Source organism: Scyliorhinus torazame, chromosome 23 (genome assembly GCF_047496885.1).
Source record: "Scyliorhinus torazame isolate Kashiwa2021f chromosome 23, sScyTor2.1, whole genome shotgun sequence".
Taxonomy (NCBI): Eukaryota; Metazoa; Chordata; class Chondrichthyes; order Carcharhiniformes; family Scyliorhinidae; genus Scyliorhinus; species Scyliorhinus torazame.
In genome coordinates this window covers 34,569,743-34,713,921 of record NC_092729.1, presented here as the reverse complement: position 1 = coordinate 34,713,921, position 144,179 = coordinate 34,569,743, and the positions used below count along the sequence as shown (strand labels likewise).

Sequence of the window (144,179 nt, the reverse complement as noted above, 5' to 3'; positions counted from 1 at the left end):
CACATATTCACAATCTATCTACCTGTCTGCTCCTTTATCTCTCGCTGGCAGGTGGGGGGGGGGGCTGTAATAAACCCCCAACATTGTGATTGCCTCCTTCCTCTTCCTGAGCTCTACCCAGAAGCCTCATTGTTTGAGCCCTCCAAGGTGTGCTCCCGCAAGTACGGCTATAATATTTTCCTCAACCAATAATGCTACTCCCCCACCCTTTTTACATACACCCTCTCTCTTCTGAAGCATCTATATCCTCCAACGTTCAGCTGCCAATCCTGCCCTTCCTTGAACCGTATTTCTGTGATCGGCACAACATCAGCATTCCAAGCACTAATCGGTGTTCTCAGTTCATCTACCTTACCTTCCATGCTTTTGGCGATGAGAATAATGCAGTTCAGACCAATGCGTTTGAGCAGGCAGTGTGATGTTGTTCTCGTACTTCTATTCTCTATTTCCCCTTTAGTTATATGACTTTCTCAGCTAACGCTCTGGTTCCCATCCCCCTGCCATACTACCTTCAATCCTCCAGCGTGACTCTTCCTTGCCAGGCGATTGGTGCTCCTCCAGTTTAGGTGCAACGCATCCTCCTTGTCCAGGTCCCACCTGCCCCAGAAGTGATCCCAATGGTCCAGAAATCTGAATCCCTCCCTCCTACACCACCAGTTTAGCCACGTATTTAGCTGCAAAACCCTCCGATGTCTAGCCTCACTGGCACGTGGCACGGTGAGTAATCCTTAGATTACAACCCTAGCAGTTTTTTAGCTTACTGGTTAACTTCCTGAACTCCTTCTGCAGGATCTCATCACTGTACCTGCCGATGTCGATAGTACATATGTGTACTACGACCTCCGGCTGTTCACTCTCTCCCATAAAAATGCTTTCTGCCCTGGGCAGCGTAGTGGTGCAGTGGTTAGCATTGGAACTGCGGCGCTAAGAAGCCGGGTTCGAATCCCGGCCCGAGGTCACTGCCCGTAACACCACTGTTTAATAAAGGAGGTAGGCAGAAATCGGGTAATCATAGACCAGTTAACTTAACTTCAGTAGTAGGGAAGATGCTGCAAACTATCATCAAGGAAGAAATAGCGAGGCATCTGGATGGAAATTGTTCCATTGGGCAGACGCAGCATGGGTTCAAAAAGGGCAGGTCGTGCCTAACTAATTTAATGGAAATTTTGGGGACATTACCAATGCGGTAGTTAACGGGGAGCCAATGGATGTGGTATATCTGGATTTCCAGAAAGCTTTTGACAAGGTGCCACACAAAAGTTTGCTGCAGAAGATAAAGATGCATGGCATTAAGGGTAAAGTAGGAGCATGGATAGAGGATTGGTTAATTAATAGAAAGCAAAGAGTGGGGATTAATGGGAGGGTCTCTGGTTGGCAATCAGTAGCGAGTGCTGTCCCTCAGGGATCACAATTGTTCAGAATTTACATAGATGATTTGGAGTTAGGGACCAAGTGCAATGTGTCCGAGTTTGCAGATGACGCTAAGATGAGTGATAAAGCAAAAAGTGCAGAGGATACCAAAAGACTGCAGAGGGATTTGGACAGGTTAAGTGGATGGGCTAGGGTCTGGCAGACGGAATACAATGTTGCCAAATGTGAGGTTATCCATTTTGGTAGGAATAACAGCAAAAGGAATTATTATTTAAATGATAAAATATTATAATAAGCTGCTGGGCAGAGAGTCCTGGGTGCGCTAGTACCTGAGTCTCAAAAAGTTGGTTTACAGGTGCAACAGATGATTAAGAAGGCAAATGGAGTTCTGGCCTTCATTGCTGGAGGGCTGGAGTTTATAAATAGGGAGGTTATACTACAATTATAGAAGGTGTTGTGAGGCCACACCTGGAGTATTGTGTTCAGTTTTGGTCTCCTTACCTGAGAACGGACGAAATGGCGCTGGAGGGTGTGCAGAGGAGATTTACTAGGTTAATCCCAGAGTTGAGGGGATTTGATTACGTGGAGAGATTGACTGCACTGGGACTGTACTCGTTGGAACTGAGAAGGATGCGAGGGGGGGGGGGAGGGGAATCATATAGAAACATATAAAATTATGAAGGGAATAGATAGGATACATGCGGGCAGGTTGCTTCCACTGGCGGGTGAAAGCAGAACTAGGCGGCATAGCCGAAAAATAAGAGGAAGTAGATTTAGGACTGATCTTAGGAGGAACTTCTTCAACCAAAGGGTTGTGAATCTATGGAATTCCTTGCCCAGTGAAGCAGTTGATGCTTCTTCATTAAATGTTTTTAAGATAAATATAGATAGTTTTTTGAAGAATAAAGGGATTAAGGGTGATGATGTTCGGGCCGGAAAGTGGAGCTGTGTCCACGAAAGATCAACCATGATCTCATTCAATGGCGGAATAGGCTCGAGGTGCCAGATGGCCTACTCCTGCTCCTAGTTCTTATGTTCTTACGTTCTGTACCTGCCCTGAGAGTGTTTGATGTTGACAGTGCAGAGGGATCTTTACTCTGCATCTAATCCTGTGCTGTATCTGTCCTTGGAGAGTTTGAAGGGACAGTGTAGAGGGTGCCTTATATGTATCTAACCCCGTGTTGTACATGTCCTGGGAGTGATTGATGGCCACAGGGTAGAGGGAGCTTAATTTTGTATCTAACCCCGTGCTGTACCTGTCCTGGGAGTGTTTGATGGGGCAAGTGTAGAGGGAGCTTTACTCTGTATCTAACCCCGTGCTGTACCTGTTCTGGGAGTGTTTGATGGGGACAGTGTAGCGGGAGGATTACTCTGTATCTCACGCCGCCCTGGACCTGCCCTGGGAGTGTTTGATTGGTACACTGCCGAGGGAGCTTTACTCTGTGTCTAACCCCGTGCTGTACCTGTCCTGGGAGTGTTTGATGGGGACAGTGTCGAGGGAGCTTTACTCTGTATCTAACCCCGTGCTGTACCTGTCCTGGGAGTGTTTGATGGGGACAGTGTCGAGGGAGCTTTACTCTGTATCTAACCCCGTGCTGCACCTGGCCGGGGAGTGTTTGATGGGGACAGTGTTGGGGGAGATTTACTCTGTATCTAACCCCGTGCTGTACCTGTCCTGTGAGAGTTTTTGATGGGACAGTGTAGAGAGAGCTTTACTCTGTATCTAATCCCGTGCTGTACATGTCTTGGCAGTGCTTGATGAGGGAAAGTGTAGAGTGAGCTTTACTCTGTCTAACCCCGTGCTGTACCTGTCCTGGAAGTGTTTGATGTAGACAATATAGACCGAGCTTTAAAACATATGCTTTCAAGCTTTGGGTACTATCGGGGGGAATAGCCTATCAGGGGAAAACAGCAGCAGCCAGTCAGTGGCACCACGGCTGGTTCTGATGTTCAGCAGGGTCAAAGCGCAGAAGAGCAATAGTCATAGTGGACTCTATAGTCAGAGGCACAGAGATGCGTTTCTGCGGACGTAAAATAGATTCCTGGATGGTATGTTGCCTCCCTTGTGCCAGGGTCCAGGATGTCTCTGAACGGGTAGCGGGCATCCTGAAGGGGAGGGCAAACAGGCAGAGGTCGTTGTACATATTGGTACGAACGACATAGGCAGGAAGGGGACCCGCAGCAGAAGTTCAGGGAGCTAGGAAGAAATTAAAAAGACAGGACCTCAAGGGTTGTAATCTCAGGATTATTCCCCGTGCCACGTGCCAGTGAGGCTAGAAATAGGAAGATAGAGCAGCTAAACACGTGGCTAAATAGCTGGTGTCGGAGGGTGGGTTTCAGTTATCTGGACCACAGGGAGCTCTTCCGAGGCAGCTGTGACCTTCATAAGAAGGACGGATTGTATTTGCACTGGAGAGGCATAAATATACTGGACGCGAGGTTAGCTAGTGTCACACGGGAGGGTTTAAACTAGTATGGCAGTTGTTGGGCACCGGAGCAAGAGGTCAAAGAAATGAGGGAGAACTAGGAAATAGGGCCACTATGGCTCTGAGGAAGAGCAAACATAGAGATGTTGCTGAAAACAGCGGGACTGGTGGCCTGAAGTGCATATGTTTTAATGCAAGACGTATGACAGCTAAGGCAGATGAACTTAGAGCTTGGATTAGTGTTTAGAACTATGATGTTGTTGCCATTATAGAGACCTGGTTGAGGGAAGGACAGGATTGGCAGCTAAACATTCCAGGATTTAGATGTTTCAGGTTGGATAGAGGGGGAGGAAACAGGGCCGGAGGAGTTGCGCGACTGGTTAGGGAGAATGTCACAGCTGCACTGCGGTAGGACACCTCAGACGGCAGCGAGGCTATGTAGGTAGAGATCATGAATAAGAAGGATACAGTCACAATGTTGGGGGTTCACCACAGGCCACCAGCAGCCAGAAGGGCATAGAGGAGCAGATAGGTAGACAGATTTTGGAAAAGATGAAAAGTAATAGGGTTGTTGTGATGGGAAACTTTACCTTCACCAAAATTAACTGGGACTCAATTAGTGCTAGGGGCTTGGACGGGGCAGTTTGTAATGAGCATCCAGGAGGGCTTCTTAAAACAACATGCAGATAGCCCAACTAGGGAAGTGGCTGTACTGTCCTGGTATTGGGGATTGAGACCGTCCAGGTTGCAGAAGTTTTAGTCGGGGAGCATTGCAGAAACATTGACCATAATTCAGTAAGTTTGCAAATGATGGTGGACAAGGATATGAGTGGCCCTGGGGTGAATGTGGTAAATTGGGGGAAAGCCTAATTATAACAATAAGAGGCGGTAATTGAAGAACATAGGTTGGGGCGGATGTTTGAGGGTAAAAGAAAAAAGGAGGCATTTGTCAGGGCTCGAAAGCTGGGCACAGACGAAGCCTGTGTGGAATATAAGGAAAGTAGGAAGGAACATAAGCAAGGAGTCAAGAGAGCTGAAGGAGGTCACGAAAAGTCATTGGCAAATTGGTTTAAGGAAAATCCCAAGGCGTTTTACGCGTACATAAAAAGCAAGAGGGTAACCAGGGAAAAGGTTGGCCCACTGAAGGACAGGGGATGAATCTGTGTGGAACCAGAGGAAATGGGCGCATACTAAATGAATACTTTGCATCAGTATTCACCAAAGAGAAGGAATTAGTGGATGTTGAGTCTGGTGAAGGGTGTGTAGATAGCCTAGGTCCCATTGAGATCCAAAAAGAGGAGTTTTTGGGCGTCTTGAAAACTATTCTGGTGGTTCAGTCCCCAGGGCCTGTGGAAACTACCCAAGAACACTGAAGGAGGCAAGAGAGGTTATTGTTGAGGCCTTGTCAGAAATCTTTGGTTCCTCACTGTCTTCAGGTGATGTCCCGGAGGACCGGAGAATAGCCAATGATGTTCCTTTGTTCAAGATGGGTAGCAAAGATAATCCAGGAAACAACAGGTCGGTGAGCCTTAAGTCAGTGGTAGGGAAATTACTGGAGAGAATTCTTCGAGGCAGGATCTACTCCCATTTGGAAGCAAGGGGTCGTATTCGCGAGAGGCAGCACGGTTTTGTGAAGGGAACGTCATATCTTAATAACTTGATAGAGTTTTTCGAGGAGCTCACAAAGATGATGCAGGTCGGTAGTGGATGTTGTCAATATGGACTTCAGACAAGGTTCCTCATGGCAGACTGGTACAAAAGGTGAAGTCACACGGGATCAGAGGTGAGCTGGCAAGGTGGATACAGAACTGGCTAGGTCATAGAAGACAGAGAGTAGCAATGGAAGGGTTCATTTATGACTGGAGGGCTATGACTAGTGGTGTGCCGCAGGGATCAGTGCTGGTACCTTTGCTGTTCACAGTATATATAAATGATTTGGAGGAAAATGTAACTGGTCTGATTAGTAAGTTTGCGGATGACACAAAAGTTGGTGAAATTGCGGATAGCGATGAGGACTGTCAGCGGATACAGCAGGATTTAAATCTTTTGCAGACTTGGGCGGCGAGATGGCAGATGGAGTTTAATCTGGACAAATGTGAGGTAATGCATTTTGGAAGGTCTAATACAGGTAGGGAATATACAGTGAATGGTAGAACCCGCAAGTGTATTGACAGTCAGAGAGTTCTAGGTGTACAGGTCCACAGGACATTGAAAGGGGTAAACAGGTGGAGAAGGTAGTCAAGAATGAATACGGCATTCTTTCCTTCATTGGCCGGGGCATTGGGTATAAAAATTGGCAAGTCATGTTGCAGCTGTATAGAACCTTATTTGGGCCACACTTGGAGTATAATTTCCAATTGTGGTCGCCACACTACCAGAAGGATGTGAAGGCTTTAGAGCGCGTGCAGAATAGAGTTACCAGGATGTTGCCTGGTATGGAGGGCATTAGCTATGAGGAGCGGTTGAATAAACTTGTTTGTTCTCACTGGAAAAAAGAAGGTTGAGGGGCGACCTGATCATGGTCTACAAAATCATTAGGGGCATAGACAGAGTGAATGCCAGAGACTTTTTCCCAGGATAGAGGGGTCAATGACTGGGGGTGGGGGGGGGGGGCAGGGGCATATGTTTAAGGTGCGAGGGGCAAGGTTTCAAGGAAATGTGCGAGGGAAGTTTTTTTACACAGGGTGTAGTGGGTGCCTGGAACTCGCTGCCGGAGGAGGTGGTGGAAGCAGGGACGATAGTGATGTTTAAGGGGCATCTTGACAAATACATGAATATGATGGTAATAGAGGGATACGGACCCCGGAAGTGTAGAAGAGTTTAGTTTTGGCGGGCAGCATGGCCGGCGCAGGCTTGGAGTGTCGAAGAGCCTGTTCAAATGCTGTACTTTTCTTTGTTGTTTGTTCCTTGTATCACAGCCTGTGCTGTACTTCTCCTGGGAGTGTTTGATGGGGACAGTGTAGAGGCAGCTTTAATCTATATCTAACCCCGTGCTGTACCCATGCTGGCAGTGTTTGATGGGGGACAGTGTAGAGGGAGGTTTACTCTGTATCTAACCCCGTCCTGTACCAGTCCTGGGATGTTGCGATGGGACAGTGTAGAAGGTGCTTTATTCTATATCTGCTGTCCGAGTGCAGTTATACCGACACTAGGTGAGACAACACCTTGAATATTGCGTGCAGTTTTACTCTCCCTACGTAAGAAGGGTAGAGTTGCCATTGGGAAGGTTTTTTTCGCCTGATAGCTGATTGGTGGCACTGTACTACGAAGAGAGAGAGGAACAATTGTGCCCAATTTCAGATCTGATTGAAACGCATTCAATTCTTGCAGGGAAAGACAGACTAGAGGCAGGATGGATGTATTACCTGGTTCGGGAGCCAAGGAGCAGGGGACACAGTTCAAGGATACGGGATAGACCATTTATAGGACTAAGATTAGGAAATATTTCTTCACTCAGAGGGTAGTCAGCCTGTGGAATATTCGACCCCAGAAGGCAATGGAGGCCAAGTCACTGAATGAATTGAAGATAGAAACATATATATATATTTGATTTTAATGGCACCAAGAGGAATGTGGAGGCAGCGCAATACGACAGTGAAATCGAGGATCGGTCATGATCACATTGCATAGCGGAGCAGGCTCGAAGGGCCGAATGGCCTACACCAGCTCCAAATTTCCATCACCCTTCCTCTGTTCCTCCCTTTCTGCCCCACTGGCCCCGTGTCTCCCTCTCTGCCCCTGTGTCTGTCTCTTTGTCTGTCTCTGTGCGCCACTCTGTCCGTGTCCCTCTCTCTGTCTCCCTCTGCCTCTCTATCTTTGTCCGTCTTTCTGTATTCTTCTCTCTTTGTCAACCTCTCCATGTCCTTCGCTCCGTGTCCCTATCGCCATGACTCGCTCGCCGTGTATCTCTCTCCACGTATCTCTTTCCATGTGTTTCTGTCCGCTTCTTTCACTGACCCTCTCACTGTGGCCCTCTCTGTTTACATCTCGCTCTCTGTATTTATCTCTGAATATATTCTTCTCTATATCTCTGTGCGTCTGCCTTTATGTGTCTGTCTGTGTGTGTGTGTCTCTCTCTCCGGGTCTCTCACTCTCTCTTTCTCACTCTCCCTGTCTCTGTGTGTCCCCTCTCTCCCATCCTGTGTTTCTCTCCCTCTCACTCTGTATACCTGAAACTCCCGTACAGTTTAAGAGATGAGCAGTTTTTCCACAGAATTTGAGAAAAAATTGCAAGGACTTTGAAATAGACTTTAAAACAATTTGGGCAAAATTTATGAATGTTTCGTTCTTTGGAAAAATGTCTCTAAAAAACTGCTGAAATCAATTCCTACTTCATATATTTCTGGAAATGTGAGTATGTTTTATATTTACAGGGATATGGGGTTGGGAATGCTTGAATCGACATTTCTGTTTTGTGCCGAAGTCAAGTGTAAATTTACTGACAGAAGCTATTTACAGTATGTGTCCCGAGACGGTGAATTGTTTCAGTGATGTTGATGTCTCCGACACATCAGAAACACAAAGTAAATATTTTTGAAAAAGAGAGAGAGCAGGAAATCCCTACAATTAAGTGTGAGGTCTAATCGGTTTCTGCCGCGCTCTTGGTCCTACCTTCGAGCGGCAGAGTGGTTTGCACTGCTGCCTCACAGCTCCAGGGACCGGGTTCAATTCCGGCCTCGGGTCACTGTCTGTGTGGAGTTCGAACTACTTTCCAGTGCCTGTGTGGGTTTCATCCGGGAACTGCGGTTTCCTCTCACAGTCCAAAGATGTGCAAGTTAGGTGGATTTGCCATGATCAATTATCCCTTAGTGTGCAGGTATTGGGTATGGGGATAAAATGGAGGCGAGGGCATAAGTGGGGAGGTCTTTCTAAGGGCCGGTGCAGAATTGATCGGCCAAATGGCCTGCTTCTGTACTGTTAATCCCATGATTCTCTCTGTGTCACTGCAGTGATGCAGGAGGCCATTCGACCCATCGATTCTGTACAGGACTCCGAAAGGGCACTCGCCCTCGGTCCAAGCTGCATCGTAGCCCGTGGTCCTGCACATTTATCATGGCCAATCCCCCTAACCTGCACATCACTGGACTTTGGGAGGAAGCCGGGTCACCCGGAGGAAACCCACACAGACACGGGGAGAAAGTCTCTGCACACAATCAGTTTCTAAGGTTTGGAATTCATCAGGGAGCATGGCATTGTGAGGCAAATGAATCCCTATCTAGAACTCACTCTTGGGAATCTGTTATTCTGTATGAAAGATCATAAGACATTGGAGCAAAATTAGGCCACTCGGCCCATCAAGTCTGCTCTGCAATTCAATCATGGCTGATTTTTTTCTCATCCCCAGTCTCCTACATTCTCCCCATAACCCCTGATCCCCTTATTAATCAAGAACCTATCTATCTCCGTCTCAAAGACACTCAGTGATTCGGCCCCAAGAGTTCCACAGATTCACCACCCTCTGGCTGAAGAAATTCTTCCTCATCTCTGTATGAAAGGGTCGTCCCTTTAGTCTGAGATTGTATCCTCTGGTTCTAGATTTTCCTGCAAGTGGAAACAGCCACTCCAAGTCCACTCTATCCAGGCCTCGCAGCACATGTCAGTTTCAATACGATTCCCCCTCATCCTTCTGAACTCCAATGAGTACAGACCCAGAGTCCGCAACCTTTCCTCATATGACAAAACCTTTCATTCTCCAAGGATCTTTCTTGTGAACCTGCTCTGGACCCTTTCCAAGGCCAGGACATTCTTCCTTAGATACGTGGCCGAAAACTGCTCACAATAGTCCAAATGGGGTCTGACCAGAACCTTATACAGCCTCAGAAGTACATCTCTGGTCTTGTATTCTAGCCCTCTTGACATGAATGCTGACATTGCACCCTAACTGCCAATTTTACATGCCCATTAACCTTAAGAGAATCGTGAACAAGGATTCCTAAGTTCCTTTGTGCTTCTGAATTTCTGTTCCTCCAGTTCCCTTCCAAAGTGCATAACGCCAAACTTTTCCACATTGCATTTTCCCATTCTGCTTCCCTATGCAAACCCTTCTGCTTCCCGCCTGATTCTTCAGTACTATCTGTCCTTTTACAGATCTTTGTATCATCTGCAAACGTAGAACAGTTCCTTCTTCCAGGCGGTTTGTTCTTTCACATTTGTTTGTCCCCATCTTGTCACAGCGATTCTCCTTTGCTCATTCTGACCCCCCTCACCTCCCGGATTATTAAGTCTGACATTACCATAAGACATAGGCCCATCGAGACTGCTCCGCCATTCAATCATGGCTGATAATTTTCTCAACCCAATTCTCGTGCCTTCTCCCCATAACCCCTGACGCCCTGATTAATCTGTTCTTCTGTAGGACCATTCCGCACGCTACCACGCAACTAATGTCCGCTTTTGATGGGTCGTCACTTGTGCAGGCAATTGGACCTTGTTTCGCTGGGATAGGATCGGTGACAAGCAGGAACAGACCAGAGCGAAGACAGCCAGGCCCGTGTGAGAATTTATCTGTGTCTGAACACACTCAGTGAATTGCCCTCCAAAGCCTTCTGCGGTAAAGAGTTCCACAGATTCACTACCCTCTGGCTGAAGAAATTCCTCCTCATCTCTGTTTTAAAGACTCATCCCTTTCGTCTGACGTTGTGTCCTCTGCTTCCAGCGTTTCCTACAAGTGGAAACATCCTCTCCACGTCTACTCGCTCCAGGCCTCGCAGTATCCTGTAAGTTGCAATAATCGTCTACACGTCCTGGGTCCGTATCCCTCTATTCCCATCCTATTCATGCATTTGTCAAGATGCCCCTTAAATGTCACTATCGTCCGTGCTTTCACCGCCTCCTCCGGTAGCGAGTTCCAGGCACCCACTACCCTCTGCGTAAAAAAACTTGCCTCGTTCATCTACTCTAAACCTTGCCCTTCTGTCGGTGTGGAGTTTGCACATTGGCCCCGTATTTGCGTTGGATTCTCCCCCACAAGCAAAGATGTGCATGATAGGTGGATTGGCCACACGAAATTGCCCCTTATTTGAAAAAAATGAATTGAGTACTCTCTGTTTATTTTTAAAGAATGCAGAACAGTTCATCCCAGGCCCCAGAAATTCAAAGCATCGATGTGGACGGGGCCGATGTGGTGGCCTTTGCCACATTGATCGCACAGAAGCTAATATTATTGGGAGGGAAGTCAGAAGATCCGCCAAAAATATCGACATGGTTGAGGGATATTGCGGAATTCCTTAAACTTGAGAAACTAAAGTTAGCCCTTTGTGGCTCAGGTGGGGGGTTCTGGACGAGATGGAAGCTGTTCTTGTCTCTATTTACAGATCTGTTTGTTGCCAGTGGGTAAGGGGAGGGAAGAGGGGAAAGGTTTAATGGAAATAAAGGAATAAATCTCAAATGAGGAGAATAGTATTTTGTTTGTGTTGTGACTGGTTGTTTGTATTTTGTTATGTCCGTCCTCATCGGAATGAAAATACTTTGAAAAACACAGCAATAATGACCACATTTTTAAAAAATTAGCTCACGGACTGCAAAATGGGTTTGAAGGTCTTGAGTTAAAAGTCTTAAACTTAAAGGTGGGAATGAGGGAGTTAATTCATACTTTCCACAGGGGACGTGGGGGAATTTTCCACCATGATCACATTTCTGATTGTGGAATCTTACTGTGCAATCAATATGCCTGCTGTCAGTTTGTACATGTTCAAGTAGAAAGAGAGAATGAAATCCATCTTCGGAGACTCTGAACTTAATTTTGAAAGTGCCACCATTTTTGGGGCTCTTCCTGTGCACAAGCTGCCTGCAGAATTCCCCAAATTAAAAACAAGGTGAGAGAGGAGCGTGAGGGGCGAGGTAACAGAAAGCAGTTGGGGTTATCAAACTGACCGTTTTCATTGAATATAAATTGTTTCATTATAAATTCTAATCTGAGGAATTGACATCAGAGGATTTCAGTGAAAGATCTCATTGAACCTCCTTGTCTAATAAAATGATGTTGTTGCCGATGACCCTGTATTTATTCAAGAATAAACTTTACATCTCACAGAGTGAGTAAATGAAATTGAATCCAAATTTCTCAAGCAGCTCATTAAATAAATCTGTCCGTGAACAACAAGTAAAATATGAATTGAAACTTTGCAATGAGCTTTGTTTGTCTGGCCAGGAATCTTCTCTCAAGATGGAAGCAGGAATGAAGTTGTGTTTAACTCACATTCTGTGATTTTTTGCTGGTTTTTACTCATTCTATGGAAAGCCTTCCTAAGGCGACAGACGAATGGTCATTCCCAACATGTCAGAAATTCAGAGGGAACAAATGTCAAACAAAGACAGAAATAACGACAGGACATTGTGAATCTGTGGCTGTCTGCTGAATTAACATAACCATCGACAGGACAAGTGTCTTCCTTAGCAGGTACAGGAAACACACCGAGGGGGTCATTCCTGACAGAAAGTCGGGGGTGGGGACAGCACTGGATGTGAAAGTTGCTGGTTAGGACAGGATTAGGATGCATTGCCCATTCCCAGTTGCCCTACAGAAGGTGGCGGTGAGCTGTTGTTTTGAAACGTTGCAGGCCGTGAGGTTTGGGTACACCCAACGTGCTTTTATGGAGGAAGCTAAATGACTTTTTTCCCCTGTTACCGCGAAGGAACGTATATATGGGTCCAAGTGGCAGTGGTGACTGATTTTGATGGGAAATTCCAGTTGGTGATTGTCCCAAGTAGTGGCTTGTCTAGTTATTCAAAATGATAGTGGTCGTAGGTATGGAAGGTGCTGTCTAAGGGACAATTGCCCGAGGAAATTTGTTGCGTTATTGCGTTGCATTTTGGGATGGCTGTTGGAGGGATTGAATGCCTGTGGCAGGAGGCACAATCAAGCGCACTGCTTGGTCCGGGATGCTTTCGAACTCCATGAGCGTTCTTGAAGATCTGGGGAACAGCGTTTCACTTGGACAAAAAATGGATTAATCAATTTGCCTGCGGAACCAATTGTGTTCCGAAATTTCAAAAAATGGATAATAGATGATTGTTAAAGCTCTTTTCCACAATTTACGTTGTGAGTAATTGACAATGTGTGATAGGTCAGTTATTGTAGAGAGCTGGAAACGAATTTGGGTTTCCGAAGTGTGAGATCAGATAATAAAGACGTGGCATAAGCATCTTTTTCAAACAGGTTAATGTTAGCTCAAAACAAAATACACCAACTTCCAATTATAAATGTGCTGCTGCTTTTATTTATGCAACACACATGTTTTGGAAATATTAAAAACGCCAGGCAGCGCCCATGGTGAGACAGGTCCGAACTTACAATTAAGTTGATGCTGTAAAGTAACCAGTGAGCTAAAGCTGACGCTGGTTTAAAGCACGGACACATTGTAGAAAAGGATTACCGTTATCCTACTCGCCGTGGTGGGTCACATTCAGGGAAAACTCCAGGTGTTGATGCACATCATCTCACTGTCAGACGTGACCAAAAACATAAAAGTCCGTGAAGTACCGAAGGAGGACATTCATTCCGTTTAACATCAGCGGCTCTTTAGATTAGCAGATCCTTCAATCCCGCTCGACCGACCTTTTCCCAGAGACATGCTTTTGATTGCTGTCGTTTCTGGCTTCGACATTTTAAAGACACTGTTGTATCTGCCTCCACCAATCTCACAGGCAGTGCAGACCAGATAATTGAACTGTATCCCAGGACATTGAAAAAATTGTTGGAAACATGTAACTTAAAAATCTTATCTCGCAGATATTTTCATCTGCGAGTGCTGTGGCAACTGGAACTGATCGCAAATTACAACATAGGTAGACTATGCGGATAATCATTCCTGCCCCCAACATTCAGTTTAATCACAGCCGAGCTTCTGCCTCAATGTAATTTGCTTCCTGTTCCTCAGATACTTTCATTCCCTCAAAGTTCACTGTCGATAAGGAAAATCGAGTCAGACACCCACAGCAACATTTCAAACCGATTTTGACATATAGATGGTGTACTCCAATCTGCAGCGACACAGATCTGGAAAGTGGGACAGGTGATAGATTCATCGAAGTTCGCCGCATGGGAATAGGTGCGCCGGCCTATCTTGTCCATGCCTCCCAGTTTTTACTACACAAAGCCTGCCCGATTGCCCACATTTGGTCATATTCCTCTGTGCCCATCTTCTCCACATAAATATCTAAATACTTATTAAAAGGCAGAATTGTAGACGGCTGTACTACTGCCAATATTTCAAACACTCACCACCCTCAGTTAGAAATAAATGTTCACCTGGATCCTTTTGTATCTCTCCGTTCGCACCTTAAACCTTGGCCCTCTAGGTTTGGATTCCATCACCTTTGGGAACATCTACAATATCAATGCCCCGCATTATTTTATAGTCGCCGTCATGATCACTCCGAGGCTCCAAGAAAAATGTTCGAGGCTATCGAGCCTCTCATAACTCAAACCATCAAGTCCGGTAGCAAACTAGTAAATATTTTCTGCCCTCATTCTAGGTTAATAACATCCTTTCTATATTAGAGTGACCAGAACTGTACACAGTAACCAAGTGTTTCCTTCCCAATGTCTTGTTCAAGTTAAGCAAGATCTCCAAACTCCTGTATTCAATTATCTGACCATGTATGTGTATAGTAGTAATAATGGCGACAGACACAGTAATTGCGGAACAAAGAGCCGCTTCTCTGTTGTGAATTTCCAATTATTCATCATGTTTGCAGAGGTTAAAAAAAACAACAAAGTCGCAGAATGAGTCTGACTGGAAAAAATGTAGAAGAATATCTTGATCAAGAGACTCACAGCTAATCAAATCTTCACCCGATACTAATAGAAACAAAACAGAAGCAGAATAAAGGAGAGTGGTAAAGACAGAAAGGGGGAGAGAGCGTTTAATGCTGGAGTACATTGCACACCACTCCCTTCCACCTTACTGCAGCAAGCACATTGTTTCTATCTTCCAGGATTCATGCTCTTAGAAATCCTTAGATCCAGTTTCCTCTGAAGTAGAAGTTACATGATTCATTCCACCGTTAGACCGACAAACGAGACAGCACAATGGCCCAGTGGTGAGCCCCGCTGCCTCACGACGCCGTGTTCTCAAGTTCGATCTCGGCTCTGGGTCACTGTCAACAAAGAACAAAGAACAAAGAAAGGGACAGCACAGGAAAAGGCCCTTCGGCCCTCCAAGCCCGTGCTGATCATGCTGCCCGACTAAACTACAATATTCTACACGTCCTGGATCCGTATCCCTCTATTCCCATCCTATTCATGTATTTGTCAAGATGCCCCTTAAATGTCACTATCGTCCCTGCTTCCACCACCTCCTTCCGTAGCGAGTTCCAGGCACCCACTACCCTCTGTGTAAAAAAACTTGCCTCTTTCATCTACTCTAAACCTTGCCTTCTGTCCGTCTGGAGTTTGCACATTGGCCCCGTATTTGCGTTGGATTCTCCCCCACAACCAAAGATGTGCATGATAGGTGGATTGGCCACACGAAATTGCCCCTTATTTGAAAAAAATGAATTGAGTACTATATATTTATTGTTAAAGAATGCAGAACCGTTCATTCCTTGCCCCAGAAATTCAAAGAATCGATGCATTAAAAAGATCACTTTTACTGGATGTGAAAGTTGCTGGTTAGGACAGAATTTATTGCCCATTCCCAGTTGCCCTTCAGAAGGTGGTGGTGAGCTGCTTTCTTGAAACGTTGCAGTCCGTGAGGTTTGGGTACACCAAACGTGCTTTTATGGAGGAAGCTAAATGATTTTTTTCCCCCGTTACCGCGAAGGAACGTTTATATGGGTCCAAGTGGGAGTGGTGAGTGATTTTGATGTGAAAGTCCAGTTGGCGATTTTCCCAAGTAGGGGCTTGTCTAGTTCTTCAAAATGATAGTGGTCTTAGGCATGGAAGGTGCTGTCTAAGGGACAATTGCATCAGGAAACTTGTTGAGTTATTGCGGTGCATTTTGGGATGGCTATTAGAGGGATTGAATGCCTGTGGCAGGAGGAGCAATCAAGCGCACTGCTTGGTACGGGATGCTTTCGAACTCCCTGAGCGTTCTTGGACATCTGGGGAAGAGCGTTTCACTTGGACAAAAAATGGATCAATCATTTTGCCTGCGGAACCAATCTAGTTCTGAAATTTCACAAAATGTATAATAAATGATTGTTAATGCTCTTTTCCACAATTTACGTTGTGAGTAATTGACAATGTGTGATAGGTCAGTTATTGTACAGAGCTGGAATCGAACTTGGGTTTCCGCAGTGAGAGATCAGAAACTAAAGACGTGGCATATGCAACTTTTTCAAACAGGTTAATGTTACCTCGAAACAAAATACACCTATTTCCAATTATAAATGTATGCTGCTTTTATTTATGCAACACACATGTTTTGGAAATATTTAAAACGCCAGGCAGCGCCCACGGTGCGACAGGACCGAACTTACAATTAAGTTGATGCTCTGAAGTAACCAGTGAGCTAAAGCTGACGCTGGCTTAAACCACGGACACATTGTAGAAAATGATTACCGTGATCCTACTCGCCGTGGTGGGTCACATTCAGGGAAAACTCCAGGTGTTGATGCACATCACCTCACAGCCAGACTTGACCAAAAACATAAAAGTGCGTGAAGTACCGACGAAGGAGGACATTCATTCCGTTTAACCTCAGCGGCTCTTTAGATTAGCAGATAATTCAGTCCCACTCGACCGACCTTTCCCCAGCGGCATGAATTTGATTGCTGTCGTTTCTGGCATTGACATTTGAAAGTCACTGTTGTATCTGCCTCCACCAATCTCACAGGCAGTGCAGACCAGATAATTGAACTGCATCCCAGGACATTGAAATAATTGTTGGAAACATGTAACTTAAAAATCTTAGCTCGCAGATATCTTCATCTGCGAGTGCTGTGGCAACTGGAACAGATAGCAAATGAGAACATAGGGAGATTATGCGGATAATCATTCCTTCCCAAACATTCAGTTTGACCACAGCTGAGCTTCTGCCTCAATGTAATTTGCTGCCTGTTCCTCAGATACTTTCATTCCCTCAAAGTTCACTGTCGATAAGAAAAATCGAGGCAGACACCCACAGCAAAACTTCAAACCGATTTGGACACTTCAAAACTTCAAACCGAGATGGAGTACTCCAATTTGCAGCGACACAGATCTGGAAGGTGGGACAGGTGATAGAGTCATCGAAGTTCACCGCATGGAAATAGGTGCTTTGGCCAAACGTGTCCATGCCTCCCAGTTTTTACTGCACAAAGCCTGCCCGATTGCTCACATTTGGTGATATTCCTCTGTACCCATCTTCTCCACATAAATATCTAAAAACTTTTTAAAAGGCAGAATTGTGGACGGCTGTACTACTGCCAATATTTCAAACACTCACCACCCTCAGTGCGAACAAATTGTTCACCTGGACACTTTTGTATCTCACCCCTCTCACCTTTAACCTTTGCCCTCTACTTTTGGATTCCATTACCTTTGGGAATATCTACAATATCTATGCCCCGCATTATTTTATTGTCGCCGTCATGATCAATCCGAGCCTCCAAGAAAAATGTTCGAGCCTCTCCTGATAACTCAAACCATCAAGTCCGGTAGCAACCTAGCAAATATTTTCTGTCCTCATTCTAGGTTAATAATATCCTTTCTATATTAGGGTGACCAGAACTGCACACAGTATTCCAAATGTAATGCATTAAAAAGATCACTTTTACTGGATGCGAAAGTTGCTGGTGAGGACAGAATTTATTGCCCATTCCCAGTTGCCGTTCAGAAGGTGGTGGTGAGCTGCTTTCTTGAAACGCTGCAGTCAGTGAAGATTGGGTAAACCCAACGTGCTTTTATGGAGGAAGCTAAATGATTTTCTTTCCCGTTGCCGCGAAGGAACATTTATATGGGTCCAAGTGGGAGTGGTGAGTGATTTTGAGGGGAAATTCCAGTTGGTGATTTTCCCAAGTAGGGGCTTGTCTAGTTCTTCAAAATGATATTGGTCGTAGGTATGGAAGGTGCTAACTCAGGGACAATTGCCTTAGGACATTTGTTGAGTTATTGCGGTGCATTTTGGGATGGATGTTGGAGGGATTGAATGCCTGTGGCAGGAGGAGCAATCAAGCGCACTGTTTGGTCTGGGATGCTTTCGAACTCCCTGAGCGTTCTTGGAGATCTGGGGAACAGCGTTTCACTTGGACAAAAAAGGGATTAATCAATTTGCCTGCGGAACCAATCTTGTTCTGAAATTTCACAAAATGTATAATAGATGATTGTTAATGCGCTTTCCCACAATTTACGTTGTGAGTAATTGACAATGTGCGATAGGTCAGTTATTGTACAGAGCTGGAATCGAACTTGGGTTTCCGCAGTATGAGATCAGAAAATGAAGACGGGGCATAAGCATCTTTTTCAAACAGGTTAATGTTAGCTCAAAACAAAATACACCAACTTCCAATTATAAATGTGCTGCTGCTTTTATTTATGCAACACACATGTTTTGGAAATATTAAAAACGCCAGGCAGCGCCCATGGTGAGACAGGTCTGAACTTACAATTAAGTTGATGCTGTGAAGTAACCAGTGAGCTAAAGCTGACGCTGGATTAAAGCACGGACACATTGTAGAAAAGGATTACCGTGATCCTACTCGCCGTGGTGGGTCACATTCAGGGAAAACTCCAGGTGTTGATGCACATCATCTTACAGCCAGACGTGACTAAAAACATAAAAGTGCGTGAAGTACCGAAGGAGGACATTCATTCTGGTTAACATCAGCGGCTCTTTAGATTAGCAGATCATTGAATCCCACTCGACCGACCTTTTCCCAGAGGCATGCATTTGATTACTGTCGTTTCTGGCAATGACATTTGAAAGACACTGTTGTATCTGCCTCCACCAATCTCACAGGCAGTGCAGACCAGATAATTGAGCTGTATCCCAGGACATTGAAATAATTGTTGGAAACATGGAACTTAAAAATCTTATCTCGCAGATATCTTCATCTGCGAGTGCTGTGTCAACTGGAACTGATCGCAAATGAGAACATTGGGAGACTATGCGGATAATCATTCCTGCCCCAACATTCAGTTTAATCACAGCTGAGCTTCTGCCTCAATGCCATTTGCTGCCTGTTCCTCAGATACTTTCATTCCCTCAAAGTTCACTGTCGATAAGAAAAATCGAGGCAGACACCCACAGCAAAATTTCAAACCGATTTTGACATATAGATGGAGTACTCCAATCTACAGCGACACAGATCTGGAAAGTGGGACAGGTGACAGATTCGTAGAAGCTCACCGCATGGAAATAGGTGCGTCGGCCTAACTTGTCCATGCCTCCCAGTTTTTACGACACAAAGCCTGCCCGATTGCACACATTTGGTGATATTCCTCTGTACCCATCTTCTCCACATAAATATCTAAATACTTATTAAAAGGCAGAATTGTAGACGGCTGTACTACTGCCAATATTTCAAACACTCACCACCCTCAGTTCGAAATAAATGTTCACCTGGATCCTTTTGTATCTCTCCGTTCGCACCTTAAACCTTGGCCCTCTAGGTTTGGATTCCATCACCTTTAGGAACATCTACAATATCTATGCCCCGCATTATTTTATAGTCGCCGCCATGATCACTCCGAGTCTCCAAGAAAAATGTTCGAGCCTATCGAGCCTCTCCTTATAACTCAATCCATCAAGCCCGGTAGCAACCTAGCAAATCTTTTCTGCTCTCATTCTAGATTAATAACATCCTTTCAATATTAGGGTGACCAGAACTGTACACAGTATTCCAAGTGTGTCCTTCCCAATGTCTTGTTCAAGTTAAGCAAGATCTCCAAACTCCTGTATTCAATTATTCTACCATGTATCTGTATAATAGTAATAATGGCGACAGGCACAGTAATTGCGGAACAAAGAGCCGCTTCTGTGTTGTGAATTTCCGATTATTCATCATGTTTGCAGAGGTTAAAAAAAACAACAAAGTCGCAGAATGTGTCTGACTGGAAAAAATGTAGAAGAATATCTTGATCAAGAGACCCACAGCAAATCACACCTTGACCCAATACCGATCGAAACAAAACAGAAACAGAATAAAGGAGAGTGGTCAAGGGAGAAAGGGGAAGAGAGCATTTAATGCTGGAGTACATTGCACACCACTCCCTTCCACCTTACTGCAGCAAGCACATTGTTTCTATCTCCCAGGATTCATGCTCTCAGAAAGACCTTCGATCCAGTTTCCTCTGAAGTAGAAGTTACATGATTCATTCCACCGTTAAACTGACAAACGAGACAGCACAATGGCCCAGTGGTTAGCACTGTTACCTCACGACGCCGTGTTCTCAAGTTCGATCTCGGCTCTGGGTCACTGTCAATAAAGAACAAAGAACAAAGAAATGTACAGCACAGGAACAGGCCCTTCGGCCCTCCAAGCCCGTGCCGACCATGCTGCCCGACTAAATTACAATCTTCTACACTTCCTGGATCCGTATCCCTCTATTCCCATCCTAGTCATGTATTTGTCAAGATGCCCCTTAAATGTCACTATCGTCCCTGCTTCCACCACCTCCTCCGGTAGCAAGCTCTAGGCACCCACTACCCTCTGCGTAAAAAACTTGCCTCGTACATCTACTCTAAACCTTGCCCCTCTCAACTTAAACCTATGCCCCCTAGTAATTGACCCCTCTACCCTGGGGAAAAGCCTCTATCCACTCTGTCTATGCCCCTCATAATTTTGTAGACCTCTATCAGGTCTCCCCTCAACCTCCTTCGTTCCATTGAGAACAAACCGAGTTTATTCAACCGCTCCTCATAGCTAATGCCCTCCATACCAGGCAACATTCTGGTAAATCTCTCCTGCACCCTCTCTAAAGCCTCCACATCCTTCTGGTAGTGTGGCGACCAGAATTGAACACTATACTCTAAGTATGGCCTAACTAAGGTTCTATACAGCTGCAACATGACTTGCCAATTCTTATACTCAATGCCCCGGCCAATGAAGGCAAGCATGCCGTATGTCTTCTTGACTACCTTCGCCACCTGTGTTGCCCCTTTCAATGACCTGTGGACCTGTACTCCTAGATCTCTTTGACTTTCAATACTCTTGAGGGTTCTACCATTCACTGTATATTCCCTACCTGCATTAGACCTTCCAAAATGCATTACCTCACATTTGTCCGGATTAAACTCCATCTGTCATCTCTCCGCCCAAGTCTCCAAGCAAACTAAATCCTGCTGTATCCTCAGACAGTCCTCATCGCTATCCGCAATTCCACCAACCTTTGTGTCGTCTGCAAACTTACTAATCAGGCCAGTTACATTTTCCTCCAAATCATATATATATACTACAAAGAGCAAAGGTCCCAACACTGATCCCTGTGGAACACCACTGGTCACAGCTCTCCAATTAGAAAAGCATCCTCCCATTGCTACTCTCTGCCTTCTATGACCTAGCCAGTTCTGTACCAACCTTGCCAGCTCCCCCCTGATCCCGTGTTACTTCACCTTTTGTGCTAGTCTCCCATGAGGGACCTTGTCAAAGGCCTTACTGAAGTCCATATAGACAACATCCATTGCCCTACCTGCATCAATCATCTTAGTGACCTCCTCGAAAACTCTATCAAATTAGTGAGACACGACCTCCCCTTCACAAAACCATGCTGCCTCTCACTAATACGTCCATTTGCTTCCAAATGGGAGTAGATCCTGTCTCGAAGAATTCTCTCCAGTAATTTCCCTACCACTGAAGTAAGGCTCAGCGGCCTGTAGTTCCCTGGATTATCCTTGCTACCCTTCTTAAACAGAGGAACAGCATTGGCTATTCTCCAGTCCTCCGGGACATCCCCTGAAGACAGTGAGGATCCAAAGATTTCTGTCAAGGCCACAGCAATTTCCTCTCCAGCCTCCTTCAGTAATCTGGGGTAGATCCCATCAGGCCCTGGGGGCTTATCTACTTTAATATTTTTTAAGGCACCCAACACCTCGTCTTTTTGGATCTCAATGTGACCCAGGCTATCTACACACCCTTCTCCAGACTCAACATCTACCAATTACTTCTCTTTGGTGAATACTGATGCAAAGTATTCATTTAGTACCTCGCCCATTTCCTTGGCTCCACACGTAGATTCCCTTGTCTATCCTTCAGTGGGCCAACCCTTTCCCTGGCTACCCTCTTGCTTTTTATGTACGTGTAAAAAGCCTTGGAATTTTCCTTAACCCTATTTGCCAATGACTTTTCGTGACCCCTTCTAGCCCTCCTGACTCCTTGCTTAAGTTCCTTCCTACTTTCCTTATATTCCACGCAGGCTTCGTCTGTTCCCAGCCTTTTAGCTCTGACAAATGCCTCCTTTTTCTTTTTGACGAGGCCTACAATATCTCTCGTTATCCAAGGTTCCCGAAAATTGCCGTATTTATCCTTCTTCCTTACAGGAACATGCCGGTCCTGAATTCCTTTCAACTGACACTTGAAAGCCTCCCACATGTCAGATGTTTATTTGCCCTCAAACATCCGCTGCCAATCTATGTTCTTCAGTTCCCGCTTAATATTGTTATAATTAGCCTTCCCCCAATTTAGCACATTCATCCTAGGACTACTCTTATCCTTGTCCACCAGTAATTGAAAACTTGCTGAATTGTGGTCACTGTTCCCGAAATGCTCCCCTACTGAAACATCTACCACCTGGCAGGGCTCATTCCCCAATACCAGGTCCAGTACCGCCCCTTCCCGAGTTGGACTGTCTACATATTTTTTTAAGTAGCCCTCCTGGATGCTCCTTACAAACTCCGCCCCGTCTAAGCCCCTGGCACTAAGTGAGTCCCAGTCAATATTGGGGAAGTTGAAGTCTCCCATCACCACAACCCTGTTGTTTTTACTCTTTTCCAAATCTGTCTACCTATCTGCTCCTCTATCTCCCGCTGGCTGTTGGGAGGCCTGTGGTAAACCCCCAACATTGTGACTGCACCCTTCTTATTCCTGATCTCTACCCATATAGCCTCACTGCCCTCTGAGGTGTCCTCTCGCAGTATAGCTGTGATATTCTCCCGAACCAGTAGCGCAACTCCGCCTCCCCTTTTACATCCCCCCTATCCCGCCTGAAACATCTAAATCCTGGAACGTTTAGCTGCCAATCCTGCCCTTCCCTCAACCAGGTCTCTGTAATGGCAACAACATCATAGTTACAAGTACCAATCCAAGCTATAAGTTCATCTGCCTTACCCGTAATACTTATTGCATTAAAACATATGCACTTCAGGCCACCAGACCCGCTGTGTTCAGCAACTTCTCCCTGTCTGCTCTGTCTCAGAGCCCCACTGTCCCTATTCCCTAGTTCTCCCTCAATGCTCTCACCTTCTGACCTATTGCTCCCGTGCCCATCCTATTACCATCCTATTCATGTATTTGTCAAGATGCCCCTTAAATGTCACTATCGTCCCTGCTTCCACCACCTCCTCTGGTAGCGAGTCCAGGCACCCAGTACCCTCTGTGTAAAGAAACTGGCCTCGTTCATCTACTCGAAACCTTGCCTTCTGTCCGTGTGGAGTTGCACATTGGCCCCATATTTGCATTGGACTCTCCCCCACAACCAAAGATGTGCATGATAGGTGGATTGGCCGCACGGAATTGCCCCTTATTTGAAAAAAAACGAATTGAGTACTCTCTGTTTATTTTTAAAGAATGCAGAACAGTTCATCCCAGGCTCCAGAAATTCAAAGCATCGATGCATTAAAAAGATCACTTTTACTGGATGTGAAAGTTGCTGGTTAGGACAGAAATTATTGCCCATTCCCAGTTACCCTTCAGAAGGTGGTGGTGAGCTACTTTCTTGAAACGTTGCAATCCGTGAGGTTTGGGTACACCCAACGTTCTTTTATGGAGGAAGCTAAATGATTGTTTACCCGTTACCGCGAAGGAACGTTTATATGGGTCCAAGTGGGAGTGGTGAGTGATTTTGAGGGGAAATTCCAGTTGGTGGTTTTCCCAAGTAGGGGCTTGTCTAGTTCTTCAAAATGATAGTGGTCGTAGGTATGGAAGGTGCTGTCTAAGGGACAATTGCCTGAGGAAATTTGTTGAATTATTGCGGTGCATTTTGGGATGGCTGTTGGAGGGATTGAATGCCTGTGTCAGGAGGAGCAATCAAGCGCACTGCTTGGTACGGGATGCTTTCGAACTCCACGAGCTTTCTTGGAGATCTGGGGAACAGCGTTTCACTTGGACAAAAAATGGATTAATCAATTTTCCTGCGGAACCAATCTTGTTCTGAAATTTCACAAGATGTATAATAAATGATTGTTAATGCTCTTTTCCACAATTTACGTTGTGAGTAATTGACAATGTGTGATAGGTTAGTTATTGTACAGAGCTGGAATCGAACTTGGGTTTCCACAGTGTGAGATCAGAAAATAAAGTCGTGGCAGAAGCATCTTTTTCAACCAGGTTAATGTTAGCTCTAAACAAAATGCACCAACTTCAAATTATTAATGTCTGCTGCTTTTATTTATGCAACACACATGTTTTGGAAATATTAAAAACGCAAGGTTGCGCCCACGGTGAGACAGGTCCGAACTTACAATTAGGTTGATGCTGTGAAGTAACCAGTGAGCTAAAGCCGACGCTGGCTTAAAGCACGGACACATTGGAGAAAAGGATTACCGTTATCCTACTCGTAGTGGTCGGTCACATTCAGGAAAAACCCCAGGTGTTGATGCACATCACCTCACAGCCAGACGTGACCAAAAACATAAAAGTGCGTGAAGTACCGAAGGAGGACATTCATTCCGTTTAACATCAGCGGCTCTTTACATTAGCAGATCATTCAATCCCACTCGACCGACCTTTTCCCAGAGGCATGCATTTCATTGCTGTCGTTTCTGGCTTTGACATTTGAAAGCCACTGTTGTATCTGCCTCCACCAATCTCACAGGAAACTATGCGGATAATCACCCCTGCCCCAACATTCAGTTTGGTCACAGCTGAGCTTCTGCCACAACGTAATTTGCTGCCTGTTCCTCAGATACTTTCATTCCCTCAAAGTTCACTGTCGATAGGAAAAATCGAGACAGACACCCACGGCAAAATTTCAAACCGATTTGGACATCTAGATGGAGAACTCCAATCTGCAGCGGCACAGATCCTGAGGTGGGGCAGGTGATAGAGTCATCGATGTTCACCGCATGGAAATAGGTGCTTTGGCCTAACTTGTCCATGCCTCCCAGTTTTTACTGCACAAAGCCTGCCCCATTGCCCAAATTTGGTCATATTCCTCTATACCCATCTTCTCCACATAAATATCTAAATACTTTTTAAAAGGCAGAATTGTGGACGGCTGTCCTTCTGCCAATATTTCAAACACTCTCCATCCTCATGCGAACAAAATGTTCACCTGGGCCCTTTTGTATCTCTCCCCTCTCACCTTAAACCTTTGCCCTCTAGTTTTGGATTCCATTACCTTTGGGAACATCTACAATATCTATGCCCCGCATTATTTTATAGTCGCCGTCATGATCACTCCGAGCCTCCAAGACAAACGTTCGAGCCGATCGAGCCTCTCCTTATAACTCAAACCATCAAGTACAGTAGCAACCAAGCAAATATTTTCTGCCCTCATTCTAGGTTAATAACATCCTTTCTATATTAGGGTGACCAGAACTGTACACAGTATTCCAAGTGTGTCCTTCCCAATGTCTTGTTCAAGTTCAGCAAGATCTCCAAACTCCTGTCTTCATTTATCTGACCACGTACCTGTATAATAGTAATAATGGCGGCAGGCACAGTAATTGCGGAACAAAGAGCCGCTTCTATGTTGTGAATTTCCAATTATTCATCATGTTTTTAGATGTTAAAAAAAACAACAAAGTCGCAGAATGTGTCTGACTGGAAAAAATGTAGAAGAATATCTTGATCAAGAGACTCACAGCTAATCAAATCTTCACCCGATACTAATAGAAACAAAACAGAAACAGAATAAAGGAGAGTGGTAAAGAGAGAAAGGGGGAGAGAGCGTTTAATGCTGGAGTAAATTGCACACCACTCCCTTCCACCTTACTACAGCAAGCACATTGTTTCTGTCTTCCAGGATTCATGCTCTTAGAAATACCTTCGATTCAGTTTCTTCTGAAGTAGAAGTTACATGATTCATTCCACCGTTAGATCGACAAACAGAGACAGTACAATGGCCCAGTGGTTAGCACTGCTGCCTCACGACGCCGAGTTCCCAAGTTCGATCTCGGCTCTGGGTCACTGTCAACAAAAAACAAAGAAGTGTACAGCACAGGAACAGGCCCTTCGGCCCTCCAAGCCCGTGCCGACATTGCTGCCCGACTAATCTACAATCGTCTATTCCTCCTGGGTGCGTATCCCTCTATTCCCATCCTATTCATGTATTTGTCAAGATGCCCCTTAAATGTCACTATCGTCCCTGCTTCCACCACCTCCTCCGGTAGCGAGTATCAGGCACCCACTACCCTCTGTGTAAAAACGTGCCTCGTACATCTACTTTAAACTTTGCCCTTCTGTCCGTGTAGAGTTTGCACATTGGCCCCGTATTTGCGTTGGGTTCTCCCCCACAACCAAAGATGTGCATGATAGGTGGATTGGCCACACGAAATTTCCCCTTATTTGAAAAAAATGAATTGAGTACTCTATATATTTTTTAAGCATGCAGAACAGTTCATCCCAGGCACCAGAAATTCAAAGAATCAATGCATTAAAAAGATTACTTTTACTGGATGTGAAAGTTGCTGTTTAGGACAGAATTTATTACCCATTCCCAGTTGCCCTTCAGAAGGTGGTGGTGAGCTGCTTTCTTGAAACGTTGCAGACTGTGAGGTTTGGGTACACCCAACGAGCTTTTATGGATGAACCTAAATGATTTTTCACCCCGTTACCGTCAAGTAACGTTTATATGGGTCCAAGTGGGAGTGGTGAGTGTTTTTGAGGGGAAATTCCAGTTGGTGATTTTCCCAAGTCGGGGCTTGTCTAGTTCTTCAAAATGATAGTGGTCGTAGGTCTGGAAGGTGCTGTCTAAGGGACAATTACCTGAGGAACTTCGTGAACTTACTGCAGTGCATTTTGGGATGGCTGTTGGAGGGATTGAATTCCTGTGGCAGGAGGAGCAATCAAGCGCACTGCTTGGTCCTGGATGCTTTCGAACTCCCTGAGCTTTCTTGGAGATCTGGGGAACAGCGCTGTACTTGGACAAAAAATGGATCAATCAATTTGCCTGCGTAACCAATCTTGTTCTGAAATTTCACAAAATGTATAACAGATGATTGTTAATGCTCTTTTCCACAACTTAGGTTGTGAGTAATTGACAATGTGTGATAGGTCAGTTGTTGTACAGAGCTGGAATCGAACTTGGGTTTCCGCAGTGTGAGGTCAGAAAGTAAACACGTGGCATAAGCAACTTTTTCAAACAGGTTAATGTTAGCTCAAAACAAAATACACCAACTCCAATTATAAATGTGCTGCTGCTTTTATTTACGCAACACACATGTTTTGGAAATATTAAAAACGCCAGGCAGCGCCCATGGTGAGTCATGTCCGAACTTACAGCTTAGTTGATGCTGTGAATTAACCAGTGAGCTAAAGCTGACGCTGGGTTAGAGCACGGACACATTGTAGAAAAGGATTACCGCGATCCTAATCGCCGTGGTGGGTAACATTCAGGGAAAACTCCAGGTGTGGGTGCACATCGTCCTTTCCCCAGAGACATGCATTTGATTGCTGACGTTTCCCGCATTGAAATTTGAAAGCCACTGTTATATCTGCCTCCACCAATCTCACAGGCAGTGCAGACCAGATAATTGAACTGTATCCCAGGACATTGAAATAATTGTGGAAACGATGTAACTTAAAAATCTTATCTCGCAGTTATCTTCACTTGGGCATACGTAGACACATAAGGCATAGGACGCTGGAAACATTGCACTCAGTTAAAATTGTATAACGCTTGAATCATTTATTATATTTACGATAGGTCCCGAACAATAGAAGGCCTCTACCCAGCCGAAGCATGATGAAGCATGTCAGCCTGCTACGTTTTTATTGTGATTTTTCTGAATATGCTTTCTGTCACCAAATGTTCTCACATGAAACATGCTATCATTAAGAATACCTTTCTGGCTTTACAATATGAATATGCACAGGTAACAAATGCCTCCTCCTGTTGGGTATTTGCGCACATCCCGAACCGGGTAGATAACGGAATCCCCTTATGGGCAATGCCCCTTAATTATACCGGACGAATGAATATGTGGTTCTTTGTTAATAGCACAGATACGGACGTACAGTTGCCCAATATGGAGGCATAAAGATTTTGGGGACTCATTCGGTTCACTGGATGGTACATCCCGCGCTTTGATCGAAATTGGGGACTTGCTCCTTTCAAAGAAGTTTCAGACCTTAAACTAACCAGTATCGCTGCCACTCCATGGCTCCGGGCCGACCACAGAAGTGGTTAACGGTTAGCAACCCTAAATGGAGAGGGTGTTGCTTTTTAGCTCATGTCGTTCCGCACATTAGGAAGGCTACGACTGTGATCCAGTCCCCGGCCCTTCGGAACCGTCGTGGCATTACCGAAGTGCAACGGTTGTGGATAATAGCCTTTCCACCATATAATCACGCAAAATCAGCAAGGGAGCTAATAAATATGGCCTCCGCACTCGAGAGACTGTCTAACGAAATTGCATTAGCTCTCAGTTAGGGCAGCCAAGCGCTTCAGGTCATATCAACAGAATTAGTGACAGAGAGAACTATTGCCTGACAGATTCGCTTGGCGTTGGATTTTATTCTGGCGGAGAAGGGGGGAACATGTGGCATTGTAGGAAGAGAGTGTAGCACTTACATACCAGACTCCTCTGAAAACATCACTGGTTTGGCAGCCCATATTCGCAAGGAGGCCTCAAAGATCCTGGCAATTGGGCCGGAGTTTCACGACTACAACTCAGGAGCGGGTGGCTGGTTGAAATGGCTATTTGGGGGCTCATGGCGATCACACCTGGCGTACGGAGTTATCTTAATTGCTTCCCTTTTGGGAACATATTGCCTAATAAGTGTATGCTTAAACTCCTGCTGCAAAGTCATGGCAGCACTGATCGCGCCTGTAGCAAGTGCTAATGTCGTGACACTCCCTGAAATAATGGCAGGTGGAAAGGTGCATCAGTACTTATTCTGAGGGGTGATCTTTGAATCACATGCACAGTGTACATACGGAACATTTGGGAGGTTACATACCCCGAAGGCCGTACATCTTTACGGCACCCTGCAGCCCTCGTATCGTTTCATTTTGGCCAGTTGGAGTTCTATAAACATCTTCCATGACCAATGGAAGCGGATTTCGATGAGAAAACACTGTCTCTCGCATTCTATTCAATTCTGTCTCTCACATTATATTCAATCCTGTCTCTCACGTTATATGACTGTGGGACTTATTGGTGGGGAATCCTGTTTTTTGCATTATACAACTAAGCCTTAACCATGTTGCAAATTTTAGCTAACCTCGCAGCTCGATGTGCTTTCTGTGTCTGCTAATGAAGACAACCCTGTGTGCAAAACAAATGACTCATCGCCAGGTGCTGACCCAGAGGCAATGGACTATTCACAAACGTTGCCCGACGTCTAAATGCCTTAAGATAACCCTGCTCGGCCCGGCTAGCTATGAGCCAAAGAATTAGCAACAGCAGGAAAATCCTGTACATTACAAACTAATAACCATTTATGGCAAGGACTAAGATAATGGAGGACAAATTAATTGCATGTAAGGAATTGTGACGCGAATAAAGGCGATTGGCTGTATGTAAATGAGATTACAAACTGATTTAGCTTTTGAATCTGTTTATTAACCCGTGTGAACCTTAGGTCAAGTGAGAAAGGGTGCTGCCGATAGGCAGCGGAGTTTCCGGCCTTTTGTTGCTAACTTTTGGTTGGTTCAATTGGCTCTGTTTTATAACCTTTGCCCTAGAGTCGCCAGGTATCTTTATGATACCGCCACGAGGTTCATGTTCAAGTAATGATCAATAACTCAACACACCAATTAATAAGATTCAAATCAAAAGACATTTATTATACACAGTAAATCGCTACTCATGCATAAACTCTATTTTCTAGGCTATTCCTATAACTAAAAGGCCTATACTTAGCTTCTGACTGGCCCACCAGGTCAGGGAAACAAATGGTCTTTCGTTCATGTCCTGAGTCTCTGGGATTCAAAAGCTGGTATGGACTGGTAGCTAGGAGCGCCTATCTGGTAGCGAGCGTTGACTTGAGACTTACTTGCTTCGAGGCAACAAGACAGGTCACTGTCAAGTGTAGGTTCAAGTTGCTGAGTGACCATGCCAAAGAAGAACGATTAGAGCTTGAGGGCTTTACTTTATAGTCTCCAGGGGCTTCCCGCCCTTCGGGGCGGACCCCGTACCTGGTTCCAAGTGATTGGACTACTTTCCGATCACTTGGATCGATTTCTCCAATGCTGGAGCAGTTCCCTGATCGCTGGGCGGTCCCTGTGTCCGTTGGCCTTCCTTTGTCTTGGCTCCTGCTGGCGCTGAGGAGTCTGGCTTGGCTTTGTTTACCTTAGCTGTTGCCATTGTGCCTGGGAATCGCACATTGCTATATAGATGGCTGCTACATTACTATGCAGATTGCTGCTAGATTCGGTGCTGTCTGGTTGCTTTGCAGGTTCCAATATACATGATTTCTGTATTTGCTAGTCTTTGCCTGTGTTGGCTGAATTTCCCTTCAGCCTTTGCGGCTCTCCATTTTAGGTCGGGAAGTGGCCAACGGAGGTGGCTACACATCCTCCTTGTGATCCTAACACGAAGCGTCAAGGATCACATAACTGCGTTGTCTTCATTCCCTGACCCGGCGAACACTCTTCCGTGGCCTCTACACAGACCACAACTATGCAAGAACATTTTTAACTAACAATTTCTAAGTAGCGCTATGTCAAAACAGGGACATGCATTGCAAAATTTAAAAAAACGGTTACTCTAACTGTCCTTTATAAACTACACTCACTCAAACATTCAGTCACACTAACTTCCTAAACAATAGAAATTGAAAGCAGCATTTACATTTTTCCTGTCTTGGCAGTCAAGCACAGGGTTGTACAATCTTTCCATTTCTTTATTTATAGAAGAACGCAAACGAATGTCCTTTATTATAGATCGATGGGTTCGGGGGCCTGGTGAAAACCGAAAATAGCGGATCTCATTCTGTGTCATTGGGCGCGAGCGCGGTCGGCTCTCCCTCTCCATTCTCTCACACGGATAGTCTGCACGATGCTGCAGAGAATCGCCAACACTAGAAGGGATTCGACTACGTAGGAAACGGCCACGTTATGAGCTTATCATACCATGATGGTGTATCGGAGACTATCTCGGGGTTCTGTGTGCTATGGTGAAGTGAATCATTAACGGCTGGGGTTGGGGGGGTGGCGGGGGGGGGGATTGGTGTCAGGGGGTTCGCTTTCGCGCGCAACCGAATACAAATTGCAATAACGAAAAACACGTATATCGTCTTCATTGTTGTCTGCTTCTTCCTCTTCTCTTCTCTTCCTTTCCGTTTCGTCTCCTGGAGCTTATGGGGTTCTGTGGGATCAAGCATAGTGTCTGATACTATCTTGGTTAACATCTCGTGCGGTAGTATGTCTGTCCTTTAATGCCAATTCTCCCTTTATGATTTGTCACCATGTGTGACTCCCTCATTTAAAAAAAAACGAATATTCAGGACAAGACACACTAAAAAAACTGAAACAGTGCGAGCCGTCTCGCAGGCTGTGCGATTTACCATCCAAATGTCTGAGGATGTAAATAGCATAGGGATGGCAACCTAAGGGTCGCCTGAAAACAAAACAAAACTTATTGTCCCAAAAGTGCCGAAATGAGGTGCGTATGGGCCGCGACGGGTAAGAATTGGATGGAATCCCCGGGTAGGATGGCGACCAATACCGTGTGTGCTCCACCCGAGCGTAGCTGACCAGAGGGGGGGGGTCCTCAGGCAGGGTGGAGACCAATGCCGTTTCTCCACTGCCTGAGCAACCGACAAGAACGGGCAAAAATGTAGTCATGGGGGGGCGGGGGGGTTGTCGTAAATGTTCTACCTTTGAACCAGAAGGGCAGTTATGAACGGGTGTCTGGCAAGCTCTCAGCGGTTCCTGCCGATGAGTGTGCTGGCAAGTTCTCATAGGTTTCTGCAGACAAATAAGGCGTGGGGCCTTGGGGGAAAAAAAATCCGATCTTACAAACAACATTTATCATGCTGCAGGTTCCATCAGAAAGGACACCGTTTTCTCCCAAGCAGTTCCTCTTTAAAACATCACCTGGACACCTCAGTTATCAGTTGCGAACAGGGTTGCAAAGGGGTTCTCGTTTTGGGAGTCTGACTCAAAGTCGTCATCTTCTCCCAGATGCCATACTCTCGAATGTATAAGGGCTGATAGGACTGCATGGTGCGATTTGGGGTACATCTCGTCATTCCGGACGTGCCTGTATGAGTTGTCGCGGTGCCAAAAGCTGGTGTCTAGTTCTGTGGGGATGGAATCGTCATCGTAGGGCGGTGGTGTTTGGTGAGGTTTATTGAGGAATGGGATGAGGAAGGGATCATTCGAATCGTGGTCAGATTCGCTGGGTGTGGGTCCTGTTGCATGGAGATAGCACGGAGGCGTGCTGTGGCTATCGTCACAGTCGCTGTCGCTGCTGCTGTCTGTTGGCGTTCCGGGGCGGAGTCTAGAGATCGGGGGTGGAGTCGAGGGCGAGTCCGTGGATGTGCTGGGCGTGTTGGGGGGGGGGGGGGGGGGAGGTGTAGGGATACGTTGGCTGTGGGCGGGGTGGGGTCTGCTGCGTCGAGCATGACGTGGTGTGCGTGGTTGTACTCTGGGCCATATGCCTTAAGCTGGTTGATATGGAACCACGCAGTCTTTCCGTTGGGGTACTTGATTTTATTGACGGAGGGGCTTACTTTGTCCGCAATGGAGTACGGACCCGAATATTTAGGTGACAGGAATGTGCTGGGGTTGTAAATTGAGAGCATGACCTGCTGTCCTATCTCAAACTCAGTCGCATGCACTGTCTTGTAGAAACAAGCCTTGCTCTGTTTCTTCCGTGTGCCTAATTTTACTGCGGCTGCGAGCTGAGCCATTTTTACATTCTCCACTAACTGTTTCACTGCGTTCTCGTGTGTGAGGGCTGTCACTTCGGGGCTGGTCAAGTCCAATCCTAATAAAAATTATGTGCCTTTCATGGGGCGTCCGGTCATAAGAGTGTGTGGGGTGTAACCTGTGGATGTTGAGACATTATTTCTCAAAAACATCAGCGCAAAAGGGAGGACTGAATCCCAAGTGGCGTTGTTCTGTTGGGCCATTTTTCTGAGGGTTGATTTTAGGGTCCGATTCATGCGCTCCACGATACCACTTGACTGGGGGTGGTATGCAATGTGGAATTTTTGGGTAATGCCAAATATCGTCAGGACGTTCTTCATGACACGCCCCGTAAAATGGGAACCTTGGTCGGATTCAATGCTGTGGGCGAGTCCCCATCTCGTAAAGGTGTGGTGGGTTAAGATCTTTGCGGTGGTCTTTGCCGTGTTCGTTCTGGATGGGAATGCCGCTACCCATTTCGTAAAAGTGCCTATGACGACTAGTACGTATTTGTAACCATTCCTGCAAGGGGGCAATGGTCCTATAAAATCGATCTGGAGGTTAGTCCAGGGTCCGTTAACGGGGCGGCTGTGACTAAGTTGAGCCTTCTTGGCGTATCTGTCCGGATTGTTCTGGGCACAGATAAGGCAATTCTCAACGTAGTGCGTTACATCCTCTTTTAACTTGGCCACCAACAGAGCTGCCTGAGGTGGGCTGTAGTGGAATCAATTCCCTGATGTCCATGTCTGTCATGGATTAAAAAAATTAGCTGATTCCTGTCCTGTTCAGGAACCAAATAAAGAGTGTCCTTTAACACCACACCGTCATGTGTGGTCAGTGCATTTTTAAACCTATCATAGGGTGCTGCAAATTGTCCTTTTAAAATCTCCCTGAGATTGCTATCCTGCTTCTGGGCCTGCACTAAAGCCTCGATATTAGTCTGTGAGTCCTGAACTGCATGTACTGGTGCGCTTTTGGGGTGTGTTCAAAAATATCTATGCCTGGAATCTGCTTTTGCCAATGCGTCGGCCTTTACATTTCCAGGGGTGGGGGGGGGGGGGGCGGGGGAGGAACGGTGGTGACTTCGAACTTTAACGATTCCGAATGTCCTGTTCTGTGCATTTTCTAAAATGTGGCGGAGCAATGGGGCTGATGGGAGGGGCTTTCCGTCTGCGGAAAAAAATCCTCTTGCTTTCCACAGGGGTAGGAATTCTGTAAGGCTGTTGCAGACATAGAGGCGGTCCGAGTACATGTCTGCTGGGCTGGGGAAGGATTCTGGGTGATCTATAATATACTCAAGGCTGCTAGTTCTGCCGCCTGTGCACCTAAGTGGCCTGGTAGCTTGAGTGATATTTCTTCTCGGGTGCGTCCCTGCGCGTCCTCGACATAAATGCCGCATCCTGTAATGCGCTTCCCTTCTAATACTGTGGAAGACCCGTCCACATATATTCTTAAAGATTCGCACGTGTCTGTATGCTGGGTGCTCTGCGGTGAAGTTCAGGGGGCCTGTGTTGTGGTGCGGTGTGATGGTGTCACATTCATGGGAGGGTGCCTGGGTACTGAAGGATAGCGGCTAAGAAAGTGTGGGTCTTGGTTCTTTTAACAATGATGTCCCGTCCCTGCAAAAGTAGGGTCCATCTAGCTGCTCTAATGTGGCTAACTGTACCGTCCTTAAATCGTCCGTCATGTAAACGTTGGGTGGGGATGTGTTCTGTGAGGATTGTGATGTGGTTTAGTCCGGTTATGTACACAAATACTGAACTGTCCAAAAAACTGCGAGCAGGTGTCTTTCACAGGCCGAAAATCCCTGCTCCACAGGATTTAAAAGTCTGGAGGCGCAAGCCACGGGTCTAAACTGTTTGTGCCGTTCCTGGAGGAGCACAGGCCGAAAGGGTGCGGTCTGTGCTAGCTATCTCTGTCGCGTAAGGGGAAAGTGGGTCTGGAACTTGGCGTGCGGGAGCTGTAATGATGGCTCTTTTCAAAGCATCCACAGCATCCGTGTGTTGCGGAAGCCATTCCCAAGGGGCTCCTTTCTTTAGGAGTTCCGAGAGGGGTGCTGTCTTGATGGCGAAACAGTCAATGTGGTTTCGGCAGTAGCCATCCAGTCCTAAAAACGACCGGAGGACTGAAACATTCTGGGGAAGGGGCAATTTGGCAATCGAGTCAATTCTTTAGTGCTCGATCTCGCGATTACCGTGCGTGATAATCGTTCCCAAATACATCACTTTGTTTTCCAAAATCTGGGCCTTTTGGGGTTTACTTTCCAACCAATTTTCTGTAGGAGTTCGGACAGAAGCTCGATGTGCCCTGCCTTGGTGTCTGTCTGCAGTAATAGGGCATCCACATACTGGACCAGACATTCGGGGCGAGAAAATTTCGATAATCCATTTGCCAGCTGTCGGTGGAAAATGGAGGGCGAGTTGTGGAAGCCTTGTGGCAGGCATGTCCACGTGTACTGCTGATTTTTAAAAGTGAAGGCAAACTTGTATTGGCACGCTTTTGCCAATGGAATGGACCAGAATCCATTACTGATGTCCAAAACCGTAACGTATTGTGAGATGAGTCCCTGTTTGAGCATGGTCTCGGGACTTGTGCCTACCGTGGGGGCTGCTGCGGGGGTGACTTTGTTGAGTTCCCGGTAATCGATGGTCAGTCGTCATGATCCATCGGGCTTTCTCACTGGCCAAATCCGGGCATTATTAGTGGAGGCTGCTGATCTGAGTACACCCTGCTCTAATAAGCTGTCGATCACTTTTGCGATTTCTCCCTCTGCCTCTTGGGGAAATCCGTATTGCTTTTGGTGTCTGTGGGTCAGGTCCTGTGATTTGTACTGAACCAGTCATCCGGTCACAGTCGTTTTTCTGGGTCGCGAATGCTGTCCTGTTCTTTTGTAAAACTTCCCTAACCTGCTTGTCCGTGCTAATTGTGGTCGGGACAAACCAAAATTCGCCGACTGCGCTAATCTTGTTTGCATATTCTCCTATTGTGAGCGTTGCGGATTTTGCCATTCTCCAAACACACTGGTTGACTGAATCAAAGGACAGGTTGTGGGAATTCATAAAATCGATGCCCAAAATGTGTTCTGCTGTGAGGGGCAGGACGACTAAGACTGTGGGGTGCTTGGTGGTGATGTTGCCGATTTGAATGGGTACAGGGGCGGCGATGTGTCCCTGTTGTGAGTGGCCTGTGAAGCCACTGAGGGTGATTGTGGCTGTAATGGGCCACGTGTCTTTCTGGAATATGGTGGAGGAATTGATTGTGGCTGTGTCACAAAAAAATCCGTTGGGCTGCCCCCGTATCTTTGCTGCAACTACTGGTCGGCCGTTCCTATCCCAAAGGGTGTCGCAGACTCAACTGGGGGAGCCCGAACACCGTCAGTCTGTCCCGTTCAGGTCTGCTTGGTCTGAACGGCTGCTCACACTATGTATGGGCTCTGTCCCATTCTTAGTCAGAGTGCCTGCATGCTGGGCTCTCTGTGGCTTTCGTGGGGCATTGCATTCTCGTGCAAAGTGTCCTAACTGTCCACAGTTGTAACACTCCTGTGGATTTTGTGGGGGGCTGTTCCTGCCTTCGTTCACCGCTTGGATGTCTGCTCCTGCCTGCTGTTCCTCGGGTTTCCTGACTGCGGATTTGTTTTGTACTGCTTGCTCCCAGGTGCGGGACAATCTTTTTAAAACCCATTTTTCATTGTGGGCTTCCTCTGAGGGGTCATAATTCGTGCAGACTTCTTGTCCTGCCTCTGTGGCATGGGAGATAAGGGTGCGGGCCATACCGTCTTGGGACAAATGGGCGCATTCTAAATTTCCAAAAACTGCTGTGAAATGAATCCACAAGCGTCCAGCAAACGCTGTGAGGTGCTGGGTTTTCGTTTGCCTGCACTTGTTGAGGCCTTCTACGGGGTCACCCCTGTTATACCCGATCGCGTCTAGGATCGTGGTATGTATTTCTGCAAGAGAGCCTCCTCCTACCTTCTGTGGGTCGGGAAGGGCGGCTACGCCCGAAGGGTCTAAACTCAAAACTGTGAGCTTCACGTGCTCTCGCTCATCCCGGCCGGATATGGTAGCTTGCTGTTTTCTCTGGCAAAGAAGTGGTGGGGTTCTGAGTTGGGGAGGAACGGTTTGATTTTATCGCACGCGTCCCGTAATTGGGTCACTGTTAAGGGGGTGGTGTACAGAAATTCTGTGTCGTCCGATGTGGCTGTGCGATGGGTGATGACTGGTTTCATTGGAGCCTGAACTATCTGGTGTGTTCTGGGTTGGGGCGCTTTTCTCTTCTGGGGCTTTCACTGCGCACATGTTCCCTGAACATATCTCTGCACTGTCTCACTCAATTCTTCCCAATCAGGGCCGTCTTCCTCATCTAACTGTGATCCAAAGTTTTCCTGGCATCCTTTTTGAACTGAAAGCAGATATTGCAGTTCTGAAATCTGCTTCCGGCACTTTGCGTGATCTAATGAGGTCTGCCTGTGCTCCATGGTAGGAGTATGGAGTTCTCGTAGTGCTGCTTTCAGTTCGCTACAATGCCTTTGCAATGCCTCTACCTGCTTCCCTGCTTCCTCTCGTACCAGGACTGCACGTTGCGTGTCCTGATAGGCCTTTTCGTACTGTGTCTGGCAGCTGCTGAGGTGAGCCAGACAAGACTGGTGTGCCCTCTTGGCATCATCCACCTCACCGTCCATTGCTGCTCACTTCCTTCTTAATTCTAGGTTCTCTTTCTATATCTCGCGCACATTGACCTTACTCATTCGATGTGCCTCCTCTATCTCTCTTCGGAGGGTCCGGACGAACTCGCCTGTGCCTCGCAAATGAAAAATGAAAAGTCACTTATTGTCACAAGTAGGCTTCAATGAAGTAACTGTGAAAAGCCCCTAGTTGCCACATTCCGGCTCCTGTTCGGGGAGTCTGGTCCGGGAATTAAACCGTTCTGCTGGCCTGCCTTGGTCTGCTTTCAAAGCCAGCGATTTAGCCCAGTGAGCTAAACCAGTCCCTGTGCCATTGTGCCAAACAGGACGCGATTGCCATTGGCTTGCGAGCTTTTCCCAAGCTTTTCTTATGGATTTCGCTCAGCTTCTCCCACCAAGTATGTCCTATACTCCCGGGACCTGTTTCCTCATTTTCACAGAATTCGCTCCAAAGAACATAGAACATTGCAGCGCAGTACAGGCCCTTCAGCCCTCGATGTTGTGCCGACCTGTGAAACCACTCCAAAGCCCATTTACACTATTCCCTTATCGTCCATATGTCTATCCAATGACCATTTGAATGCCCTTAGTGTTGGCGAGTCCACTACTGTTGCAAGCAGGGCATTCCACACCCTTACTACTCTCTGAGTAAAGAACCTACCTCTGACATCTGTCTTATATCTATCTCCCCTCAATTTAAAGCTATGTCCCCTCGTGCTAGACATCACCATCCGAAGAAAAAGGCTCTCACTGTTCACCCTATCCAATCCTCTGATCATCTTGTATGCCCTAATTAAGTCACCTCTTAACCTTCTTCGCTCTAACGAAAACAGCCTCAAGTCCCTCAGCCCTTCCTCATATGATCTTCCCTCCATACCAGGCAACATTCTGGCAAATCTCCTCTGCACCCTTTCCAATAATTCCACATCCTGGGGCTGTTTAGCACAGGGCTAAATCGCTGGCTTTGAAAGCAGACCAAGGCAGGCCAGCAGCACGTTTCAATTCCCGTAACAGCCTCCCCGAACAGGCGCCGGAATGTGGCGACTAGGGTGGGTTTCCTCCGGGTGCACCGGTTTCCTCCCACAGTCCAACAGTGTGCAGGTTAGGTGGATTGCCCATGATAAATTGCCCTCAGTGACCAAAAAAGGTTAGGAGTGGTTATTGGGTTACGAGGATTGGATGGAAGTGAGGGCTTAAGTGGGTCGGTGCAGACACGCTGGGCCAAATGGCCTCCTTCTGCACTCTATGTTCCAATAACCTGCTTTTTTTAACTTATACTCGGGGCCTTGACAGCACCCTTTCTCACTTGAGCTAAGGCTCACACGGGTTAATATACAGATTCAAAAGCGAAGTCAGTTTGTAATCTCATTTACATAGAGCCAATCGCCTTTATTCGCGTCACAATTTATTACATGCAACTAATTATTCCTCCATTATCTTAGTGGATGCCATAAATGTTTATAAATCATTGACTCTGGTCTACAATGTAGTTGGGGCTTATTGCAACCATTGTCCTGGAAAACGTCTCTTTGGGTGGCGTTTCCATTTGCTGTGTTCAGGGAATGGATCCGCATTATTTCTTGAGTTCAGTATGTCACAGTATGTTCACATTATCGATGAAATTAAGTCACTGTGCAAATGCCCCAGACGCTACATTCCGGCGCCTGTTCGGGTACACAGAGCGAGAATTCACAATATCTAATTCACCTGACAAGCACATCCTTAAGGACTTGTGGGAGGAAACCAAAGGATCCGGAGGAAAACCACGCAGGCACGGCGATAATGTATAGGCTCCACAGTGAGACAAGTCGGGAATCGAACGCGGGTCATTGGCGCTGAAAGCAACAGTGTGAACGACTGTGCCACGGTTCCGCTGCCACATCTTTGGCACCCTAGTATTAAGGTTATCAGGCCCGGGGAACTTGTGTGCTCTTATTCCCAATAGTTTGTTCAGTTCAGTTTCCCCATTGATGCGGATTCTTCCCAGTTCCTCCCTTTCCATTACCTGGAAATTCCCGTTCCAATAGGAATAAGAACATAAGAACATAAGAACTAGGAGCAGGAGTAGGCCACCTGGCCCCTCGTGCCTGCTCCACCATTCAATGAGATCATGGCTGATCTTTTGTGGACTCAGCTCCACTTTCCGGCCCGAACACCATAACCCTTAATCCCTGGGTACTGGTGTCCTCCACAGTGGAAATTGAGGAAAAGTACAGATTTAATTTTTAATCTTTGTAATGTCTTTGATCTCTTTGTTTAGTCATGAATGTTTTTGCTCCTCTTAACATCGTTCTTCCTCAATGGGAAACATTTTACTTGTGAGCATTTTCTTGAATAACTGCCACTGCTCATCTGCTGCCCTATCTTTTAACCTTCCTGCTCACTCTACTTGGGCCAAATCTGTCCTCATGCCGATATCATTTTCCTTGGTTTAATTCCATAATGCAAGTGTAGGACTCCACTTTCTCGCGTCAAATCGTATTTTGAATTCGAACATATTACGTTCACTATTTTCTGGAGGATCCTTAACTGTGAGGTCAGTAATTAATCCCTCGTCATGACAGAATTTCAAATCCAGAGCAGCCTGCTCTCTGGATGGTTATAGGATACTGCGAGGCCAGGATAGAGTGGATGTAGAGAGAATGTTTCCACTCCTTGGAAAAGGTAGAACCAGACAGCGCAATCTCAGAGGAAAGGGGTGATCCTTTAAAACAGAGATGAGGAGGGATTTCTTCAGCCAGAGGTTGGTGAATCTGTGGATCCTTTTGACGCAGATGTCTGTGGAGGCCAAATCAACGAGTCACAGACGCTCTCTCGCTCTTAGTCTTTTTCTCTGCTTCACTCTCTTCCTCGTTACATGTTTCGCTATGTGCCTGGGTCTCTTTCCTTGCCCTCATCTCTACATTTAACTGTCACACTTTCTGTCTATCTCTCTCTCTCTCCTCTCTACCTCACTCTCTTTCTCATTTCTCTGCCTCGTCCTTGGCCGCAATTTGGCTGCCGTTGTTCCCCGATTATTTTCTGTGTGGCTCACATTCTCGCTCTCTGCCTCGCTCTCCACCTCTCCCCCTGCGTTGCTCTCTGCCTCACTCTCTACCTCGCTATTTCAATATGCCTCAATTTGTGTCTGTCTTTCAATATATATCAACAACCTCTCTCTCTCTCTCCCTGTCTGTATGTCTCTTTCACTTACACTGTCTCTGTCTCTTCCTTTCTCGCTCTCTTTCATTCTTTTTCTGCCCCCTCCCCCGATTTCGCACATCTCTCTCTTTCTCTCTGTCGCCCTTTCTGTCCCCAATCTTGACATGATTTCTGAAAAAGAACAGAATAAATAACAAATTAAATTCCAGTACATGGACAGGTGCCTCGGCCCTCCAAGCCTTTAGTGACCATGCTGCCGCTCTGAGCTAAAATCCCCTCCCATTCCGTGGACCATATCCCTCTATTCTCATCATATTCATTATTTATTAATTCGCCCCTTAAGAGTCCATTTCGTATTTTCTTTAGCTACCTCCCCAGGCAGCGACTTCGATGTCCCCACCATCCGCTGTGTACACTTGCCTCGTACATCCCCTTCAAACTTTGTCCCTCGCACCTTAAGCCTATGCTCGTTGTAATTGACTTTTCCAACCTGGAAAAAAACTTCTGACACTCCACTCTGTCCATGCCCTTCATTATCTTGTAGATATCTATCAGGTCTCCCTTCAATCTCCGTATTTTCCTGACCACATACCAGTTTTTTTCCAGATCTTTTGACCTTGATACCTGCCCTGCTCCCAGAACAGTTCGACAACGCTGTGTGCACATCATCTGTCACCTCACTCTATTAGTCCCCACTGGAATCTCGGATACTTGTCCCATCCGTGAGAGGGCTGATGACGATGGCCAGGTTGGCTGCTCAATGGGAACAGTGAATTATCAAATGATTTGTGTTTCTGTCCAGTCAGCGTCCGTGATCCGCTGATGGACCATGAGCCCGGCCAATGAAACGGCAGACATTCCAGGAGGATGGTGAGGTTCTGTGACTATGGACAGTTTTCATACCAGTGATTGAAGAGAAATGCCCTGTGAATGGGTTTTCCACTCAGGATTTAATGAATTGAAACATTTGGTAAATGGAAATGTTAGCATATTCTTCAACTGCTGTCTGAACTGAGCCTGTGTAACGACATAAATTGCAGTGTTTGTGCAGCAACTCAAGAGCTGTAGCATGAAGCCTAATTCTTGAACATAATCATCTAACCGCACAGTACTATATACAAAAAAACTCATCCGTTTCCAAATCGAATAAAGCATGAACGTTGACCATAAAAGGATGAAATTGGCCGAGATAATAAACAATAAAATAATAGAGTTCCTCCGACTCTCCATCTCTGGATCACTGGGTCTCTCCCCACTGCAGTGAGCCCGGAGTCTCCTGCGGGCCCTGACGCTCAGGACAATGTGTCTGACGGTGAGAACATTGAGCAGCAGAATCAGGACAAATGGAACACACGGGGTTAGAATGTTGTGGAGGAACTCGATTGTTACCCAGAACTGAGAGAACAGAACATCATCTGTGATCTCACAAAACCAGGGTCGGTTCAGTAACCAATAACGACCTGTTAACATAAAGTACCAGAAGATGTTCTTCAAACAGCTCAGCACAGTCACTGTTCCCAGAATCACTGACGCAGTCTTCGCGCTGCAGTAATTATTTTTCAGCTTCGGGCAACAAATGGCCACAAATCGATCAAATGTGAAAGCGATGGTGAACCAGACAGAACAGTCAGTGGCTGCATAAAGCAGGACGGCGTGGATATTGCACACGGGTATGTACCACAGGAAATCAAACTGATCTTTAAAAGCAATGGGAATGTGTCTCAATATCAGGTCGAGGAAAACAACCAGTAAGTCGCCAACGGACATAGCCACCAGGTAACAAGTGACACATTTGGACAGTCCACAGACTTTTCTCTTCAGGATCGCAATTGTGATGAAGTTCACTGTGAGGAAGGGAAATACACAATTAAATTAAACATCAGGCAGATGAAGTGATAACCAGCTTGATTAAGGTGGTGTTGACAAAGACAAAAAACACAAATACACACTTACAAATAAAGATACACAAATACCACCCGCACACAGACTCGCACCCACACAAGCACACACCGAGAAGCACTGTTTGTCTGTCAGACTCGCCAACACATTCCCACCCACTCTCACTTTCTCACACTCCTCACACACACAAAAACACAAAGACCCGCAAACCCCCCACACACCCATAACCCCCACACACCCATACCCCCCCACACAAACATGCACAGAGACAACCATATTCACTCACCTGCATGCACCCGCACTTCAACATACCCACTCACATATCCACATCCAAATAGATACATTCACAAGCACACTGACACCCACATAGAAAAACAAACCTACAAAAGCATAGTCATCGACACACACATTCACTCACGCACACTGAGGCAAGCATACATCCAAACACGAGCACACACATATATACACATACAAACCCACCCCACTCTTATGCTGCACGCACAGTCTCTTAAAAACACCACACACAACCATATACCCACGCAAACAGAATCACACACACCCAGCAGAGGGCAGTAGAGCGGAGCTGCTGATTCGCTGTTGCACGGAAAATTTGCATTGCGGCCATCGTATGTTGAAGGTGGTTTGTGAAGGAGCTGTTGTCAAGTGACAGTTAATTCCAAAACATTTCTTCAGTGTCTCCCTCCCTGCGCCTTCTCTAATTAAAAAAAAAGACAATCACTGTAAGGATCCGAGCCGAGTAAAGATCAAGAGGAAGACTTGAGGGCAGGTAGAAGTAGAAATAAGCTGAACCGTGACGTCACGGCCTGCAGGTAATTGATTGGTTGGTGACTGGTAAGTACTTTTTCTTTTCTCTGAGGTGTTATCGTGCGGCGCACAGTGGTTGCTGAGTGAGTGCTTGCTGAGAAGGGGGGTAACTTTTTCAAAAACTTACTATTTGGAGTTTCCAGCTGAATCCAGTCGGAGTGAGGACAGAGTGACTGCTGGGTAACTGGTAAAGATTTAAATTGTTTGAACAGGCCCATAACAGCCGATTGCTGTTCTCGTGTGGGGCGCTGTGATTGCTGGTTACGTGTTTTATTTTTACCTGTATTTAAGTGGGCAGTTTCTCAACCCTAGACACTACGCTTGTTGTGTCCCCCACCCAACCCTCTCCTTTAACCTAAGGGGTGGAGTGAATAACAGGTAAGCTCTTTCTTTCTTTTTCTTTTTTTATCTAGCGGGGATGGCAGAGAAGGCAGTGCAATGTACCTCCTGCAGACTGTTTGTAAACAGCGTCCAACAGTCAACATTTTCTGTAAACCATACACTCCTGTAAACAGTGTCTTGTAACCAGTGACCTGCAGTAGCCAGTGTTTCTGTAAATCGTACACGGCTGTAACCAGTCTATGGAAACGGTGAACGACAGTAAACAATGTTTATGTAATCCGTTCACAGCGGTAAACAGAGTCTATGTAAGCAGTACCCTACAGCAAACACTGTTCATGCAAACTGCACACTGCTGTAAACAGCCTATGTAAATAGTGACCGACAGTAACCAGTGTTTATGTAAACCGTACACTGCTGTAAACATACTCTATGTACACAGGGTCCTACAGTAAACATTTTATGTAAACCATACACTGCAGTGAAAAGAGTCAATGTTTACAGTGCCTTACAGTAAACAGTGCTTATGTGAGCCGCACAGTGCTGTAAACTGTCCAAGTAAACATAATGCCCTATTGTAAACAGTGCTTATGTAAATCATCCCTGCTGTAAACAAAGTCTATGTAACCAGTGTCCTACAGTTAACAGTGTGTATGTAAACCGTACACTCCTGTAAGCAGAGTCAATATAAACAGTACCTTACAGTAAACATTGGATACATTGGATAGTCAGAGGCTTTTCCCCAGGGTCGAGGGGTCAATTACTAGGGGGCATATGTTTAAGGTGAGAGGGGCAAGGTTTAGATTAGATGTACGAGGCAAGTTTTTTACGCAGAGGGTAGTGGGTGCCTGGAACTCACTACCGGAGGAGGTAGTGGACGCAGGGACGATAGGGACATTTAAGGGGCATCTTGACAAATATATGAATAGGATGGGAATAGAAGGATACGGACCCAGGAAGTGTAGAAGATTGTAGTTTAGTCGGGCAGTATGGTCGGCACGGGCTTGGAGGGCCGAAGGGCCTGTTCCTGTGCTGTATATTTCTTTGTTCTTTGTTCTTTGTAAACAGTGTGTATGTAAACCATACACTGCTGCAAAGGCTATATAAACAGTGCCTTACAGTAAACAGTGTTTATGTAAAGCGTGCACTGCTGTAGTCTATTAAAACAGTGCCCTAAAATAAACAGTGTTTAAGCAAAACATACACTCCTGTAAACAAAGTCTATGTAAACAGTGCCTTACAGTAAACAGTGTTTATGTAATCCGTGCACTGCTGCAGACAGTCTATGTAAACAGTGCCCTATTGTATACAATGTTTATGTAATCCGTGCACTGCTGTTGACAGTCTATGTAAACAGTGCACTATTGTAAACAGTGTTTATGTAAACCGTACACTGCTGTAAACTGAGTCAAGGTAAACAGTCCCTACAGTAAAAAGTGTTTTTGTAAACCGTACCTTCCTGTCAACAGAGTCTATGTAAACAGTGCGCTCCAGTAAACCGTGTTTATGTAAACTGTACACCACTGTAAACAGTCCATATAAACAGTTCCCTCCGGTAAACTCTTTTTGTAAACCGTACCGTCCTGTAAACAGTCTATTTAAACAGTGCGCTACAGCAAACAGTGTTTATGTAAACTGTACGACGCTGTAAACAGTCTATATAAACAGTGCCCTACGGTAAACAGTGTTTATATAAAACGGACACTGCTGTAAACAGTCTATGTAATCAGTGACCTACAGTAAACAGTGTTTATGTAAACTGTGCACTGCTGTAAACATACGCTATGTACTGAGCGTCCTACATAAACATTTTATGTAAACCGTACACTGCTGTAAAAAGAGTCTATGTTTACAGAGCCCTGCAGTAAACAGTGTTTATGTGAGCCGCACACTGCTGTAAACAGTCTATGTAAACACAATGCCCTATTGTAAACAGTGTTAATCTGAATCGTGCACTTCTGTAAAGAGTCCATGTTAATGGGGCTCTACAGTTAACAGTTTTTATTTAAACCGTGCGCTGCTGTAAACAGCGCCTATCTAAACTGACCTAGAAGTGTTAATGTAAACCATACACTTCTGCAAACTGAGTCAGTGTAAACAGTGCCCTACAGTAATCAGTTTTTAAGTAAACCATACCTTGCTCTACACAGAGTCGATGTAAATAGTGCCCTACAGTAAACACTATTTATGCAAACCGTATCCTGCTGTAAACAGAGTCTATGTGAACGGGGTCCGACAGTAACCAGTCTTTAAGTTAACCGTGTCCTAAAGTGAACAGTGTTTATATAAACCTGACACTGTTGGAAACAAAGTAAATATAAACAGTGAACTACAGTAAAGAGTGTTTACGTAAACCATACACTGCTGTCAACGGTCTATGCAAACAGTGCCCTTCAATAATCAGTTGATATGTAAATCGTGCACTTCTCTAAGCTTTGTACGAAAACAGTACCCTCAACAAACAGTGTTTATGTAAACCGTATGCTACTGTAAACATACTCTATGTAAACAGCGTCCAACAGTAAACATTTTATTTAAACCGTACACTTCTGTAAAATAATCGATGATTATAGTGCCCTGCAGTAAACAGTGTTTACGTGAGCCGAACACTGCGGTAAACAGTCTACGTAAACACAGTTCCCGATTGTAAACAGTGTTTCTCTAAACCGTGCACTGTTATAAACAAAGTATATGTAAGCAGAACCCTACAGTTCACTGTGTTTATGTAAACCAGACACTCCTGTAAACAGAATCCATGTAAACAGTGCCCGACAGAAAGCAGTGTTTATATAAACCGTACATTGCTGTGACCAGAGTCCGACAGCAATGTTTACAGAGTAAACAGTGACCAACAGTAAAGTATTTCTGTAAACTGTATACTGCTGTAAACAGGCTATGTAAACGGTGAACTACAGTACACAGTGTTTTTGTAAACCGTGCACTGCTGTAAAAAGTCTATGTAAACAGTACCATTCAGTAAAACAATGTTTGTTATACGTTCACAGCTGTAAACAAAGTCTATGTAAACAGTACCCGACAGCAAACACTGTTTATGCAAACTGTACATGCTGTCACCAGCCTATGTAAACAGTGCCCTACAGTAAACACAGTTTATGTAAACCGTGCGTGCTGTAAACATTCTGTGCATACAGCTCCTACAGAAAACATTTTATGTAAACCGTACACTGCCGTAAAAAGAGTCTATGTATACAATACCCTGCAGTAAACAGTGTTTATGAGAGCCGCACACTGCTGTAAACATTGCACGTAAACACAGTGCCCTGTTGTAAACAGTGCTTATGTAAAACGTACACTGTTGTCAACAAAGTCTTTGTAAACAATACCCTACAGTAAACAGTGTTACTGCTAATCGTGCACTACTGTTAACAGCGTCCATGTAAGCAGAGCCCTACAGTTAACAGCTCTTATGTAATCAGTGCACTGCTGTAAACCGAGTCTATGTAAACAGTGACTTACAGTAAACAGTGTTTATATACACAGTGCTTTGCTGTAAACCGAGTCTATGTAAACAGTACCATACAGTAAACAGTATTTATGCAAACAGTATACAGCACTGAACAGACTATGTAAACAGTGCCGTATTGTAAACAGTGTTTATGTAAACCGAGAACATCTGTAAACAGAGTCAATGTAAACAGTGCCCTACCGTAAACATTGTTTATGTAAACCGTACCCTGCTGTAAGCAGTCTATGGAAACAGGGCCCCACAGAAACCATTATTTCCCTTTTCCGTACACTTCTGTGAAGTAAGTATATAAGCAGCGCCCTAAAGTGAACAGTATTAACGCAAACCGTAAACTGCTGTAAACAGTCAATATAAACAAAGCCCTATTGTAAACAATGTTTATATAAACATTACACTGCTGTAAGCAAAGTAAATGTAAAAAGTGCCCTACAGTAAACAGTGTTTACGTTAACCATACACTGCTGGAAACAGAGTCTGTGTAAACACTGCACTATAGTAAACTGTGTTTATGTACACCGTGCACTGGCGTAAACAGAGACTTGGTGAACAGTGCCCTACAGTAAACAGTGTTTACGTTAACCATACACTGCTGTAAACAGAGTCTGTGTAAACACTGCACTACAGTAAACTGTGTTTATGTACACCGTGCACTGGCGTAAACAGAGACTTGGTGAACAGTGCCCTACAGTAAACAGTGTTTACGTTAACCAGACACTGCTGTAAACAGAGTCTGTGTAAACACTGCACTATAGTAAACTGTGTTTATGTACACCGTGCACTGGCGTAAACAGAGACTTGGTGAACAGTGCCCTACAGTAAACAGTGTTTACGTTAACCAGACACTGCTGTAAACAGAGTCTGTGTAAACACTGCACTATAGTAAACTGTGTTTATGTACACAGTTATGTACACTGTGTTTACTGGCGTAAACAGAGACTTGGTGAACAGTGCCCTACAGTAAACAGTGTTTATGTACACCGTGCACCGCTGTGAACAGTCGATATAAACAGTGTCCTGCAGTAAAAAAAGGTGTTAATGCAAACCGTACACTCCTGTCTAAAGAGTCTCCGTAAAAACCGCCCCACAGTAAACAGTGTTCATGTGAGCCGGACACGACTGTAAACAAAGTCCATGTAAACAGTGCCAAGCAGTAAACAGTGTTTCTCTAAACCGTGCGCTGCTATAAACTGTGTCTTTATAAACAGTGGCCTGGAGTTAACAATGTTTATGTAAACCGAACACTGCTGTAAACAGTCTATGCAAACAGTGACGGACAGGAAACAGTGTTTATGTGAACTGTACACTGCTGTAAACAGGGTATGTAAACAGTGCCCTGCAGTAAACAATGTGAAAATAAGCCTTACACGGCTGTAAAAACAGTCTATGTAAACAGCGCCCTACAGTAAACAGTATTTAAATAGTGCCCTACAGTAAAATAATCGATGGAAACAGTGCCCTACAGTAAACAGAGTGAATGTAAACGGTGTACTGCTGTAAACAAAGTCTATATAAACAGTGCCTAACAGTAAACTGAGTCTATGTGAACCGTGCACGACAGTAAACAGAGTAAAAATAATCCATACACAACTGTAATCTGAATCCATGTGAACAGTGCCCTACAGTAAACAGTGTTTATCTAAAATGCGCACTGTTTGCACTTTACTGGTATTATGATGTTAGTGGTATTACGGAGACTTGGTTGAGGGAAGGGAAAGACTGGCAACTAAATATCCCAGGGTATACATTCTTCAGGGGGGATAGAGACGGAGGTAAAAGGGGTGGGGCAGTTGCATTACTGGTCAGAGATGATATTACAGCTGTGATTAAGGAGGGCACAATGGAGGATTCGACCATGAGGCAATATGGGTAGAGCTAAGAAATAGGAAGGGTGCAGTAATATTGTTGGGACTTTACAGCAGGCCTCCCAAAAGCGAGCGTGAAGTAGAGGCACAAGTATGTAGACGGATTATAGAAAAATGTAGGGGTAATAGGGTGGTCGTGATGGGAGATTTTAACTTCCCCAACATTGAATGGGACTCATGTAGTTTTGGAGGCGTAGATGGAGCAGAATTTGTAAGGAGCATCCAGGAGAGTTTTTTTTAGAGCAGTATGTAAATAGTCCAACTGTAAGGGGCCATACTGGACCTGGCATTGGGGAATTATCCCGGTCTGATGGTTGAAGTTTCAGTTGGTGATTACTTTGGGAATGGCGACCACAATTCTGTAAGTTTTAGAAAACTCATGGACAAAGACGAGAGTGGTCCTAAAGGAAGAGTGCTAAATTGGGGAAAGGCAAAGTATAACAAAATTTGGCAGGAGCTCGGGAATGTGGATTGGCAGCAGCTCTTTAAGGATAAATCTACATTTGAAATGTGGGAGTCTTTTAAGGAAAGGTTGATTAGAGTGCAGGACAGTCCCTGTGAAAATGAAGATGAAAATGGCAAGATTAGGGAACCATGGATGACGGGTGGAATTGTGAGACTAGCTATGATGAAAAACGAAGCATACATAAGATCCAGGCGACTTAAAACTGATGAAGCTTTGGAGGATTATCGGGAAAGCAGGACAAATCTCAAACGCGCAATAAAGAGGGCTAAAAGGGGTCAGGAAATATCTTTGGCTAACAGGGTTAAGGAAAATCCTAAAGCCTTTTATTCGTATAGAGGGAGCAAGAGAGTAACTAGAGAAAGGATTGGCCCACACAAAGACAAAAGAGGGAATTTATGCATGGAGTCAGAGGAAATGGGTGAGATTCCTAATGAGTGCTTTTGTCGTGAAAATCATAATAAAGACACATTCCTCGAGGTTCGATTTCAGGAAATTTATTGACACAAATATACTTGTGGAAAGAGGGTGTTTCAGCTGCAAAGCCAAGGCACTGCACTCTGGGTTATGCAGTCAAAAACCATTATATTTATAGGTTGAAATAAATAACTTTGAAGGGATAAAGCTTGGGAACATACGCAAGAGGAAATATGAATGTTTTGCCCTTGGTTTAAAAACAATTCGAGTGCGCATTTTGGTCTCCTTCGGAAGAACAACTTATTATCATAATAAGGCCAGTATCACATACTAAGCAGTATTTGGTTTACATTACTTGACCTCCTTATTTTCGCTCAAAAGCAGTGTTAAAATATAGTTAAGATTCCCAGCATGCTTCTAAATTGGGAACTCATTAACTTCCCTTCCACAATTCCCTCCTTGCTGATCTTTTGATCAACACCTTTTAGTAAATTATCGTGTCCTCCATAGAGAAGAGTTGTTTATAATGTAAGGGGAATGGACGTATGACAGTTCCCTGCGTGTTATGAGCTGGTAGCAAGGAGGCAAGGCGGCTAGAGCTGTTCCCCCACGTTAGTACAATAAAAATATCTTGTGCAACATTAAAACAGTAACCATACGACAATCAAGATTACAACGGTGATTATAATCCAGAACATAATCCTCTGTCCTGACGATCCTAACCACCCAAAGCCACAGTGTCATCCCTCATTTTCATGTAATCTTGTCACCTCTCTACAAATGTGATCCACCAGATTATCAATTTTTCTGAGTTATCAGGGATGTATGTGCAAGAGTCACTTCCAATCAGGGCACAGGTGCCTCCCTTTTCAGCTAACAAGAAATCAAGAGCCCTTCTATTCAGCAGGGAAACCGTTCTTATAGCAACCATCTCAGTTTCTATCTGGTTAACAGCTTCTGCAGTGTCATTAGCTACCTGCTCAAGGATGTCTCGTAGTTCGCATGCATTAGTGGCTATTCCTAGTGGTGGTATCATTATTCCCAGCATTTGTGCCCATGTCATAACACTGCGTGTCGTCCTGTGATGGGGATGGTCCTGCAATTGCTGAATGTGATGCACATAAGGGACTACCTATCCCAAATAGCAGGAGCCTTCCCAATTTTCTGCTGTGGCCAGAGATAAAATACGTGCCGTTATATGCGGTCAGGCTTTCTTTACTATCAGTCATCATTAGTCTAATTGATCCCCTTCCCAGAAGCCTCCACTAGTTTGATTTTCAACTCCTGACCAATCAAAGATGAATAGTCCTTTAGCTGTAAGGTGGAACATAGGGGGTTGCCAATTCAAGTTCTGGTCGCACTGACTTCTGCCGACTGGGTAGGCCCCATATGGTTTATGTTTCTTAAAGCATATGCTTCCTTTTGGGACGCCAGTATAATTGGGAAGGATCAAACAGGGCGTTTGACGTGTTACATTAAACCTAGGCCCCCACCATTCCTCAAACGTATTCATATCGTATCCAGCCAATCTCCAATCGAACATACTCTGTGTATCTTCTCCACGTCCTGTACTATTTTGTCTTAGAGCCCATTCTGCTATCTCTTTACTGGCGAATGGGATAGGTCGCACAGGGAAGCCCTCCTCCAAGCATCTGGGAATTTGTGTACAAACCCAACAACTGAATTTATTTACCCTCTCTGCGTATGAGTGGGACATGTATATCAAGGTGTTAGTGTTCAGTTTACCCTCTACATGATGTTGGATTAATATGATAATATAAAAACATCAACGCCATCATTCTCATCAGATTAGCGTCTCACTAGTACTCTCAAAGTTCCGTATGATGTAGTTTACACGAGTTGCGTGGATCCCATCTGGCTTTTCTTTTACTTTAACGGCTGTTCGGGTTGTTAGCAGCACTTGGTAGGGTCCATTCCACCTGGGAGAAAAATAATGTTTGTTTAGTGCTTTCACATCCACTTGATCTCCAGGTTTAAAGGGTGTGTATTTCCCTCTTTTGGATGCATCTGAGCGTTTTGCACCTTTTCATGTTTTTGTTTTTTCCCAGCAGTTTCATACATGGCCTGGGCATATTTTAGTGACGCCTCATCTGCCCATATTATGGCTACTGTCGCTGGAGTCATTGGTGGTTTAGTTTCAGTTGTCATGGGACGTTGCAATTATTTTCTCATTCGGGGTGAAACGATTTCTCTGATCTCTCAGGGCAAACATTACTATGGGTATGGCATCTGGCCGTAGCAGCCCATTTTGTTGACACACTTTTGTAACTGCAGTTTTAATTATTCCATTCGCCCTTTCCACCATTCCTGAGGATTGTTGCTGATATTGGATATGCAATTTCCAATCAAATCCCGTGGCTTGTGTTCGGGCTTTGGTCAATTTGCTAGTGAAATGAGTTCCCCTGCCACTGTTAATACCCATTGGTATCACAATCCCAGGATATTCGTCCTTCAACACTTCAGTTGTCTGATTTTCCACTGTTTTATCAACCACAGTAGGCATCACTCCCACCTGCGATCCAGCTCTATCATTACCCAAGATAAACTGCATTCCTGGACAAGATAATTTCTCTATTACTCCTACTCCCACATCACCTGGCACCTTCTTATCAATCAACTCTTGATCAGGCTGTACAATCTTTTGCACTTCCTTCGCTTCACCTGGGTTTTCCTTTACCACTTTAACAAACCCCACAGTCTTATCCTGTTTTACCACATCAGCCTTCCCAGTGCTTTTCTTCAACCACCAAGACTGTGACTTCACATGGCCTAGTTTATTACAGTGAAAACATTTGAAACTTTTCACTTCTTTTCCACCCTCCTGGATTTCTTTTTTAATCTGAGGTACACTCTCCTTATTATCTCCCATCAGATCACCTTTACCGTTACCACTTGAGTATTTCTCATGTCCCCAGTTTCTGTCCCTCACAGGCTGAAACTGATGTCGGAAACCAAGCTTTGATTTATGAAATAATTCATAATCATCTGCCATTTCTGCTGCTAATCTCGCAGTTTTAACCCTCTGTTCTTCCATATGAGTCCTCACTACATCTGGAATTGAATTTTTAAACTCCTCCAAAAGTATAATTTCTCTGAGAGCTTCAAACGGTCTATTTTCAAAGCCCTTATCCACCTATCAAAATTGTCTTGGTAGCAACCTGCTTTTAGCCAAGAGTGATGCTCCTGTAGAGAGGCTTGCTCCTGTGCCTGTTTTACCTTTGGTTCTGTTATGGTGGATGGAAGTTCAATTGCAGCTGCTAGCAGTTGTGGCTGCTGTTTGAGAGCCCCTTACTTTGCTATGTTATCAGCAAATCTATTGCCGCATGAGACTTCATCGTCTGCGGTAGTGTGCGCTTCGCACTTTAAAACGGCTTTCTTACTGGGCAGCTGAACAGCATCTAGTAAATTTAAAACCAATTTAGCATGTTTAAGAGGTTGGCCGGAGGAAGTTATGAATCCCCTGTTTTTCGATAACTAGCCAAAAACATGTACTACCCTAAAAGCGGATCGGGAATCAGTATAAATATTGACTGTTTTATTTTTAGCTAAAATGCATGCTTTAGTAAAGGCAAACTATTCGGCCGCTTGAGCAGACATTCCCGAAGGCAGAGCAAAAGCTTCCACTACCTTGAATGGAGTTACTATTGCATCACCGGCCAGGAGGGTCATATCATTTGGTCGGTTTGCTGACCCATTGGTGAGAAAGATGATGTCTGGATTTTCTCGTGGGTGACTCAATAAAACAGGTCGAGAGGTTGTGGTGGCTTCAACCAATAGTAAACAGTCTTGATCATCCATATGTTCTGTTTCTGAGGGCGTGGGTAAGAGTGTAGCAGGATTGGCAGCTGGCGCTCGCTTGTAGGTAAAGTTGGTTTAAGGGTGGATTACTTCGTACCCAGTGTGTCGAGCCGCAGTAAAATGCTACGTTGCGGATGAATTATTTTTTCTCCTATGGCTGCTGTGGCTGCTACTGCTCTTGAGCAATTTGGCAGACCCTTTACCACAGCACATAGGGCCACCAAGTAAGCGGCAAGTGGTCTTTCCCCTCCTGAATGCTCTTGCACCAGGACCCCCTGTTGCAAATCCCCCTGCTTCATTCAAATAAAGAGTAAAGGTTTTGCTGAAATTAGGACGTCCCAAGGCAGGGGCTCTAATCAGGGCTTGTTTCAAATTACGAAATGCTTGCTCCCTCTCTGGGATTCAGGTAACAACTGAAGGGGCATCCTGCAGGGTAGCCTTTCGCAATACTGTGTCCATCTCTCTATCGTCCGGAGCCCACTGCCTGCAATCGCCTAACATTCCGAGGAAGGTAAAGGTTTCCTTTTTCGTGCGTGGAGTTGGCACCCTTGCTACAGCCTGTCTTCTTTCAGACCCAAGCCTCCGCTGTCCTTGCTGCAGCTGAAATCCCAAATACTGAACTGTCTCCTGACAGAATTGCAGCTTGTCCATTGAGACCATACGCCCTCTTTCTGCCAGATGTGGTAGTAACAAAAGGGTATTCTGTTGGCAAACTAGCCCTCCCTCTGAGGCTTTCAATAAATCGTCATCATATTGAGGGAATGTTGAGCCTGCCGACAACTGGCACTCGTCCAAGTCTCTTTTAATAGTGTTAATTCCGATATGTAAAGCAAATAGATGATGACTTTCTGGGTGCAATCGTATGGAGAAAAAGGCTGAGAAAGTATCCGTTGTTGATGTTATAGAAGACAAAATGACATTTGTGTCCGGCACAAATGGAGCAATAGTGATAACAGTTTTATTGATGGTTGTAAGATCTTGCACAAACCACCACTCGTTGGGTCTTCCAACCTTTAGAATGGGGAGTATAGGGGGGTTACAGGGGCTTTGTGTTCTCTTCAGCACCCCTTGCTGTCATCGTGCATTGGTCACTCCCTCTATCCCTTTTTCTGCTTCCAGTGTCAACCTGTATAGTTTTAAGCAGGGCAGGGCAATGTTCTTCTGTAACTGCACCCCGTGCACTGGGGCAGAATGTACTTTTCCAACATGATTTTTATGTTGGGCCCATAGATGTGCCAGTACCTGGGCCAGGATTGAAGGGAGTAAATGATGGCTCTCTCGGGGAGGTTGTTGTGTTTCAAATGTGGCGGGCCATTGTTCTTCTTTCCAGGTCACTTTGCCCTCCTGTTTGCCATAAAATTCTATCAGGCAATTTTGTCCGTCCATTTAAATATAAATCCCGTGTATTACTTTTTTCCTTTGGCCTCTTTGATCACTTCTCCTATTTGCTTTGCCTTAGCGGGATGTCATACGGCCAATGTTAAATGGGGTTCTGAAGGTAAACACATCCTAAAAAGGTCCCTCTCACTGTGGGTCAACTGTACTAACATTCCCTGTCCCACACTCCCGAAAAATAAAAAGGAGTGGCATGCAATGATGTCTGCTGTCCTTTGCGTTTATAAATTGAATGCGTGCTCATCCTCACAAGCATACCAAGTCGTGCAATGGGTCACTATATTCTCTCATCTGGACTCTATCAGGTGTTTTAATAGATGTGCCCAACGATGATTAATCTTTTGTAAGACTTCCTGCAGTATAATTTTTTTTAAAACAGTGGTACTGTAAAGATCAATGTTCAGCTGCCACCATAGAACATAGACACAGAGCGATTGGGCGTAGTCTCAGAAGTTATTACATTTTTCAGCTGGTGAGCTTGTATTTGAGACAGTTACATAAACATTCCATTTTCAATTCGATGTATTACCGCTCCTAATTTCCAGAGTGTCTTTCTGCCTAATAGGGTCAGGTGTCGCTAGTTGCGGTACATCCTTCCTGGGGGTTAAATGCTTCTTGGCCCCTTGCATGATTGCCTCTTTCCCTCTATTTGCTGACCAGTGTTCGAGGCACTTATTTCCTTCGTTCAAATGTTTATCGTTATTGGGAACCATCCCCATTTATGCCGGGTGGGTCTGCAATTCAAAGCTTCAAAGCTGACAAAGGTGCACCATAAGAGTATTTTGGAAGCAGCAAAACATCCCCTGAGAGGAGGCTATAAATAGCACAAATTTAAATCAATTTCCAATGATTGAATTTATAGGCATTAGCTATTCTTAGAGACGTATATTTTTTCTTTGTCAATTCAGAAAAGATCAACTGTCTGCTGACATGGTGAATGGTTCCTGCAGAATCTCAGGGGCGGAGAACTTGGCATGTTGCCATTTACGTCTTTTCACATAATCTAAAAACTTATTCATCTTCAATTACTTTTATTCGTAAAGGCACTTTTTAAAAAACTGATCGTAATTTCCAATGTTTCCGTTCATTCGAGAAATCTCAACAAAAATCACTTAAGTTGTAATCTCGGACTCACAATGACAGACGATAAAAAATACAACCCACTTCATGCTTTGACTAAAATTAATTGGTTAAACAAAACACACAGATTCTCACAGCTCACACATATCACAGTTAACCGTTAGCCTTATCTCACGGCTACAGACAAATCTCGCTTTTACCTTCATCTTCTATTTACTTTAACTCCCCTGTTTTTTTTCCGATAGGGGGTCAGCTTCTTAAGATTTCTATGCGGGACGTATAGGTTGTTCTATGTTCTATGTTCTATATATGTACATACATATAGATGTAGAGAGAGAGGTAGAGAGACACATAAAGAGTGAGATGCAGAGAGCGCGTGAGAGAGAGATGTAGAGAGAGATATAGAGACACACAGAGAGAGAAGTACACAAAAAAATAGGACATGTAGCGAGAGACATGCAAAGAGAGATATGCAGAGAGAGAGTGAGATGCACAGACAGAGATACACAGAGATAGAAAGAGAGAGAGGGGGGGGGTGGAGGGAGAGAATGAGATAGAGAGAGAAAGAGAGAGTGAGAAATACAGAGAGACACAGAGAGAGAGCTGGATACAGGGAGAGAACCAGCTCGAGAGATGGAGCGCTGAAGATATGGAAAAAGATGCAGAGAGAGCGAGATACACAGTGAGCGAGTTACAGAGAGAGAGATATCGAGAGAGATAGAGAGATACAGAGAGAGATACAGAGAACGATATAGAGCCATGCAGAGAGAGACATGCAAGGAGAGAGAGATACAGGGAGTGATATCCAGAGAGCGATACAGAGAGAGGTGCCGATAGATAGGTACTAAGCGGAGAGATACAGAGAGATATACACATGGATATACATCAGAGAGAGAGGGAGGTATAGAGGGAGAGATACAGTGGGAGAGAAGGGGAGAGACAGTGGATTGATAGAGATACAGAGATACATATAGAGTGGGAGAGAGATACAGAGTGGGAGATACATTAGGAGAGGCACAGAGATATAGATACACGCAGAGAGATATGCAGATGTATATTGAGAGAGCTAGAGTGAGAGAGGGAGAGAGCTGGAGAGAGGGAATGAGAGAAAGAGAGAGGTAGAGAGAGTTAGCCAGGGAGAGAGAGCGAGTGAGAGATGCAGGTAGAGAGATACATGGAGAATGAGAGACAGATAAATACAGAGTGAGAGTGATATAGTGAGATAGTTCTATGTTGAACCTCTTGCTACGTTTGTGCTTTGCATGATAGCGAGAAATAGTTCTGTATGAAACTTTCTGCCAGGATTGTACAGCACATGCGACTCAGAGATAATTCCATGTTAAATTCTGACTAATTCTGTGCTGTACCTACATTGAGGCATCGTTCATTGTGACGTAATTGCCAATTTTCTGTTTTACAAAACACTGAGAGATAGTCCTGTATGAATTATCTTGCTTTAGTTTTTGCTGTACATATCACTGCGACCTAATTCTATGTGAAGGTCCTGCTAAAATTGTGCTGTACATAACACTGAGGGATAGGCAAATGTGAAGCTTCTTACTAATATTGCACTGTACATAACACTGAGAGATATTTCTATGTGAAGCTTCTTGCTAATGTTGCAGTGTACATAATACTGTTGGATAGTTCCATGCATAGTTCTTGCTAATGTTGCAGTGTACATAACACTGCGAGATAGTCTACGTGTTGTTCTTGCTAAGTTTGTGCTGTATATAACACTGAGTGATAGTTCGATGTGAAGTTCATGCTGAGATTGCACTGTACATAACACGGAGAGATAGTTCTGTGTGAAGCTTCTTGCTAATATTGCACTGTACATAACACTGACAAATAGTGACATATGAAGTTCTTGCTAATATTACACTGTACGTAACACTGACAGACAGTGCTGTGTGACGTTCTTGCTAAGTCTGTGCTGTACATAACACTGAGAGATAATTCTATGTGAAGTTCTTGCTAAGTTTGCACAGTGCGTAACTGAGGGACAGTTCTACGCGAAGTTCTTGCAATGTTTGTGCTGTACATAAGATTGTTCAACAGATGTAAAGTTCAACAAGATCCTTTATTTCAGCAGTCTCAAACAATCCTGATGATTTGATTCATTGCCACATGTACCGAAATACAGTGAAAAGTATTTTTCTGCGGCCGAGGAACGTACACACTACGTACAAAATAGACACAACAATAATCAACAGAAAACATTGACAAATGGTACATCGACAACATAGTGATTGGTTACATTGCGGAACAAGGGGCCAAACAAAACAAACAAGGCAGATACATGAGCAAGAGAACTTAAGATGACGAAAGAAACCTTCATCTGAGACACATAACCATGATAACAAAATGACCACTCAGCTATCCAAGGAAAATGTAAAGATTATGCTCAGTCCGCCAGCCATTATAACCGTTCCATCCCTCACTGAGTGTCATGCACCCCATTTAGACTGGGTAAATATTCCAATCTATTCCGATATTTTAAAAAATGGATTGAAATGTGTTACGTGAGCCTGTTTGTTCAGTGATTAATGTCAGTCTCCATGGATCCTAATTGTGCCACTGGAGGGTGTCGCTCTTCTATTAATAAGGGCTCCTTTCAATGTGTTATCCCAATCTATCAGCGGGAGCATCAATTCCAACACTAACAGAGATCAGCGGCTCCAGAGAGACCGAGAAGAAGCATCAGAATCTGAGAACAATAGATTGGAGCATTACAACAATGGATCAGAATGTGGGAACAATCGATCGCAACGTTCCAACAACGGATCCTAATCTGGGAATAATCGATCGGAACATTATAACAATGGACAGGAGTTTATTCTCGGGTGTTTATTGGCTTTCTAAATATCGGGTTTCATATGCAACCAGGATCAAATATGTACTCTGGATTATTCAAGGGGGATACTATCCGATCCTGGCCGTTGTAGGTGTCCCTGGTACGTTTTCCTGTTTATAATTCTATAAACCTCGTTTAACTGTATTACTGTTCTTGTCAATTATCTTGCCCTGTTTGATGCTGTTGTTTCAACTGAGTCTCCGAATCCAAGTTTCACTCTGCAACAACACTGCTAAACGTTTTAGTGTTTTGATACTTCACCCCCTCCTCTGGCTCCGAGTGGAATTGTTGGTAAGCCCCGATATGCAGCTGTTATATTTGTAATCCCCATTTTAAATGTATTACTCTCCTTATACAAATCACGGTATCATGGGCACTGACTTCAGTTCCATTCACAAACTCTGCCCCTATCCGCTGACCCCATGCCTGTACCTGAAGCTTGTCCAGACTGATTACCACCTCTGTTAACCTTTAGCCCTGAGCAGATTTCTGATCCATATCCATTCTGCCGTTAATCGTGTTTACTGTCACCTCCACAATATCCGCTGACACACCCGAGCTGTCAATGAGAATTGCAGACTCGGCTATTCCCATTTAGGGGCAGTACGGTAGCACAGTGATTAGCACAGTTGCTTCTGAGCTCCAGGGTCCCAGGCTCGATCCCTGGCTTGGGTCACTGCCTGTGCAGGGTCTGCACGTTCTCCCCGTGCGTGCGTGGGTTTCCTCCGGGTGCTCCGTTTTTGTCCCACCGTCCAAAGATGTGTAGCTTAGGTGGATTGGCCGTGATAGATTGCCCTTGGTGTGTAAAAATGTTGGATGCAGTTGTTGGGTTATGGGGATGTGGTGAAGGTGTGGGCTTAGGTAGGGTGCTCTTTCCGAGGCCGGTGCAGACTCGATGGGCCGAATAACCTTATTCAGAGCAGCAAGTTCTATGATTCCATGCTGACCAGCTTTCCAGTTGCAAAGCTGCAGAATCTAAGCTCATCTCAAACTCTGCTGCCCACATTCCAACCTGTGACCAAATCCCCTCGAACCATCATCTTGTACTCACTGACCTTTATCACCAGCTGCTCTGGCAAAGCCTTGGTTGTCTCAATCATCTGATCCAATCCCACGATTACGTTGTCCGTCTGATTGGCCAAAGCTCTATCCATTTGTCAAAACGTATCTGCTTGTTGACGTTTAAACAGAGCCTGAAAACAGAGCTTCCCGCCCCCCACAATCTCCCCGTCCCCAGTACCGCACACTTTCTCTCTCTGACACTAGATTTCAATGATACAGCCCCTCCTGTCCCTGTGCTGTGGAAATATCGATGCATAAATTGTGCATCCACACCGCTGCACTGCTGGTCACTTCCAGTGTAGTCTGTCCATCTCCCAGCTGCACAGATACCGTGTCGGGGTGTGCCCAGCTTGCGGAGGTAATGTGAGGCAGCTTCTGAATGTGACATCAGTGAGCTGCCTTCATATTAACTCACCTCTTACATCAGTGTGTTGTCCATGTTTGAACGAAGGCTACGATGATGTCAGCAGTCGAGTGATCCAGGCACAACACAAACTGAGCGTCTGTGAGCCGGTTATTGCTGAGTAAGTGCCGCTTGATTGTTTTGTTGTTGATCCCTTCCATCACATTGCTAACGGTCGACAGCAGACTGATGGGACGGCAATTTTCCAGGTTGGATTTGTCCAACTCTTCGTGTCAGGGCAGAGCTGCGCAATTTTCCACATTGCCGGGTAGATGCCAATGTTCTAGCTCTACTGGAGCAGCCTGGTTATGGGCCAAGTTGTGGGGCCACAGGTCGTCAGTCCTATTTCTGGAACATGGTCAGGGACCAGAGCCTTTTCAGGATCGTGTACCGTCAGCGGTTTGTTGATGCCATGTCGAGTGAATCAAGTTTGATGCCATCTGTGATATTGCGGACCTCCCGGGGATCATTCCATCGGCACTTTTGGTTGAACATCGTTGGGATTGCTTCATCCATGACTTTTACCCTGATATGCTGGTCTCCCCGATTATTGAAGATGGGGATACTTGTGAAACCTCCTGCTGGAATGGATTGTTTTAGTATCCACCACCATTCACGGCTGGCTGTGGCAGGACTGCTGAGTTTAGATCTGATCTGAGGGTTTTCATGTCTCTGCTTCTCCTGTGTTGTAGCTTCACCAGGTTGCCTCCTCATTTTCAGGTCTGCCTGGTACTGCACCTGGCATGTTCTGCTGCACTCCTCATTGAACCAGGGAGGATTCCCTGGAGCGATGTGATTGGGAGGTTGGGGAATAGGATCAGCCATAAAGTTATAGTTTGTAGTTGTTACAATTCTGCTGCTGCTGATGGACAACAGCGTCTCATCAAAGCCCAGTTTTGAGGTGCTCGATCTATTTGAAATCAATGCTGTTTAATGCGATGGTGGTGCTACACAACACGATGGAGACTCTACTTAGAGCCAACCTGATCTCCATTCCTTCCCGGTCTGGCTGCGGCTCAGTATTGTTTTATTCAGTTACGTTGTGGGTGTCGCTGGCTCGGCCACAATTTACTGACAATCCCTTGTTACTCTGCATAAGATGGTGGTGCGCTGCCATCATGGCCTGTGTCATGGGAGTGTCCCTTTATGAATGGTTTTTGTCTTATCACAATGCTTCAGTGATATCATTGTGTGGATGGAGCTGAGTTGTGGTTGTGAGTTTTTTCGTTTCGCTTTCACATGTGGCTGCTGTGGACTACAGACAGAGAACAGAGGTTTTTTGGGCCTTCCACCCTATCTTCATTTTAAAAGCTGTTCCAGTCAGCTTGTTACCCTGAAAGAGGTAATTGCTCTCTGGAAGGATTTCAAATTTGTTGTTTGATAAGGGGAACAAAGTATCAGTAACAACAGTCTTATACAAGTGGGAAGGCCATATGCTGAAAAAAGTTTTTTTTGGTTTTACTTGGATTTTGTTAATGAATTGGAACAGTTAAAGGGGGGATTCATTAAGGGTTATACATAAATTACTGTAGCTGTGTGGGGTCTTTATTTTCGCAATTAATACAAATACTTGTTGTGTGTGCTTATACAAATGTTAACTACAGTCTTAGAAGAAAACTGTTTTTAAATTCAAACGCTAAAGAAGTCTGTTGAATACCACCTGAAAGGAAGGCTTTGTGCTCATCCTAGCCAATTTCAACATAAAGGTTGTAGGTCAGGTGGGCTTCATAATATACTTTGAAACTTTTTCAACCCTTGCCCATAACACCTGGTGCAGTCCCTGAGGTGTAGGTGGAGCCACGGTGCTGCTCTGGAGGGACTTCCAAGATTTTGACTCAGCAACAGAGAAGGAACGGCGAAGTATTTCCAAGTCGGGAAGGTGCGTGACCTGGAGGAGAACCTCCAGGTGGTGGTGAACCCAGGTATCTGCTTTTGTCCTTCGAGTGGTCAGGGTTGTGAGTTTGGAAGGTGCTGGCCAAGGAAGCTTGGCGAGTTCTGCATTGCATATTGGAAATGGTACACACGGCTGCCACTATACGTATGAATGTGTGGCTGTGAGTGTGAGTGCAACTGTGTGTGCGCGTGCGTTTGGGAATGGCTGGGTATGAGTCTGGTTGTGTATGTGTGCATGTGGGACTATATATGTATGTGTCCGTGTGTGTTTCTGTGTAGGTCTGAGTGTGGGTGAGAGTGTGTATTGGTGCGTGTGAGTTTGGGTGAGTGGGTTGTAGTATCTGGCGGGGCAACGTGTGCGTGGGAGCTTGTGTGTGTGTGTGATATGTGTGGGTGTGTTGGGTGTATGTGCAGTATTGTGTGTGGTGTGTGGGTAACTGCGCTTGTGTTGTATACATATATGTGCAGATATATTGGTGTGTGGCTGGCTGTAGGGTGTGTGTGAATGTGCGGGTGTGTTCGTATTTGAGTGTGGGTGTGTCTTGATGATTGTGTGGGTGACTATGTGTGTTTGATGGGGTGTGCGTATGGCTGTGACTATGTGTGCGTGTGCGTGTGCGAGTGTTTGTGTGGCAGATTCAATTTCCTTTGTATGTCTGTGTAGGTGTCGGGGGTCTGTTTGGGTATGTTTATGTGTGTGTGGGTGTGTTGTTGTGTGCATGTGCGTGTGTGCCTTGGAGTGTATGTTGGTGTTTGTGTGTTCGCGTTTGGGTGTGCATATGGTTAGTTTATGTTTGTGTGTGGGTGTGTAGATGTGGCTATACGTGCGTGGGTGCGTGAGCGTGACTTTGTGTGTGAGTGGTTGAGCGTGTGGGTGAGTGCGTGTTTGTGCATGATTGTGTGTGAGTGTGCGTATGCATGGAGTTGTGTGAGTGTGAGTGGGATAATGTCTGTCGGTATGACTGTGTGTGTGGGTGAGGGTTTTTGTGTTCATGTTTTGGAGCTTGTTTGCGTAGTTGTGTGTTTGGTGTGCGTTTTGTGTGTGGGGGTGGCTCGGTTGTGATTGAATGTGTTTGTGTGTGAGTGTCTGAGAGTTTGGCTGTGTGCGTATGTGTGTGTGGGTGTTTCTTTGTTAGTTTGTGGGTAAGAGTGTGGGTATGTGGGGGTGTTTGTGGATGTGTGTGCGGATTCATGTATATGTGTGTATACTTATGTGTGTGTGGGAGGGTGACAGTCTAGGTGTGTCTGTGTGGGTGAGAGGACGCGTGTCTCTTTCTATGTCATTGATTGTATGAGAGTGTTTATTTGAGTGTGCGCGAGAGTCTCTGTATGCGTGTCGATGTGTGGGTAAGTGTCTGGATGTGTCTGGATGTCGTCTGGGTCCGGGTGTGTGTGCATTTCTGTGTGTGTGTGGCTGGCTATGTGTGGGTGGGATGTCTCGATATGTATCTGTATATGTGTGTGTATTTGTGGATGTGTGTCAGTGTCTGGGTGAGGGCGTGTGGGTGTGTGTGTGCATTTGTGAGTGTTGGTGTTTGTGGGAGCGTGTGCTGCGCGCATGTGTGGGTAGGTGTGCGTGTGTTTCTATGTGTGAGTGTGTGTAGCAATTTTAGTGTGCCTGTGAGGATGTGTGTGAGTATATGCGTGGGTGGGTGTGTGAGTGTCAGTCTGTGAGTTTGTGTGAACATGTATGTGCGGGAGCTTGTGCGAGTAAGTACATAGAACAAAAAACATTACAGCACAGGAACAGGCCCTTCGTTCCTCCAAGCCTGCGCCGATCACGTGCCCTATCGAGACCAACCGCCTGTATCCTTCTATCTCCCGTCTGTTCATGTGCCTTTCCAGATAAGTCTGAAATGTCGCTAACGTATCTGCCCCAACCACCTCAGTTGTCAGTGCATTCCTGTCCACCACCACCGTCTGTGTAAAAAACTTCCCTGCACATCTCCATTGAACCTTTCCCCCCTCAACTTGATCTTGTGCTCCCTTGTAATTGTCATTTCCGCCCTGGGAAAAATCCTCCAACAGTTCATCCTATCTACACCCCTCATAATTTATAAACTTCTACCAGGTCGCCCCTCAGCTTGCGTCACTCTAAGGAGAACAATCCCAGTTTATTCAATCTCTCCGCAAAGCTAATGCCCTCCATAACTAGGCAATATACTGGTGAACCTTTTCTGTATTCTCTCCGAAGCCTCCACGTCCTTCTGGAAGTGCGGTGACCAGAATTGGACACAGTATTCCAAATGTGGCCTAACCAACGCGCTATATAATCGCAACATAATTTTTTGAGCTTTCATACCTCGTCCTAGGAAGCCAAGCATGCCAGATGCTTTCTTACCACCATTTCCACCTGTGCTGCCACGTTTTAGGATCTGTGGATTTGCACGCCCAGACCTCTCCGTGTCCCTATGCTCCTGATGGTCCTCCCATTTATTTTATAGCTCCCATCTGAATTGGTTAAAACAAAATGCATCACCACGCATTTCCCTGGGTTAAATTTGACCTGCCATTTCTCTGCCCAATTTTTCAGCCGACCTATATCCTGCTGTATTATTTGACAATCCACCACTATTCGCAACTCCGGCAATCTTAGCATCATCCGAAAACTTGCGAATGAGACCCACTACGTTTTCTTCCAAATCATTTCTATATATTACAAACTGCAGAGGTCTCAGTACTGATCCCTGCAGATCACCACTGGTAACAGACCTCGATTCGGAAAAACACCTTTCCACTGCTACCCTTTGTCTTCAATGGTCAAGCCAATTCTGGATCCATCCAGCTGTTTCACCCCTGGCCCCCATGTGATCTAATTTTTTGCACCAGCCTGCCATGAGGTACCTTATCAAATGCGTTAATAAAGTCCACGTAGAGAACAACCACAGCCTTTCCCTCATGAATCATTTTTCTCACCTCCTCAAACAAGTCAATCAAATTGGTGAGGCATGACCTCCCTCGTACAAAACCATGCTGTCTGTCGCTAATAATACCATTCACTTCCAAATGTGCATAGATCCTATCTCTGGGAATCTTTTCCGAAAAATTAATTATCACTGACATCAATCTCACGGGCCTATAATTACCAAGATTATCCTTGCAACCCTTATTAAATAATGGTACAATATTGGCTATCCTCCAATCCTCTGGTATCTCACCTGTGGCCAATGAGGACACAAGGATTTCTGTCAGAGGCCCAGCGATTTCATCTCTTGCATCCCTGAACAATCTGGGATAGATGCCACCTGGCCCTGGTTATTCGTCTAGTGCTTTGTAACACACCTAATACTTCCTCCCTCGTAATAACGAGTATTAGAGTGTGTGTGAGCAAGTGTGTGTTGGTGCATGTGGGAGTGAGCAGTTGAGTGTATGTGAGTTCGTGTGTTCTTGAGTGTGTATGTGAGTATATGTGCGTGTTAGAGAGTGCGTATGCGTGCGAGAGTGTGTGTGGATGTCGGGTGTGCGTGTGGGTGTGCGTGCGTGTGCGTGTGTTTCTCTGCGCGTTCGGTTATGACTTCGAATATGTGCCTGTGTGCAGGTGTATGGGTGAATGTGTGTGTCTGCGTGTAAAGCTATGTGAGTGGGTGCATGTGTGTGTGGGTATGTATATTTGGGGATCTGTGTGTGGGGGAACAGTTTGTCTGTGGGGGCGTTTGTCAGTGTGTGTCGGTCAGTGTGTGTGAGACAGTCTAAGTGTGCGTGTGAGTATTTGTGTGTGGGTGCGTGTTGCTGTGTCTGTTTGTTTGTGTGTGGGTGGGTGTTTGGATATGGGTGTGCATGATTAGGTGGGAGCATGATTTTTGTATCTATGGGTGCACATGTGAGTGTGGGTATGTGTGTAAGGGCATGTGTGCGTGGATGCGTGTCTAGGTGTAGGTGCGCCTATCAATTTGTTTGTGCGTGGCTGTCTGTTTGGGTGTGGCGAGGGTGTATGTGTGTGTGTTTATCGGCGTCTTTGAGTGTGTATGTGAAGGTATGTGTGCTAAATTGTCTGTGTAGTGGGGGGGGGGGGGTGTTATGGGTACGTTTCTGTGTGTTTGTGTGTGTTTTTATGTGTGCCTGTGTTTGTGTCCCTCTCTTCTTCCAGACAGAAGAGGGCGGAAGAGACTGACCGGGATGCGTGGGGTCCTTAATTTGCTGGCTGCCTTGCCGAGGCAGTGTGGATTGTAGACCGAGCCAATGGATGAGAGGCTGGTTTGCATGATGGATTGGTGTGTATTAGTGTTTATGTGTGTCTCTGAGTGTGTGCATTTGTGTCGCTGTGTCTGTGAATGTGTGCATTACTGACTCTCTGTGTGTCTGCGAGCGTGCGTATTACTGTCTCTCTGTGTGTTTGTGTGTGTGTGTATTTCTGTCGCTGTGTCTGTGCGTGTGTTTATTCGTGTCTGTCTGTTTGTGAGTGTGTTTATATGTGTCTCTTTGTCTGTGAGTTGATCTATTAGTGCATTGTGTGTCTGTGAGTGTGTATTCGTGTATCTGTGTGTTGGTGAGTGTGTGTATTTGTCTCTCCTTCTGTGAATGTATCTATTAGTGTCTCTGTGTGTTTATGTGAATGTGTATTAGTGTTTCTGTCTGTCTGTGTGTGTATTTCTGTCGCTGTGTCTGCGACTGTGTATGCGTGCATCTCTGTGTGTTTTTGAGTGCATATAATTGTGTGTCTGTGAGTTTATCTATTAGTGCGTCTGTGTGTCTGTGAGTGTATCTATTAGTGACTCTGTGTGTTTATGTGAGTGTGTATTAATGTTTATGTGTGTCTGTGAGAGTGTGTATTTCTAACGCTGTGACTGTGAGTGTGTGTATTCGTGTCTGTGTGTTTGTGAGTGTGTGTATTTGTGCCTCTGTGTTTGTGAGTGTATCTATTAGTTTCTCTGTGTGTTTATGGCAGTGTGAATTAGTGTTTATGTGTGTCTGTGAGTGTGCATTTCTGCCGCTGTGACTGTGTGTGTGTGTATTCATGTCTGTGTGTTTGTGAGTGTGTGCATTTGTGTCTCTGTGTCTGTGAGTGTATCCATAAGTGACTCTGTGTGTTTATGTGAGTGTGTATTAGTGTCGCTGTGTGTTTGTGAGTGTGTGCATTTGTGTCTGTGTCTTTGACTGGTTCTATCAGTGTCTCTGTGCGTTTATGTGAGTGGTTCTTAGTAGTTATGTGTCTGTGAGTGTGTGTATTTCTGTCGCTGTGTCTGTGAGTGTCTGTATTCGAGCCTATGTGCCTGTGAGTGTGTGTATTTGTGCCTCTGTAACTGTGAGTGTATCTCTTAGTGACTCTGTGTGTTTATGTGAGTGTGTATTAGTGTCGCTGTGTGTTTGTGAGTGTGTGTATTTCTGTCGCTGTGTCTGTGAGTATATCTATTAGCGTCTCTGTGGCTTTATGTCAGTGTGCATTAGTGTTTATGTGTGTCTGTGAGTGTGTGCATTTCTGTCGCTGTGAGTGCGTATATTCGTGTCTGTGTGTTTGTGAGTGTATGCATGTGTTTCTCTGTGTCTGTGAGTGTATCTATTGGTGTCTCTGTGTGTTTATGTGAGTGTGTATTAGTTTATGTGTGTCTGTGAGTGTGTGTATTTCTGTCGCTGTGACAGTGAGTGTCTGTATTGGTGTCTGTGTGTTTGTTAGTGTGTGTAGTTGTGCCTCTGTGTCTGTGAGTGTATCTATTAGCAACTCTGTGTGTTTATGTGAGTGTGTATTAGTATTTCTGTGTGTTTGTGAGTGTGTGCATTTGTGTCTGTGTCTGTGACTGTTTCTATTAGTGTCTCTGTGTGTTTATCTCAGTGTTTATTAGTATTTATGTGTGTCTGTGAGTGTGTGTATGTCTGTCGCTGTGTCTGTGAGTGTGTGCATTCGAGCCTATGTGTTTTTGAGTGTGTGTATTTGTACCTCTGTGTCTGTGAGTGTGCGTATTAGTGTCTCTGTGTGTTTATGTGAGTGTGTATTCGTGTCTCTGTGTGTTTGTGAGTGTATGTATTTGTGTCGCTGTGTCTGTGACTGTGCATTAGTGCCTCACTGTGTTTGTGAGTGCCTGTAATTGTGTCTCTGTGTCTGTGAGTGTATCTATTAGTGCATCTGTGTGTCTGTGAGTGTGTATTCGTGTCTGTGTGTTTGTGAGCGTGTGTATTTGTGTCTCTGTGTGTGTGAGTGTATCTAGTATTGTCTCTGTGTGTCTGTGAGTGTGTGTATTACTGTCCCTGTGGGCCTGTGAGTGTGTATTGGTGTCTCTCTGTGTGTTTGTGAGTGTGTGCTTTTGTGTCTCTGTGTGTCCGTGAGTATGTGCATTCGTCTCTCTGTTTCTCTGTGAGTGTGTGTATTTGTGCCCCTGTGTGTCTGTGAGTGTGTGTATTTGTGTCTGTGTGTGTCTTTAAGTGGGTGCATTAGTGTCTTTGTGTGACTGTGAGTGTGTGCATTAAACTCTCTCTGTGTCTGTGAGTGTGTATGTTTGTGTCTCTGTGTGTCTGTGAGTGTGTATTAGTGACTCTGTATGTGTCTGTGAGTGTGTTTATCAGTGTATATGTGTCTATGAGCGTATGTATTAGTGTCTCTGTATCTGTGAGTGTGTGTACTGGTGTTTATGTGCGTGTCTGTGAGTGTGTGTATTAGTGCATCTGGGTGTGGAAGTGAGTGTGCTTATAACTGTCTCTCTGTGTCTGTGAGTGTGTGTAGTAGTGTATATGTGTCTGTAGTGCCTTTGTGTGTCTGTGATTGTGTGTTGTAGTGTATATGTGTCTGTGAGTGTTTGTTTTCGTCTCTCTGTGTGTCTCAGAGTGTGAATATTGGTGTATCTGTGTCTCTGTGAGTGTGTGTATTTATGTCTCTGTATGTCTGTGAGTATATATGTGTGTCTCTGTCTCTGTGAGTCTTCGTGTTTCTGTGTATTTGTGAGTGCGTGCATTCATGACGCTCTGTGAGTGTGTGTGTTTGTGTCACTGTGTCTGTCAGTGTGAGCATTTGTGTCTTTGTGTGTGTCTGTGAGTGTGCGTGTTAGTGTATCTGTGTCTGTGTGTTTGTTTATTCGTGTCTGTGAGTGTGTGTATTTGTGTCTCTCTGGGAATGTGAGTGTTTGTGTTAGTGTCTCTGTGTCTTTGTGTTTGTTTATTCGTGCCTGTGAGAGTGTGTATTTGTGTCTCTCTGGGAATGTGAGTGTGTGTGTTCGTGTCTCTGAGTCTGTGAGTGTGTGTATTTGTTTTATTTTATTAACACCACCTCAATCACACTGGTAATGTCTTCCTTGGCCTGATGTATCATTTCATTGTTTATTTCCTTTCCTCTCAGTGAACATCATCACAATTGTGATCATGAAGAGGAAAAACTGTGGACTTTCCAAATGTGTCACTTGTTACCTGGTGGCGATGGCAGTGGGGGATCTACTGGTCGTTATTTTCGACCTGATATTGAGACACATTCCCATTGTCTTTGATGAACAGTTTAATTTCCTGCGGTCCATCCCCGTGTGTAATATCCACGCCGTCCTGCTTTATGCAGCCACTGACTGTTCTGTCTGGTTCACCGTCGCTTTCACCTTTGATCGATTTGTGGCCATTTGTTGCTCAAAGCTGAAAAGTAAATATTGCAGCGAGAAAACGGCGGCTGTGGTTCTGGGAACAGTGACTGTGCTGAGCTGTTTGAAGAACATTTTCTGGTATTTTATGTTCACAGGTCGGTATTGGCTGAAGAACGACCCCGGATTTTGTGCTCTCACAGATGATGTTAAGTTTTCTCCTGTCTGGGTAACAATCGAGTTCCTCCACCACATTCTAACCCCGTGTGTGCCATTCGCCCTGATTCTGCTCCTCAATGTTTTCACCGTTAGACACATTGTCCTGAGCAGCAGGGCCCGCAGGAGACTCCGGGCTCACAGCAGTGGGGACAGTCCCAGAGACCCAGAGATGGAGAGTCGGAGGAAATCCATCATTTTGCTTTTTATTATCTCGGCCAATTTCATCCTGTTATGGTCAATGTTAATGGTTTATTCTATGTGGAGCCGAATGTGGTATCTGGGGAATTACTCTGTATGGTTAGATTATTATGTTATGGAATTGGGCTTCATGTTGCAGCTCTTGAGTTGCTGCACAAACACTGCGATTTACGCCGTGACACAGACTCAATTCAGACAGCAGTTGAAGAATGTGCTGAAATTTCCCTTTGGTCCAATACTTCAATTAATTAAATCATGAGAGGAAAGCCCACCCACACGGCATCTCTCTCCTGCCAGTGCCGGTGAAACTGCCCATCACCAGCCAGCCTCGCCCTGAACTCATCCTAATGCCACCTTGTGTTACCTTTGGAGGTGGTCGGCGGCCATCTTACGTTTTGTGTGTTTGAGCGGCTGGGCCGGGGGTGCTGGGCCAGGAAGTGACACCGGGACGAGCAGCAGCCTCCGCATGGGGATCTGTAGCGGCGCCTGGCGGCTGGGAGGAGGAAGAATAGGAACGGCGTCAGGCACAAGTTGGGCATGAATAATTCCCCCATTGGTGATCAGATAGGTGTGTGTGATTCTCCTAAGGCCCATCAGCTGGTCTGTGATTCCTAGACGACAGATCAGCTGGTTCTGAATGATTCCCACATGGGCGATCAGCTGGGGCTGCATGATTCCCACATGACCATTCAGCAGGATGTGTGGGATTCCTATCATGGCTGATCAGCTGGGTATGTATGCCTCCCCCCATGGCCGATGAGCTGTGTGTGTGTGTGACAACCCCCATGGTGGAACAGTTGGGTGTACGTGTGATTCGCCCACGGCCGATCAGTTGGGTATGGGTGTGTGCACCCCTCCGGCAGATCAGCTGTGTAAGTGTGCTTCCCCCATGGTCGACCAGCTGGGTGTATGTGCCTCACCCACATCCGATCAGCTGTGTATGTGTGCTTCACCCAGCTGGGTGTATGTGCCTCACCCACATCCGATCAGCTGGTGTGTGTGCCACCCCCATGGTCGATCAGGTGGGAGTTTGTGACTCCCCCCCAATGGCCGACCAGCTGGTGTGTGTGCTTTCCCCATGGCCGATCATCTGTGTGTGTGTGTGTGACTCCCCAATGCCCGGTCAGCTGGGTGTGTGTGCCTTAGTTTGGGCTTGCGATAAAGCTACAGTGGAATGCGGCTCTGTGTGATTAGATTGGCCTTGATGCAGGATTACTGGGACAAGAGGTCCTGTTGGATTGGCTTGGAGATTGATCCAGGGCTACGGTGAGAGAGTGTGGAAGACCGATTAGTTTGGTCATTCATAGAGTGCTATCGGGAGAGCAGGGGCAGTGGGATTAATTTCAGACCCCATTTGGAATATTGTGAGCAGTTGTGGCATCCATATCAAAGGAAGATATGCGTGCACTGGAGAGGGTCATGAGGAGGTGCACAAGAATGATTCACGGAATGAAGGATTTGTCATACGGGGAGCGGTCGAGGTTTCTGGGTATGGGCTCGTTGGAGTTGAGGATGATGAGGTGAAAACTAATTGAAACTTACAGAATACTGAGAAGCCCAGATAGAGTAAACGCTCTGATGGGTTCTAACCCCCAACCTCTCTGCTGGGATCTGTCCCCCTCACTCTGCTGGGTTTTGCTCTACCCCTCCATCTGCTGAGATCTGCCCACCCCACTGCTGGATTTCCCACTTCCATCTACTGGGTTCTGCCCCCCCCCTGCTGTGTTCTGCCCCCCCTTCTTGTTTCTGCCCCCCCCCACTCTGCTGGGTTCTGCCCCCCCCTCTGCTGGGTTCTCCCTTCCATCTACTGGGTTCTGCCCCCCCTCTGCTGGGTTCTGCCACCCCCCTCTGCTGGGTTCTGCCCCCCCCTCTGCTTGGTTCTCCCCTCTTCTGCTGTGTTCTCCCCCTCCATCTACTGGGTTCTGCCCCCCTCTGCTGGGTTCTGCCCTCCTCTCCCTCCTCTGCTGGGTTGTGGCCCCCCTCTGCTTAGTTCTCCCCCCTTATGCTGGGTTCTCCTCCTCCTACTGGGTTCTGCCCCCCCCCTCTGCTGGGTTCTGCCCCCTTCTGCTGTGTTATGCCCCTCTGCTGGGCTCCCCCCCTTCTGCTGGGTTCTGCCCCCTCTGCTGGGTTCTGCGCCTCCGTCTGCTGGGTTATGCCACCCCCTCTGCCGCGTTCTGCCCCCCCCCCCTCTGCTGGGTTCTGCCACTCCTCCTGCTCGGTTCTGCTCCCGCTCTGCTGGGTTCTGCCCTCCTTCTGCTGGTTTCTGCCACCACCTCTGCTGGGTTCTGCCCCTCCTTCTGCTGGGTTCTGCCACCCCCTCTGCTGAGCTCTGCCCCCCTCTGCTGAGTTTTGCACCCCCTCTGCTGTGATTTGCTACCCCTGCTGTGACCCCCCCACTCCTTTTCTCTGTTTTGCTTCCCCCTCACTCTGCTGGGTCCTGCCCCACCTGCTGTGTTTTGCCTCCCCATCTACTGGTTTCTGCTCCCCTTCTCTGCTGGGTTCTGCCCCTCCATCTGCTGTGTTTTGCTTCCCCCTCTGCTTGCTTCTGCCCCTCCACCTCTGCTGGGTTCTGTCCCTCCCTACTCTGCTGCGTTCTTCCCCTCCACCTCTGCTGGGTTCTGCTCCCCTCCTTTGCTGGGTTCTGCCCCTCCCTCTCTGCTGGGTTATGCCCCTCCCCCTCTGCTGGGTTCTGACCCTCCCCCTCTACTGGCTTCTGTCCAACCCCCCCTGTGCTGGGTTTCCCCCTAGCTGCTTATTTCCCCAAAATGTATTCACCCCCAAATTTTATTACCCCCTCAATTATATTCCGCCAAAATATTTCCTACCCAAATATCACCCCCAAAATATCCCCCAAAAATATTTCCCCCCAAAAAATATTTTCCCCCACCAAATTGACCCCCCCCCAACCATATAACCACAGATCAATTTAGTATTTTTCATATGTTATTGCTATATGGATAGAGAGCTGGGGGTGTGGGCTTCTCCCCCTTACGAAACCCTGACCCACATGGAGACAGATTAAAATAAAATGACGGTGCAAATGCCTCCTGTGTGCCCCAGTATTTAATTTATTAAACACACCAAACCCATCCTGAACCTGCGTTCCCTCCTGCTCCCACACTCCACCTTGTTCACTGGAATGCCTCACCCAATTCTTGGAGTGAAAATCCCACGAGTCTCCAACTCCCCCCAGAGACACTGAGACGCCTGACCCCCCCCCCCCCCCTCCCTCCAAAATAGACCCCAACCCTTGAGTAACCATACCTCAAGTGTATTCTGGGGGTGTAATAATGAAGGACAAATGTTATGGGCCAGGGTTTAGAAAACTCCAAAGTATATCATGGAGTTCACGCGACCTAAAAGTGTTGATTGATTTTGGTTACTTTGACCACAAGTGCCTGCCTTTCAGGTTTTATTCAGCAGAGGTCTCGCTTTTCAACAAAAAACAAGCTTTATTCTACAAACTTAGTTAACATTTGTATAACCACACACATGCAAGAATTTTTATCAACTACAAACATAAATATCCCTCCAGTAATCTATTCCTAACCCTTAATGAATTCCCTCTTAACTGTTCCAATTCAATAACAAATCCCATAAACCCAAACCCCCTTTTCAAAGTTGCGGCCCAGCACATGGCATTCTTACAATCTTTACGACTTGGTATGGATGCTCTTGTTTCCTTTCCAAAACAGCAGGTTTGAATTCCTTCCACAAAACATTTAGCTCTTTTAAGTTATCAAGTAATCTCATAACAGCTTTTAATTTAAAAAAAATATATTTTTTTTATTCTCCTTCTTTTTCAAATTTTCTCCCAAATTTACACCCACCAACAATAAACAATAATTCGTAACAAATATGTCAATCCGCATATCAATAAAAACGATCCCAACCTCCCATCAAACCCCAAACAGTAGCCCGCATGTTCACAGAAACAAATGACAAAAAGGAATCAGGAATCACACATAGTCGCCATTAACACACACAGCCCCCCCCCCCCCCCCACTCCCACCCCCAAACCTCCCATCCACCCACCCCAGCTAATGTCCGATGTTATCCAGTTCTTGAAAGTTCATGAAGTATAATGCCCATGAATTGTAGAATTCCTCCATCTTTCCCCTCAGTTCAAACTTAACCTTCTCATGAGTGAAGAATTCCAACAGGTCCGCCGCCACAGGGCACAGGGTGGCGAGGTTTCTCTCCAACCCAACAGAATCCGCATCCGGGCGATTAACGAGGCGAAGGTGACAACATCTGCCTCGGCTCCCGTTTCCAACCCTGGCTGGTCTGACACCCCGAATATGGCCCACCGAGGGCCCGGGTCCAGTTTCACGTGCACCACTTCAGAAATTACCCTAAAAATCTCCGTCCAGTAATCCTCTAGCTTTGGACAGGGCCAAAACATATGAACGTGATTAGCGGCCCGACCCCGCAACGCTCACACACAACGTCTGCTCGTTCAAAGAATCGGCGCATCCTCGCATTCGTGAGGTGCAGTCTTCACCTTCAGCTGTATCAGCCCCAACCTCGCGCACGAGGTGGAGGCGTTCACTCGCCGGAGCACCTCACACCAGAACCCCTCCTCCATATCGTCTCCCAACTCTTCCTCCCACTTTGCTTTGATCCCTCAGTCCCTCAGGCCCCAAAGGCCGAAGGAACTCGGAAAAAAAGAACAACGGGGAAACCGCCGAAAAAGTCCGAAACATCGCGGACCGGCGAGAGCCTCTTCTCGACGCAGCCACCCCGCTCGCGAGCGCCACCAGAAGTACAGAACCTCACCGGAAGTTCAGAATCAAATCAGCTTTTAAAATGAAGATAGAGAGACACTTCTTTCAACCTCTGCAGTACTAAACCAGTTCAAACTCAAAGCGAAAGTAAAACTCAGAGCCACAGCCCAGCTCCACCCACACAATGACATCGCTGAAGCCATGTGATAGGACAAAAACATTTCTTAAAGGGACACTCCCATGAGACAAAGACACATTGACGTGACAGGGTTGAAATTGATTTATATACCATATTTATTTTGATGTTATCGTTACTATGATATAAACTACCAATGCCCTAATAAATTGTTTTTTTTAAATTTTAAAATATTTTTCTCTCAGCTCTTGTATGGGGATTTCCCGTTGAGTAAAGATTCTCTTTGCGTCGTCCGATCGACAAAATCACCTCTCCTTGGGGAGAGAAAGAGCAACCTGGAAATTGATGAAAGCAAAACATTATTGAAATATAAAGACACAGCAAGGTACCAAGAATACTCCCATTTCGATAGTCACAATCTCAGTTTTATAAAATCCATTTTATATACACGTCCAAACAATGGACCAATTTAATTGTTGAAAACACATCAAATCACACTGTGGATGGGGGACTGGATGGAGGGGAATGGAGGGAGGTACTGGGGAATGGAGGGAGCGAGTGGCGAGTGTAGGGAGGTAAGTACACCAGAGGATTGGCAGTGAGTACTGACTGGAGACTCACTCTCAGGGCCTGTGTCTCTTCCTCTTTTGTTTAATCACCAACTCCGACTGCCTCATTGGGAATAAAGGCACAGACACTAATGCACCCCCCTCCCAATCACTGTCCAACTCACCGATTCTACCTGCACTTCAGGATTGGTATTTACCCTCCCCCTCCCATTTACTGTCCAACTCACCCGCTCTACCTGCTTACTCTAGTATTGGTGTTAATCCTTCCCCCCTCCGATTTACTGTCCAACTCACTCAACTACCTGTCCACTCCAGGATTGCTGCTTAACCTCCGCCTCCCAGTCACTTCCCAACTCACCAACTCTACCTGCTCACTCCAGGACTGCTGTTTAACCTCCGCCTCCCATTCACTGCCCACCCACCATCCTACCTGCTCACTCCAGGACTGGTGTTTAACCTCCGCCTCCCATTGACTGCCCAACCACCCTACCTGCACACTCCAGGACTGGTGCTTCATCTCCCCCCTCCCATTCACTGCCCACCCACCCACCCTACCTGCTCACTCCAGGACTGGTGTTTAACCTCCGCCTCCCATTCACTGCCCACCCACCCACCCTACCTGCTCACTCCACTTTAACATATCAACAACAACAAGGCAACAATAACATTGTGTCAATATAACAAAACGTTTTTACTATCATGCAAACATTTCAAAAATAAAGGGAAATTGCAAATGCACTAGTGATAATTTACCAAAATTCACTAGACACTGGGGTGGTCCCGGCGGATTGGAAATTAGCAAACGTGACACCACTGTTTGAAAAAGGAGGTAGACAGAAAGTGGGTAATTATAGGCCAGTGAGCTTAACTTCGGTAGTAGGGAAGATGCTGGAATCTATCATCAAGGAAGAAATAGCGAGGCATCTGGATGGAAATTGTCCCATTGGACAGACGCAGCATGGGTTCATAAAGGGCAGTTCGTGCCTAACTAATTTAGTGGAATTTTTTGAGGACATTAACAGTGCGGTAGATAACGGGGAGCCAATGGATGTGGTATATCTGGATTTCCAGAAAGCCTTTGACAAGGTGCCACACAAAAGGTTGTTGCATAAGATAAAGATGCATGGCATTAAGGGGAAAGTAGGAGCATGGATAGAGGATTGGTTAATTAATAGAAAGCAAAGAGTGGGGATTAATTGGTGTTTCTCTGGTTGGCAATCAGTAGCTAGTGGTGTCCCTCAGGGATCAGTGTTGGGCCCACAACTGTTCACAATTTACATAGATGATTTGGAGTTGGGGACCAAGGGCAATGTGTCCAAGCTTGCAGACGACACGAAGATAAGTGGTAAAGCAAAAAGTGCAGAGGATACTGGAAGTCTGCAGAGGGATTTGGACAGGCTAAGTGAATGGGCTAGGGTCTGGCAGATGGAATACAATGTTGACAAATGTGTGGTTATCCATTTTGGTAAGAATAACGGCAAAAGGGATTATTATTTAAATGATAAAATATTAAAACATGCTGCTGTGCAGAGAGACCTGGGTGTGCTCGTGCATGAGTCGCAGAATGTTGGTTTTCAGGTGCAACAGGTGATTAAGAAGGCAAATTGAACAATCACGATGGGTGAGCTCCATTGGCTGCCACAAACTTCAATTATGCCATTTGAAATCATACTTTCAATTTATTTTGGTAAAGCAAACAGTGCAGAGGATACTGGAAGTCTACAGAGGGATTTGGGTAGGTTAAATGAATGGGCTAGTGTCTGGGAGATGATACAATGTGAAAAATGTGAGGTTATCAATTTTGGTAGGAATAACAGCAAAAGGGATTATTATTTGAATGATAAAATATTAAAACATGCTGCTGCGCAGAGAGAGACCTGGGTGTGCTAGTGCATGAGCCGCAAAATGTTGGTTTACAGGTGCAAGAGGTGGTTAAGAAGGCGAGTGGAATGTTGTCCTTCATTGCTAGAGGGATGGACTTTAAGACTAGGGCGGTTATGCTGCAATTGTATAAGTTGTTAGTGAGGCCACACCTGGAGTATTGTGTTCAGTTATGGTCTCCTTACTTGAGAAAGGACGTACTGGCACTGGAGGGTGTGCAGAGGAGATTCACTAGGTTAATCCCAGAGCTGAAGGGGTTGGATTACGAGGAGAGGTTGAGAAGACTGGGACTGTACTCGTTGGAATTCAGAAGGATGAGGGGGGGGGGGGGATCTTATAGAAACATATAAAATTATGAAGGGAATCGATAGGATAGATGCGGGCAGGTTGTTTCCACTGGCGGGTGAATGCAGAACTAGGGGGGGGGGGGGCATAGCCTCAAAATAAGGGGAAGTAGATTTAGGACTGAGTTTAGGAGGAACTTCTTCACCCAAACGGTTGTGAATCTATGGAATTCCTTGCCCAGTGAAGCAGTAGAGACTCCTTCATTAAATGTTTTTAAGATAAAGATAGATAGTTTTTTGAAGAATAAAGGGATTAAGGGTTATGGTGTTCGGGCCGGAAAGTGGAGCTGAGTCCACAATAGATCAGCCATGATCTCATTGAATGGCGGAGCAGGCTCGAGGGGCCAGATGGCCTACTCCTGCTCCTAGTTCTTATGTTCTTATGTTCTTATGTTCACTACCCTAACCTTTACATCTGATCAACTCCTCGAGAAATGCAATCACATTCCTTAGGCTCGACATCCCTCTGAGAAAACCATGGTGGCTATGACGGATCAAACGTAGCCTCTCCAAATGTAGATTAGAATTGCTGCTCCAGAATGTTCCAACTTATTAAGACGGTATTTTGAATCTTTTCATTTTTTATTTATTTTCTTTTACACTATTAATGCTTATGTCATTGACTCATTCAAGGTGTATTTTTTGAAATTTCAATTGTAGATGATTATTCTTCAATCCCTATGAGTGCCGAAGGGCTTTCCGATTTTTTCTACCTGTGACATTACTATATGAATTTGCAATAAAATATAACTTGCCCTGTGACATTCTTTAAAACTAGTCGTATGCTTTCACTTAATATAGGACATAACGTTCATGCAGTAAACGCTAAGAATGGAATCATGAGTGTTCTGTCTGCTAACTTTTGTTGTGTCAAATTAAAGTTTGATTGGTACAGAACTGGTCAGGTCATAGAAGGCAGAGGATAGCAATGGAAGGGTGCTTTTCTGATTGGAAGGCTGTGACTAGTGTTGTTCCGCAGGGATCAGTGCTGGGACCTTTGCTGTTCTTAGTATATGTAAATGATTTCGTGGAAAATGTAACTGGCCTGATTAGTAAGATTACAGACGGCACAAAGGTTGGTGGAATTGCGGATAGCGATGAGGACTGTCAGAGGATTTAGCAGGATTTAGATTGTTTGGAGACTTGGGCGGAGAGATGGCAGATGCAGTTTAATCTGGACAAATGTGAGGTAATGCATTTTGGAAGGTCCAATGCAGGTTGGGAATATACAGTGAATGGTAGAACCCTCAAGAGTATTGAAAGTCAGAGAGATCTATGTGTACAGGTCCACAGGTCACTGAAAGGGGAAACACGGGTGGAGGAGGTAGTCAAGAAGGCATACGGCATGCTTGCCTTCATTGGCCGGGACATTGAATATAAGAATTGGCAAGTCATGTTGCAGCTGTATAGAACCTTAATTAGCCCACACCTGGAGTATAGTTTTCAATTCTGGTTGCCACGCTACCAGAGGAGGCTGTATAGAGGGTGCAAAAGCGACTTACCAGGATGTTTCCTGGTATGGAGGGCATTCGCTATGAGGAGAGGTTGAATAAACTCGGCTCGTTCTCACTGGAACGACGAATAGAGGGATTCGGACCCCGGAAGTGTAGAATTGTTTAGTTTAGACGGGCAGCATGGTCGGCAGAGGCTTGGAGGGCCGGAGTTCCTGTCCCTGTGCTGTCCGTTACTTTGTTCTTTGTTCTTTGTTCTGACACACAATGATGTCTCCGATAACGCTTTGCGAACTTTCTGAGGTGTGGGAAATGCTGTTTCCTTGGAGATATTGTCTCCTTTCCTTAATGGAAAATGTCCCCAAAGTCACAATCTTCAGCTTTTTGTAGAACTTGTGTTTCAGGACACGAGGGCAAAACATTTAATTTCCATTTACCTGATTATGCTATGTTGCTTGTGTTCTTTCTTTGTTTATTTGGCCATTCATTTTAAGAAGTCATGTCCAAATATATTGTTTCCCTTGTATATGGAACAAAAAAGAAAGAAAAATACAGCACAGGAACAGACCCATCGGCCCTGCAAGCTTGCGCCGACCATTCTTGCATTCTAACCGAAAACCTTCTCATCTGTCAGGGTCCGTATCCCTCAATTCGCATCCAATTCTGTATTTGTCAACACCCTTTAAACGTCACTACCGTACCTTCTTCCACCGCGTCCGCCAGCAGCGAGTTTCAGGCATCAACTGCCCTCTGAAATAATTCCCCCGCACATATCCTCTAAACGTTGCCCCAGAACCTGATGTTTCGTTAATATTTCCTTGCTAATTTTCCGATGTGCCATACAATGCACAGGATTCTTGAATGCATTTCAATGCACTTGAAGAGGATTCTAACCTTATCAGAAGTGCCATGATGGAAAATATCCCCAGGGATCAGCTTCAGCAGTCTGCTGAAGTGGTTAAATGTGTTTCAGGACAAAAGATCTAAAACAAAAATACATTGAACTGAATTTAAAAAAAAATGTATGTTGTTTATTTGTATATTTATTTTTTCATTTCAACATTTTCTATTGGAAATTAATTGTTTACCTCATATATGTAATTCCGTTATAATTATATTATATTTAAATTCGTTCGTATGCACATAAAGTTGCACACATATACACAAATAAACGCACACATTTTCGCCCACACTGACCCATTGAAACGTAAACACACATGCGGAGATATATCAGTCAGAGACATCGTACTGGTAATTGGCGAACCTGAATTACATCCTTTGCTGCATTTTTGAGCAATAACAAACTTAACTATGGTTAAAAGTCCCAGACTTGTGTGACATATTTAATAGAGTTTTTTCACATTGTGATCTCTTCATTGTCGCTTCACATTGTTGTTTCACAATAAACTGCATCAGCATCGTCACCTGTCAAATACAAGGTGAATAATCGTGAGTAATACATCTCTGATATCATCCCGTCGTAATAACCTATACAGGCACACATTAATGGTCAACAATCTTCCCGATGCGCAATGCCGCCATTGTGAAAAACAATCGTCTGCTTCCATGTCTTTCAGCAAGAACCCTGTGTGACGATTAGCTGTGGCAATTTCTCACCTGTTCAGTTCCTTTTTAATTATAATATGACTGCCGTCGTCTCGGTTGTCGCCTCGAGAGCGCGTTTTGAGAGTACATTCTACAATTTCATCCCTGTCAATATCGTAATTTTACTGCATCTGGAAGCAACATATATTAACTCACCAACTAAACAATTATAGACCACAGCAAGAAATTTCTACAATCAACTTACCTGCCTCTGAATTTATGTGGAAACTCTCGTGCGTAAAATTGATACCCCTCCTTCACTTTATAGAACATGGAACATTGAACATTACAGCGCAATACAGGCCCTTCGGCCCTCGATGTTGCACCGACCTGTGAAATCACTCTAAAGCCCATCGACACTAATCCATTATCGTCCCGATGACTATCCAGTCACCATTTGAATGCCCTTAGTGTTGGCGAGTCCACTACTGTTGCAGACAGGGCATTCCACACCCTTACTACTCTCTGAGTAAAGAACATACCTCTGACATCTGTCTTATATCTATCTCCCCTCAATTTAAAGCTATGTCACCTCGTGCTAGACATCACAATCCGAGGAAAAAGACTCACTGTCCACCCTATCCAATCCTCTGAACATCTAGTGTGCCTCAATTAAGTCACCTCTTAACATTCTTCTCTCTAACGAAAACAGCCTCAAGTCCCTCAGCCTTTCCTCATAGATCTTTCCTCCAGACCAGGCAACATTCTGATAAATCTCCTCTGACCCTTTCCAATGCTTCCACGTCGTTCTTATAATGCGGCGACCAGAATTGTATGCAATACTCCAAATCCGGCCGCACCAGAGTTTTCTACAGCTGCAACATGACCTCATGTCTCCGAAACTCAATCCCTCTACCAATAAAAGCTAACACACCGTAAGCCTTCTTAACAACCCTCTCAACCTGGGTGGCAACTTTCAGGGATCTATGTACAAGGACACCGAGATCTCTCTGCTCATCCACACTGCCAAGAATCTTACCATTAGCCCAGTACTCTGTCTTCCTGTTAATCCTTCCAAAATGAATCACCTCACACTTTTCTGCATTAAACTCCATTTGCCACCTCTCAGCCCAGCGCTGCAGCTCATCTCAGTCCCTCTGTAACGTGTAACATCCTTCCGCACTGTCCACAACTCCACCGACTTTAGTTATCATCTGCAAATTTACTCACCCATCCTTCTACGCCCTCCTCCAGATCATTTATAAAAATGACAAACAGCAGTGGCCCCAAAACATATCCTTGTGGTACACCACTAGTAACTGGACTCAAGTCTGAACATTTCCCATCAACCACCACCTTTGTCTTTTTCCAGCGAGCCAATTTCTGATCCAAACTGCTAAATCGCCCTGAATCCCATGCCTCCGTATTTTCTGCAGTCGCCTACTGTAGGGAACCTTATCAAACGCTTTTCTGAAATCCATAGACACCACATCAACTGCTTTACCCTCATCCACCTGATGGTCACCTTCTCAAAGAACTCAATAACGTTTGTGAGGCACGACCTACCCTTCACAAAACTGTGTTGACTATCTCTACTCAAATTATTCCTTTCCAGATGATTATACATCCCATCTCTTATAAAGTTCCAATATGTTGCCCACAACAGAAGTACGTCTCACTGGTCTATAGTTACCGGGGTTGTCTCTACTCCCCTTCTTGAACAACGGGACAACATTTGCTATCCTCCAGTCTTCTGGCACTATTCATGTAGACAAAGATGACTTCAAGATCAAAGCCAAAGGCTCAGCAATTTCCTCCCTAGCTTCGGAGAGAATCCGAGGCTAAATCTCGTCCGGCCCAGGGGACGTATCTATTTTCACACATTCCAAAATTGCTAACACCTACTCCTTATGAACCTCAAGCCCTTCTAGTCCAGTTGCCTGAATCTCGGTATTCTCCTCGACAACATTGTCTTTTGCCTGTGTGAATACTGACGAAAAATATTCATTTAGCACCTCTCCTATCTCCTCGGACTCCAAGCACAACTTGCCACTACTGTCCTTGACTGGCCCTGCTCTTACCCTAGTCATTCGTTTATTCCTGACATATCTATAGAAAGCTTTAGGGTTATTCTTGACCCTACCTGCCAAAGACTTCTCATGTCACCTCCTGGCTCTTCTTAGCTCTCTCTTTAGGTCCTTCCTAGCTATCTTGTAACTCTCGAGCGCCCTAACTGAACCTTAATGTCTCATCTTTACATAAGCCTCCGTCTTCCTCTTGACAAGTGTTTCGACTGCTTTCGTAAACCACGGTTCCCTTGCTCGACTACTTCCTCTCTGCTTGACAGGTACATACTTATCAAGGACACGCAGTAGCTGTTCCTTGAACAAGCTCCACATTTCCATTGTGTCCATCCCCTGCAGTTTTCCTCTCCATCCGATGCATCCTAGGTCTTGCCTCATCGCATCAGAATTGCCTTTCCCCCAGATATAAATCTTGCCCTGCGGTATATACCTATCCCTTTCCATCTCTAAAGTAAACGTAATGGAATTGTGGTCACTATTACCAAAGTGCTCACCTACCTCCAAATCTAAAATCTGTCCTGGTTCATTACCCAGTACCAAATTAAAATGAAATGAATGAAATGAAATGAAAATCGCTTATTGTCACAAGCAGGCTTCAAATGAAGTTACTGTGGAAAGCCCCTAGTCGCCACATTCCGGCGCCTGTTCGGGGAGGCTCGTACGGCAATTGAACCGTGCTGCTGGCTTGCCTTGGTCTATTTAGACCTGTGCTAAACAGCCCCAGTGAAGTTACTGTGAAAAGCACCTAGTCGCCACATTCCGGCGCCTGTTCGGGGAGGCTGTTACGTGAATCGAACCGTGCTGCTGGCCTGCCTTGGTCTGCTTTCAAAGCCAGCGATTTAGCCCTGTGCTAAACAGTTTTTCCAAATCCTATATTGCCTCGCCTCTCTTTGGTCTCTCTACATACTGTGTCAGGAAACACTCCTGCACACATTGGACAAAAACAGACACAACAAAAGTACTCGAACTATGACGTTTCCATTCAATATTTGGAAAGTTAAAGTTCCCCATAACAACTACCCTGTTGCTTTCGCTCCTATCCAGAATCATCTTTGCAATCCTTTCCTCTACATTTCTGGAACTTTTCGGAGGCCTATAGAAAACCCCTAACAGAGTGACCTCTCCTTTCCCGTTTCTAACCTCAGCCCATACTACCTCAGTGGACGAGTCATCATCAAAGTTCCATTCTGCCACCGTAATACTGTCCTTGACTAATAATGTCAACCCTCCCCCTCTTTTACCACCTTCCCTGAGCTTAATGAAATATCTAAACCCCGGCAACTGCAACAGCCATTCCTGTCCCTGCTCTATCCATGTCTCCGAAATGGCCACATTATCAAAATCCCAGGTACCAACCCATGCCGCAGGTTCACCCACCTAATTCCGGATGCTCCAGGCATTGAAGAAGACACACTTTAAACCACATTCCTGCCTGCCGGTACACACCTGGAACTTTGAAACCTTACTCATGACCTCACTACTCTCTACCTCCTATATACTGGAGCTACAATTCAGGTTCCCAAGCCTTTGCTGAACTAGTTTAAACCCTCCCGAAGAGCATTAGCAAATCCGCCCCTCCCCCCAGGATATTGGTATCCCTCTGATCCAGGCGTTGACCATCCCTTTTGTAGAGATCCCACCGACCCCAGAATCAGCCCCAATTATCCAGAAGCCTGAAACACTTCCTCCTGCACCATCCCTGTAGCCACACGTTGAACTCCTCTCTCTCCCTGTTCCTCGTCTCGCTATCACGTGGCACGGGTAACAACCCAGAGATAATAACTCTGTTTGTCCTAGATCTAAGTTTCCACCCTAGCGCCCTGAATTCCTGCCTTACATCCCTATCCCTTTTCCTACCTATGCCGTTGGTACCTATGTGGACCACGACTTGGGGCTGCTCCCCCTCCCCCTTAAGGATCCCGAATGCACGATCCGTGACATCACGCACTCTGGCACCTGGGAGGCAACACACCAACCGCGAGTCTCTCTCGTTCCCACAGAATCTCCTATCAATCCCCCTAACTATGGAGTCTCCAATGACTAATGCTCTACTCCTCTCCCCCTTCCCTTCTGAGCAACAGGGACAGATTCTGAGCCAGAGAATTGTACCCCATGGCTTACCCCTGGTAAGTCGTCGACCCCCAACAGTATCCAAAGCGATATACTTGTTACTAAGGGGAACGAGCACAGGAGATCCCTAGACTGACTGCTTCCTCCCAGCCCCTTTCACCGTCACCCATCTATCTTTATTTTTCGGAGTAACTACATCCCTGAAGCTTCTATCTATGACCACCTCTGCCTCCCGAATGATCCGAAGTTCATCCAGCTCCAGCTCCAGTTCCCTAACGCGGTTTCTGAGGAGCTGGATACGGGTGCACTTCCCACAGATGAAATCAGCAGGGGCACTGACGGCGTCCCTCACCTCAAACATTCTGCAGAAGGAACATTGCACTACGTTCCCTGCCATCCCCTCTAGATAAAAAAAAGAAAAAGAAAGAAAGAGCTTACCTGTTATTCACTCCCCTTCTCAGCAAGCACTCACTCGGCAACCTCTGCGCCCCACAAGATAACACCTGAGGGAAAATAAAAGAAAAGCTACTTACCAGTCACCAGCCAGTCCCTTACCTGCAGGCTGTGACGTCACGGTTCAACTTCTTTCGACTTCTACCTGCCCTCGAGCCTTCCTCGTGTTCTTTACAGCGGTTGTTTTGTTTTTGGTTAGAGGAGGGGGTAGGGACGGAAACACTGAAGAAGTGTTCCGGGTTTAAGTGTCACTTGACAACAACTCCTCCACAAACTACCTTCAAGTAAGGGTGAGCACACGGAAGTATGCAAATTACCCCCGCAACAGCCAATCAGCAGCTCCGCTCTACTGCCCTCTGCTGGATAATTCAATATAATTCAATAACTATCTTTTTCCATTCACGGTTGAATTCCATCGCTACATGTTGCTGGCTGAATTTGATGTAACTCTTTGTATTTGAGACATAGTGATCATTTCAGTTAACCTCACCATCTTGATATTCCTGGTTTAGGTGAGATGTTCATCCCGAGTTCAACAGTGTGTTTTGAATAAATGTAAATCCAGCAGCTGCCGAATTTCAGATGGTATTGTGGTTAAATGTTAAAGGGAACTACGTACATATCTACTTAGTGGAAATGTGACTGATGTGTAAATGTTCAGATATCTGTCACGAGTAGCAATTTCAACTGGTTTTCTCAATAACAAGAAAGTATATGCATGTAAACAAAGAACTATAATTATATATGTACATTCAGTGTACATATACTTTAACAAATATATGTATTTCACATCTCTTTTTTGACAATGACTGAGAACATATTGTCTGATTGTTTCAGACTCTATACGGCCTTATTTAAATTGACAGCATTCAATAACGAAGACTTAATACTTACTCTGTGAGTAGCAGTTTGCATTGGTATGTTACTATTATATCCAACATGAATTGATCAATCTATCCGGTAGGTTTTCAAACATACCTGCAGGAACTGGCTTTCTCTTGATCGGAATAAACTCTAGTCCCAGAATAATCACGATCCCTAACACGATCAATGCAGCGAGACTGAAACGGATTGGGATTGAACTGGAAACTAAAAGATTATGAGGAGAAAATGAATGACCATTTTAGTGCGTCATAGGCCAGTAGTGAACGGGATGTGTTTTAACATTTCCATTAAATATTTTAGATTTTAGTTGAACTGAATTTCTAACAGCTCTCGTCGCATGATTGGAATCCATGACTCCAGAAAATTGTCATGTGTTTCTCGATTACTAGTCGAGTGAACACGCCACTGCGCCACCGCTTGTCCCAGGAAATTGATGCATTCCTTACCTATCCAATAAACATAGAACATAGAACATAGAACAATACAGCGCAGTACAGGCCCTTCGGCCCACTATGTTGCACCGAAACAAAAGCCATCTAACCTACACTATGCCATTATCATCCATATGTTTATCCAATAAACTTTTAAATGCCCTCAATGTTGGCGAGTTCACTACTGTAGCAGGTAGGGCATTCCACGGCCTCACTACTCTTTGCGTAAAGAACCTACCTCTGACCTCTGTCCTATATCTATTATCCCTCAGTTTAAAGTTATGTCCCCTCGTGCCAGCCATTTCCATCCGCGGGAGAAGGCTCTCACTGTCCACCCTATCCAACCCCCTGATCATTTTGTATGCCTCTATTAAGTCTCCTCTTAACCTTCTTCTCTCCAACTAAAACAACCTCAAGTCCATCAGCCTTTCCTCATAAGATTTTCCCTCCATACCAGGCAACATTCTGGTAAATCTCCTCTGCACCCGCTCCAAAGCCTCCACGTCCTTCCTATAATGCGGTGACCAGAACTGTACGCAATACTCCAAATGCGGCCGTATCAGAGTTCTGTACAGCTGCAACATGACCTCCCGACTCCGGAACTCAATCCCTATACCAATAAAGGCCAACACTCCATAGGCCTTCTTCACAACCCTATCAACCTGGGTGGCAACTTTCAGGGATCTATGTACATGGACACCTAGATCCCTCTGCTCATCCACACTTTCAAGAACTTTACCATTAGCCAAATATTCCGCATTCCTGTTATTCCTTCCAAAGTGAATCACCTCACACTTCTCTACATTAAACTCCATTTGCCACCTCTCAGCCCAGCTCTGCAGCTTATCTATATCCCTCTGTAACCTGCTACATCCTTCCACACTATCGACAACACCACCGACTTTAGTATCGTCTGCAAATTTACTCACCCACCCTTCTGCGCCTTCCTCTAGGTCATTGATAAAAATGACAAACAGCAATGGCCCCAGAACAGATCCTTGTGGTACTCCACTTGTGACTGTACTCCATTCTGAACATTTCCCATCAACCACCACCCCCTGTCTTCTTTCAGCTAGCCAATTTCTCATCCACATCTCTAAATCACCCTCAATCCCCAGCCTCCGTATTTTCTGCAATAGCCTACCGTGGGGAACCTTATCTAACGCTTTGCTGAAATCCATATACAACACATCAACTGCTCTACCCTCATCTACCTGTTCAGTCACCTTCTCAAAGAACTCAATAAGGTTTGTGAGGCATGACCTACCCTTCACAAAGCCATGCTGACTATCCCTGATCATATTATTCCTATCTAGATGATTATAAATCTTGTCTCTTATAATCCCCTCCAAGACTTTACCCACTACAGAAGTGAGGCTCACCGGCCTATAGTTGCCGGGGTTGTCTCTGCTCCCCTTTTTGAACAAAGGGACCACATTTGCTGTCGTCCAGTCCACTGGCACTATTCCTGTAGCCAATGATGACATAAAAATCAAAGCCAAAGGTCCAGCAATCTCTTCCCTGGCCTCCCAGAGAATCCTAGGATAAATCCCATCAGGTCCCGGGGACTTATCTATTTTCAGCCTGTCCAGAATTGCCAACACCTCTTCCCTACGTACCTCAATGCCATCTATTCTATTAGCCTGGGGCTCAGCATTCTCCTCCACAACATTATATTTTTCCTGAGGGAATACTGACGAAAAATATTCATTTAGTATCTCGCCTATCTCTTCAGACTCCACACACAATTTCCCATCCCTGTCCTTGACTGGTCCTACTATTTCCCTAGTCATTCGCTTATTCCTGACATACCTATAGAAAGCTTTTGGGTTTTCCTTGATCCTTCCTGCCAAATACTTCTCATGTCCCCTCCTTGTTCGTCTTAGCTCTCTCTTTAGATCCTTCCTCGCTACCTTGTAACTATCCATCGCCCCAACCGAAACTTCACACCTCATCTTCACATAGGCCTCCTTCTTCTTCTTAACAAGAGATTCCAATTCCTTGTGTAAACCACCGTTCCCTCGCTCGACGCCTTCCTCCCTGACTGACCGGCACATACTTATCAAGAACACGCAGTAGCTGATCCTTGAACAAGCCCCACTTATCCAGTGTGCCCAACACTTGCAGTCTACTTCTCCACCTTATCCCCCCCCCCCCCCAAGTCACGTCTAATGGCATCATAATTGCCCTTCCCCCAGCTATAACTCTTGCCCTGCGGTGTATACTTATCCTAAAAGAATCCTTCATGATACTGAGCAATTCCATTCAATCACCTGTTAACATTCTCAAACTCCACTGGGCGCCTGCGCTGTCCATGCCAACCCACGTGACCGAGTGACGTGACAGGAGGGAAATTAAGTGTACTTTCAAAACACCTGACGACCTTGACTTAGCCCAATACATTGAAGTCATCAGGTTTATAAGTTTAATACCAACAATGTATTTTAACAGTACTGTAAGTACAATGACAAAAATATAACTGCCACTTTTCTCAACTCAGCCCCCACTTTCCAAATAGCCCCCCCTACCACACACTGAGACACACTCACTCACTCAGACACAGACACACACAGACATACACGGGCTCACACACAGACACACACACGTAGTCACACTCAGACACACACTCACGGCGGCAGACAACATTGAGGAAAAGAGTTGTGGAGTGAGAACACAGTAAAATAAAATAACATCGTGAAAGGATCTCTAAAGCATTGCGCCTGCTTTCAGTTCACGTCTTTCAAGAGTTCAAGATTTCGTTTTGATACTTGTTCCTTCTGGGCTTGAAAGGATATTTTCGGCGAATGTTGTCTACTTTCTTTTTGAATCAACATCATTTTAAATTAGGAGTAATGATATGTCAGGTGCTCACTGGTTTTTGAACAACAGACTAGTTTTTCTAATTCAGCAAGGAGCGAGAGAAAAAGAGCTCCTCCCCCTTTCAAGGTCGAATCTTCTGCCTAGCTTCTCAGAAGAATCGCACATGAACCAGTCACTGACTGTTGCCAGGCAGAACCGTATTACTCGCCAGCCCACAGACTGACGGGCAGCCACACGAAATGACGTCCTCCCAAGTTGGTTCTTATAATAGTCTCGGTGTCTCTCCGAAGTAGAAAACGTGGTAAGCACTGGCATGATGAACAGGCTTTTCTTCAGGCACATTTTAATTATGGGTCCACGGAACAAAATAATAAAATAAATGGTAGCATAAGGAACTGAAAAGGACAGAATCTAACATAACTTTCCCCGTCCCGTCCCCCATCCCACCTGAAGGAATGAAACTTTATTTGAAGGACGTTTCAAACCAAGCAAGGTAACGCAAAAAACAAAGCGCACATCCATTTATCTATCCTTTCCCTCTACTTGTGTTGCCGGAATTCTTCTATCTGCCACTTACCAACTGTAAATAATTGAGAATCTATCCACCATAATCTGGTCCTTGTCAGGAATATGGGAAAATTTAATATTGAAACGTACCATCAATGAATTCTAAAGGAGCCATCTTGCATCTGAGTTTTACATATTTCTATAAACCAGGGCAGATTATGGTTCTGAAAGATTAGGCTGTGTTTATTACCATACCGGACACATAAATCAAAATGATGAAGGGTCTTTAGCAATGCGCTTTCGAAATGGTGTCGACTTCCTTTGGCACGGATTTAATTTTCACTGAAACGTTTCCCACCAGTGTTTACAGCACTTTTGTTCAGCTCTCTCAGAAACATTCCGCTAGAACTAATCAGTGACTCTTGTCAGAGAGAAGACTGTCGCTGGACAACCCATAGGTTGCCAACAGACCAATCGAACCAACTTCCACCAATGCAGATCTTAATATTCACCCGGCGCCCGGGACACATGTAGCGCAATAGTAGCGCCAAGGACCTTGGTTCCAGAGATACCCCGGGTCAGTCTCCGTGAGGAGTTCGCTCATTTGCCCCGTGTTTGTGGGAGTCTTAATACGAAAGGCCAAAAATGTGCAGGGTCCGTGGATTTGCCACGCTAAGTTGCCCTTTTGTTTAAAACCAATAGATTTACCCACCACCGAGGAGTTTCTATTTCCATCTCCAAAATACAAAAGCTGTGTCAAACAGGCCTGACGATCAGGTTGCTTCAGCTTGAGTCCACTGATTCTATACATCATGGTCCACGGGGGCAGCACGGTAGCGCAGTGAGTAGCACGCAGCCTCACAGCGCTGTGGTCCCAGGTTCGATCCCAGCTCTGGGTCACTGTCTGTGTGGAGTTTGCACATTGTTCCTGTATGTGCGTGGGTTTCGCCCCCACAACCCAAAGCTGTGCAGAGTAGTTGGATTGGCCACGCTAAATTGCTCCTTAATTGGAAAAAATGAATTGGGTACTCTAAATTTATAGAAAATAAATAAAACATTATGAGTCCACGGAACAAAGAAAATTACATAAAATAAATGGGGCAAAGGGAAATCAAAAGGAATGTCTCTAACAACATGCTCCGCTCTCCATGTACGAATTGTAACCATTTCTAAACTTGTGGCACATTACAAACAGTATTTCCGTCTTTCTCCAATTTGGATAATTTACCCCAGTCTGTCTATCCTCCGCCCTCAGAATGGTGCTCCGTAAAAATGATCCTTCAACGGCAGCCAATCAGGAATGGAGTTGGCAAGGTGCTGGGATGTGGATCTTGTCTCAATGCATCTGCTGGTATTATGCAGCAGAACTCTCAGTTTACATTTGGAAATATCTTGATTTTTGGCTTTGAAGCGTGGACTTCCCCATGACACAGCTAACCTGTGCCAACCAGGAGGCAGATGATTTATTGCTGCCAGATATTAGATCATGTACACATTTGATTCTCGGTGTAGTCTGTGCCAAGATTTAACACCAGAGCACTGTGTTCCTATTTTCATGTCAGCTTGAATTGCGAAGTGCACCGGTTAGTTTAACGAGATAACATCTCATGTCTGAATTAAAACAGGAACACATTATCCATAATCAGGTGGATATATTGACTGTGCATATCACTCACCTCTTACACTGATGCTCAAAGGGTCACTGGGGGTCGAGCATAGCCGGGTTCTGTTCACCTCCGCTTCATACCGACAGGTATAATATCCTATTTTGGAGTGATCGATTTTATTGATGGTGAAGGTGACAGAATGCATTCCTGCAGCAGGAGATTTAACGTTGACAGAATTCGATTGTCCTTGTCTGTATAAGTAAAATGCAATCCCAGGACTGTCCTGGGAGCTGGAGCAGTTAAACGTGACACTTTCACCGTCAGCAATAACATAGGAATCCACTGAGAAACGTGGTTTATTCAGACCTGCAGTTGGACAGAAAGAAATAGTGACGGTCATTACATATTCAACACTGAATCAGGTTATTAATATTCAGAACTTTAGTCGAATTACCTAATTGAAAAGGAGACAGAGATAACAGGATGCTATAGAATGTGAAGGACTGATCAGTCAGGGAGGCAGTGGGGCCGTAGTACTGTCAATGGGTTGTGCTCCAGAGTCCCAGCGTTTTGATTTGGGGCACGGTGGCACACTGGTTATCACCGGTGTCTCACAGCATCTGGGACCCAGGTTCAATGTCGGCCTTGGGCGATTGTCACTGTGTAGTTTGCACATTCCACCCGTGTCTGCATGGGTTTCCCCCGGGTGCACAATACAAATATATGCAGGTTAGATGGAATGGCAGTGACAAACTGCCCTTAATGTCCGAGAGGTTAGGTGGGGTTACTGGGGTAGTGTCGGAGTGTGGGTCTCGGTTGTTCTTTCGGATGGTGTGTGCCGGTCCTCAGCTAATTCAAAACAGCAGTCGTGATCTCAAGAAACGGCAAAAGGAATTGGACACTGTAGAGGTTAGAGGACCTGCGGATATTCCTACAGACTTGTACTTGTACTGAAGGCATGCACCAAAGTACAGTGCAGTACAATTTGCCACATCAATAGCTCCGAAGTGAATACGGTCGGCAGCTTCAATACCTGGCCATCACCATCACCAGCAGTCTGTCCAGGTTCCTTCACTTTGACGCAAAAGTCAAGAAAGCCCAATTCATATCTTGTTCCTGCCGAGGCTAAAAAAAGTCGTCATGTCTCCCTCAAATCTCACAAACTTCTGCAAATGTGCCATAGAAAGCATCCTATCCGGTTGCATAACAGCTTGGTATGGCAACTGTTCGGCCCAAGATCGCAAGAAACTGCAGAGTGTGGTGAAATCAGCCCAACGCATCACACAAGCTTGCCACCCCCACATTGATTCTGTCTACACCTCCCGCTGCCTCATGAATTCAGACAGCATTATCCGAGACCCCTCCCACCCAGCCATTGCCTTCATCCAGACCCTTTCACCAGGCAGGATACAGAAGTCTGAATACCCGCACATCCAGATATACGTGCAGCTTCTTCCCCACAGCTACTAAACTCCTCAACAACTCTCCCTCGAACTGATCTGTTCCCTGTAAGAACACTATTCACGACGCCCTATGCTGCACTTGCTCATGTGTTTGCTTTGTTTGGCCCTTGTTCCGTACTTTTACCAATCATTATTTGTCGATGTACTACATGTGGATGTACTTAGTTGATTATACTTTTTGTCTACTATGTACTGTGTACGTTCTCTTGGTCGCAGAAAACTAGTTTCACTGTACTTTGGTACATGTGACAATAAATCACTCAATCAAGATATGTACATTACACAGAAAAGGGACAAATGAAATCGAACAAATAATATCGCCAAATTTGCAGATGACACCAAGTTCAGTGGGAGGGTGAACTTCCTGCAGGTTGCAGAGATCCTCCGCTGTGATTTGGACAATTGAATAAGTGAGCAAATTAATGGTAGGTGCAGCATCATTTTGATGAACGCATTTGCATCCACTTTGTTCAGAAAAACAAGAGGGGATACTGTTATATGAATGTTCATAAATTAGGAGAGGGTAATGTACAATGAGACCCGAGTGCCCTTGCACACCAGTCACTCAAGACCAGCAGGAAGATACAGCACGTGGTAAAGAAGGGAAATTATATTCTTGCAGGAGGATTCGGGTACAGGATCAGGTGTGCCTGGCTGCAATTGTACAGGGACTTGCTGAATTAGCAACTGGAATATTATTTGCAGTTTTTGTCTCCTTATCTGAGAACAGAGTCTTTGCTCTCGAGGGAGTACATCGAAAGCTTACCAGACTGATTCATTGGATGGCGGGACTAACGAATGAGAACAGACTGCATCGGTTGGATTTCATTCGCTGGAGTTCTGAAGAACGAGGGGGATCTCCTGGAAACCTATAACATTCCAATAGGGCGAGACAGGGTGATTGCAGGAAGGATGTTCCCGATGGTGGGGGTGTCCAGAACGATGGGTCACAGTCCGAGGATACGGGTAGACAATTTGTACAGAGATAAGGAGAAATCTATCCCCTCAGAAGTGGAGAGTCGGTGGAATTCGTTACCACTGGAAGCCAGTTGAGACCAAAGCATTGTATGTTTTCAAAACCAGTTAGATATATGACTTCGGGTGAGGGAGATTGGAGAACATGCGGGTGCGTGGGGTGGGGAGGGGGGGGGGGGAGCAGAATTAGTCCATTGAGTTGGATGATCAACCATGATTATAATAAATGGCGGAGCAGGCTCGAAGGCTGAATGGCCACCCCTTCTCCTATTTTCGATGTTTCTTATGGCAACATGGAACTTATGCAAAAGCTTCATAAAATAATAGTAACATCTTGTATCCAATTCTGAGCATGAAACTCTATACATGATGGCCAGGTCTTGGAAAGTGATTTGGAGGTCATTGACTCAAATGCTTCCAGGAATGAGGGACATAAGTTAGGACTAGTAAATTGAACATCTCCCTTTCCCTTGGCAGTGCAAGGAAGATTAAGACAACGTTTCCTGGAAATTACATAAATAAATGATCTGTTTTGATGAAGTAATTGGGAAGTCGCTGGCAGAGTGATCATCGAGTCGCGAGTCGCATAACACAGAAACAGGCAATTCGCCCCACGTTGTCTATGCCGATCAAGCCCCAATCTGTACTAATTCCATTTAACAACTCTTGGTGCACAGCCTACTATGCCTCTGCGATTTAAGTGTTAGTTCGAATGCTACTTAAATGTTGCAAGTGTACCTGTGCACACCACCCTCTCTGTCAGCGCGATCCGACATTTCCACCACACTCTGGGTATAAAATAAAGTTTCTGCAGGTCCCCATACACCACTTATTCCTCCCGTTAATATTTTACCCCCTTAGCTTTGACACGTCTTCAATGTGGTAAAGATTCGGACCATCTATCCTATCTATCTCTCTAAATTGTTTGCACATCTCTCAGTTCTCCCCTCAGCATCCGCTACTGCGATGAAAACAAACACAGTCTTTCCTCAGAGCTGAAACGTTCCATCGCTGGCAACAACCTGGGGAATCTCCTCTGCACAGCCTCCAGTGCAACAAGTTCCTTCCGATGCTGTGGTGATCAGAACTGCGCACAACATTCCTTCTGTGGCATGACAATTGATGTATAAAGTTTGACCAAAGCTTCCCTGTTCCTATATCCTAAGCATCAGATAATGAAGGCAAGCATTCCGTATGCCTTCTTCACCACCCTGTTTACCTGTTCCTCCACCTCCAGGTATTCATGGACTCGTAGAGCAAAGTCTTTTCTTTCTTCAATACTCCCTCGGGATCTGTCAATCATTTTGCAGATAATACCCCTAATCGAACTCCCAAAATGCATCGCCTCACACTTCTCAGGATTAAATTGCATCTGTCTTTGCTCTGCCAAACTCTCCAGGTGATCAATATCAGTCTGTCGCATGGCTATCCTCTTCACTATCATCACCACCAAATTCCGTGTCATCTGTATTCCGTATACCTTCGGCATATACTTAATTTCTTGAATATACACATCAAGGGTCGCAGCACCGATCCCTGTCGTACACTGATGGTGACAGGTTTCCAATCACCAAAGCAACTCTACCATCACCCTTTGCCTCCTGTTAACAACAAAACATTGAATACATTTTTCCAGCTTGAATCCAATGGCTTTAAACCTTTGGGGCAATTTTCCCAGTGGGTTCTTCTCAAATCACTCATTTATGTTCATGTTAACCACGTCAACTACCCTCAACAATATATTTATTTACCTTTTCATACAACTAAATGAAATTAGTTGGACAGGATGTTCCACCACCAATCCGCGCTGACTATCCCTGAAAAATCGTTTTCTGTCCAAGCGTTGATTACTCCTGTGCCACAGGATCCCCCCCCCCCCCCCCCCCAACCACAATATTTCCGTACCAATAACGTACAGCCCTGTAAATACGTGGTATATCACTGCCGCGCTTTTTGAATGAAGGTGCCTCATTAGCGATCCTCCATCTGGCAATTCACCTGCGGTCAGCAAATACATAAATATCTCTGAATGGGCCCCCGCAATCTTCTCCCTTGACTCCCAACGCAGCAAATATCCATGTCGTTAATGATGAAGCTGCCCGGGACAGATATGCAAAAGACAAGGCTGAGACATTCACAACAATCTGCAGCAAGAAGTGCCGAGTGGATGATCCATCTCGGTCTCCTCTGGAGGTCTTCAGCATCACAAATGTCAATGCGATTCATTCCACCTGCAGTACTCCCTAAATTCCTGCTGCAGGATCTCATCCCTTTGTCTGCCCATGTCAGTGGTAAGGACATGCACCACGGCCACTGGCTAATCCCCTCCCACATCACACTGCTCTCAAGGCACAAAAAAGGAAATAAACAATTATAGGGCCTGTTTCTGGCCACAGAAACGCAATCCGGCTTCCTTTACAATCGAGTCCGCGATGAGTGACGATCTCCCAATATTTTTCTCCTCCGCTGTGCACCCGCGCGGCCACTAACACAGCGATTGATTATTTAGCCTGAAAGGCCTCCTATCCCAATACTATCTAAGACGATATAGTTGTCTGAGATGGGGATGACCACATGCGTGTAACCCGTGCACTACCTGCCTCCGGCTACCACTCCACCTGACGGTCTGCCACTGCTTCTCCGCCTGGGCAACCATGACTTGTGTTGCGGCATGCTTGCTAAAAGTGATATCTACAACGTCATCATCACCACGGATGCTCAATAGTTCGTTCATGTGCAGCTCCCGTCATGCATTGCGGATAATCAGGAGCTGCAGTTGGACACAGTTCCAGTGATCAGAAACACGAGAAATGTCTCTGATTTACGACATATTTCAGAAGGATCATTTCACAACGCTGAGTTCTCTTTCAAGATCCTTTAAAATACTTCTTAGATTCCATTAAATTCAGAGTACTGCTTACACAGGGGATCTTATTCTAAAGAGAATAGAGGTAAGTGGAAGAAACTCACACCTGAAATGAAAGTCACCAATCAGCGACCTGCATTACCGCATCTCACTTTCTGGATAGGGAAATCTCATTGGCCTCTGCCCCCACCTCACCGGCTGTTCTTGTTCTGGAGTACTCTGCAGTCATTTCACAAATGCGACTTTACTAACTAGAGGCAGCGCATCTGGTAACAAGTTCCCAACCCAATCTTACCCCGAATCTTCAGACCAGCTCTGAATCGGCGTTTCTGAAGCTCGGACTGAGCCTGAACTCCGCACTCAGTAGTTTTCATCTTCGACTCCATACAGTTCAGTGGGAGGCCTTTTGGAACATCGAGTCTGCACCGACCCTCTGAAACAGTCCCACCTTATTACGATCACCCGCTAACACCACCAAAACTTTTGGATCCTAAGGGAAATTAAAGATGGCCAATCCACCTAATCTGCACATCATTGCACTGTCGGAGGAAATCGGGGCACTAGGAGGAAACCCACGCAGACACGGGGGGAAATGCAAATTCCACACAGACAGTCAGCCGAGACCCGAAATGGACCCGGGCCCCTGGCGCTGTGGGGCAGCAGTGCCAACCACTGTACCAATGCGCCGTCTATCACGTTTTAGCTTTATCTTCTCCTGTTTGAATCAACACTGTTTTCACTCAACCCCAACACACTGTGGTTTATCCAAGCTGCACTGACAGTTCAGGAAAGCAACTCTGAAGCTGCCCTCCGCCTCACAGCGTGCCCGAAACAAGGATTTTGATAACTGAATCAATCCAGTTGGGCAGTTAACCAGCTTCAGTACAGAGGGACACAGCTGACTCCTAATTCAGAAGCGCAATTAACTTACACCCAATCAAAACGAGCAGCTTTTAATTACATGACTAAATATGTAATTTTACTTTAAAATAGCGCACGAATTAAATTTAATTACCAATTACCGAAAAAAACAAATGCCTTGGATGCCTTGTTTTCAATTAAGCAAGCATTCTCGTCCAGCCAAGCAGCTCTCACAGTGGTATGGTTACTGGATGAGTAACCTCGAGCCCCAGGGTAATGCGCTACGGACTAGTGTTCGAATTCCACCCAGCAGATAGTAAGATTTCAATTCAATTAACACCGAATGATGACCACGAAAAACGGAGCGGACTCACTTATAGACTTAAGGGAAGATAATTTGCCGGCCTTACGAGGTCTTACATACATGGGCAGCACGGTGGGGCAGTGTGTTAGCCCAGCTATCTCATAGCGCCTCAGTCCCAGGTTCGATCCCGGCTCTGGATCTTTGTGTTGTGGGGGCGAAACCCACGCAAACACGGGGAGAATGTGCAAACTCCACTTAGACAGTGAAACAGGGGCCTGGTTCGAACCCGGGTTCTCAGTGCATGAAATATCATTCAATACTAATGTTATAAACCAGCACATGGTTCACAAGCTACAGCTTGGCGATTTCAGTGCTTGTCCAGATTATTCTGAAAACTTGCTTTTACTCATATTCCAACGACACTTTGGGTGAAATAATGTTTATTATCAACTCCCCTCCGAGCAATTCATTCCTCATCTGAAACATATCGCCTTTGGGATTCCCTGGGAAAAAATTATCACGATTCCCCCTATCTCTGCCTCTGAATATCTCTATCAGATCCTTCCCTCATCCTCCTCTGTTACAGAGAAACCAAATAAAGCCTATCCAGACTGTTTTCATAGTTGAAACGTTCTACCCAAGGCAGCATCCTTGTGAATTTCCTCTGCACCCTCTCCAGTGTAACCACGTCCTTCCGATGGTGTACCGATCAGAACTACACACAATATTCCATCTGTTGTCGAAGCAATGTACTAAATTTGTACCAATAACTCCCTGCTCCTTTATTCAATGTTCCAGGTAATGAAGGCAAAGTTCAGCGTGTATTCTTCACTACTCTATCTACCTGTGCTGCCATGTCCAGGGAGCCATCGACTTGTCAACCAGAGATCCCCTGTTCCTCAATACTACCTATGGACTTACCGTATTACAATTGGGTATATCCTATCCTTATTAGCCTTCGCAAAAATCATCAGCTCACACTGGTCCAGAGTAAATTCCAACTGTTATGGCTGTACCCGACTACGAGCTGATCAATATGATTCTGAGGACCAAGACTTTCCTTCTCACTATCCAGAATATTTCCAATGTCCGTGTCAACTGCAAACTTACTAATTATACCTTCTACTTTCACATCCAAGTCGTTTATGTAAATAAAAAAACAGCAATGGTCCCAGCAGAGATCCCTGTGGCACACAGCTGGTAAAAGGGTTTCAGTCACAAATGCAACCCTTTTATCAATGCAGTGAAATATGAGGTAATGCTTTTTGGCAGTCACAACATGCGGAGACAATATAGAACAAAGAATATGGAGGATAGAACAGTACAGCACAGGACAGGCCCTTCGCCCACAAGGTTGTGCCGACCATGTATCCTAATCTATGATCAACCTGACCTACAGCGCTTCAATTTACTGCTGACCATGTGCCTGTCCCAGAGTCACATAAATGTCTCTAATGATAGGGCAGCACGATGGCTCAGTGATAGCACTGCAGTTTCACGGCGCCGCGGTCCCATGTTCTATCCCGGCTCTGGGTCACTGTCCGTGTCGGTCATTCTGCCCGTGTTTGCGTGGGTTTCGCCCCCACAACCCAAAGATGTGTAAGATAGGTGGGTTGAACATGCTAAATTGCCCCTTAATTGGAAAAAATGAATTGGGTACTATAAATTTATAAAAATTAAAAATAAATTTAAAAATATCCCTAATGATGCAATCCCCCTGTGAATGAAAGCCAACACAACACACGCCGTCTTAACAACCCTATCAACCTGGGTAAAAACTTTGAGGGATCTATGTACGTGGACCCCAAGATCCCTCTGTTCCTCCACATTTCCAAGAATTCTGCCTTTAACCCTGTATTCAGCATGAAGATTCGACCTTCCAAAATGAATCACTTCTCATTTATCAAGGTAGAACTCCATCTTCCACTTCTTAGCCCAGCTCTGCATCCTGTAAATGTCCTTTTGTAACCTGCAACAGCCCTCGACACTATCTACAACTCTACCAACCTCTGTGTCATCGGTACACTTACTAACCCACCCTTCCACTCCCTCATCCAAGTCATTTTAAAAAATCACAAAGAGCAGAGGTCCCAGAACAGATCCTTGCAGTGCACCACTTGTCACTGATCTCCAGGGGGAATACATTCCATCCACTACCACTCGCTGACTTCTTTCGGTCAGCCAATTCTGTATCCAGACAGCCAAATTTCCCTGCATCCCATGCCCCCTTACTTTCTGATTGAGTCTACCACGGGGAACCTTATCAAAACCTTACTGAAATCCATATATACTACATCCACGGCCCGATCATCATCAATGTGTCTCGTCACATCCTCAAAGAATTTAAGGAGGCTTGTGAGGCATGACATTCGCTTCACAAAGCCATGCTGCCTATCTTTAATCAAACTATGTTTTTCTGAATAATCATAACTTCTCTCTCTGGATCCTTTCCAGTAATTTAGTCACCACAGACGTAAGACTGACTGGTCTGTAATTCCCTGGGATTTCCCCATTCCCTTTTTTGAACATGGGAACCACATTCGCCTCCCTCCAATCATCCGGCACTACTCCAATGGAGAGTGAGGGTACAAAGATCATCGCCACTGGTGCAATAATCTCCACCCTAGTTTCCGTACTAATCTTGGGTATATCCCGTTAGGCCCAGGCGACTTATCAATCCTGAAACTTTAAACAATTTCCAGCACATCCTCCTTCTTAATATCAATACAGGCTCAATGGGACGACTTTGGGGTGAGTACAGGAGCAGAGGGAACTCGGAGTACAAGTGCATAATCCTCTGAAGGTGGCCAGAGAAGTTGAAACAGTTTTTAAGAAGCGTGGGTTAATAAATAAAGTACTTACAACACCAGGTTAAAGTCCAACAGGTTTGTTTCGATGTCACTAGCTTTCGGAGCGCTGCTCCTTCCTCAGGCGAATGAAGAGGTCTGTTCCAGAAACACATATATAGACAAATTCTAAGATGCCAGACAATGTTTGGAATGCGAGCATTAGCAGGTGATTAAATCTTTACAGATCCAGAGATGGGGTAACCCCAGGTTAAAGAGGTGTGAATTGTCTCAAGCCAGGACAGTTGGTATGATTTCGCAGGCCAGATGGTGGGGGATGAATGTAATGTGACATGAATCCCAGGTCCCGGTTGAGGCCGCACTCATGTGCGCGGAACTTGGCTATAAGTTTCTGCTCGGCGATCCTGCGTTGTCGCGGGTCCTGAAGGCCGCCTTGGAGAATGCTTACCCGGAGATCAGAGGCTGAATGCCCTTGACTGCGGAAGTGTTCCCCGACTGGAAGGGAACATTCCTGCCTGGTGATTGTTGCGCGATGTCCGTTCATTCGTTGTCGCAGCGTCTGCATGGTCTCGCCAATGTACCACACTTCGGGACATCCTTTCCTGCAGCGTATGAGGTAGACAACGTGGGCCGAGTCGCACGAGTATGTACCGCGTACCTGGTGGGTGGTTGGTGTTCTCACGTGTAATAGTGGTATCCATGTCGATGATCTGGCACGTCTTGCAGAGATTACCATGACAGGGTTGTGTGGTGTCGTGGTCACTGTTCTGAAGACTGGGTAGTTTGCTGCAAACAATGGTTCGTTTGAGGTTGCGCGGTTGTTTGAAGGCAGGTAGTGGGGGTGTGGGGATGACCTTGGCAAGATGTTCATCATCATCAATGACGTGTTGAAGGCTGTGAAGAAGATGACGTAGTTTCTCCGCTCCGGGGAAGTACTGGACGACGAAGGGTATTCTGTCGGTTGTGTCCCATGTTTGTCTTCTGAGGAGGTCGGTCCGGTTTTTCGCTGTGGCACGTTGGAACTGTCGATCGATGAGTCGAGTGCCATACCCGGTTCGTACGAGGGCATCTTTCAACGTCTGTAGATGTCTGTTACCCTCCTCCTTGTCTGAGCTGATCCTGTGTATAAGGAGCGCTTGTCCATAGGGGATGGCTTCTTTAATGTGTTTAGGGTGGAAGCTGGAGAAGTGGAGCATCATGAGGTTATCCGTGGGTTTGCGGTAAAGCGAAGTGCTGAGGTGACCGTCCTTGATGGAGACGAGTGTGTCCAAGAATGCAACTGATTTTGGAGAGTAGTCCATGGTGAGTCTGATGGTGGGATGGAACCTATTGATGTCATTGTGTAGTCGTTTCAGTGATTCTTCGCCGTGGGTCCAAAGGAATAAAATGTCATCGATGTATCTGGTGTATAACATCGGTTGAAGATCCTGTGCGGTGAGTAGGTCCTGTTCAAACTTGTGCATGAAGATGTTGGCGTATTGTGGTGCGTCATCTTCTTCACAGCCTTCAACACGTCATTGATGACGATGAACATCTTGCCAAGGTCATCCCCACACCCCCACTACTTGCCTTCAAACAACCGCGCAACCTCAAATGAACCATTGTTTGCAGCAAACTACCCAGTCTTCAGAACAGTGACCACGACACCACACAACCCTGTCATGGTAATCTCTGCAAGACGTGCCAGATCATCGACATGGATACCACTATTACACGTGAGAACACCACCCACCAGGTACGCGGTGCATACTCGTGCGACTCGGCCAACGTTGTCTATCTCATACACTGCAGGAAAGGATGTCCCGAAGCGTGGTACATTGGCGAGACCATGCAGACGCTGCGACAACGAATGAACGGACATCGCGCAAAAATCACCAGGCAGGAATGTTCCCTTCCAGTCGGGGAACACTTCAGCAGTCAAGGGCATTCAGCCTCTGATCTCCGGGTCAGCGTTCTCCAAGGCGACCTTCAGGACCCGCGACAACGCAGAATCGCCGAGCAGAAACTTATAGCCAAGTTCCGCACACATGAGTGCGGCCTCAACCGAGACCTGGGATTCATGTCACATTACATTCATCCCCCACCATCTGGCCTGCGAAACCCTACCAACTGTCCTGGCTTGAGACAATTCACACCTCTTTAACCTGGGGTTACCCCATCTCTGGATCTGTAAAGATTTAATCACCTGCTAATGCTCGCATTCCAAACATTGTCTGGCATCTTTGAATTTGTCTATATATGTGTTTCTGGAACAGACCTCTTCATTCACCTGAGGAAGGAGCAGCGCTCCGAAATCTAGTGACATCGAAACAAACCTGTTGGACTTTAACCTGGTGTTGTAAGACTTCGTACTGTGCTCACCCCAGTCCAACGCCGGCATCTCCACATCATTAATAAATAGAGGCATAGAGTATAAAAGCAAGCAAGTGATGCTGCACCTCTACAAACGATTGGTCAAAGGGCAGCTCGTAGCAGCGTGGTTAGCACTGTTGCGTATGGCGCCGAGGACCCAGGTTCGAATCACGGAGCTGGGTGACTATCTGTGTGGAGTTTGCACGTTACCCCGGTGTCTGCGTAGGTTTCACCAAAGATGTGTAGTTTAGGCGGATTGGCCGCTCAAAGTTGCCCCTCAATTGGAAAAACAATGATTGGGTCCTCTGAATTTATTTTTAAAATTGATTGGTCAGACCACATTTGGAGTACTGTATTCAGTTCGGGGCAAGGATGTTAAGGCCTTGGAGACAGTGCAGATGATATGATACCAGGAATGAAGATTTTTAGGCATTTTGGAATTTACAAAGATGAGGAATTTAGATACAATGGAAGATTGGAGAAACTGGGCTTGTTCTCCTCGGATCAGACAAGATTAGAGGCGAATATTGAGGTGTTCAAAATGCTGAACAATTTTGACAAAGTAAGACCATAAAACCATAAGGCATAGGAGCAGAATTAGGCCACTCAGCCCTTCGAGTCTGCTCCGCCATTCAATCATGGCTGATATTTTCTCATCCCCATTCTCTTGCATTATCCCCATACCCCTTGATCCCCTTATTAATCAAGAACCTATCTATCTCTGTCTTAAAGACACTCAGTGATTTGGCCTCCACAACCTTCTGAGGCAAAGAGTTCCACAGATTCACCACCATCTGGCTGAAGAAATTCCTCCTCGTCTCTGTTTTAAAGGATTGTCCCTTTAGTTTGAGATGGTGTCCTCTGGTTCAAATCTTTCCAACAAATGGAAACATACTCACCACATACACTCTATCCAGGCCTCGCAGTATCCTGTAAGTTTCAATAAGATCCCCCCTCATCTTTCTCAACTCCAACCAGTACAGACCCAGAGTCCTCAATCGTTCCACATCTGACAAGCTCTTCATTCCAGGGATCAATCTTGTGAACCTCCTCTGGACACTTTCCAAGGCCAGCACATCCTTCCTTAGATACGGGGCCCAAAACTGCTCCCAATACTCCAAATTGGATCTTACCAGAGCCTTATACAGCCTCAAAGGTACATCCCTAGTCATGTATTCTAGCCCTCTTGACATGAATGCTAACATTGCATTTGCTTCCTTAACTGCCGACGGAACCTGCACGTTAACGTTAAGAGATTCCTGAACTGTCCGTTTGTGCCTCTGATTCCCTAAACAGTTCTCTATTTAGAAAAGTGCCTATGCCTAAATTTCTCCTTCCAAAATACATAGCCTCACACTTTTCCACATTGTATTTCATTTGTCACTTCATTGCCCACTCTCCAAGCTTGCCCAAATCCTTCTGCAGCCCCCATGCTTCCTCTAACTACCAGTCCCTCGACAGATCTTTGTATCATCTGCAAACTTAGCATCAGTGCCTTCAGTTCCTTCGTCCAGATCATTAATGTATATTGTGAAAAGTTCTGGTCGCAGCAGAGGTCCCTGAGGCACAGCACTAGTCACCGGCTGCCTGCCATAATATACACCAATATATCATGGTACAGGCACACACACTGATGGACACACACTGGGACCAATAAACACACACAACACCGCAGCCAATCACCAGTTAGAGCACAAAGACAGGGGGCATCAGAGATCCCGCTCATTCGAACTGCAGCTAGCTAGTAGGACATGAATCACAGCCGACGGGCCCGAGAGGCAGTGTACTGGCCCGGCATTAATGAAGACATAGCCAACACAGTGCTCAACTGCCCCACTTGTCAGCGCTTCCAGCCGGCCCAACCACGTGAGACACTGCAGCCCCATGAGTTGGTCACGTCACCTTGGACCAAGTTGGGCATCGACCTGTTCCACGGGCTGGGTAGAGACTATGTCCTGATCGTGGACTACTTTTCAAACTACCCGGAGGTGATACGGTTGCATGATATCACATCGTCTGCAGTCATCCGTGCCTGTAAGGACATCTTTGCTCGACACGGCATCCCATTCACGGTTATGTCGGACAATGGCCCTGCTTCACAAGCCAGGAATGGCCCAACTTTGCCAGGCAGTACAATTTTGCACACGTGATATCCAGTCCCTTGTACCCCCAATCCAACGGCAAAGCGGAAAAGGGCGTCCATATTTTCAAACGGCTCCTCTGCAAGGCTGCCGATGTTGGGTCCGATTTCTACCTCGCCTTGCTGGCCTATCGCTCCGCCCCACTGTCCACTGGCCTGTTGCCACCCCAATTGCTCATGGGTCGTACCCTGAGGACGACGGCGCCGTCCATTCTTGTCCCATACCTCGACCACGTTCCGGTCCTTCGACGGATGCAGCTGTCTCGTGCACAGCCCAAGGCGGCACGTGTCTCCCGTGCAGCTGATCTCCCTGCTCTGGCTACAGATGACAACGTCCACTTCCGTCTTCCGGATGGTGGCTGGTCTGCAACCGCTGTTGTCCTTCGGCAGGTGGCCCCCCGCTCGTTCCTGGTTCGTATACGAGATGGCTCCATTCTCCGCCACAATTGACGCGCCCTTCGTCTCGTTCCACGCTCGCTACGTCATCCTGCACTGTCGCCTCGCCCTCCTGATGACCCTGCCATGGACTATGCAGAGATCCCGGTCACTCTGCATCCTCCTCACTCTGACGCAGTCCAGCCCGCTCCTCAACCGGCGGCTCCCGAACCACACTTGAGGCGGTCTCCCAGAATTCGTCGCCCACCTCAGAGACTTAATTTGTGAACTTTGTGGACTTATAGATTTTCTGAATTGTTCTGTTCTTCCGTTTGATCTTTTACATGGTTTGTATATAGTGGTCATCTCGTTATTCTTGTTGCGTACTCTTTTTCTGCACCAGGCACCTTCCCATGTAAATAGCTTAGTTCTCATGTACATAGTCCTGTAAATATGTCTTTCGCACACACGTAGTCAGGGACATTCTCACCATACACTATTTATTGCCACACATGTACGTTATTTTATAAAAGGGGACGATGTCATAATATACACCAGTATATCATGGTGCAGACGCACACTGATGGACACACAGTGGGGCCAATCAACAAACACAGCACCGCAGCCAATCGCCAGTTAGAGCACACGCACTATAAAGAAAGGAGGCATCAGAGTTCCCGCTCATTCAACTTCCAGCTAGCTAGTAGAGCAGAGCTCACAGCCTGCAGCACAGACATTCACCATGTGCCGAGTTCATCGACTGGTTAGGACAAGGCAAAGGTCTTTAGTTAAAGCTAGTATCGTGTGAACCCACAGTGAGAGTATATTAAACAGTTAATGATTCAATAAAACAGTGTTGCGCTATGTCAAGTGTTGGTGACCTGTATGTGTTCCACGGATCCAGAGCGCCCAACACAAGACTGCCATCCTGAAAAAGACTGCTTCATCCCCACTCTCCGACTTCTGCCAGTCAGTCAATCCTCCATTCTGCTTACACAAGTTGTTGTTTCAGTGACTAGGGGTCATAATTTCAAGATGGTCAGCAAGAGACTTAGGAGTGAGATAAAAATAAGAATAATAATTACCTGTGTCATTTTCACAAGTAGGCTTACATTAACACTGCAATGAAGTTACTGCGAAAAGCTCCTATTCGCCACACTCCGGCGCCTTTTTGGATACACAGAGGGAGAATTCAAAATCTCCAAATTACCCAGCAACACGTCTTTTGGGAACTGCAGGAGGAAACCGGAGCACCAGGAGGAAACCCAAGCAGACACCAGGAGAACGTGCAGACGCCGCACAGACAGTGACAAGCGGGAAACGAACCTGGGACCCTGGCACTGTGAAGCTACAGTGTAAAGACTGTGCTACCGTGCCAAACGAGATGTTGTATGGGTTTTGAATGCGCTGCGTAGGGGAGTGGGAGAGGTGGATTCCATATGAATTCTATCTATATGAAAGTTATACATTTAGAGGGCTATGGAGATAGGCCTGGGGAACGGGAGCAGCTAGCAAGGTCTTTTGGGAGTAGGAGCAGACACGATGGTTTGATTTGCCCTTTTCTATGCTGTAAATAACAAACAAACATGTAGCAAACAAAACACCCTATGATTCTTATTAACAAGCCAATTTTGATTCACATTTGCCAACTTTCCTTGGAATTTTTGGCCCTCCGTATTTTCGACCATCGTTCCATGTGGCACGCTGAACAAGGTCAAACTGAACTCGATGTAAATCTGAGCTGTGCTGCCCTCATCAATATGTTTCATTACCTTTTCAACAAAACGGAATTTAATTACTTAGAAAGGATCTCCGACGAACAAATCCATGCTGACCACCCATCATTAATAGCCGTGTATCTCAGTGTTGAGTAATCCTGTTGCGCAGAATTCTTTTTCCAGGAATATCCCGACAAATGACATGATGATAACTAGAATGGCTTGTTCTTACCTGTCTTACCGTACTGGCTTTTTGAACAAAGGAATTACGTCTGCTATCTTCCAATCATCTGGAAGTTCATGTGTGGCCAGCGAAGATTTAGGTGCCTCTGTCAGTCCCGTGCAATATCCTCCCTTGCCTCCCATATCAGCTTAGGACAAATCTCATCAGGTTCTGGGGATTTATGTACCTTTGTGACCGCATATATATCACATACTTCATCCCTATTAAGCTTAACGTGCTCTAGTACGCTTCCGTTCAAATGTACACATTTAGCTACCTATCTCTTTCTCCTTAGCAAATACAGACGAACAATAGCCACTAACAGCCTCGTCCACGTCCTCTGGCGCAATGCACAGAGTGTACCTATGACCCCTAATGAGCCCCAATGTTTCTTTGATCATCCTCTTGCTCTTAGTATTCTTGTAAAATGCCTTGGGGCTTTCCTGAATGATAACCAACAATGATATGTTCTGGACCCTCTTCATCTGGACCACACTTATCTCTTTACAATAGTGCTCCCAGTACTTTGCCTTCCTTGGTGTGCAGCTGAACAAATTTTGGTGCCACGCTCATGGCTGCTGGCTCTGTCCACTGAGCGACAGACCCTCGCAATAGTATCCAACACGGTATATATGTTTGAGAGGGGCTGACCTTTTGTGACGTCTGCATCCCAGAGTGCTTAAGGAGGTGGCTCTGGAAATAGTGGATGCATTGGTGATCATCTTCCGGGATTCCATAGACTCTGAACTGTCCCTGAAGATTGGAGAATAGCTCACGTCTCTCCGATATTCAAAAAAGTAGGTAGAGAGAAAGCTGGGAATTATAGACAAGTAAGCCGTCCATCGGTAGTGGAGAAAATGCTTGAATCCATTATACAGGACTTTATAGCGGAACATTGAGAAAGCAGTGGCAGGAACAGTCAGAATCTGAATGGATTTATGAAGAGAAAATCATGCTTGACAAATCTTTTAGAATTCTTAGAAGAGGTAACCAGTACAGTCGACAAGGGGGAGCCAGTCGATGTTGTATATTTGGACTTTCAGATGTCGTTTGACCAAGTCCCGCATAAGTGATTATTGTCCAAAATTAAAGCGCATGGGATTGGGTGAAATGTATTGAGGTGGATAGAAAACTGGTTGGCAGAGAGGAAACAAAGAGTAGGGATTAATGGGTCTTTTTCAAATTGGCAGGCAGTAACCAGTGGGGTACCACAGGGATCGGTGCTGGGACCCCAGCTATTCATATTGCATATTAATGATTTGGATGAAGGAACAAAATGTAACATCTCAAGGTTTGCAGATGATACCAAATTAGTTGGGAGGCGAATTGTGACGAGGATGCAGGGAACCTATAGCAAGATGTGGGCAGGTTAGGCGAGTGGGCAAACCAATGACAGAAGCAGTGTAATTTGCATAAGTGTGAGGTTATTCATTTTGGAAGCAAAAACAGGAAGGCAGATTAGTTCATGAATGGTTGTAAATTGGGAGAGGGGAGTGTGCAGCGGGACCTGGGTGTCCTTGTGCACCATTCGCTGAAGGTAAGCATGCAGGTGCAGCAGGCGTTAAAGAAGGCTCATGGTATGTTGGCCTTCATTTCAAGAGGTTTCGGGTATAGAAGTAGGGATGTGTTGCTGCAATTGTACAGGGCCTTGGTGAGGCCACACTTGGAGTATTGTGGGCAGTTTTGGTCTCCTTCCCTGTGGAAGGATGTTTTTGCTCTCGAGGGAGTGCAGCGAAGGTTTACCAGATTGATTCCAGGAACGGCGGGACTGTGGTATGAGGAGAGATTGACGAGGTTGGGAATGTCCTCGCTGGAGTTCAGAAGAATGAAGGGGATCTCATAGAGCCTTATAAAATTCAAACAGGACTAGACAGGGTAGATGTAGGGAAGATGTTATCAATGATCGGCATGTCAAGAACGAGTGGTCACAGCATGAGGATTCAGGGTAAACCATTTCGGTCAGAGATAATGACACACAAAGAGTTGTTACTTCGCACAAAGAGTGGTGGGCCTGTTGAATGAGTTGCCAGAGGAAGTAGTTGAATATATTCAAGCGGCGGCTGTTTATAGCACTTGGAGAGAATGGGGTCAAAGGCGATGGGGATAAAGCAGGATTAGGCTATTGAGTTGGATGATCAGCCATGATCGCGATGAATGGCGGAGCAGGCTTGAAGGGCCAAAATGCCTCCTCCGAATCCTGTCTTCTATGTATCTATGTCCCTGTCCAATCCTCTTCCCTGTGGTCACGAAATGCTTTTCTGACCTGCAGCCATTGCTTGCGGTACGACTAACCCGGAAAATGTGCTATTTACGATACCTTCAGCAGTACAGATGCTGCAGAGTGAGACCATCCGCCTCTTCAGTGGCACCATGCGGTCATTCAGGAGCTGCAGTTGGACACATGGAAGTGTCCCTGATTTCCCTCTATTGCAGGTGGATCATCCACGTGGCCGAATGCTCCGGCCGCACACTTAAAATGTGTTTAGTTTCCCTGGTTACGAAAGGGACAGTCCTCTATTTTAAATACGAACAACTCCAAAACTAAGGTCCATGAAAGACTCAAACGGAAGAAACACCCACCAATCAGTCAGTCACCAATCTGGAGAGGTTCATCTCCGCCTCAATACTTCCTCACAGTTCAGTTCCCAAATACCGCCTCACCAACTGCAAACAAGCATCCAGTAATATTTGCTCAACCTTACCTCAGACGAACCACATCAGTTCCTTTGCTCTCTCTCTCGGTGTTTATGAAGCCTAGCCGCGCACTGCACCTGCCCGGACGGAATCTGAGCTCCGCACCAATTCTCCCTGTTTCAGAGAACTCCATTTTTACTCAAGTCCAGCTCGTGTTTAAACAAGAAACACTCACAGTGCAGTGAACAGCTCTGAGTGTCCGCTTTTCATACCCAATCCCCCAACTCAATGATGTTATAACTGGTTAAGCCCCAGTTATTCAGTTGAGATCGTCTTCGATGACTCCTGATTCTGAGAAGATTTTAGTTACGACATTAAATAACTAATGTAGCTTCAAAGTACGGCTGAAATTTAGTTTAGTTGCTATTAACACATTGCAACGTATCCTTTGAATGCGCTGTTTACATCCAACTCTAAAGCACTCGAGTTTACACAGCAGCATTCACAGTCACTGGATTAGTAAACTATAATGAATGTGTCTACTAAATTTCCACAGGCCATTCCAGTACGAAATATTACAGCGAGAAGATTGTGAAGAAATTACTTCAATTCTTACGAGATATGGACAACTCACATAATTACAATCGGATCAAGGGTCAGATTTTACCCCAAGGCTATTCAAAGATATGGATAGCTTATGACTAAAACAATTTAAATCAACTGCGTACCATCCAGATTCGCAGAGAGCGTAACAAAGGTGGCATCAGACATTAAAGACAATGTTGAGGGCTTATTGTCAAGATTATACAGAGGATTAGGATAATGGAATTCCATTCATACTGTTCGCAATTAGGGATGCACCTAATGAGTCAACCAAATTCAGTCCTTTTGAAGTAATTTTTGGGCATGCGGTAAGAGAGCCACTTAAATTGATTCCGGAAAAAATGGTGAGTAAGCAGTCGGAACTTACATTATTGGATTATGTGTCAAATTTTACGGAACGATTAAATAGAGCAGGGGAATTGGCTAGACGACATTTAAAGGTTGCATAACATGTGATGAAACGGTAAGCGGAAGAGAAAGAAAAAGTTCGCAGTTTTGCCAGTGGAGATAACGATTTAGTATTGTTACCAGTGGTAGGTGAACCTTGAAAAGCTACGGTTTGTGGACCGGATCAGATTGAAAGGAAATTAAGTGAGGTGAATTATGTGGTAGGAACGCCAGATAGAAGGAAAACTCACCGAGTGTGTCATGTGAAGATGCTTTAAAGGTACTTTGAAAGGGAAGGAGAGCAAAAGAAAGAAGTTTTAATGATTCGAACTCAAAGTGAAGAACTGAATCCAGATGACTTTGAATTTGACATTCCTCAAAGTAAATTGGAAACGAGGATGTTCTTAAAAATTCGGATAAATTGTTGAGTTAAGTTCCAGAGGAAAGCCTAACTGACCTGAAAGAGTTATTGATATCACATGGGCCAGTTTGTGGAGATAGGTTGGCAAGTACTAAAATGGCTATACACGATGTAGATGTGGGGAAATGGTGTTCCTATCAATCAACATCTATATAGACTTAATCCTTTAAAATTAGCACAGGTTAACACATAGATTGAAAGTATGCTTCAAAATGGCATAATTGAAGTGGGTTGTAGCCAATGGAACTCACCCATACTGAAAGTACCGAATCACGACAGTACCCAACGGTGTGTGTGAACTATAGAAAGGTGAATGCAGTTGCAAGAACGGACTCTTATCGTATCCCACGCTTAGAGGATTGCGAAAGTGGGACAATCAACTTTTATTTCCAAACTGGATTTACTTAAAGGTTACTGGCAGGTACCTTTATCCGAAAGAGCGAAGGAGTTTTCAACTTTTGTGACTCCAGATGATGTACACCAATTCAACGTTGTGCCATTTGGCATGAAAAACGCCCCAGCCACATTTCAATGGTGAACTAACAAAGTTGTTTCAGGATTACCCAATTGTGCGGTGTGCATCGACGATCTAGATTTTTCAGCCAGACATGGAAAGAACATTTAAAGCATCTGATGGAGTTATTCGATCGACTGCAGGAGCCTGGTTTGGTAGCAAACCTAGCCAAAAGTGAATTTGGAAACCCAAGTCACTTTTCTTGGCCACAGAATCGGAGAGGGTCGAATGGTGCAACGGGCTGTGAAAACAACAGTTATTGGGGAGTTTCCAGTATCGTCGGCACGAAGGGAAATGATGCGACTTCTTGGCATGAGTGGAATTTACCGGAAAATTATGCCGAATTCCAGCAGTGTGGTCGCTCCGCTGACGGATTTGCCAAAGAAACGTAGCAAATTTCAGTTGTCAGCGGAGTGTCAACTGGCATTTGATGGCTTGAAGTCTGTGTTAGCCACTGCTCCTCTGTTAGCCATCCCAAATTATACCAAACCATTCAAAGTGACTGTTGATGCGAGTGATGTGAGCTGAGGTGCAGTGCTTCTACAAGACCATGACTAAGGACAAGCGAGGCCTGTTGGTTATTTTTCCAAGAAATTAAACCCGCACCAGAAGAAGTGTTCTCCGATTGAGAAGGAGACTTTGAGCTTGGATTTGGAGACGTTTTCACATTCGTGTGACCATTAATCTGTCTGAAACAATTAGAAAAACTGATCATAATCCATTGAGGTTTTTGGAGCGATTCCGGAATAACAATGCCGGACTGTTTCGATGGAGGTTACTGTTACACCCATTTCATTAAAAAATAATACGTGTGCCAGGACGAGAAAACGTGATAGCCGATGCTTTGTCACGAATGTGATGAAGAGAAGCAGGTTCGGTGGAGGAAGAAGAAGTAAAATGGATTATGTTGTTATACCTGTTTGCATCATTTGTTTTGTGAAACGTAAAGATATTTTACTCTCAGTATTTCTCAAAAGGAAAATAAAAAGGTGAAAAATGAAAGCATATTAAAGTTGATGGTTTATTTTTTTAATCTTGGTGTGAGGTGTGAGGTGGATGTACTTTTTAGGAAATGGGTGTTTAGCAAATAGCTGCAGTGATGTCAGTGTTTGGCTGGGGCTGTGCTGTCTTTCAGTCTTTTACTTCGTTTTGAGCTGAAAAGCTGCTTTGTGGCTATGTTTTTGGTTTCGTTTTCAGACTTGAAGAGCTATTATCAAAGCAAACAAATGTGTAATGACCACTCTCGACAAGCTAAAGAATGTCTTCAGCTCACTTGATAATTTCAAAGAAATACCTGTTTATGGAGAGAATTTAAACCTGCTATCGTTGTTAAAAGGGTTTAACCTATGGATCTTGCTGGAAAAGGCATTGAGGGCTATCTATAGAGTATTGTATCTCTGGGGTTACGTGTGTTCGTAGTTGATAAGATGTTTACTGTGCGTTTCTTAAAATGTTAACTGTGTTCATAGAATAAACATTGTTTTTTTTTAAAAAAATACTTATGATCTCAGTTGCATAACTGATGGAGAGTGGACCCTTGTTCTCCCCATAAGCAACATCTATTCAAAGTCGTGGGACAGCTGAACTCCATGATATACTTTGGAGTTTTCTAAACCCTGCTCCACAATAAATGTAAGTATTCAGTTCTTCTGCCATTTCTCTGTTTCCTATTATTACTTCTCCAGCCACATTTTCCAGTGGCCCAATATCTATTATTGCCTCTCTTACTTTTTTTATATCTTTTACATTGCTAGCTAACTTGCCCTATGTTATAACCTGCCTACTTACCATTGGCTGGGGACTAATGACTATCCCACAATCCTGTGGGAGTATGAGCTTCCCCAATGAGGGGGTGGAGAAACCACTAGTAAACTCCTTGTATAAATAAGCTGGCCAGTTCAGGAAACAGCAGGAAGGAGTATGTAGCAAGGGAAGTTACTGCTACTGTTATGTATATATGTTATAGTAAATAAATGTTATTACTTTGTATCCTTAAAACTCGTGCTAGATTCTTCGTGGCCCTTACAAAACTGGCAACGAAGGTTAAAGTGAATAGCCGTCTACACTGCTGAAGCCACCTCCCTGAATTTTTGTTGGATACAGGTTGGAAGTTGTTTTCTATTATACCATGCCTCTGTACGGACGTTTGGATGTTTTTGATGCTGCGCTGGAAAGCTGGAACCAGTACACACAACGGATGCGTTGGGGCGCAACCCCTTCCGTCCGAAAACGTCCCTCCGCACCCCTGCGGTACCTTGAGCGAGGCAACATCCGGACCGACGCCAGTGGCCGTCGGACATTCCTCCCCGAAGGGAGCCTTCTCCAGAGTCAATGGATGAGGAGCCATGTCCATGTCAGACTTGTAGGCGCCGACCCCGTCGCGGACGGCGGTCCTGGCGGCGCCAGAGGCGCCGTCGTTCCGACAAAAACTGGGACCAGCCCAGAGGCCGTACCTTCCATGTGGATGAACCTGCGGCGACTACTTCTGAGGACATGGAGACGGAGGATGACTGCCTGCAGTTGCATTGTGTGGCAGCTCCCCGTGTGGCCCCCATTAAGGTGACAGTACGGGTCAATGGCCACCCGCTTGAGATGGAGTTGGATACTTGCGCAGCGGTCTCCGTGATCGCCCAGAGGACATTCGACCGCATCAAGCAGGGTATACAGACTCTTACATTAACCGACTCACAGCCCAGGTTGGCCACCTACACGGGGGAACCACTGGACATTGCTGGAACTACAATGATCCCTGTTGTCTATGGACGCCAGGAAGGGCGTTTCCCACTTATCGTGGTGCGCGGCCATGGGCCCAGCCTGTTGGGTCGGGACTGGTTGCGCCATTTGCGGTTGCAATTGCAGCACATCCTCCAAACAATTTCTGAAGGGTTGACCGAGGTGCTAGGACGATACCCAGATGTATTCCAGCCTGGTTTGGGGAAAATAAAAGGGGCCGTAGCCCGTATCCAAGTTGAACCAGGAGCCACGCCGTGCTATTTCCGGGCGCGCCCAGTGCCTTGCGCCTTGCTCGAGAAGGTAGAAGGTGAGCTCACTCGTTTGGAGAGTTTGGGTATTATCAGGCCCGTCTGTTTTGCTGACTGGGCAGCACCAATTGTACCTGTAATGAAGCCAGATGCCACAGTTCGCTTGTTTGGCGACTATAAACTTACAGTGAATACGGTGTCCCGATTCAACCGATATCCAATGCCTCGCATCGAGGATCTTTACGCGAAACTTGCACGTGGACTCTCGTTCACAAAATTAGATATGAGTCACGCCTACCTGCAGTTGGAGCTGGACCCTGCCTCCCGACCATATGTAACGATTAATACACACCGGGGCCTGTATGAATATACACAATTGACCTTTGGAGTATCCTCTGCCTGCGCAATTTTTCAACGTGTTATGGTGGACATTTTGAGAGGTTTACCACGTGTGGCTGTCTACCTAGATGACGTTTTGATTACAGGGACTCGGAGCAGGAACATTTGGAAAATCTGGAGGCTGTCCTTTGACGCCTTTCGGAGACTGGAGTCCGTTTACGTCGCACAAAGTGCGTATTTCATGCAAAGGAAGTAGTCTACCTAGGTTATCGGGTGGAATGCGAAGGTCTGCACCCCATCGCAGAGAAGGTGCGTGCAATTCAACAGGCCCCCCACCCCGGCTGACACTTCGCATCTTCGTTGTTTTCTCGGTCTCATAAACTATTACGGGAAGTTCCTCCCCAATCTGGCAACTACGCTGGCCCCTTTGCACCTTCTGCTAAAGAAAAATCACACCTAGGTTTGGGGTCAGCCGCAAGAAACCGCTTTCCGGCGGGTAAAGCAACAATTGTCGTTGTCTGGGTTACTAACCCACTATGATCCTGGAAAGACTTTGCTCGTCACATGTGATGCATCCCCGTATGGTATTGGGGCCGTCCTGTCCCACAAGGTGGAGAACGGGGCCGAACGACCGATAGCTTTCGCCTCCCGCACATTGACTGCAGCGGAGAAAAAGTACACGCAGATCGAGAAGGAGGGCTTGGCAGTGGTTTTTGCGGTGAAACGCTTCCACCAGTACGTGTACGGCCGCCATTTCACTATCGTGACTGATCATAAGCCCGTGCTGGGACTTTTCAGAGAGGATAAGCCAATACCGCCGATTCCTTCTGCACGGATCCAGCGCTGGGCTTTGTTGCTTGCTGCCTACGAGTATTCTCTGGAGCACAAACCAGGTGCGCAGACAGCAAATGCCGACACACTGAGCCGATTGCCTTTATCGACCGGCCCCATGTCGACCCCCACGATCGGTGAGGTGGTTGCAACCCTATGTTTTATGGACACCTTGCCTGTCACGGCATCACAGATCCGTGAGTGGACCCAGACGGAGCCAGTCCTGTCAAAGGTTCGGCACATAGTCCTGTATGGTGGGCAGCATAGACAGCTCCCAGGCGAGTTGCGGGCATTTTCCTCCAAGCTGTCAGAATTCAGCGTGGAAGACGGCATCCTCTTGTGGGGGATGCGTGTGATTGTCCCGGGAAAAGGCCAGGAGCTGATACTATCAGACTTGCACAATGGGCATCCAGGTGTGACCAAAATGAAAATGTTGGCCCGGAGTTATGTCTGGTGGTCAGGCCTCGACACCGACATTGAGAAGGTGGCCCAAAACTGCTCCATTTGCCAGGAGCATCAGAAGCTTCCGCCGGCAGCGCCCCTACATCACTGGTAATGGCCAGCGCGGCCTTGGGCAGATTTTGCGGGCCCTTTTCAAGGATCCATGTTCCTTCTACTAATTGACGCCCAGTCCAAATGGCTAGAGGTGCATAAGATGCAGGGGACAACGTCCTGTGCAACAATTGAAACAATGTGTCTATCGTTTAGTACGCATGGCCTCCCCGAGGTGCTGGTAACGGACAATGGCCCTCCATTCACGAGTGAGGAGTTTGCGAGGTTCACGAAGGTGAACGGCATCCGCCATATCCGCACTGCCCCTTACCACCCGGCTTCAAATAGGTTGGCAGAGCGCGCAGTGCAGACATTCAAAAGAGGCCTAAAGAAGCAGTCTTCCGGATCAATGGACTCGAGACAGGCTCGCTTTTTGTTTACGTACAGGACCCCCCCCCCCCCCGCCGCCATGCAGTGACTGGGGTAGCTGCCGCAGAACTCCTAATGGGCCGGACACGTCGCACCCGCCTGAGTATGGTTTTCCCGGACATTGGCGCAAAAGTACGCCACACACAAGAACGGCAGTGACAGGGATTTTCTCGGCATCGGCCGATTCGGCAGTTTGCACCCGTTCGGAATTTTGCTGGTGGTGCCCAATGGGTTCCTGGTGTAATCTTTTGCCAAACGGTCCCTATGTCTTCCCAAGTGCAAGCCCAGGGTCGTCTCCAGCGAAAATATGTAGACCACGTTCGGTCCAGAAGACCATCCCCTCAAAAGATTCCCCGCCCCCGGGGCTCATTTCAACAGCCACAGAGACCAGAGACAAGGGAAGGTAGTCCTCACAATCTTCCACTGGTGCCTCACTCGAAGCGTGCGCAGGTCTTTACGGGACCGAATGGAGATAGAGACGCTGACATGACGGAGGCAGCAGACTCTGACTCCGAGATGGAGACACAGGATGCATAAGAGGGGGAATCCTCGGGTCCACGGGCAGTGGATGTACAACCGCGCCATTCATCATGGACGCGCTGGTCTCCGTCTCGTTACACGCTGCCTGATCCACCGCTGTGTGCAAATGGTGTCCGGCCTGCGGCCAAACGAGTCCGACGCCCTCCTTCGCCATGGTCTTCGGTGGATTCCTTGGACTTTGGGGGGGGGGGGGGGGGATGTTATACCCTGCCTACTTACCATTGGCTGGGGACTAATGACTATCCCACAATCCTGTGGGAGTATGAGCTTCCCCAATGAGGGGGGCGGAGAAACCACTAGTAAACTCCTAGTATAAATAAGCTGGCCAGTTCAGGAACCAGCAGGAAGGGGTATGTAGCAAGGGAAGTTACTGCTACTGTTATGTATATATGTTATAGTAAATAAATGTTATTACTTTGTATCCTTAAAACTCGTCCTGGATTCTTCGTGGCCCTTACAAAACCCTCATATTTCATGTTCTCCCCCGTTTCTGTTTTTTTAGTAGTTGTCTGCTCGCTTTTAAAGGCTTCCCAATCCCCTGGCTTCCCACTAATCCTCGCCAATTTGCAACCTTTTATCTTTTGTTTTCATCTGATTCTTTACTTCCCTCGTCAGCCATGGATTCCTTATCCTCCCCTAAGCATGTTTCCTCCTCAATGGGATGAATTTATGTTGTGCCTCCCGAATAATCCCCAAAAGCTCCTTCCATTGCTGATCCATTGTTTTCCCTGCTAGGCGTCTTTTCCAATGAACACTGGCCGGCTCCTTCCTCATGTCGTTGTAGTTTTCCTTATTTAATTTTAATACCGTTACATCTGATTCCAGCAACTTCCTATCAAACTGCAGGGTAAATTCTAACATATTGTGGTCACTGCTCCCTAAGGGTTCCTTCACATTAAGTTCCCTAATCAAGTTACCTCATTGCACATCACCAAACCCAGAATTGCCTGTTTCCGAGCAAGCTCTGTCGCAAGCTGCTCTTAAAAAAACATCTGTTCGGCATTCCACAAATTCCTTTTCTTGGGATCCACAACGAAATTGATTTCCCCAGTGCACCTGCATATTGAAATCCGCCATGATTATTGCAATTTTCATGCGAGAGTGCCTTTAAGATCTGGATGATTAAGCAATGTACCTTTAAGAAAACAGTGATGTCATAGAGTGGGTGGAGCTCAGTTCAGTTCAGCCATTTTGCAGTTTGGTTTTGCAGTTTGAAAAGTTACTGGCTGGTTTTGCTGAGATCAGTTTAAAAGTGCCCGGCTGTTTTGCTGTGATCTGATTAAAATAAGAAAACCAGTGTGAGACAGCACCTTGAGAAGTTCTGGTTTGCTATGAGTTGGTTGGAGGCAGAAAGCCAGATGGAAAAAAGCAGGTTGTATGTGTCTGTATTTTCCCAGAGAGTTTGCAGGAAGACAGCAAGTTTGCAGGAAGAGCTGAAGTTAACCGAGCTAATATATCTCTGCCATTCTACAGAAAAAATATATATCCTTTAACCTGATGCGATACTGTTTAAAGGTGTTGAGTCTCTTGGACGTTTGGAGGAACATTGTAAGGAGTTATTGGCTGTTGCAATATTTTCTGAGTTATCTTTGAAGTAAGGGGTGTTCAGAGATCCAATGTTTATTTCAGATGTTAGTTGAGTTCATGAAATAAACATTGTTTTGTGTTTAAAAACCCACGTGTCCATAATTGTAATACCACACCTAAGGAAAACGCCGTGTGCGAGGAAAAGCAACAAATCCATTAAAGGGAGAGGTTGGTTGAACTCCATGATACATTTTGGGGTTCTAAAAAAGCCTCGCCCATAACAATTTGGGGCTCGCCCGGGATAAAAGTCTATCTATTGGATTGGCTTTTGTGAACTTAAAGACAGTGAAGGCTTGTTGCTTTTCCGGTGCGGTATTTTAGTTCATGTGAGAGTGTTCTGAATAATGGCTCTTTCAGAAGCTCAGAAGTTTTTGGGGGTGGAGAATGTCACACGTAGTAGTTTACGGACAGAAACGAAAAGCAGACTGTTAGATTTGGCAAGAACATTGCAGTTAACATTACCTGACAAAATGCGAAAAGATGAGGTAATTATGGCGGTGGTTAAGCATTTAAATTTGCCAAGATAGAGTTTGACTCATTGTAAATGGCAAAAATTCAGTTGCAAATTAAACAAATGGAACATGAGAGAGAATTAAAGCGGCTGACGTACGAGAGTGAGATAGAGGAAAAAGAAAGAGATAGAGAGAGAGGAAAAAGAAAGAGAAAGACAGAGAGAGGAAAAAGAAAAGGAGAGAGAAGAAAGGAGAAAAGAATGAATAGCCCTAGCAGAACAAAAAGAAAATGAAAGGGAGATACAGATCAGGGAAAACGATAAAGAGAGTCGAAGGTTTGTTGGGAATCTATTTAAATATGTCCAAGCATTGCCAAGGATTGAAGAGAAGGACGTGGAAGCCTTTTTCATTTCATTTGAGAATGTAGCTAAACAAATGAAATGGCCACAGGACATGTGCATGTTACTGGTTCCAACAAAGCTGGTAGTTAGAGCTGGTGAAGTGTTTGCATCACTACCGGAGGAGGTACCTGGAACGTATGAAGAGGTGAATAAATCCATCTTAAGTGCATGCGTGCTAGTGCCTGAAGCTTACAGACAAAGGTTTAGAAATTTAAGGATAGAATTTGGTCAAACATGCATGGAGCTTGAAAGGCTCAAACAGAGTAATTTTGATAGGTGGATAAGGGCTTTGGAAATAGACCAAACGTTTGAAGCTCTCAGAGATATTATACTTTTGGAAGAGTTTAAAAATGCAATTCCTGATGTAGTGAGAACTCATGTGGAAGAACAGAGGGTTAAAACTGTAGGATTAGCTGCGGAAATGGCAGATGATTATGAATTAGTGCATAAATCAAAGATTGGTTTCCGACATCAGTTTCAGCCAGTGAGGGATAGAAACTGGGGACATGAGAAATACTCAAGTGGTAAAGGTAAAGGTGATCTGATGGGAGACAATAAAGAGAGTGTACCTCAGATTAAAAAATAAATCCAGGAGGGTGGAAAAAAAATGAAAAGTTTCAGATGTTTTCACTGTAATAAACTAGGCCATGTAACGTCACAGTGTTGGGGGGTTGAGGAAAAGCACTGGGAAGGCTGGTGTGGTAAAACAAGATAAGACAGTGGGGTTTGGTAGAGTGGTAAAGGAAAGCCCAAGGGAAGCGTAGCAGGTGCAATCGATTGGACAGTCTGTTCAAGAAGTAATTGTTAAGAATGTGCCAGATGTATTTAAAGAATTTACTTGTGTGGGTAAAGTTTACTCATGTGTATCAGGAGCAGCAGGAAAAAAAGTCACAATAGTAAGAGATACAGAGGATAGTCAATCTTTATTGGTATGAGATGAGGAATTATGTAGTTTGGGAAGAATGTTGCCAGAAAAGGTGGTGATTTGTGGAATTCAGGTTTAGAGGAGTAGTGTTCCATTATTTCAGGTAAGGTTTGAAAGTCCAGTGAAGAGTGGTGACGTGGTAGTAGGAGTAATAGATAAACTACCTTGTCCAGGAATACAGTTTATCTTGGGTAATGATATGGCTGGATCGCAGGTGGGAGTGATGCCTACTGTGGTTGATAAGCCAGTGGAAAATCAGAGAACTGAAGTGTTGAAGGACGAACATCCTGGGATTTTTCAGGATTGTGTAGTAACAAGGTCGCAAAGTCAAAGGTTAAGACAAGAGCAGAAATCAAGGAGTGAAGATGAAGTTGAAGTGCAATTATCAGAAACGAATTTTGATCAGATGGTTGAAAAAGAACAAGAACAGGTGGAGGAGGATCAGGCGGATATTTTTGGTTCTGGAAAATTGGCGGAGTTACAACAGAAAGATGTGGAAATAAAACGCATATATCAGAAAGCATATACGGAAGAGGAATCTGAGAGTATACCAGAGTGCTATTACTGTAAAAATGATGTCTTGATGAGAAAATGGAGACCTGTACATATGCAGACGAATGAAAAGTGGGAAGACGTTCATCAAGTAGTATTGCCGGTAAGGTACAGAAAGGAGGTGTTGCGAGTTGCACATGAGGTACCAGTGGGAGGTCATTTGGGAATAAGGAAAATGCAAGCTAAAGTCCAGAAACATTTTTATTGGCCTGGAATCCATAAATATGTAGTTAAATTTTGTCAATCATGTGACACATGCCAAGTGATAGGGGAACCTCGAGTGGTGATAAAACCAGCGCCTTTAATACCCATTCCAGCATTTGGAGAACCTTTTACAAGGGTCCTAATCGATTGTGTAGGACCGCTTCCTAAAACAAAAAGTAGGAATCAATATCTTTTGACTGTAATGTATGTGTCTACTAGGTTTCCAGAGGCCATTCCAGTACATAATATTATAGCTAAAAGGATTGTGGAGGAGTTATTTAAATTATTTACGAGATATGGAATACCCACAGAAATTCAATCGGATCAAGGGACGAATTTTCTTCAAAGTTAGTCAAAGAAGTTATGGACAGCTGAGGAAGAAAACTATTTAAATCAACTTCGTACCATCCAGAATCGCAGGGAACGCTAGAAAGGTGGCATCAGACATTAAAGACAATGTTGAGGGCGTATTGTCAAGATTATCCAGTGGATTGGGATAAAAGAATTCCATTCGTACTGTTTGTAATTAGAGATGCGCCTAATGAGTATACCAAATTTAGTCCTTTTGAACTAATTTTTGGTCATGAGGTAAGAGAACCACTTACATTGATTAGGGAAAAATTGGTGGGTGAGAAACAGGAAATTACACTATTGGATTACGTGTCAAATTTTAGGGAACGAGTAAATAGAGCAGGTGAATTGGCTAGACAACATTTGAAAGTTGCACAATATGTGATGAAACGGGTAGCGGATAAGAAATGCAAAGTTCGTAGTTTTGCCAATGGGGATAAAGTTTTAGTGTTGTTACCAGTGGGAGGGGAGCCTTTAAAAGCTAGGTTTTGTGGACCGAATCAAATTGAAAGGAAATTAAGTGAGGTGAATTATGTGGTTAAAAACACCAGATAGAAGGAAGACTCACCGAGTGTGTCATGTGTATATGCTTAAAAGGTACTTTGAAAGGGAAGGAGAGAAAAAGGAGGTTTTAATGATTCTAACTCAAAGTGACGAGCCAAATCCAGATGGCTGAATTTGACATACCTCAAATTAAATTGGAAAATGGGGATGTTCTTAAAAATTGGGATGAATTGTTAAGTTACCTTCCAGAGGAAAAACGAACGGACCTGTAAGAGTTATTGATATCACATGGGAACGTTTGGAGAGTTAATTTGGGAAGTACTAAAATGGCTGTACATGATGTAGAAGTGGGAAATGCGGTTCCTATCAAATAACATCCATATATACTTAACCCTTTAAAATTGTCACAGGTTAACAGAGAGAGTGAGAGTATGCTTAAAAATGGCATAATTGAAGTGGGTTGCAGTCAGTGGAGCTCAGCCATAGTGATGGTAACTAAACCAAACGGTACCCAACGGTTGTGTGTGGACTATCGAAAGGTGAATACAGTTACAAGAACGGACTTTTATCCTATCCCACCATTGAAGGATTGAATGGAGAAAGTGGGACAATTTGCTTTTATTTCCAACTTCCAGACATGGAAAGAACATTTAAAACATCGTGTAGAGTTCTTCGATCGACTTCAGGAGGCGGGTTTGGTGATGAACCGAGCCGAAAGTGAATTTGGAGAAGCCCGAAACACTTTCCTTGCGGAGTTTCCAGTACCCTCAAGACGAAGAGAAATAATGTGATCTCCTAGCATGAATGAATTTGATCGAACAGTTGTGCAAAAGTTTTGCGGCGTGATTACTCCACTGATGGACTTGCTAATGACACGTCAAAAATTTCAATGGACAGCGGACTTTCAACAGGCATTTGACTACCTGAAAGCTGTGATCACCAATGTTCCTGTATTGGAGAATTGCAAGGGACTCTGTGGTCAGATTGAAATAAAGTATCTGATTCTGAAGAGAAATACCGAGGAGTAGAGGAATAGATGGATCGTGCAGAGACTTTGTTCAAAGAGGCTGTCAGTCGAGAAGGATTTCGGTTGGAGGAAGAAGAACAAAGATGAATGGACTATATTATTATACCTGTTTGAGTGTGTGGTTTTCTTTAAATGAAAATGTATATTTACTTTGTGCATTTCTTAATTGATGGTGCAAAGGCGAAAAATGAAACCATCTTGAAGTTGTTGGGTTTAATTTTCTTTGGGCGGGGGGGGGGGGGGGGGGGGGGAGGTGTCATGCGAGAGTGCCTTTAAGAACTGGATATTTAAGCAATGTACATTTAAGAAAACAATGATGTCATAGAGTGCGTGGAGCTCAGTTCAGTTCAGCAATTTTGCAGTTTGGTTTTGCAGTTTGAAAAGTGCCTGGCTGGTTTTGCTGAGGGCAGTTTCAAAGTGCCTGGCTGTTTTGCTGTGAGCTAATTAAAAGGAGAAAGCCAGTGTGAGAAGTTCTGGTACGCTATGAGTTGATTGGAGGGAGAAAGCCAGTTGGAAAAAGCAGGTTGTGTGTGTCTGTGTGTTTCAGAGTGTTTGTAGGAAGAAAGCAAGGTGCTGGAGCTGAAGTCAACCGAGCTAATAGATCTATGCCATTTTACAGAAAAATATATATCCTTTAACCTGATGTGATACTGTTTAAAGATGTTAAGTCTCTTGGAAGTTTGAAGGAACATTTTAAGGAGTTGTTTACTGTTGCAATATATTCTGAGTTATCTTTGTAGTAAGGGGTGTTGAGAGATCCAATGTTTATTTAAGATGTGAGTTGAGTTCATGGAATAAACATTGTTTTGTGTTTTAAAACCCACGTGTCCATAATTATAATCCCACAACTAAGGAAAAAGCCGTGTGCTAGGAAAAGCAACACATCCATTAATAGCAGAGGTTGGTTGAACTCCATGATACATTTTGGGGTCCTGAAAACGCCTCGCCCATAACACAATATTGCCTTTTTCACTTGCCTTTTCTATCTCCTGATTTATTATCTGCCACACATCCTGACCAGTGCCAGGGGGCCTGGACATAACTCCCATCAGGTACTTTTACCTTTGCGATTCCTCAGCCTACCTGGAGATTCTATGCCTTCTGTCCCATACCACTCGTTGCGATCGATTTATCTTCATTCTTACCAATAATGCAACCCCGCCCCTTTGACCACCTACCTGCCCTTTTGATAGGACACATATCCTTGGATATATAGATACCAGTCCTGATCCCCCTGCAGCACCATCTCTGTGATGCCCACATCATCGTACCGGCCAATTTCAATGCGTACAACAAGCTCATTTACCTTGTTCCGTACACTGTGCGCATTAACATACAACATCCTCAGTCCTGCATTGACTCCACTCTTCTCACACTTGTCACCCTCTTTGCTCTGCCTGCGGCTGATGTCGATCTCTTATTTTGTTCTATGTTTCCCCTTCAGTTATTACACTTTCTACGCTAACGCTGAGGGGTTTCCAACCCCTGACAGACTACGGTAAATCCTCCCGATTCTAGCAAACCTACCAGCCAAGATATTAGTGCCCCTGCAGGTGAGATGCGGCCCATCCTCCTTGTACAGGTTTCCTTGGATCAGAGAACATTAAGCGGCGAATATTCTGAACAATTTTGATAGGGTCAAGAGAATATTCCTTTTCCACTAATTGGTATATCAGTGACTAGCGGTCACAATTACAAGACGGCAATCAAGAGAGCTATGAGTGATCGGTTTTGGGGGTTTTGAATGCGCTGCCTAGTGTTGGAGGTGGATTGCATTGGACTTTGCCGAAGAGAGCTGGATACATATTTGCAGTTGATGAACATAAAGATAGAACATGCAGTGCAGAAGGAGGCCATTCGGCCCATCGGGTCTGCACAGCAGGATACAGATCGGTTGGAGACTTCGGCAGAGAGTGCCAGATGGAGTCTGATGTGGACAAATGTGAGGTAATGCATTTTCAAACGTCTAATACGAGTGCGAAATAAGCAATACATATCAGAACTTCCGAGGTAGTGAAAGGCAGAGGGACCTGAGTGTACAGGTCGACAGGTAACTAAAAGTGAAAACGCAGGTAGAGAAACTCGGAATGTAGGAATATGTCAGGTTCTCCTTCATCCACGGCATTGAGCCTGAAGGATATGGAGGCTTTGGAGGGGGTACAGTGAGTTTACGATTATGTTGCTTGATATTGAGGATATTACCGGGGCAGCACGGTAGCATTGTGGATAGCAGAATTGCTTCACAGCTCCAGGGTCCCAGGTTCGATTCCGGCTTGGGTCACTGTCTGTGCGGAGTCTGCACGTCCTCCCCGTGTCTGCGTGGGTTTCCTCTGGGTGCACCGGTTTCCTCCCACAGTCCAAAGATGTGCAGGTTAGGTGGATTGGCCATGATAAATTGCCCTTAGTGTCCAAAATTGCCCTGAGTGTTGGTGAGATTACTGGGTTATGGGGATAGCGTGGAGGTGTTGACCTTTGGTAGGGTGCTCTTTCCAAGAGCCGGTGCAGACACGATGGGCCGAATGACCTCCTTCTGCACTGTAAATTCAATGATGTGACAACATGCCTATCTCCGAGACAAAGCTACAATTATCGGTCGGGAGATTTCAACTGGAGATAACCCAAATGAAGTCGAACTGCTGGTGATACGAACAAGGAGAATGAATGACGAGGTTGGTGCAGGTTGTAGGGTGACATTTGACAGTATATGCAGTAGATACCACTCCAGGGGGAAGGGGGTACGGAATTGGGCATTCGTTGATATAGGAAATCAATGGCACAGTCCGGTACTTTATGCCTGTAATAAACCCCCTCCGCCACAGGATATTTGGTTTCACCTTAGAATATCAATTTCGCCCCCGAATGGATGAATCTTTCCCTACTAACATACCCCTCACACCTTACCACCAATATCACCACGAGCCGCACCCCCGACCGGCTCTGAGTCCCCACGACCACAGTTGATGCACCATCGGTGAAATCATGTCACATTCGGTCATTTACAGAATCAATCGTTGAGGAATGATATGGACACTCATTTAGAAATACTGTTCGCTTCTACCGTGCCACCTCGGTGACAGGGAGCCGCCCCAAATGAAAGTTAAATTGTTATTGCCGTGAACCGGAGCTGAAATAATCAATACGTAAAGCCTACAGAATAAACATAGAAGTTTCATTTCAATGTTATTTACCTGATATGGTCACCTCCACAGTCTCGCTCATTGGGGATATTAGCTGCCTACCACTGACGGAAATTTCATATTGACAGGCATATCGCCCTTCACTTCTTCTATCAGTGGCCCGGAATGTTCCAAAATTGTCGTTTCTGACAATTTGACGGGAGGACAAACGTTGTTTATCTTTGTAAAAATTGAAGTATTTTTCTCGATTATCTCCAGTAACTGTGCAGGTAATAGTGAGAGTCTCTCCTCTTACATATACTCCGGTTGATTGATCAAGGACTGCCCTTGGCTTTTTTAGGGGATCTATGGTTAAGAGAAAGTGGATAGAATAGTTATAAATGTATCAGAAGAATACATATTAGAGCCATTGTTAGGACAAAAATCTCCATTGATCTTTCTGAAAGCACCCTGAGTCTCTGAGGATCACAGGCCACCATCTCCTTTTTTAGAGAGAGCTGATTGTTGGGATTTAACCTGCCGTTCACCACACCGCAGGCAGGGGGGACAGCTGACAGTGTGAGGTCACATGTATACAGTAGGTTGCCCGAGGGATACAACCCACTGTTGGCGTCTCTCCGGAAAACAAAACGGCCTCACAGTCCACTGAGCTGCTCCCTGACTAAATCCACAGGTTTGTTACAGGTGGTATTTTCAGCCTGAATTATGAAGCACAAGTCCCAGTGTGTATATAGCCACCTCCAATAGTGAAATGCACCCTCAATACTGGCACCGGGGGATATGTCAGACTAGATTATAGAGATCTGGTACAAGACTATCTGTATCTAGCTCCAATAGTGTAGCACTCAATACTGACAACGTCTGGAGTGTCAGTCTGGTTTAATCTTGATAATATATATATGCGTGTCTGTCTGGATTAACCGGGTGAATATACATATCGAGACAAAGCCAAAATTATATGTACGGTGAATTTGCATGGAGACAATCCAAATGAAGTTGAACTATTGGTCATACCAGGAAAGAGAGTGAATGACCAGTTGGATGGCTGGAGGTTGGAGAGTGGTCTTCTGGACCAGGGTTTAGAGAACCCCAAAGTGCATCATGGAGTTCACCAGACCAACAACTTTTTGATTTTCATTTAGTGTACCCAATTCATTTTTCCAATTAAAGGGCAATTTAGCGTGACCAATTCACCGACCCTGCACATCTTTGAGTTGTGGGGGAGAAACCCACGCAATCACGGGGAGAATGTCCAAACTCCACACGGACAGTGACCCAGAGCCGGGATTGAACCTGGGACCTCGGGGCCATGAGGCAGCAATGCGCCACGGTGCTGCCCTACCTGACCCACAAATTTCAATAGATTGTGGTAAGGGGAGCACACGGCCCACTCTACAGGAGCGGTACAGCAGAAATGGAAAAGGAATTTGAAAGCAAAACAATATTTATTCCATGAACACAAGTTAACATTTATAAAACATAGCGAACATCTTAGCAACCAGTCATTCATATACAACCCCCAAATAATACAACACTAAGTAATCCATGCTTTCCTTTTAACATCCATAAGACTTTTTAAAAAACTTAACAGAAGCACATCAGGTTTAAATTCACCACTGAAAGCAGTTACCACTTTGAAAACCCCAAATGAACATTCATATGCTTGCAGGGATTCATACACATCCTGGTGTCATTTTAGCTTCTCCAAAATTAAAATGAAACCAAACCCACCCTTCATTAAAAGCCTGAAGCGAAAGAAAAAGCTGACAGACAGCCCAGCTCGACCCACTCTCTGACATAACTGCAGTAATCAACATCCATTTCAGAAAGGTACTCTCACATGACAGTGGCGTTTAACGAAGCAACATATAGCTCTCCATGGGGGCTGTAGGATCGGAATGTTCATTCGTTGGTACAGAAAATCAATGGCAGAGTCCGCTCCTTTCAAGCAATATTATGTAATCAACTCCTAAATCACAGGACTGTGATTTCACCGGAGCTAGCTAAATATCTCCCAGTGAATGCACCTTTCCCTACTAATATACCCCTCAAACCCTGCATCAAATTTGACAACCACCCACTCCCCATACCGGCTCTCTGAGTCCCCAAATCCACAGCCGATGCACCATTGGTGAATTCATGCCACATTCTGTCATTTAGAGAATCAATCGTTGATGAATGAAATGGACACTCATTTAGAAATACTGTCGCTTCTACCGTGCCAGCCCGGTGACACGGAGCCACCCCAAATGAAAGTTAAATTGTTATTGCCCGGAACCGGAGCTGAAATAATCAATACGTAAAGCCCACAGAATAAATATAGAATTTTCTATTCCATGTTATTTACCTGATATGGTCACATCCACAGTCTCGCTCATTGGGGATATTAACTGCCTACCACCGGCGGAAATTCCATATTGACAGGCATATCGCCCTTCATTTCTTCTATCAGTGACCCGGAATGGTCCAATTTTGTTCTTTCTGTCAATTTGACGGAAGGACAAACGTTGTTTATCTTTGTAAAAATTGAAGTATTTTTCTCGATGATCTCCAGTCACTGTGCAGGTAACAGTGAGAGTCTCTCCTCTTACATACACTCCGGTCCATTGATCAAGGACTGCCCTTGGCTTTGCCAGCGGATCTATGGTAAAGGGAAAGTGGGTAGATTAGTTCTAAATGTATCAGAAAAATATATATTAGGGCCATTGTTAGGACAAAAATCTCCATTGATCTGCCTGAAAGCACCCTGAGTCTCCGAGGATCACAGGCCACCATCTCCTTTTTTAGAGAGTGCTGATTGTTGGGATTTAACCTGCCGTTCACCACACCGCCGGCAGGGGGAACAGCTGACAGGGTGAGGTCACATGGATACCGTAGGTTGCCCGAGGGGTACAACCCACTGATGGCGTCTCTCCGGAAAACAAACCGGCCTCACAGTCCACTGAGCTGCTCCCTGACTAAAGCCACAGGGTTGTTACAGGTAGTATTTATGAAGCACAAGTCCCAGTGTGTTTCTAGCCACCTCCAATAGTGAAATGCACCCTCAGTACTGGCACAGGGCGATGTGTCAGACTAGATTGTAGAGCTCTGGTCGAAGACTATCTGTGTCTAACTCCAATAGTGTAGCATTCAATATGGCAACGTCTGGTGTGTCAGTCTGGATTAACCTTGATAATATATATATGCGTGTCTGTCTGGATAAACCTGGTGAATATACATATATTTATATATATATCCGAGACAACGCCAAAATTATATGTCCGGTGAATTTGCATGGAGACAATCCAAAAGAAGTTGAACTATTGGTCATACCAAGAAAGAGAGTGAATGACGAGTTGGATGGCTGGAGGTTGGAGAGTGGTCTTCTGGGCATGGTTTAGAGAACCCCAAAGTGCATCATGGAGTTCACCTGACCAACACCTTTTTGTTTTTCATTTAGTGTACCCAATTCATTTTTCCAATTAAGGGGCAATTTAGCGTGACCAATTCACCGACACTGCACATCTTTGGGTTGTGGGGGCGAAACCCACGCAAACATGGGGAGAATGTGCAAACTCCACACGGACAGTGACCCAGAGCCGGGATTAAACCTGGGACCTCGGGGCCATGAGGCAGCAATGCGCCACGGTGCTACCCTACCAGACCCACAATTTTAATAGATTGTGGTAAGGGAAGCACACGGCCCACTCGACAGGAGCGGTACAGCAGAAATGGAAAAGAAATTTGAAAGCAAAACAATGTTTATTCTATGAACTCAAGTTAAGCTTCTAAAACATAGTGAACATCTTAGCAACCATTAATTCAAATACAACCCGCAAAGAATACAACACTAAGTAATCCATGCTTTCCTTTCAACACGCATACGATTTAAAAAAACTTTTAACAGAATCACATCAGGTTTAAATTCAGTACTGAGAGCAGTTACCACTTTGAAAACCCCAAATAAACATTCATAAGCTTGCAGGGATTCATACACATCCTGGTGTTATTTCAGCTTCTCCAAAACTAAAATTAAACCAAACCCACCCTGCAGCAAAAGCCTGAAGCGAAAGAAAAAGCTGACAGACAGCCCAGCTCCACCCACTTTCTGACATCACTGCAGTAATAAACATCCATTTCAGAAAGGTACTCTCACATGTCAGTGGCGTTTAACGAAGCAACATATAGCTCTCAATGGGGGCTGTAGGATCGGAATTGGTCATTCGTTGGTACAGAAAATCAATGGCAGCGTCCACTCCTTTCAAGCAATATTATGTAATAAACTCCTAACTCACAGGAATGTGAATTAATCGGAGCTAGCTAAATATCTTCCAGTGAATGCACCTTTTCCCACTAATATACTCCTCACACCATGCATCAAATTTGACAACCACCCACTCCCCATACCGGCTCTCTGAGTCCCCAAATCCACAGCCGATGCTCCATTGGTGAATTCATGCCACATTCTGTCATTTAGAGAATCAATCGTTGAGGAATGAAATGGACACTCATTTAGAAATACTGTCGCTTCTACCGTCCCACCCCGGTGACACGGAGCCACCCCAAATGAAAGTTAAATTTTTATTACCCGGAACCTGAGCTGAAATAATCAATATCTCAAGGCGACAGAATAAACATAGAATTTTCTATTCTATGTTATTTACCTGAAATGGTCACCTCCACAGTCTCGCTCATTGGGGATATTAACTGCCTACCACTGAGGGAAATTCCATATTGACAGGCATATCGCCCTTCACTTCTTCTACCAGTGGCCTGGAATTGTCCAATTTTGTCGTTTCTGTCAATTCGACGGGAGGACAAACGTTGTTTATCTTTGTAAAAACGGAAGTATTTTTCTCGATTATCTCCAGTCACTGTGCAGGTAATAGTGAGCGTCTCTCCTCTTACATACACTCCGGTCCATTGATCAAGGACTGCCCTTGGCTTTGCCAGCGGATCTATGGTAAAGAGAAAGTGGACAGAATAGTAATAAATGTATCAGAAGAATACATATTAGGGCCATTGTTAGGACAAAAATCTCCACTGATCTGTCTGAAAGCACCCTGAGTCTCTGAGGACCACAGGCCACCATCTCCTTTTTTAGAGAGAGCTGATTGTTGGGATTTAACCTGCCGTTTACCACACCGCAGGCAGGGGGAACAGCTGACAGGGTGAGTTCACATGGATACCGTAGGTTGCCCGAGGGGTACAACCCACTGATGGCGTCTCTCCGGAAAACAACCCGGTCTCACAGTCCACTGAGCTGCTCCCTGACTAAAGCCACAGGGTTGTTACAGGTAGTATTTATGAAGCACAAGTCCCAGTGTGTTTGTAGCCACCTCCAATAGTGAAATGCACCCTCAGTACTGGCACAGGGCGATGTGTCAGACTAGATTATAGAGCTCTGGTCGAAGACTATCTGTGTCTAGCTCCAATAGTGTCGCATTCAATACTGGCAACGTCTGGAGTGTCAGTCTGGATTAACTTGATAATATATATATGCGTGTCTGTCTGGATTAACCTGGTGAATATACATATATATATATATATATATAGCCGAGACAACGCCAAAATTATATGTCCGGTGAATTTGCATGGAGACAATCCAAAAGAAGTTGAACTATTGGTCATACCAAGAAAGAGAGTGAATGACGAGTTGGATGGCTGGAGGTTGGAGAGTGGTCTTCTGGGCATGGTTTAGAGAACCCCAAAGTGCATCATGGAGTTCACCTGACCAACAACTTTTTGTATTTCATTTAGTGTACCCAATTCATTTTTCCAATTAAGGGGCAATTTAGCGAGACAAATTCACCGACACTGCACATCTTTGGGTTGTGGGGGCGAAACCCACGCAAACATGGGGAGAATGTGCAAACTCCACACGGACAGTGACCCAGAGCCGGTATTAAACCTGGGACCTCGGGGCCATGAGGCAGCAATGCGCCACGGTGCTGCCCTACCAGACCCACAACTTTTAATAGATTGTGGTAAGGGAAGCACACGGCCCACTCGACAGGAGCGGTACAGCAGAAATGGAAAAGGAATTTGAAAGCAAAACAATGTTTATTCTATGAACACAAGTTAAGCTTTCTAAAACATAGTGAACATCTTAGCAACCATTAATTCAAATACAACCCGCAAAGAATACAACACTAAGTAATCCATGCTTTCCTTTCAACACCCATACGACTTAAAAAAACTTTTAACAGAAGCACATCATGTTTAAATTCAGTACTGAGAGCTGTTACCACTTTGAAAACCCCAAATAAACATTCATAAGCTTGCAGGGATTCATACGCATCCTGGTGTGATTTCAGTGTCTCCAAAACTAAAATTAAACCAAATCCACCCTGCAGCAAAAGCCTCAAGCGAAAGTAAAAAGCTGACAGACAGGCCATCTCCACCCACTCTCTGACATCACTGCAGTAATAAACATCCATTTCATAAAGGTACTCTCACATGACAGTGGCGTTTAACTAAGCAACATATAGATCTCCATGGGGGCTGTAGGATCGGAATTGGTCATTCGTTGGTACAGAAAATCAATGGCAGCGTCCGCTCCTTTCAAGCAATATTATGTAATCAACTCCGAAATCACAGGACTGTGAATTCATCGGAGCTAGCAAAATATCTCCCAGTGAATGCACCTTTCCCTACTAATATACTCCTCACACCATGCATCAAATTTGACAACCACCCACTACCCATATCAGCTCTCTGAGTCCCCAAATCCACAGCCGATGCTCCATTGGTGAATTCATGACACATTCTGTCATTTAGAGAATCAATCGTTGATGAATGAAATGGACACTCATTTAGAAATACTGTCGCTTCTACCGTGCCAGCCCGGTGACACGGAGCCACCCCAAATGAAAGTTAAACTGTTATTGCCCTGAACCGGAGCTGAAATAATCAATACGTAAAGCCCACAGAATAAACATAGAATTTTCTATTCTATGTTATTTACCCGATATTGTCACCTCCACAGCCTCGCTCATTGGGGATATTAGCTGCCTACCACCTACGGAAATTTCATATTGACAGGCATATCGCCCTTCACTTCTTCTGTCAGTGGCCCCGAATCGTCCAGTTTTGTCGTTTCTGACAATTTGATAGGAGGACAAACGTTGTTGATCTTTGTAAAAATTGAAGTATTTTTCTCGATTATCTCCAGTCACTGTGCAGGTAATAGTGAGAGTCTCTCCTCTTACATATACTCCGGTCGATTGATCAAGTGCTGCCCTTGGCGTTGCCAGCGGATCTATGGTGAAGAGAAAGTGGATATAATAGTTACAAATGTATCAGAAGAACATATTTTAGGGCCTTTGTTATAAAAAAATCTCCATTGATCTGTCTGAAAGCTCCCTGAGTCTCTGAGGATCACAGGCCACCATCTCCTTTTTTAGAGAGAGCTGATTGATGGGATTTAACCTGCCGTTCACCACACCGCAGGCAGGGGGAATGGGTGACAGGGTGAGGTCACATGGATACCGTAGGCTGCCCGTGTGGTAACACCCACTGTTGGCGTCTCTCCGTACCATAAACTGGCCTCACATCCAACTGAGCTGCTCCCTCACTCAAGCTGTTACAGGCGCTATTGTCAGCCTGAGAAAGACGAGCTGGAACCCAAATTCCATATTGACAGGCATATCGCCCTTCACTTCTTCTACCAGTGGCCCGGATTGGTCCAATTTTGACGTTTCTGTCAATTCCACGGGTGGACAAACGTTGTTTATCTTTGTAAAATTTGAAGTATTTTTCTCGATTATCTCCAGTCACTGTGCAGGTAACAGTGAGAGTCTCTCCTCTTACATACACTCCGGTCCATTGATCAAGGACTGCCCTTGGCTTTGCCGGCGGATCTATGGTAAAGAGAAAGTGGATAGATTAGTTCTAAATGTATCAGAAGAATACATATTAGGGCCATTGTTAGGACAAAAACCTCCATTGATCTGTCTCAAAGCACCCTGAGTCTCTGAGGATCACAGCCACAGATCAAAGAGAGAGCTGATTGTTGGGATTTAACCTGCCGATCACCACACCGCAGGCAGGGGGAACAACTGACAGGGAGAGGTCACATGGATACCGTAGGTTGCCCGAGGAGTTCAACCCACTGATGGCGTCTCTCCGGAAAACAAACCGGTCTCACAGTCCACTGAGCTGCTCCCTGACTAAATCAACAGTGCTATCAAGCGGAATTTACTAAGCCATAACTTGCTCACTGCCGCTTAGATCCGGTTTACCACGGTTACTCATCTGCTGGCATCATTACAGCCTAGGGTCAAACAAGGAAAGACGAGCTGGAACCCAAACGATAGCTAACACTTTCATTGATATCGAAGGTCGAATATGGCTTCAAGGAGCCTTAGCAAAACTGGAGTCAATGGGAATGAGTTCTGAAACTGTCCTCTGTTTCGAGTCATACAAAGCGCAGTGTATGATGGTTGTGGTTGTTGAAGGTCACTCACATAATTGTCTGGACATCACTGCAGCAGTTCCTCAGGTTAGAGTACTAAGCCCAGAAACGGAACTGGACGAGCCTTACAAACACTGTGGCGACTAGGAATCCTGTGGCAAATAACTCAGAGTTGGACATATATCGCTGTTTCTTCACTGTCCCAGTGTGAAGACCGGGGTATTTCCTCTCTAACGGTGTGTGCAGCACAAGGGACTGTGCTTCAAGAAGGCAACTCACCAACACATTCTGCAGCGATATTAGGGATTTGGAATAGATTGTGGCCCAGCCAGCGAAACCAACATCTGGGAAATAAGAATTTAAAAAGGGGTTGCATGGAGTGGGAGTTAAATGTGCTTTCCTCTGCCTCATGAGAGTGCGATCAAATCTGCTTAAATCGGCTCATTCACGTATTACCTCCGACAGTGCAGCCCTCCCTCATTCTTTCCACGGGTTTGGGGTGGGGGCTAGTGTCGGCGTGGATTATGAAGCTCAAGCCTGAAAGCATATACATCTACCCCGCCCAGTGCAGCCTTCTTCAGTACAGGCATCGAGGTTCGTGTCAGCCTGTGTTATGGATCTCAGTTCCTGAATTATTTACATCTACCTCCAAGAGTGCAGCACCTCCGCAGTAGCGGAAACGGACGGGCTGTAGAAGGAGTTCTGCTCCGGATTATCGACCTCAAACCCTAAATTCTTTATATCTAGCCCCTGACAGTGCAGCACTCTCTAAATACTCACGCAGCGTGGGAGTGACTGCGCCATCATGTGGCAATGATCACAGTCTGCAGTTCAGTTCCAGACCACATCATCTGTGGACTGGATACTTCACACCTCCTCCTGATTGGCTCGTGTGGTCTTCTCTGGCTCATAGTTATAGATCAAGTATCCAGGCCCCAAACGTTCATGGATTCTGTCAGGATTTTATTCAATTAAAATGCTCCCTCTCAGTATCTGACCGAAAATGTTCTTACATTAGATGAAACAGGCTTTGTAAAATAACAATGAACTGAAGCAGTTATCTTAAAAAAAACACTGTTTTCAGTCCCTCACCTGCTATTGTCACAATCACAGATTCGCTCACTGCGGATGTTTTCTGATCATGCACACAATAAGAATAACACGCAAAATGTCCTCTATTGCCGATTGCAGCAAATCAGAAAGTTGCAGAGATGTCCTGTGTGGTAATTCCAGCACCGTTAAAATGTTGACCATCTTTGTAAACGGAGAAGGTTTTATCAGAATCACATGTCTGGCCGGTGCAGGTAATGGTGACATTCTCTGTTTCTAAATACACTCCAGTCGGTTGATCAAGTGATATATTTGCCTTTGTCCGGTGAACTGTGTTGACCGGAACAGAAATGACTGTTAAATAGATCATCAGGACTTCATGTACAGTGAGAATGTGATAACTCAGTAACTGCTGAACTGTGCTGGAGGGAAATGTTTGCTCCGGCATCTCATGTTGACCAATCTTACTTTAAGGAGTTTGGTTGCAAAGAAACAGTGAGATATTTGAAATTGCAGAATACATTTCAGTAGCTCAGCTCAGCACGTGATACAGATATTTAAATGTAACTAGATCTGAAAGTAGTAAATAAAATAACAATAAATATAATAAATCAGTGGAATACCCTTTACCAAAGTGAGATGTTTGATCAGAAATATTTTCCTGGAAGTGAAGATTTATTTTGACGTCAATATTTATGTTAAGTACAACTGATTTAAAAATGTAATTTAAAAGTGTGAAAATCTATTTTAATCTGTGCAATTTCAAACAATAGATTCTCTTCGCTGAAATAAGTACATACAATTATTACAGCGGCGAGTGACTCTGTCAAGACTGACAAACTCAAGCGGGGAATTAGGTGAGCTAAAAGTGGGCTTGAAATGTCATTGCCATTGGGTTTATTAAAATCCCAATGCATTTTATACATATGCGAGGAGCAAGAGGGTTCCGACGGAAAGAGTAGTCCCACTCCAGGACAAAGGAGGGAGGGCATCCGTGGAGTCAGAGGAAGTGGTTGATATCCTCAAAGAGTACTTTGCATCGGTATTCACCAAGGACAGGAGCATGACGGATGTTGGGGTTGCGGATGGGTGGCACAGCAGTACAGTGTTTGGGTGGCAAGTTTGCACAGTGGCCGGCACTATTGCTTCACAGCTCCAGGGTCCCAGGTTAGTTTCCCGCTTGGGTCACTGTTCGTGTGGAGTCTGCCCATTCTCCATGTGTCTGCATGGGTTTCCTCCGTGTGCTCTGCATTCTCCCCACAAGCAAAAGATGTGCAGTTTAGAGGGATTAGTCATGATACATTGCCCCTTATTGCCTTAATAGTTAGGACGTGTTCCTGGGTTATCGGGATAAGATCGAGGTGTGGCCTTGAGTATGGTGCTCTTTCCAAAGGCCGGTGCCGACACGATGGGCCGAATGGCCTCCTTGTGCACTGTAAATTATATGATTCTAAGGGTGTGTGAATAATAGAGGATGCGTCAGCATAACGAAGGAGCAAGTGCTGGATATCTATCAATGCACTGTTAGACATGTGCCCTCTGCCGGATGGGATATATTCCAGGGTCATGGGAGTCAAAAGAGGTAAAACCGGGGGATTCCACTGAAAGCTTTGCATTATTTTTGACCACAGGCGAGGTTCCAGAGGACTGGACAATAGCTAAATTCCCTTTGTTTAAGACGGTAAGCAATAATAAACGAGGTAACTATCGCCTGTTGAGCCTGACGTCAATGGCGAGGAAGCTATTGGAGAACTCCCGAGGGACAGGATTTATTCGCATTTGGAACCGAATGGACTTGTTAGTGACAGGCAACATAGTTTTTTTCGGGAGCAGTATTGTCTTATCAACTTCATTTAGTTTTTTTGAGGAGGTGCCAAAATTAATTCATGAGGGATAGGGTGGAGATGTCTACATGGACGTTAGTATGGCGATTCACAATGTCCCTCATGGCAGACTGCTAAAAAATATAAAGTTGCGTGGGAGTCGGGTATGCTAGCTAGATTGTAAAAGAACTGGCTTGGCAACAGGAGAAAGAGAGTAGTAGTGCAAGGGAGTGTTTGAGAATAGAGTTATGTAACTCGTGGTGTTCCACGTGGATCAGTGCTTGGACTATATTTGTTTTTAATATATGCAAATGATGTGGAATAAAACTTCGGTGCTCTGTTTAGCAAGTTTTCAGGGACCACTACGATATACGGGGTTGCAGATAGTGACGGGGTCTGTCAGAGAATACAGGATAATGATAGATCGGAGAGTTTTGCAGAGAAATGACAGGTGCAGTTCAATCCGGACAAATGCGAGGCGATGCATTTTCGAAAATCAAATTCAGGTGTGAATTATTGAGTAAATGGCAGAGCCCTTCAGAGCATTGACATACACTGAGATCTGGGCGTTCAGGTCCATATTTCTATGAAAAATGCAATGCAGGTGGGCAATGCGGTCAAGAAGACAGACAGTCTGCTTGCCTTCATCCACCGGGGTATTGAGGACAATTGATGGCAGATCATGTTACAGTTATATAAAACGTTATTTAGGTCACATTTGGAATATTATGTGCAGTTCTGCTCGCGACTATACCAGATGGGCGTGGTTGGTTTGGAGAAAGTGCAAAGAAGGTGTCCTGGGGTATTGCCTGGTCTGGAGGGAGTTATCCCTGAGGAGAGGTTGCATCAACTCGGATTGTTTCCGTTTGAAAGACGGAGGCTGAAGGGTGACCTGATTGAAGTCTACGAATGTAAGAGAGGTATAGACATGGTGAATAGTCAGAATATTTTTCCCAGGGTGGAAGGCTCAATTACAAGGCCGAGAGGCTCAACGTGAGGGGGGAACGTTCAGGGGAATTGTTTTTCACGGAGACGGGGTTGGGCGCCGGGAACACGGTGCCAGTGGAGGTAGTGGTGCCAGGCCGATAGCAACGTTCAAGACATATCTTGCTCGATACATGAACGGTCTGAGAATGGAGGGACGCAGATCGCTTGGGCAATAAGTGCTAAGTGATAATCAGGAATCTGGATTGGCGCAGGCTTGGAGGGCCGAAGGAACTGTTCCTGTGTTGATATGTTATTTGTTTGTTCTAATTACTGCCCTCACGAATGGGCCGTTTAGAATCTGCTGGGGATACTCTGCGAAGCGATGCATTCCATGGTGTGATGTTAATCTAAAAACAAAAGGAAGGCAGCAGTTGGAGCCAGCTATTAGTTAAGGACCACTGACATATTCCGAGTTTGGATTTGTTGCGAAATGGAGGAAAACCGTACTTTGATGGCCTTCCTATGAATCTGCTTTCAGTGTCTATGTTAATAACCTCGTCCCAAACACCAGTCCGCCCTTGGCACCCTGTAAACTCGTTCCCCAGACACGAACTGGATCCTTCTCATTGATATCCGCCTGAGCTGACAGAGACTCTTCACCATCTTGATATCATATTTGACCCTACGTTGATTTCTGCCCCCATTAATGCATCATTGCTCAGACCAAAAACGTCAATCTCCATGACATCCGCTGACTCCGCCCCTGTCTCAGCCCACCTGTCTTTCCTGCCTCCGCACATGTGTATTTCAACTCTCACCCGGTGGAGAACACATCTGTCACACTGCATCAGAATGAATGTAACAGAATATCCGGTATCCTCAGCCCCAATGCAACCTAAGGCCCATTAATGTCGGAGCTCCATTCTCTAAGAACAAAATTGTGCTCCTCTAAACGAAAGCCAATGAATTGAAAACTGCCTGCATTAAAGAGGAAAATAATTATATTCCGGAACTCTCCATGTGTCATCCCTATCTGTGTTCTGTTCCCGAGCTCCTGAAACCCGCTGATCTCTCTACACCAATATAATTGTGTGCCTTAGAGCTCACTTAGACTTTCCATTACCCTGTAATGAGCTCCTGCAGCTGCTTTGGGACCCTGAGCTCTGGGGTTCGCCCCCTAAAACTCTCCGCTTGAGTCACTCCCCCTTGAAGACCTCCTTCTCGTCACAGTTTTTGCTAATCTCCAATGCCATCTCCATGCTCGGTGTTCAATGGATATTTGCTCCCTTGTGGCGTTTAGGACGAGTTACTGCAGTACTGCCACTGTATAAATAAAATAATGTTTGGTGAGGCCTTTGGATGGGAATGATATTGGTGGACAATTATCACCTTTGTCATGCACTTGACAGTGAGACTATTTCCCTTCATTTCTGCTCAGATGGCATGTGAGAAAATCTCAGGAGTAGAAGAAGCCCATTTCATGGGCGATTCTAACAAGCAATTACACACGAGGTGAGTGTTTTAGATCTGCTAGAGCATCTGAGTTAGTTGTTAATTTCAGACATGAGGGTTATCGGTTTTGCAGTTTATTAGGTACTCCGAGGATAGGCCTCAATTGGACAGTGGAGCAGTTCGAAGACATGCAATGACACCTTTGGATATGCTGTACATATACTTGGAATTGTAACTGCAAACATAAAATGAATACTCATATTTTACAGAACTTCAGCTGTTGCCAACTTGAAAACGACATGCCTCTCTCGTCATCCTCCCCCGGTGTGTGTGAATGGGTGACGTGTCAACAGAAAATACGGAATTTCCGGTCACATTGACAATCAGGTCCTGCATTATCATTGTCAGTGTTGTAGCACGATGGGTTACAATATTCAGATCAATTACCATGGAAAAAAAGGATTGATTAAACAGGACAAGAATTAGTTGTTCAAGGCAGTTTATGAAATTGGAGAGATATGTCGCCACTTACTTTGTGAAACGCTCATTTCAATCAGGAAAATCACTGAAATTGAGAAAATAAGAATGAATAAAAGGAGCATCAACACCATTCCTAGAATTCTCGAAACAATGCCTGTTCCAATGCAGCGCCAAAGTGCCCGTTTCAGAGGCTTTGTTACTAAACACACATCCCGAATTCCCTGATATCCAGGTATTCCTTTTTGACGGCAGGTAAGCATCTGATTTTATTTTCAGCTTTGCTGTTGACATGTCAGGACGTCCATTTCAGTGAAGCAGCTCGCTGTGGAGAAAAAAGTCCCTCTTATGCCCGTTTGTTTCTTGTGCCAATCAGGTTCTATTGAGTATCCTCTGGCTACCCACTATTCTGCACATAAAGATGATTTATCCTTATGCAATCAATAAATATCGATTATGATTTTGAAAACTTGAGTTGAAGCTCATCTGGATGTTCGCTGCTCGGGGGAAGACAAGCCCAGCGGCTCCAACACTGCAGTGCGGATATTGGGGAATAAAAGACACTCGAGTGCCAATGCCTTCAGTCGGAAAGATCGGGATAATTTTTCCCGGGGAAACGGTACCCAAAGATTGGAACTTTCCCCGACAAATTGCAATTGATCCACTGTCAAATACTAATTGTAAATCTCAGTTCAGGAGTTTTTTTTCGAAATTAAATGTATTACCATGTCTTTAGATATAAGAAGTCAAGTAGCTGAGGGGACAGAGTTGCCATAGAGTTTTACAGGATACAGAGAGACCATTCGGTCCAGAGGTTCTGTAGCAGCCGTGTGGCACATATCTATTCTAATTCCATTTTCAGCAATTGGTCCCGTGACTTCTATGTTATGAAGTCTCAAGTGCTCACCTAAATACTTCTTCAATGTTGTGAGGATTCCCACCTCTTCCATCCTTCCAGGCAGTCAGTTTCAGATTCCCACCTTCCTCTGTGTGAATGTGGTATTCCCTCAAATTGCCTCGAAATGACATATTCCTTACGTCATACCCCCTGGATATGTGCCCCTCTACTCGTGGGGAACGTTCCTTCCTGTATACGCTCTCTATGTCGTCAATAATGTTGGGCTGGATCATTCTCTGTAATGTGTCTCTGTCTCTGCCTTTGTCGCAGTCTCTCTGTATGAGTCTGTCTTTGTGTGTTTGTGCCTGTACGTCTCCCAGTGTGAGATTTGGAATTAATAATTAATCGTGGAACACTTCCAATTTTCAGCAACAGGTTCCAACCTTCGAGCACCATTTTCTCGGAGAAACGTTTCCCAGCTTCAGACCTGTCTGTGCGTTTTTGTGCGTGTATGTCTATCTGCGTATCTGTCTCTGCTAGCCTGTGTGATTGTTGTTGTCTCGCTCTCGTTCTGTACATATAGCTCTATGAGTACATAAAAAGCAAGAGGGTAGCCAGGGAAAGGGTTGGCCCATTGAAGTACAGGGGAGGGAAACGATATGTGGAGCCAGAGGAATTGGGCGAGGTATTAAATGAATACTTTGCACCGTAAGAGAAGCAATTTCATTTCATTTCAAGTGGCGGATGTTGAGTCTGGAGAAGGATGAGTAGATAGCCTGGGTCACATTGAGATCCAAAAAAGACGAGGTGTTGGGCGTCTTGAATAATACTAAGTGTCTGATGGGATCTACCCAAGAATTCTGAAGGAGGCAAGAGAGGAAATTGCTGAGCCCTGAACAGAAATCTTTAGATCCTCACTGTCTTCAGGTGATCTCCCGGAGGACTGAATAATAGCCAATGTTGTTCCTTTGTTTGAGAAGGGTAGCACTGAAAATCCAGGGAACTATTCCGTCAGTGGTAGGGAAATTACTGGAGAGAATTCTTCGAGACAGGATCTACTCCCATTTGGAAGCAAGGGGTCGTAATAGCGAGAGGCAGCACGGTTTTGTGAAGGAGATGTCGTGTCTCATTAATTAATAGAGTTTTTCGAGGCGATCACAAGGATAATAGATGCAGGTAGGGCAATGGATGTTGTCTATATGGACTTTAGTAAGGCAGTTGACAAGGTCGCTCATGGCAGGCTGTTACGAAAGGTGAGTCAATCGGGATCAGAGGTGAGCTGGCAAGTTGGATACAGAACTGGCTAGGTCATAGAAGGCAGAGAGTAGCAATGGACGGGTGCCATTCTGATTGGAGGGCTGTGGCTAGTGGTGTTTCGCAGAGATCAGTGCTGGGACCTTTGCTGTTCACAGTAGAAATCAATAATTTGGAGGAAAATGTAACTGCTCTGATTAGTAAGTTTGCGGACGACACAAAGATTTTGGAAATTGCGGATAGCGATGAGGACTGTCAGAGGATACAGCAGGATTTAGATCATTTGGATACTTGGGCGGAGAGAAAGCAGATGGAGTTTAGTCCGGACAGATATGAGGTAATGCATTTTGGAAGGTCTAATACGGGTAAGGAGTTTACAGTGAATGGTAGAACCCTCGAGAGTATTGGCAGTCAGAGAGATCTAGGTGTACAGGTCCACAGGTCACTGAAAGGGGAAACACAGGTGGAAAAGGCAGTCAAGAAGGCATACGGCATGCTTGCCTTCATTAGCTGGGGCATTGAGTATAAAGATTGGCAAGTCATGTTGCAGCTGCGTGGAACCTTGGTTAGGCCACACTTGGAGTGTAGTGTTCAATTCTGGTGGCCACACTACCAGAAGGATGTTGAGGCTTT

The 144,179-nt window shown here is 45.3% G+C and overlaps 1 protein-coding gene across 1 annotated transcript; it reads right to left on the bottom strand.

Annotated features, from left to right (window-relative positions):
* Positions 1-80,542: 80,542 nt before the first annotated feature.
* On the bottom strand, positions 80,543-129,953 carry LOC140399731 (immunoglobulin superfamily member 1-like). The gene is made up of 5 exons (XM_072489244.1): positions 129,678-129,953; positions 127,382-127,675; positions 92,005-92,301; positions 86,664-86,774; positions 80,543-80,958 (listed from the first exon to the last, which is right to left on the bottom strand). The coding sequence occupies exons 1-5, from the start codon at positions 129,706-129,708 to the stop codon at positions 80,918-80,920; spliced, it is 774 nt and encodes a 257-aa protein (XP_072345345.1). The 5' UTR covers positions 129,709-129,953; the 3' UTR covers positions 80,543-80,917.
* Between the last annotated feature and the right edge of the window lie 14,226 nt (positions 129,954-144,179).

Bases quoted from the DNA above. Each gene is read 5' to 3' on its own strand.
- LOC140399731 (XM_072489244.1), bottom strand. From the start codon at position 129,708: ATGAGCGAGACTGTGGATGTGACCATATCAG. The intron at 127,676-129,677 runs GTAAATAACATG...TCTTAACCATAG, and splicing joins TGTGGATGTGACCATATCAG to ATCCCCTAAAAAAGCCAAGG. The intron at 92,302-127,381 runs GTAAATAACATT...GTCCAACTGCAG, and splicing joins TGTGGAGGTGACCATATCAG to GTCTGAATAAACCACGTTTC.